The sequence below is a fragment of the Acanthaster planci genome, linkage group LG17 (genome assembly GCF_054643075.1).
Source record: "Acanthaster planci isolate LZ-2023a linkage group LG17, COTS_SCS, whole genome shotgun sequence".
Classification (NCBI taxonomy): Eukaryota; Metazoa; Echinodermata; class Asteroidea; order Valvatida; family Acanthasteridae; genus Acanthaster; species Acanthaster planci.
In genome coordinates this window covers 8,907,913-9,010,401 of record NC_141793.1, presented here as the reverse complement: position 1 = coordinate 9,010,401, position 102,489 = coordinate 8,907,913, and the positions used below count along the sequence as shown (strand labels likewise).

General features: G+C 40.8%; 6 protein-coding genes across 11 annotated transcripts; 2 read left to right on the top strand and 4 right to left on the bottom strand.

The window, feature by feature from the left end:
* Positions 1 to 3,668: 3,668 nt before the first annotated feature.
* On the bottom strand, positions 3,669 to 13,055 carry LOC147796331 (trypsin inhibitor ClTI-1-like). The gene is made up of 4 exons (XM_087148112.1): positions 12,945 to 13,055; positions 7,374 to 7,470; positions 6,732 to 6,781; positions 3,669 to 5,866 (listed from the first exon to the last, which is right to left on the bottom strand). Exons 2-4 carry the CDS (start codon positions 7,405 to 7,407, stop codon positions 5,690 to 5,692), a joined length of 261 nt encoding a protein of 86 aa, XP_087004238.1. The 5' UTR covers positions 7,408 to 7,470; positions 12,945 to 13,055; the 3' UTR covers positions 3,669 to 5,689.
* A 5,397-nt stretch (positions 13,056 to 18,452) lies between these two features.
* On the top strand, positions 18,453 to 23,976 carry LOC147796330 (uncharacterized). Of its 2 annotated transcripts, XM_087147816.1 has the most exons (5): positions 18,453 to 18,558; positions 19,890 to 20,065; positions 20,628 to 20,684; positions 22,203 to 22,254; positions 22,940 to 23,976. In XM_087147816.1, exons 2-5 carry the CDS (start codon positions 19,906 to 19,908, stop codon positions 23,088 to 23,090), a joined length of 420 nt encoding a protein of 139 aa, XP_087003942.1. In that variant the 5' UTR covers positions 18,453 to 18,558; positions 19,890 to 19,905; the 3' UTR covers positions 23,091 to 23,976. The 2 variants fall into 2 exon arrangements, with proteins under 2 accessions (XP_087003942.1, XP_087003943.1); XM_087147817.1 differs by lacking the exon at positions 20,628 to 20,684.
* A 154-nt stretch (positions 23,977 to 24,130) lies between these two features.
* Positions 24,131 to 85,972, top strand: ubr3 (ubiquitin protein ligase E3 component n-recognin 3). Of its 3 annotated transcripts, none has more exons than XM_087147815.1 (40): positions 24,131 to 25,694; positions 28,250 to 29,054; positions 41,957 to 42,106; positions 42,845 to 42,978; positions 44,247 to 44,396; positions 45,343 to 45,453; positions 45,969 to 46,102; positions 46,971 to 47,199; positions 48,214 to 48,399; positions 48,812 to 48,945; positions 49,567 to 49,719; positions 50,677 to 50,757; positions 51,351 to 51,479; positions 52,480 to 52,532; positions 53,301 to 53,434; positions 53,933 to 54,020; positions 55,222 to 55,279; positions 56,021 to 56,190; positions 57,358 to 57,505; positions 58,610 to 58,708; positions 59,156 to 59,299; positions 59,495 to 59,773; positions 60,465 to 60,695; positions 62,229 to 62,383; positions 63,315 to 63,403; positions 64,123 to 64,287; positions 64,884 to 65,017; positions 66,491 to 66,601; positions 68,490 to 68,711; positions 69,723 to 69,859; positions 70,919 to 71,010; positions 71,705 to 71,819; positions 72,413 to 72,510; positions 74,181 to 74,305; positions 75,026 to 75,130; positions 75,872 to 75,997; positions 77,318 to 77,506; positions 78,890 to 79,096; positions 80,955 to 81,094; positions 81,912 to 85,972. In XM_087147815.1, exons 3-40 carry the CDS (start codon positions 41,985 to 41,987, stop codon positions 82,030 to 82,032), a joined length of 5,298 nt encoding a protein of 1,765 aa, XP_087003941.1. In that variant the 5' UTR covers positions 24,131 to 25,694; positions 28,250 to 29,054; positions 41,957 to 41,984; the 3' UTR covers positions 82,033 to 85,972. The 3 variants fall into 3 exon arrangements, with proteins under 3 accessions (XP_087003941.1, XP_087003940.1, XP_087003939.1); XM_087147814.1 differs by having other exon boundaries at positions 24,131 to 25,716; XM_087147813.1 differs by lacking the exons at positions 24,131 to 25,694; positions 28,250 to 29,054 and adding an exon at positions 39,215 to 39,501.
* Positions 26,148 to 37,552, bottom strand: LOC110985562 (oxidoreductase NAD-binding domain-containing protein 1-like). Of its 2 annotated transcripts, XM_022246671.2 has the most exons (8): positions 37,287 to 37,551; positions 36,549 to 36,606; positions 34,127 to 34,233; positions 33,612 to 33,753; positions 32,006 to 32,251; positions 31,499 to 31,592; positions 30,583 to 30,763; positions 26,148 to 27,493 (listed from the first exon to the last, which is right to left on the bottom strand). In XM_022246671.2, exons 1-7 carry the CDS (start codon positions 37,385 to 37,387, stop codon positions 30,597 to 30,599), a joined length of 915 nt encoding a protein of 304 aa, XP_022102363.2. In that variant the 5' UTR covers positions 37,388 to 37,551; the 3' UTR covers positions 26,148 to 27,493; positions 30,583 to 30,596. The 2 variants fall into 2 exon arrangements, with proteins under 2 accessions (XP_022102363.2, XP_022102360.2); XM_022246668.2 differs by lacking the exons at positions 26,148 to 27,493; positions 33,612 to 33,753 and adding an exon at positions 32,675 to 32,816 and having other exon boundaries at positions 30,344 to 30,763; positions 37,287 to 37,552.
* Positions 85,973 to 89,454: 3,482 nt separating the features above from the next.
* Positions 89,455 to 92,305, bottom strand: LOC110985567 (uncharacterized). Of its 2 annotated transcripts, none has more exons than XM_022246676.2 (2): positions 91,751 to 92,305; positions 89,455 to 91,634 (listed from the first exon to the last, which is right to left on the bottom strand). In XM_022246676.2, exon 2 carries the CDS (start codon positions 91,573 to 91,575, stop codon positions 90,403 to 90,405), a length of 1,173 nt encoding a protein of 390 aa, XP_022102368.2. In that variant the 5' UTR covers positions 91,576 to 91,634; positions 91,751 to 92,305; the 3' UTR covers positions 89,455 to 90,402. The 2 variants fall into 2 exon arrangements, with proteins under 2 accessions (XP_022102368.2, XP_022102369.2); XM_022246677.2 differs by having other exon boundaries at positions 89,455 to 91,558; positions 91,751 to 92,304.
* Positions 92,306 to 93,201: 896 nt separating this feature from the next.
* LOC110985568 (uncharacterized) lies at positions 93,202 to 102,191 on the bottom strand. The gene is made up of 4 exons (XM_022246678.2): positions 101,539 to 102,191; positions 97,297 to 97,540; positions 95,017 to 95,078; positions 93,202 to 94,670 (listed from the first exon to the last, which is right to left on the bottom strand). The coding sequence occupies exons 1-3, from the start codon at positions 101,795 to 101,797 to the stop codon at positions 95,063 to 95,065; spliced, it is 519 nt and encodes a 172-aa protein (XP_022102370.1). The 5' UTR covers positions 101,798 to 102,191; the 3' UTR covers positions 93,202 to 94,670; positions 95,017 to 95,062.
* Positions 102,192 to 102,489: the final 298 nt, after the last annotated feature.

Here is a 102,489-nt window from a genome sequence, read left to right as displayed (position 1 = left end):
ATGCAATAATTCGCTGCGAAGCGTGCTATCATTGTCACACCCAGGATATTTGATTGGTATTTTGGAGGTATCGTTGGTTTTCGAGTGAAACGTAAACAGGTACGCAGTACTGGCGCTTTGCAATCGTGCGCCTCCGAGAGTTTGCAACGCGATGGCCAAAGAACGGTGCCCAAAATCTGTGGACCCAAGGTGCGTTTGGAAAGGCTCGACAGATTTCGCGCGTTCTGATTGGTCCAGGCGTTGCCAACTCTCGGAGGTGCACTACTGTAAATCGCTTGCATTGGACTCCATGTTTACTGGAAAATAGAAAGTTTCAGTTCAACTCTAAAATAATTTTGCATCATTTATTGCTACAACTTTAAGATTATGTGAAATTGCAGATAAATAACAATTTATATAAAAGGATTAAGTTTTGCCCAAGTTCGTGAGCATTTTGGCCTAAATAAATTGTTGACTTCATCCGACTGAACAAAAAGACTTCATATTTCCCTTTGCTTTTTGTTTTTCTCGTACCAAAAATTCTGCATTTTGTTAAAAAAGTTAAAATTTTTGTAAATTTGGCTACCGGATGTTTTCGAGAACCACGTACAGACGTCTTACAACCAATCACACGTAGGCCCCAAATATATCCTCTTACTATTAGCTATACCGAAGACGTTTCCTGTGCGAGTCGACTTGGTAGAGAAGTGGTAATCGAACAGAAACCTTGACAAATATCAGTGAAAATGATCATATAAGTTTCAATTGAGAGGGAATTTTCGAATTCTACAAACAAAAATGTTGAAAATATTGAGTTCAAAAAAGGACTGCTCGTTGAAAGATGAAAGTCAGTATTTTAAGAATCTTTTCCCCATCTTTTTAAACATGCTTTGTTTTATTCGCAACTGACCTTTTAAACTAAGCTCTATGGTACCATGTATACTCACGTGGGGTCCGGATAGCCAGGATAGACGCCTATGCGTTGTCCAATTCAACAACTATTCATTTGTTTTAAATACGCGATTTTCTAATTCATTCATTAAGTACAATACAAGGCACCCAATTTTTTCTTGAGATATTTTGATCGCCATGTAGCATCAAGGAGCTTTGGAACATCCTGGGCATAACATCATGTCAGAAGTTTTCTTGGGAGACAGGTCTTGGCTGTTTACCACATTGAAACGGCAGTGTCGGGGGCTCGCTCCAAAAGTAGTGCAGCGACGTGGTTGTGGTGTTGGGGTTTTTTTTCACCCTCACTTTTTTCCTAGAAATAATGTACGTATAACATACGATGTCCATCGCGACTGCATGCATACGTACCGCCGCTACCAACACTGAAATAGACTGCTCCCTTCATCATTTATTGTTTAAAATTGTTTTCAGCTTGTAGGTGTAATTCACATAGCACGACCTCGCCTGTCTGGTTCCCAGATGTAAATGTACACACATAAATGACAGTCTTAATAGTAAATAGTGGTTTTATGTTCTGTGTACATGCACAAGCTGAAAATGCTTTAAACAGTTAAAAAGTACGGAGGCAGTCTATTTTAGTGTTGGTAGCCATAGACATATCCTGTATATGTCGTATACGTGCCGTGCGCTGCAGTCACGATGGACATTGCGCGTTATACGATATATGAAGGACACAGAAGGAGTTGCAACTCAGGCACTTCAAAGTGTCCAGTGATGGTCGCCGCCGAGTCAGACAAATAATAGAAAACATTTCAAAAATGCCTGATTATTGCCTTCATCTTAGCCGGACCAGCGGGGCCTGTAATATCCTAGCAATACTTTTTTTTTCTTGCAATCAAATACAAATTATTGGTGTGACCAGGAAATACGGAGAGAAAAATCCCTGATATTAGACCAACTTTTGCCATCCTGATATACAGGGTATCCCTAAAAAAACCAAACCATGAGGAAAGGGGTTAATATGCCCAAACCACGAGAGTTGATTATAATGCATAAGGATCTCCGAAAAGTAGAAGCAGTATTCTTTCTAACGATACCTTGATGGTATCCCTCCTGTCATGCATGACTGAACACCATTGTCTTGAAAATGGGGCATCTGAACTGAGTTGAAACCTCATTTACTGGTTTATCCAAAGTGTTACAAATGAGTTCAGATGCCCCATTTTCAAGACATTTTCCGACGTCGTGTACACCTCGAAATCCACGGCAAAGTGATCGAGTGCGCATGCACTAACTCTCAACTAATCGAGCCTGAAAGTAGGTCACGCAGCGAGCTTCCGGAACCTTTGCGCGGTCTGCCTATGGGGATTTAACATTGGGCCTGTCCTATTACGTTTGATATTTTTTTGAAAAATAATTCCTTACTGAAACCACCCCATGAAACACTCATGTTGGAATTTTACCTTTGTCTTCCTCAAGTAATATTTTGGAAAAGTCACCTGGAGATGGGTAAAAAACGAATTTTATTAACGACTTTTCACGTCCGGCGATATCGTACCTAGGTCTCCTTGTTCATACACGTTTTGTTTTCACACGCCGTGCTTTCTTGAAAACGAGATTGTATAACCATGCAAAGATTGACCTACTTGCAGTCGATGGGTTCCAGATTCTGTTGAGTTGACATCACGCAGTAGGTGTTAGCAAAGGTTAGATAAAATATTAGAATCTTTTGTAAAAGTAGAATATTGCTTTAGGTTTATTACCTTATAAATTATCCAAATGTGAAAAATATTTTGATCTGTTTTATTTTGGTTTTTACTCACAGACTATCATAAAATTTCAAATATTCATCTGCGTACGAGACTGCAATATTGCTCTGTTCTTTGATTTTAGATTTTCGGAATTGATGGGTCAATTTTTGTTAGGGTATTTCTCTTAAAGGTCACGTAATTTTTCACTTTCTATAAATTGATATACTAGCAAATATATTTTAAATCACTTTTTCCTAGTAGACTTTTTAAGAAGAAACTGAACGAAAATATATTACAAATTCTAAAATCTTTGCACGTTATTTTTCCTATCCAAGGGTTCCGGAAGCGCGCCATCAGAGGTCAACTTTCAGGCTCTTTTGGTGAAAAAAGGCATTGGAGTGAACATAGGGCCTACGTGATCTCACGGGCATTATCAAAACGTTAATTAATACACGGTCGAGATGCACACTGTTGAATGGGGACACTACCTGAGGTGTTTACGATTACTATTTCACCATAGAGCTGGGTCTGTAGCTCTATGGTTTTACGGCACAACCGAAGAGTTTCCAAAGGTCTGGCCCTTCAAAGTTTTCGTATTCGCTCTTTGCACGATGCCGATGCGAGGCATGTAGAGCCTCGATCTGGCAACTTTACACAACAAACGTAGCCGGTTCAGTGATTCCTGTGCATGTTGCTTATGTAATTTTGCCCGTGCTGCGTGAGTACAGTTCTTAAACCAGGCGATTTGATAAAGCGATTCTGGTGTGCTCTGCATGCCTATGGCGGCAGCGTGCAAATAGCGAATAGACTGTTGTATTTCCCGTTGGTCCTGAGGGCGCAGTGCATACTGTGTTGATGGATAATCCTACATGTACGCATCTTGTGGGAGTATAGTTGCAAACAGGTGCAACGTGCATATAATATGATCTGAATAATCATCATGTGAACATGAGATCCCTAATCCGACGGAAATTTGGCATGCGTCAAGTCTAAAATAACAACCGGACCTCAATTATTAAAGAAATCTAAAACGTCCAATGGATCACTTACTTACAGTCACCGATTTATTCTGTTTTTCGACAGGCAATGATAAACCCTAATTTTACCAGATTACACACAGGCAAGTAAATAAATTATTTAAGTGTTAACAGAAGTAGGGCCTACACTCAAGTTTGATGAACGGCGTTCGTTGCTGCTTTCATAATAAGGAAACTGATTTCTAATTTTTAGTAATGTCCGAAGGTCAATTTACCAATTCCGAATGTATCACTATCTCCGCCATTTGTGATTACGCTTGAAGACACTTGTCGGGTATTAGGTCAACTAAAAGCCAAAAAAGCACCCCGACCAGATGGCATAAGTCCACGCCTTTTGCGGTCTTGTAAAATCGAGTTGTGCAATATTCTATGTAAACTATTCAACTGGTCATTGGTAACTAGTCATGTGCCTAATGTTTTTAAAAAATCTATTATCATCCCTGTGCCTAAACGATCGCCAACTACTTGTCTTAATGACTTCCGTCCAGTAGCTCTGACCTCTGTTGATATGAAATGTATGGAATCTTTAGTTAAGGGCTTCATTCACTCACAGCTGTCACCCAAACTGGATCCTTTTCAATTTGCCTATAAGGCAAACAGATCAGTTGATGATGCAATAGCTTGGTCTGTATTTAAAGTGTCACAATTCCTCAACAAGAATACTCCTAATTACTGTAGACTTCTATTTGTGGATTTACAGTTCGGCTGTTAATACTATCTCACCATTTAAACCGTATGATTAGCTTCGACATTTGAATCTTAACCCTCTGATTTGTCAGTGGATTTTAGATTTTTTATTGGATCTTTCCAAATCACTTGTCTTGAACACAGGAACACCACAAGGCTGCATTCTCTCACCTAGCTATGCTGTACTCACTGTTCACCCATGATTGCGCTACTCACTCTGATAAGGGTTTCATGGTGAAATACGCAGATGATAGACACTTGGTGGTTGCATTTTAGATGACGAATCGTTTTATCGTGATAAATCAACCATTTAGTTCAACAGTGTTACGACAATGAGTTACAGATGAATGTTGAAAAGACCGAGGAGATCATTATTGACTCCAGAAGAAATCCCAGTAACATTCAACCACTGTGTATCCATAGATCTGAGGTAGAAAGGGTTGACTCCCTTGGATTTTTAGGCGTATATATGAGTAAAAACGATCTGAAATGGACAACTCCTGTTGATTTCTTGGTAAGGAAAGCCCAACAACGTCAGTTTTGTCTCAGACGACTGAGGAGTGTCCGGGTCAGCCAAGGTCTGCTGGTGAAGTTCTATCGGGCAGTGTTTGAGAGTGTCCTAACATTCTCAATCGCTGTCTGGTAAGGGAACACCACGGTGGAAGACCGGAAACGCCTCAATCAGGTTGTTTAAACTGCTAGCAGTATAATTAGCTGTAAACTATCTGCAATGGAAGAACTTTATGAGGCAAGGGTCTTAAAGAAGTGCATGTTAATTGTCTCAGATGGATTCCATCCTGCGAATGACTTATTTCAGCGGATGAGATCAGGGAAACGTTACAGATCGATTCGCACAGATTCGACTCAAACCTTGAACAGTTTCTATCCATGTGCAGTTCGCTTATTGAACGTATATGTACAGGTGCAATCAAAGTCCTAAAAAGTGATTCCCCAAATTTTATTGTTGTCTTAATCCCATTTTATTTAATCAATCGTTATTTACCTGACATGCTCTCTGAAATTATTTGTTGTAATTCTTGTGTGAATTTTTGAAGTGTCATTTATTATTGTTCTGTATTATATATATATTTTGATTATCAAGTTTTTAATGCTCGCAAAACTACAACGAATTTCAATGTATTTCAGTAACTATGTTGGATACAAATTATTTTAAATAAATGAATTGAATGAATTGAACTGAATTGTTGTGGTTTCAAAGGATTTTTTAATTTAAAATTAATTTCTCAATTCTAGAGTGATTTCAAGCTTCGGCAGTGCCCAGTAGTGCCGAATCCATGATGACTTCCACTCTTGAGGGAGCTGTTAATCGGTGGGGCAAGGACCCTCTTTGTACTTAGATGCAATCGGTAGCTCACCATTGCTCATGGCTGTACACATAACGCAGAGATTCGGGTAGGTGGTTCCAGTGCTGGCACACACAGGCCGCCAAAGAAGGGGACACCACTGATATGGGTAGTACCCCCTACAAATTTTTGGGAGCTGGCAAAGAAAGTGCAGCGTTTTTATTACAGTTGGAAGCCTCATTCTTCATTTCTCGAAAAAGGGCAAGTGAAGAGGATGGCGAATGGCTTTCACTTTCAATAGTTGGATACTGTCCTCAATCACCATGTGTGAGTCTTTCTGTTCTCATTTCAATTCTCCACTCTGTTTTCAAGAATAAAACTTTCCTCATTCAATTATGTCTGCCGCTTCATCATTTTTTACACGCATCCTCTAAGGCTACTGAACCCTACTACAAGTTACCGTGGTGTTCCTCACTCGTTTGTGAATGCTGATCTTATGCTCTTTGTGTTATGTTCTGGGAATCCACTGTTTACTTATATCGCTGATTTTCACTGTTTATCTGCATTCCCTCCAAACCCTCAAAAAACTGGGTTATGTTGGCCTTCCTCACGGCTGGGGGATTCTGCCCCCCCCCCGAACTCGGCTGCGCTACTCTCACCTTTTTTTAAAAAAAAAACTTGGCACGTAAAGACACTCCGTGTTAGTTCGAATGCGAAGTTTGCACTCAGTCAAACGTAAGTGTTGTTATTATCATTTTGAAGCTCAAGGCTTCACGCACGCCACCCCAGGTGCATTTAGCACCACGGCAGAAAAGTATATTTTGGCTCAAGTGTCTCCGGAAAAAACAACATGTTCGATTTTCACAAAATTTGTGTCAAAATAACCGCAGAGCCCCTAAAAGCTTCTCAAGGCTCAGCTCCAGAAAAAAACGCAATGCATGTTCTTTCAGGGTTAATAAGTTAATGGAGCAATTTTTTAATAGCTCCACGATCAGGTTCATAGGGTAGGGCGAGGGAGAGTGATTGTGCCCGTATGTCTTGCATCTGTTCGGCATACTCACCACATATCTAGGCTGACTGGCTACGTCACAGACACCATACAGCAATACTGCTGAAAATTATCAAATGATATAAAAGTCACAGTTTATTTCCCTTACACAAAGGACGTCCAATTAGTATTATTTCCCCGACAATTTATGTCCACTCAGCAAAAAAAATTCCCCAAAGTCCAAACCAAGTGACAGGATACAGGCAAGGTTCAGCAGAGATTACCCTGTTCTTAAAAGCAAATTAATTTTCCTCGGGCTGACGAAGATGCGTGGGTACTCTAACATGTTTTTCAAAATTCAGACAGATAAAACGGCTGGGTTATCTGTACAATCAAGAAACACATTTATGATACAAAAAATGTCAAACAACTCAATGTCTATGCGGCTTGCAGAAATGTCATTTTAGGTTTTCTGTAATCTACAGGCTATGGAAATTGTGTTTAATTAAACGTTTTAACTAATAGTTTTCGCAATGAAACTTAATCAATGTTATCCTTTTTCAGGTCCCAATGTATGCTAAAACACAGTGGTACAGTAGGATCCAGTCGAAGCATATAGCTTGTAGACGGAGTACTATACGACATTTCAACTCATTCAGATAGGCAAGAAAAACGGAGAACATTGGTGTTTCATGCATCATCGATGTCTCCTTACCTGTAATGCAGGCAGCGATAATGAAGTGACGCATACTGGTGAATTTTCTTTTCAGAAGGCTGGTCAAAGTGGTCAGCGACAAGAAGTGTGTGGTGAGCTGTAGTCAGGAAAGGCAAACACAGCCAAAATTTAATGTGTGGAGATGACAAGTGTCATCAATCTGCGTCTCGAATGGAGAGTTAGAGGAGATATTGGTTTTGAACTAAGCACGGTATTATCAGTGGTCTAATACAGGTTTTGTGTGTAGGGGTTATAAAACCCTCCAGTTTTTTTCGAATGTGCCATCTAGGCTGTGCTCTCTTATCCGCCTCGAGCAGAAGCACCCCCTCATCGGTTGAAAAGAGCCGCATTGGTCGGGAGTGTTCATTATTTTTTGGTAGCGATGCCACCGTGACGTGTGCATTTCCAAGTCGTTCGCGAATCGGCGAAGTTAAGTTCCGGACATAGGAGCCTCCATTGCTAAGAAAATAGCGCACTCTCTTGGTCCAGCCCGAGGCCCGTACGGTTCGCAGTACATATAACATACACAATCAACTGTAGCAAGAGTCTTTTTTCATCTCCCACAATTTTTCAGAGCAATGGAGAAACAGTCCTAATGCGATTCCAGACATGTTATTAGTTTTAGTAGTTATAAAATTGTAACAAAAGTGAACCATTTTTCGTCTTCTCTGTTTAGCTCCCTGCTTTAGCTCTGGGCGTGTCCCCTCTGATACATTCGCGTATGTGCCGGTATTGGACTATTTACCCCCATTTCTTCGTTGAGCGGGAGAGTCTGGACTCAACTCTAGAGACTAGACTGCTTACTTTAATCGCTAGGCAGGACTGGGAGAAAAAAGGGAGTTGGACTAACCAGGCACCGGCAATACTTGTAGTAAGGATAATATTTGTAAAAGTTGTAGACCTGAATAAATACTATATTTTGTTTTATTCGTGACAGAGGTTTTAAAAATCGTTTACAGTTATGAAGACAAATATTGAATTAAATATTGGAAGAAATTGTTCTTTTTCATTTCATTTCATAACTATAAAATCCTCTTTTAACCTAATCCAAATTTTCTCCAACATTTATAAATACAGATAAGAGAGTATATCGTTAAATTGTCAATTATCTGAGACTGTAAACATGCAAATATTAGAATAACTATTGAAACCCAGGATGATCTTGTAAGCTCTTTTCTGAAGCTGCATCCGGATGTTGGACAAATTAGCTGAGATGGCCAAACATGTCACAGCATTCCAACAAAGGGAGTACATAGCCCTAATACACGGTGGCTAGACTACTTTCATTGAGCTAGACTTTCTCAATATGCGAAGCATGTAGGGTTTTTGTTCTGTCTTCCTGGTTGGAAATTATGGTATCACCAAATATAGACCTTTGGTGTTGTTTTTTCAGCCAAATTCCCCATAGTAGTGTATTCATTCAAAAGCGTTAAATTCAAAGAACCAGACTCTATTCAACGATTTCATTCCGACCCCCCAAATCACCTGATACCATCCCATTAGTGGTTTCAAATGTATACAGTAGTCTCCTGTGGGTACGGTCAATTTCCTTATACTGAAAATCAGGCAGCAATTAACCTCACAAGAAAGTTGGTGTACTGTATCGAAAAATGAATCCTTTTAATAATATTTAAGTGTCACTTTGTGATTTGGTGCCTTTAGGTTAATCGATAATCGTGAAAACTTATTGAACCATACCGTGACGCTGCAGCAGGTGTGGGATCCAGTGGACATTTTGGTTGGATATATTAAATGAATTTCGATTATTGTACGCAGATTTGATTCAAGTCATACTTCTGTCTGATCCATAATTTTTGATTTAATGTCCACACGTAAAGAGTATTCGGATCATATTACGGTCGAAATGTGTACTGCACCCGTCTGTAAGTATCGCCTGCAACACTTTTATAAAAAATAGCCCCTACTGTAATTACGGCAGCCCCCCAAAACTTGTACACGCTTTGTACGATATTCCATGCAGGTGTTTATCAAAGGATCGATGGGTACGGTTGCTGACCATCGCAGTATTTTGTTATAACATGGAGGAACGGCCAGGATGTATTAACTTAGATGATGGACTTTTTGGCACGTGATCACAGATGCATTTCTGTGATTAAGGTGTACGGTGCAAGGGCAGTCCTTGAACACGCTCACAGAGGGTTAGTAAAAAAAAAAAGAAAGCTCGTTTTATAGATAAGATTTCCCCATTTAACTCAAATTATTCTTTCGCTCACTGCAAAGACTTTAGTGTAAAATTTACAGACGTTGGCATCTTTACGGAATAAACAGTCATCTGTAGATATCAATCAAGAGAAATTAAAAGAGGAATTAAAATTTACTTGTAAATTTCACAGTGCTTGTCACACAAGTAAACAGAAACATAATAACACTACGCTGTCCCTGATAGCAAGTTGAGCCGACCAATCAGCGATGAGATGCATGAGGTGTGACGCCAGGCAGTGATCTAACCGCCCGGATGGAGTTTCAGAGCTGCTATAGTTTCAATTTGCGAATTTAAGAAATAACCTTTAGGTAGACGTCTGCGTATTTAAAATGTTGGAAAATAACTTTTCACATTAGATTTTGCAAATGCCAACTTTTCAAACAACACACAAAGCCATATGTCGCTGTAAACTATCACTAGTCTCTTTATCCATCAGCCATGCCATCACTCTATATGTAAAATTAGTAAATTTGGGGGAATCAACTTTACGAATGAGTTCCAGTTAATTTAAGGGGGTCATTTTGAGTAATAGGGTGGGAAATCAATATTATACAGGATTTCTCAACATTGTTCTTACTCGGAATATCCATTCTCAGCAGAGTGCAAAATTCAGAGATGTTTCAACATAAAGTACTCCGTTTGGAGTTCTTGGGAAAAACTAAAACACAGTGAATGAAGACATGGGATGAGGAGTCACTTTATGGGATTCCATTTCATAAGCCTAAGTAGGTTGGCAACGTGGAATAATAAGACATATCCCCGATGATTTTTCCCTTGAAGGGCAACGGCTCTGCCATAACATTGTGACGAATTGTTTCGTTCGTTTTTTTTCACTATATGGTGTCTTCATTGTAGCCAGCCAGTCCGGACCCGAGTTGAGTACGAGGCAAAATAAGGAAGAAAAGGTTGTTTATTTATGTTCTTTGTTTAGCTGTTCTTTGTTTATCACTTTCACAATGATTACGTTAATAAACATGGTCGACAGATCGAAGTATTTCCACATCCCATCTGTCTCATTATAGGCAGCATCCGATCACTTACCGCCGTTATGTTTTTCCAGTGAAAGAAATAATTATTCAACAATGTAGTAAATTAAGAAGAAAGCCCACAACAGTTCTCTCGCTAAAAGAATCTAAGGCCCACAACTGCAAACAAACTGGTCAGATGCCAGAAAGGAAAACTAATTGACAATGCATGCATTGGAAATTATTAAACTAAACAATAAGTAATTCTCCTTGATGGTCAGTCTATTTTTAATGAAAATATAGTCTTGTCTCAGTGCCGTTCATATTGTTACCATTCACGAAATGCATGGATTACACTGAATAAAATGAAGAAAAATAGTATCATTTTTAACAGCACTCTGAAATTATGCGAGCTTAAAACCAATCTAAGCCACTGCTGGGTCGATGGAGCGTAAGAACCATCCCTCTGGATACTCTTTTGGTCGGGAAAAATAAAAACTAGGCAATGTTTGTTCTAAATGGTTCTTTGGATCTGCCAATAGCTTGTCTCTGCTTTAAACAAAATTTTATTTCAAAACTACCATCTGTCACCTTATTTTACTGGCATTGGTTTTCAAAAACAAACAATTCTGCCTGTCATTCTACCACTGAATTTTCTTCTGGATATGCCAGAGGATATCTATCGTAAAAAAATTATGATATGTAAGGTCGTCTCTGGTATTGGTTTCGGCGTCCAATAGATTGTGACTTTCAGATATTGCCCTACAAGTGCACAATATCGGTCCACCGCCGTCGCTTATCAGCAATCAATGTAGTAGGCTTAATTTAACTAAGACTGGATTTGTATTATTTTTGTCAATGCATGGCGCGTCGGCGCTGAGTTGCATTGCCAAGCACAGCCGAACAGCAGTAACGGTATAGAGGGCGCTTACCTCAAGCCCTGAATTACCACGAATAATGACGCATGCTCGCCAAATCAAAACCTCTTGCAAAGCAGACTCGTGCATTAAAAAGAACGGTAGAAAGTTAATGATATATGGCAAAATAGCCGCATATTTATTTTATGTATTCTGGAGACCTGGAAGAATGCTGCAGACAATACGGATAAGCACTTTATTGCTAACGCGGCAAACTCACAAAACTGAAAGTGGTGTTTAAATTAAATAGCACGAAATTGCCCACGTTTTAAGGAAAACAAACAAATCAAATGAATGTAAAGGTTTTAGGGTTTGTATTTCTTATTAAAATTACCGATCAATTATCTTGAGACTGGCCGAAAGGTTTTCCAAATACATATGGATGTGGCTTTTAATTTTGCCGATCAGTTGACAGTACTTTTGTAATAATAAATGCATTTTCAAAATAATGTCACGTACGAGCAATTTTGTCATCCGATCTTCAGCAGACAAACAAGTTTCAACATGGACAAAAGTATTATTTTAAAGGAAGTACTTCTTTGGAAAACATGACACTCAAAAAAATGTTCTTGCTGAGCACAAAAAACCGTGAACAAAATAAAAGAAATTAATGAATGCTTCGAAACATTCTGTGTAAAAGAGAAGGGGCGTAGACGTACAAGACACGAACGAGGATAACACTGGCGGTGTGTGGGGGTGGGTCGTGTGCTTGTATGTTCTTGACACTGGTTATTGTTCCAGCTTATGCCTCATTTTATGGGCCAGGCATACATAAACATAAGCTCTCAATTATGCTTTTTGGATGGTTATTTACGAGACGGAAGAATTATGGAGCATATATTAGCATGGACATTATGCTCACTCGGGCATGCGCTAAATAATTATGCTGGTAGCCACGTCGTGATCATGCATGCAAGTCAAACTATCCGCCCTGCAGGTACGGATTGAAATTGAAAACAAACAAAAGTTACATTGTATCATTTGTACCAGTGAAGCAATATGATCCATCTAAATGCAGCTGGTTGATGTGACAGTTTCACATTGACAGTTCAGGTCAAAGTTTCCATTATTCGTCACAGGAGAAGAGCACGTTCCCCTCCGGAAATTTCACTTCTGATTGAAGTGTGTTTGAATTTACCGCTGTTTTACGAGACACAATGTTCCGAAACATTTGTAGATCAGATAAATAACTCTGTCACAAACTACAGATCACCATAGTTGTGATTACTCTAAGAAACGAGGGACAACTGCCTTCCTTACCGGTCACGTGGTACGCGCGCAATAAATGTATGCGGCTGACGAAACTTGTAAAGCAGGAGGAATTTTGCGCACGCAAAAAGTTCGTATTTCGAAGGCACTTTCTTCTGCACAAAGAAATTCGTAGAAATTCGAAACTTTTACAGTGTTTTACAGTATCAAGTACGTTACTAAGTTACTTGGAAACTTACAAAGGAAAGCAACTTACGTTACTGGAGAAGTCTGACTCTGGTTCTGTGACGATTGACGACAGATCTACTTGGTATCACTGAGAAATGGTGGACAGGGCAAATTCGCTCCGCCCACGCGGTCAGTGGAATAGTTTAAAATTTGCATGCGTAATTGAAGTGTATTGGCGCAAGTAATTTCATTAGACTGGTTAGTCATCCAAGCCCGAGAAAATCTTTTTAGAAGAACTTAAAAATTGTACACGTGTTCCAAATGGCTGAAAGCATGTTTTGTAACCATACACATTGCTTTTCATCAAAGGACGCTGTAAATATTCCAATATGTAACACTTTTTATGTGACTAAAAAATAAAAGTTCTACTAAATATTACTCAATTTTACTAACAGGTTAGTCCAAGACACAAATTAGTCAAATACGCTTGACTTAAACCAACGTGCTGGTTTTGACCATTTTTTTCCTTTCTTTCTATTGTTTTGGGTTTTTTCTGTTTTGTTTGTTTGGTATGTTTTATTGTTTGTTTTGTTTTGTTTTGTTTTGTTTTGAGGGCAAGCAAAATAAGAACTGATGATTGAGGTGTATGTTATGACGTATGGTAAGATGTATTTTGGCCAACGTTGGTAAGTCAGTTAAATAGAATTTAACAGGTGGACGTCATTAATTTTGTAATATAAATCAGTTTATAAAAATCTGACCGACAGCCGCAAGAATTCAAAGTTTGACTTCGGTCTTTACGTCTAGCTCCCTGCCGACGTTGAGGGGGGGTACGGCCTGTAAGGTGTGTCGAGCGTTATTCTTGCCAACGTTGACAGGGCATTTTTCTACGTTGATTTAAGTCCGTATTGAACCAGTTTCCGTAACATCGTATGTTTTATGTTCCTGTAGAATTTTACGTCAGCAGGGCATATTCATGGTGTTTTATTCTCCGTTTCGAGTGCTATTGAATAATATTGTGGTTGTTGGGAAGTTTGAAAAATTCTACTGAATCTGTCTTAAATTATTTGTATCTCATCACAAAATGCCGGCCCGGGGTGATTCAAATTAGCCCATCCCACCAACCAAGGGATGGGGTGGGGATCTTCCGGGATTTACGCCCATGTAAGGAACATGGCCCAACAACATAAGTCTGCTTCATATCATCCAACCAACGTTGGAAGATAATCTAAGATACGACATCGATTATTCCAACCTATTTATGAGCTAGCTTCCCAACGTCGCATCGCGACGTATATTTAGGGGGATCACTGAACTGATAAGATATTTATAGTTGTTGAACAGGCCTATATATAGACACGAGTCACTTTAACATGTGTTTTTGTCCAGCTGGAGGTCAGAGTGCCGCCAAGTACGGCAACCAATGGGGGAAGCTTTCAAACTGTGAGGCTTAGCTCGCAAGACCAGTGTGGCGACGAAAAATAGAGCAGCTTTTTTTCTACGAGAATTATTCCCAGCTCCTTAGCAACCCCTGGTGGGAGGTCCGATCTGGGTCGGCTTGTCGGACCATATGGGCTGTTCCGTTATTCCGATTATACCCTATGGATTAATCCAAATTAGTCTTTACTGTGTAAATATCTAAATATTGTTAAAGGTAAAATATAAAAACTAAAACAATAAATGAACCCAGGTTTACAATGAGTCCATTGTTACAAGGCGTTACAAGAACAAGCGTTACAGAGAGCCTCCCCACACACTCTTTAGATAGATCGGCAGGATTACAACTGTATGCCTTCACGTACCAAAGAGAGAGAGAGAGAAATACATGTATACATGCAGAAAAACCCAGTTACCCACGTATTTACTCAACCTAATCTGTAGGCTGTCATTCAGGCTCGCAGCCCGAGTTTTGCTTGTCCATATGTGTAGTGACATGAAATACTTCATCCTACTTACGCCATTTTCTTCGTCCCGAAGCTCTTAAAATCCCCATGAAATTCCACTTATTCCATTCCATCCAAGAGAAGCCGAACAAATTTGCTCCGTGCATATGTTTGAATCACTCTTTCCACAACAATCAGATGGGAATTTATCTTGAGATAGGTCAAGATGCATTTCCTTATTTCCTTGAATAAGACAGTATGATACCAATCACATGATAACCTCAGTCACTCCTGTCTGTTTTGAGGAAATAGATTCAAATCTAGAATTGATTATTTGAATTTTTTACTTCATAATGAGGTCCCTTGTAACCTCTTTCTCTTTGTGTACAAAGAAAATTATCTTTCAATTAAGTAAATAACACTAATTACTAATGATAAAAAACACTTTTCTGCTCACACAAAAACATATGTGTATGATACATTATAATCTAGACCTCATTAACAACCCAAATCAACAAACCCCTCTGATAATTTATGCTGAGATATTCAACTTGGATGGGCTTTCCATGGTGAAGGTTACCATGCAGTTAAATTAAAGGTTTGCGACACAAATTGAAATTCACCAGCTGGAAACACTTGTTCCTCGACCTATTCTAACAGCGCTGTTTCCCTCCCCCCCCCATCTAGACCACAAAAACCACAGCCAATACACAACACAGAAGCCTGCCAAAGCCCCATTGACTTTGGGATTTACTTTGGTCTGTTTCCCAAACTACATGGCGTGTACATGACATGAAAACAACAGTAGTGGCAGTAGGCAATCAGACAGAGTAGGCTATACTTGATACATGTATAGAGGGATTTCACATTAGCGCCGTCTGCGCATGTATCTGCATCGAAACCGAGGCTCTCTGTGTTGAACTTCGTCGCGCGCGCCCGCGGAGTCAACACAGTACAAGCAGTATCCAGTAAGTGTGACGCCACTTCAGTTTAAAAACCACGCCCACTGCACTAGACCATTGCAGGTACTTTCTTTTGATTTCACGTGTCGTGTCATCCCGAAAGACTCTCCCACAAAAAGTTGCAGCCTGAAAACTCTGAATTTAACATACTTTTATGTATTTTGTGTCTTGACTCCTTACTTTCAATCGTCTGATCGTATTAAAACCCTGCGTAGAGTAAGTGGCCCCCTTTGGAGAGACCACTGGAACTAAGTAACGTGTTAATTTTTTTTTCGTCCAAATACAACGACTATTTATCATATCCTACCCCTGTACATGCTGAAAAACCTGGTTTAGTCACTTTGAAGCCAGGGCTTCCCCTAGCCAGAAAATTCTTTTAAAAAATTTAGCCAGCCTCCAGCCAACTCCCATAGGACTGTGTGTTAAGTGGCCCCTTGAGTACAATATAATGGATTATTTACAAAACGGTGCCTGGGGCAGGCAGTGGAATGTTCTTTATCAGTGACAACTGTGTGGAACTTGTCAGAGGCCTCTTTCGGCTGTCTTTGAAGTGTTATTTTGGTTGGGGGATGTTGTTGTGGTGGTGTAGCTTGGCTGGCGCGTGGTGAGTCCCCCCCCCATCGGGATAGCCTGAGAAAAGGACCCCCCAACGTACTATGATGTGGTGGACAACCACTCATTTATATACCTTTAGGACGGACTCAGGGCTCTGCAACCCTGAGAAATGAAACAGCCTCTACAAACGAGCAGCTCCAGCAACCATGTAAAAAAAATCAGAACGCGAAGGCCCCCCCCCCACCGTACTGTGATGTACTTTTGGTGGTTTTTAAGAGCTGTAGAGGCTAGGGGACAACCACTGAAGCATTTAAATTGTATACCTTTAGGGCGGACTCAGGGCTCTGCAACCCTGAGAAATGAAAACGGCCTCTACAAACGAGCAGCTGAATGCAGTAAACAGCAAGACACTGTCAAATATAAAAACCGTTTGTATCCTTTCTGTCGTATAGTTGTCATGGCACGTTTTATCTTTCTGCTGATGTTCGTACACAAGTATTGACATCCACCGGCCCGCTCCCCATTTTTGTCCATTTTTTAAATCGTTAATAAGTAGGTTTATTTTGTTAATAAAAGGAAACTTCGTCCATCTTTTTACAAAGTTAGTATGGCTGATGGGCATCCTTTTTTTATTATATTGGTGTGTTAGGTACCATGGCATTCTGAAGAGTCTTTTTTCTTGGGGGGGTATGGTCAGTTTCAAGATAAGTACTGTTTCTCAAGGGTTGAGACATTTAAGCTTAGATTACGTGTGAAATTTGTTGTGGATTTTTTTTTATATAAATAAATATCTTTTGAGCTTTAGTTTACATTAATATCTGATCTTATACGTACTACTATACAGGGCGCCCCAGAAAAAAAAACCCTGAGGAAAGGGGTTAATATGCCCAAATCATGAGATATGATTGTAATGTATAAAGATCTCCGAAAAGTAGAAGCAGTATTCTTTCTAATGATACCTTGATGGTATCCCTCCTGTCATGCATGACTAAACACCATTGTCTTGAAAATGGGGCATCTGAACTCAGTTGTAACACTCTGGATAAACCAGTGTTTGTTTGTTTGTTTTTTCTAGGACACCCTGTATAGTTTCATGTAGGAGTCTTGATGCAGAATCGTTGTCATATTTTGGGCGGAGATCCCGAGGAGATGGGGGATACATTGCCCCACTTTTTGACCTGGGGGATTACCGATTTAATTGACCCCCCCGCCACACGTGTACGCACTTTTCAAGTCACTGACTTCTTGCGTAGCAGGCTTTGTAATGCTCCACAAGGATGACCTGTCAGAAATTACCCCCAACACACACATGTGGCAAGAATTCAGCCCATGTTTCGTTGTGTACTGACAAAATCAATTGTATAAAAAGCACGCGTAGACAAATTATTGGTTAATTAACGCAGGTACTGAAATTCAAAATCATTTGTTTTAATTGATATTTGCACGTTAACGGTTTGACGAATTGCAGTCTTTAGTTTAGAAGCCTGTGAAAAGTGGTTTTATCAGCTGTAATTTAAATTTGTACGTTTTTAAATGATATCCAAAATGTGAAAGTTGTTGTTTTGATTAATCAATAAATGGGAGGAAAAAAGTTTCTGGAGAAATAGCTTCGTCCCGTCATCAACATAGAAAATTTCCATATCCGTTACGTACATGTACATCGTCGGGTGCCGCTAGCACATCAATGCTTGTGTTAGGTCGTGTTGGGAAAATTCTGTCCGGTATTTGGTTGTTTTAGAGATGATGCCGACCAGATGTGTTACCGCAGGCTCCGGCAACACCTATAAAGGTTGGACAAGCCTGCATAATTTTCCGATCGATGCAAAATTTAGACGAATTTGGACATCAAAAGTCAGGCTAATGAGCTCCAATGTGCCCAGTGGGCATCTCGAGCCACAGTGTTTTCTTCCGAACATATACGACTTCTTTGGGGTACCTTTACACGACTACTGAAGTCTGATACTACGCCCACGATCTTTAGGAAATCAAAGAAAGTCCATAAATAAAGACGAAGATGAACTTTTGTGAAACGCAAACGACAAAGAGTAAGAAATGCTTTCAAACCGGCTTATGCTACTCCACTCAATTACTCGTATGTATGGGTCGTGGTGCCCCTTTATGTACGACCCTTTATCGCGGTAATGACGTCACGAAAAGTTTTTTCGAACAATGAGGGCGCTAGCTATCTGGGTTAAGGGCAAAGATTAAACTCGAGTCTATGAGGTCGAGTAAAGACTAAAGGCAAACACCAGTAAGTTCCTCAAACTTGTGACGTTTGTTTTGATTTATAACAACAGTGAAGGTAATTAATATGTGCTATAAACAATGTAGAAGTGAGTTCTGATAGTGTCTACACATTGTGTAGTTTTTAATGACACTTTTCTTACTGTTTGGAGAGCATTCACCAGCATGACCAGGGCCTATTCATTCATTGTAGGCCTACGTGGTTATGTTAATCATGTCCTAGGCCCATTCGTATGCTTGGTGGACACTGGTAGTGTTTTCTAGGCCTTGGCCCCAGTGTTCAATCGACTCAACATGTACTTTTACCCAGTAGCCAGGTCATTCTAGGCCGACAAGGCCCTGCTCCTCATTTTCTTTTTTTGAAATTGGTGAGTGGATTTTCCCCATTAATTGAGTACCACAGAAGTCACTCATAGCGATAGGCCTAGGCCAACACCTTGTTTGCTTTTGATTTTGACAAGTTAGTTGTGTGGATAACCTTACCTGAATGTACCACTATAAAGTATAATACTGCCCTCACATTTGAAAAAAAAATGTGAATTCTGCACTAAATGTGCTCAACATGCAGTGCTGCGTTGGGGCCTTCATTCTTTAACAACACAAGTCCCTTCACAGGCCCAGTCACAAGTCCCTTCACAGGCCCAGTCACAAGTCTCTTCACAGGCCCAGTCACAAGTCCCTTCACAGGCCCAGTCACAAGTCCCTTCACAGGCCCAGTCACAAGTCCCTTCACAGGCCCAGTCACAAGTCTCTTCACAGGCCCAGTCACAAGTCCCTTCACAGGCCCAGTCACAAGTCCCTTCACAGGCCCAGTCACAAGTCCCTTCACAGGCCCAGTCACAAGTCCCTTCACAGGCCCAGTCACAAGTCTCTTCACAGGCCCAGTCACAAGTCCCTTCACAGGCCCAGTCACAAGTCCCTTCACAGGCCCAGTCACAAGTCCCTTCACAGGCCCAGTCACAAGTCCCTTCACAGGCCCAGTCACAAGTCTCTTCACAGGCCCAGTCACAAGTCCCTTCACAGGCCCAGTCACAAGTCCCTTCACAGGCCCAGTCACAAGTCCCTTCACAGGCCCAGTCACAAGTCTCTTCACAGGCCCAGTCACAAGTCTCTTCACAGGCCCAGTCACAAGTCCCTTCACAGGCCCAGTCACAAGTCCCTTCACAGGCCCAGTCACACCGAGAGCTGGATATGCCGCTGGTTGCCAGTATCTGTTGTTTTCCCAGATTCAAGAGAGCATGCTTAGCTAATAACGAGAGACAAACCATGCTCATATGCAAGTGGCATGCATGCTCAGTGGATGGCTTGCAGTGCAGTGTAAGAGCAAGTTCTGCATAATTGCGTTTACGCTTCTTCTGTCACATCTTTTCCCCCCCTAAAAACTTGCAGCAAGTCCCACAATTCAATGGCAGAGACACCGTCACTAACCCAAGGAAAGGTCCCTGAAGGAGTACAGCCAGATCTGGGCACAGCTTTCCATCAACAATCCAACCCAATCGGGGCTGTCACCAATGACTCAGAGGCTGGTGATCCCTGCCATGCTATGAAGAGTGCTGCTCTGAAGGGTATAACCAAAATAGAGTGTTGAAGTCGAGATCATCACAAGACCCGACACAAGACCAGTCACAAGTAACAGGGTGAACAGTGACAAAGGAATACTTTTGTTGCAGTTCATTTGAATAGCTTGTGACTTGAATTCAGACTGGAGGTCTTGTGTTGGTCTTGTGAAGGTCTTAAGTGGTCACGACTACAACATTGTCAAAATAGGGCTAATATTGACCCTACAATGCCCCCCAAACAAAAAAACAGGTGCATGGAAATACTGCCCATTTTAAACATAAAAATGTAGTATATACCACAGACATCTTTTCAAGAGGAAACTCTCAGATTAATGATGCTCTTAATCTCATCTTATTTGCTTTTGCCGATCCAGAAATATTCCTCAATTTATGAACAAAAGCACTCAAAATGGAGTCTGTACAACTTTTTCCAGAAAGGAGGGTGACTCAACAGCACATTCCAGTACAAACTATACTCTCAGTATCTCTTTTGAAGTCAAAGTGTAAAGGTGTAGTGCCTGGTTTATTTGTGGCCATCTTTTTGATCTGCCCACATCTCTACCAACAGAAGACAATGTGCCTGGAGCCGGCCTCTCAGAGAGGCATATGCAGAATAAAGTTAAAGGTACGAGAACAGTGACATCATCATTCTGTAATATACAGCATGGTTTGAGGGAGAGCAGCACAACTCACTACTATGCTTTGCGTCAAGAGTTAGTCAAGCTGACTTACACCTCGGAACCAGTAATTCTCACCCTACTTTCCAGAAATATAACCATTCTGTATATGTAAATTTGTTTCTCTACACCTCATAAATATTCAACTCATAAGATGATGAAAATCTAGTATCGTACTCAAAGAGCTGCATGCAGAGTTCAATGTGTCATGCCTGGTAACAGGGTTGAAATAGTCTGGTGCCAGCACTCTTCAGTGTGTCTTTAATGCAGAAGTTCCAAGGATTAACGGTAAAACAAGGACTGGTTCCGTAAAGATTGCTTACCACGCTCAACGGTATGCATCTACTAGATGGGTTCAAGAGGGGATTTTTGGTATTACTAGGAAAAACTACTGCACGGCAGCGGGGTGGACGCATACTCACCAAGACGACGTCCCCCGGGCACGTATTATTTGTACTGCCTGGACGCACGGTGGAATTGGCCAATAACTAACTCCAACTTGCTCGTGAATATTTATGAGGTGTAGGAAAGTTGTTTGCTCTGGACTTTGGGGAATTGTTCTAAATTGAAACCAACAACAAGGGCCTTAGGTAGTTTTAATTCTCTTCAATATTATGCTACAGGTGCTGGTAAACTCAGCATGAGACATTTTACAATGCATTTTTTGATCAGTTGATATGCCTGGATGAGCATTAACTTTTCATTTTCTACTCTGGTATCGCTATGTCAGGATGGGCAGGGAAGAAATCATTTTAGATTCAATTACTATGTAGGAATAGTTGAACCTTAGCAAATTAGAGTACAGTGTAACAACAATTTGGCCTTTTTCAGAGTTGATGTGTTTAAAAGCCTTGTTTGTCTATAAATAGACAACCTTCATAACTGTTTCAAAATTGATTGTAAGCAAACCAGTGCATTGCTGATCACAATTGTGTAGACCAATATTAGTGCACAAGGCTTTTCATGACCCAAATATTCCAATTGGCAGTGTAACTTTGGCATCTTTGCCAATGATAGCCACAGCATAATTGTTGGCAGTACAGGTCATTTATTTGGCTCTGCTTGGATGACGGACATCTGCAATCGGGCGGCCTGACTATTTTGGTCTAACATCTACTAATTTATACCACTTTGTGCAGTATTAACATGATGAATGAAGAGAACACATTTCTGACTGAGAAAAAGAATCCTTTTTTACATTTATCTTTTGCGCATTGGTGTATCCAGATCGGTCCAGGAGGGGCTAAAGGTTTTTTTTTCTAAAAATGAATGTTCAAATTTGTTCATCTGTAAAGAATCCTCACCACTCACCACAGAAAAAGTAGTGGTGCACATTTGTGATTTCAATTTCTTTGAAACAAAAACAGCAATATGTCCCCAGGGATGGGGTAACTTTCCCACCCCTCACTGTATGTATACAGTTAACTGCATTCACGCAATCACTGTCTGTGTTATTTTGATATCAGCCATAGGCCAAGGAATGAAGGCAGCCTGTCTACAGTGGGAACAAGTGATGGTGTAAGTCATGTTTAAACCTTGACATTGGCAAAGAGTACAGAATTCCAAAGCTTTTATGCCAGGGGTTAGTTTGTTGACTACAAGTGGTTGTCAGCGTCTCTTTCATGTGATTGACTGACAGTGTTTCCCTTTATTGTTATCTTTATCAGGGCAAAACTTCCCTCCCCATCGGGTCTGAGAAATGGATTTCCCTTGCTGTAGGCATTAAATGCAAATACCACAGAAAAATAGAGTCTTGTGTAACATGACATTCCTCTATTCTATATTTACATGTTCCAATTTGCACCTATTTTTAAAGGGGAGGGGAGCCGAAATAACATTGTTTAAGTTTTTTGTCATTACAACTCCGTTTCTGAGCCAAAGCTATTTAATTACACCAGTGGGTCATCCTCATTTTTGTCATTTTCATGAAGGTACAGAATGTCCTCTTTTCTTTCAAGCTGTCCCCCCGAGAGTACCTTCGAAAGGGTGATGGCCAACCAGCATTTTTCTTAGGAAGCCTACCTGTACCTCTTCACAGGAAAACCCAGCACCAACTCTCAACCCCCCTCAGTCCCTCCGCTACACTTTGTACACTCGTAAAAATAAGAACACAGATGCCCCCCCATCCTATTTGGTAGCTAACAAATGTGATTTCGTCTCATGATTTATCTCTCTCTTGCTTGATGGTGGGCATCTTGGCCAGTGAGAGCGAGCAGTTTGAGCTGCTGTGCCCCACAAGGGTAGAAAAGTTGCTCCAGGAGGCTAAAGCCATGGAGGCCCGCCTCCTCTATCAGAAGGAACAGCTTATCAACCGCCTCAAGAAACTCTCCCAGACTCTCCAGGTGCTGTCTTAACTGTGATGCGCTCAAGGGTTGCATGTAATCCAGACACAATCAACAGTTATGACTGGGGGCTCTAAAAGCAACCCCTTCAGTTGAGGTACTAGTCTGACATATATCAAATTTGGTTCCAACTCTGGTGCCCAACCTCTATGTAAACGCAATACGGGGCCATTTCGCACTTACTCAAAATCAAACTCCAGTTGAATGTGGTACCAAACTAGTCCAGTGTTTAAATTTTGGAGATTTGAGAAAGGTATCTTACTTCAGAAATGCCTGTAGAAGGGGACGTTCTGTTGGAGCATAGCGTAAAACTTCCAAGTGTACAGTGATAAAACCTTACAAGGAATTAGTCCACCAATTAAATACTTCAGCATCTGCGTACAGTATGATTTCAGAACACTACATGTTTCTGTGTGCAGTTAGTCAGGTCTCAAAGTAAAGCTTGATGTCCCCAATTTTTGAAGGCATAAATGTAAATGCTGTATAGTTCTATAAAATGTTATTGATTCATTCTGTAATGTTCATATTTTAGTATGAAAGGACATGTTTTAGCCTGATGTTAGTGTATAACTGTTGTTTTCAATTTGAAAGAATAGTATGTAAGTTTTAATAGCAATTTTTCCCCCCTGATTCAGATACATGAACAAAAACAAAAAGACTATCTTGCCCTTGTTCAATATCATCTTTTATTGCAGGCTTCTTGATACAACCAATTTTGAAAATTTTCACAGTTACTAAGAAAAGACAGTAGTATGATACAAATCCCTGGCATTATGTCCAAACTTTGATTAATAAAGTGACTGGATCGAGGAATGCTTCAGACCAATTCATGAAACATGTAGAATGCTGTTAAATGCCACTGGTAATGTGGCATAATAAACCTAGACATCTTCAAGTACTTTTCCAGCCTGTATGAAGCCACTTCTTAAATCTGCTGTAACATTTGTAATGAGCTGGTTTAGTATTCCAACAGTGCTTGCCCAAATGAAGTCCCTCAGAGTTCACTCGGACACAGCAATTAATGCATACCTGCTTTGTTTTCCAATGACCTTTCCTGTTTACCATACCAAACTGGCTCGTTGTAAAGCTCATTTCTCTCGATTCTTTTCCGCACTCAAATACAAACGTGTTCGTATCTTGCCTAAAGCAATATACACATTGAACTTGAAAACAAGACAAGTTGTGTATGGCAGCCATGTTTCTGGTAACCACTTTTGTGACACAGGGATAGCATAAAAGGACTACAAAAGCTCTTCACGGAAAAATGGCTGCCATGCATAACCGCTACACTAAAAGTGCACTTACTGTAACATTCAAACCAGTTGCATACATTTTATAAGTGTGGCATGAGCCTCATTTCATGCAAAGACATAGGCTGTTCAGAGTTTCTCTAAGAATTGGTAAACATGTCAAAAAATTTCTAAATAATTTAATTTAAATAGACTGAACAACTCTTTGAGAAAAAGAATTACTTTCAGAAGTGTCTCCAAAAAAAAATCTGTGAAGTTTTCAGAACGTGAAAATTTATTCAAAATTGTAAGCGGAATACAAGGATGGTGCACGGAATTGGAAAGTACACATTTGGGTACATTGTAAAGGATGAGCATGGTAAACTCTACAGTGATGGCCTACTTCTTTATTCCATACATGTTCATATTGATTAAACCTGATATGAACAAGTTATCTGAAACCAAACCATACAAAAGATCATATGCATCTTGGCATGAACAGATAAAAAGCAGTTTTTAGCTTGTTATGGTTGACATCTAAAGACAAATGACACTGCATTCGATTTGGATGCTTCCATATTCATTTGAAAAAAAAAAATCAGAGAAAACCTGTTTTCTTTGGCAGTGCTCTTTAAGAATGTGGTAACCCCACTCCTTCAGCCTGGGGAAGCAAGACCCTTGACCATAAATTTGGTATATGCTGCCTAAAAATTGAGCAAGTGAGATCTTTAAGCCAATGAGAATCTGGTTTGTTTCAGTGGGTTGCTTGGAAAAAGGGGTGGCATGATCTAGGCCATGCTGTCATTCTTATCACAGCAGGATTGTATAATACGTATGGGGAAATTGATGTTTTTCACCTCGGATTGCCAGATTTGAGTCTCCACATGTGGAACCTGTTTACTGCTTATGTAGGGAGCGTGTGTAACCAGGTCGAGTTTTCGTATTCTCTACTCTTACCCGACACCGGTTCCTGCTAATTTTTCTTCTGTTCTTAGTCACGCTCCACTTTTCTGTATGTGTACGCGGTATGTATATGTAGTGCATGTACTGCCGCGCATGTGCGCGGCTGCGTTTCTTTCTCGATCGCTTGCGCGCAAATATTTATAGCGCCCTCTAGCGATACACAAAACTTTTTTGTCACTGCGCACGTCTCCAAAATTTAAGAATGTCGTTCTTTTGTTTAAATTCAATACCGGGCATTCTTGGGTGTCAGCTGCGTACCGGGCATTCTAGGGCGTCGTTGAATTAACCTGTAAAGTAACACAGTAGCAGAAGGCTGATTTCGATCCAGCTACAACAGCTACCGCACGTCGACCTGTTTGCTCGTGCATCTACACAGATTTTGTGCAGCACTTGCCATCATTTCTGCCGCACATGAATCATAAAGGTATGAACGGCCAGTCCAGGTGGTAAGTAGGTAGAACTTTTTTATGCTGTTTCTAATGCCATCGCTTAGTTTTATGCATTTGCCTTTTCAACTTGTGACTATGGAATGACTTAATATATCCACTCTAAAATAATGTCAAGTTTTCTTAAATTCCAGAAGACTGGTATTGATAGCATTCTCGTTAATTTGTCTCTTGAAATGGGTAAACCCTTGTGGCAATATGCTCTTCTTCAAGCTTAAAAAAACTAGTGAATTTAATTAATCCAATAGATAGCATAATTTATTGGTTATTTAACTTTCTGTATCAATCCTCTGTATTTTGTCCTGGTGATTGCCATCCCAGCTACCACACGACTGTCGTTTTTTTTTTATATCTTGTAACTTTACCCTTTGTACATAGAATAAAAAACGGTACATACAAGACAGAAAACTCAAACAAAAAAACCTTCACCCAGAGTTTTTATTAGTGGAGTTTTTATTAGTGAATGTGAAATTACATTGTATTACATGTATAACCCAGCACTTGTGCCAGTTTCTCCCTTTTCTGTGTATAAAGAAACCCCACCTTGGACCGCTGTTAATGGTATCTCTTGATGTACATGTCATATATCGGTTAAGGAACCCGCCATTCCAGAGATGGTGGTCACTATAGCAACACCATCTTAAGTCTGGGGAGAATTCAAATTGTAATGTTTCACTTCTGCTACATCTTAAATTCTTTTGATTAGTGCTTAGAAACATACATGAACCATAGTTACACTAAACATGTTGTATGTTCCTTTCATTAAAGTACAGCTGCAGCTCAACCTCCTACAAAAGTAAGTTGAACAATTACAATGGCTAAATAAACTGTTATGGTAGTTATGTCCACTTTATTTATTTTTGTCCCTATTTTCATGCTCTAAAGATTTCCACAAAAATTAAAAAATACTCTATTGCTATATGTCATGTAAGTACTCTCTCTTCAGCTCTTCATTCACAGAAAAGTACAAAATATTCATGAGATCAATAATATGCCTACCAAGGGGTAATTCTGAATACGTCCTTATAACTGACAAAAAAGCAACAGAATCGGAGAGGTTGTTATTGACTTTCAGATGGATGGGAATGCACATTATAAGCATGAGCAGATACTGGGCTACCCAGTTCATGTACCGTGTACACTGTATGTGTTGATCCTGTGCAATGCATCCATGAAGTGATAGCCAAAAATTGAAGTACACATGTATTGGTTCTGTGTCAATGGACCAGGGTTCCGTTCACAGTTGTCGGTGCCGGAAAACCCGCCCAGCACTCGAGATTCCCCAACCACAACTGGTGGAATTTTTTCTTTTTCCGACCACCACAAATTTTCCAGCTTTTTGAACTACATTGTAAAACTGCCTATTTCCTTCCACATATTTTCAACGTGTAAAATGCTGTAATTACCAGTAAAAAAGTTGTATCAAAAGCCGTAAGTTTCGAGTACTTCTTTACTTTAGTTTGAGTCATTTCCAGTGAAATAATCAATACCGCATTGATTTCGCAATGGTTTCCAGTTACACTGATCATAGCTTTACGCTTGGCATAACATGATACCAGTTTCTCCATGTCACGTACATGTACCCAGTACCCTATTTCCTGTGCTGTGCATTGGCCTCCAACAAACAGTGTACACACCTTTACCACCGTGGAATGCGTAACATGGTCTCGCTCTCCAGTTCATTTTCTGTTGCATTAAACACTGTATGTATGGAATAGGGGGGTTATGTCTGTGATGGATTTCACTGAGCCTCAAGAGTATGTGCTGGAGGAAGAAACTGTAAACGGAAAGAAAGTCAAATATACTTATCAGTATGTACCTATCCTCACATTGTTGAAAGAAATATCTTTGTCAGAATGTCTGGACCAGCATAAATTAACCACTAGTAGAACAGACTCAGATCTGTTAGAGGGCTACCGGTACCTATGTGGTGCCACCTTTGCCAGTCAGTTCTTTCAACATCATCCCAATGCCATGAGGGTTTATGATGTATATGTTGATGAGTTTGAGGTTGTAAATCCCTTGGGAGGCAAAGAAGGGCCGCAGCAGAAGATGGCAGCATTTTTATTGTGCGGTTGAAAATGTTGAGTCCAAGTACAGATCAACTTTGAAAAAAAATCTTGCACTCTCAAATACAAACATGTGCAGAAGTTTATACATGTTATAGATATACATGTACATGTAATGACATATTAGAACCTTTGATTACAGACTTAAAATAGGTTAAGACAGACAGCATGACAACAGTGGTACATGTACATGTTTTCTGTGAAATAAGCCATGGGTGTAATAGTTTGTTAAAAGTTTTTGCTGCATTCAGTTTATCCCCCAAGATGGAAAGAAACATGAATAATGTAATGGCTTTGTTTCTCACATGCCACAAGGTCAAAAGGAGAGTCATTTGTAGGATGCTGAATGAATGACTTCAAGAATGTAGTCTTATGTTTATTTCAGTCCTGGAATGGAAAAGGTCACCATACTTACATATATGGATAACCTGTTCTCATCCCCTGACTTGTTTTGTTCACTCAAGGACGATGGAATTTGGAGCGTGTGGCACATTGTGTGTGAACCGGGTTGGCACCCCCAATGGGATCAAGGAGACAAAACATGAAGAAAGGAGATCCACTTTGTGCGGTTAGGGATGGTGATCTGTTGTTTTTGCCATGGTTTGACAAAACAGCAAGTCGACATTGTCACCTTGGTTCACAACCAGTCAACATTTGAGAAGGATGTTTGTGCTCGTGAGCAATGGCAACCTTGAAGAGTGGACAAACCAGTTGCCATGGAATGCTACAAGTGCTTCATGGGTGAAGTAGACTGAGCCGATCAAGACGTGGTATTACTTGAATATCTACAAAACTCTCAAGTGGGGGAAGAAAGTATTCCTCTGCCTACATGAAGTTTGCTGCGTGGACAGCTGAATTATATGAAAAACACTTCAACCAGCTACATGACAAAAGCCAGAGAAATTCCGTTATGCAATTTTCCTCCATGAGGGGCATATTTGGCCAGACACAAGACCTGGGGGGAGATCCCTCGACCAGCCGTCATGTCTGACTGAACGGCATTTCTTGAAGTACATCACCGAAGTGACAGCAGCTGGCCCCAAGTCCAGACCAGACTGTACTGTGTGTTCCAACTGCAGCATCCAGTGCCACCAGACTGAGTATGCTTGTGAGGAGTGCGACTTGACGATGTGCCGAGCGCCATGTTTCCACAGATATCACACTCTAGTAGACTGGTATAAAGCCACCTTCTGAGCCAGGCTATCACCGAGTTTCTGTCCTTGCGTAGCTGACCCGAACATGTAATTTCAGATGCAGCGTGACTTACAGGTGGGTGAATGCTTCTAGTCTAAGATTGAAGTGTAGAGTGTTTGAAACAGCACTTGCACCTCTGAACATAAAATTTGTAGACAATCAGGGTTCTGTGGTGGACTTGACAAACATGTAATAACTTGTCCGTGATGTTCCTGAGCTGATGATGGATGTACTAGAATACAAACCAAACTGTTCCTGCAGCTTTCTCAGTCAATCTCAACGTCCAAAGTAATGAGTAAACTCTCAAGTATGTATGTACATGTATTTGGGCATTTGTACAGTGTATTGCACATTTCTTTCACAAACTGAAGGCACCCAACCACACGTCTATTGGTTTATTGGCGAGTACAGTCGTGGACAAGTTCGTCAGTGCTTTCTGCTCCAGAGCTAGTGAAATGTATCATATTAATGCCACCAATGAAAGAAGTTTATTGGATACACAGGAGAGTTTACTGTTTACCAGTTGCTAGGCCTGGGGGGGGGACAACAGTGACGCAATTTTCAGTTTCACAGGTGGAAGAAGACATTCTGAGAAATCCATCTCAGTAATACTACTTTATAATAAGACGGCAGGTGCTACATGTATCAGCACTAATGGGCAAGAAGTGCATAAATGCACATACATGTGGGCTTTACGTACACATACATGTATCCAGAGCACGGTCCCTGAACAGTAATTGTCTCTATTCATGAGTCACTGTCTTGAATCAAATAACGGCAATCCTTGTTAAAATTCTCTGAAGACTTAAGATGTGTTGGAATGAAGATGATACAGGAAAAAATATACAATCCTTGCCCTTTACGCAATGAGTAGAAAACATGTAATTCCAGCTTCCAAATTGTGGATGAACAGTCGTCAACTAAAAAAAACAAATAAAAATAATGAGGCTATACCTGTGATCATAGCAAAATAGCCAGGCTCCTTCCTTTTTCAGAGTGTTTGTAAATAAAGTGGATTTGGGGAGCACAACTGAACACAGCCAACATCAACTCAAAATCTATGGCATCGCAGCAAGCAATCCATATTGTCAATTCAAAAAAGCGGAATGAATTTCACTGCTGCCAAATTTTGCAGCGAATGCCGCATGACACCCAATTCGCTTTCTCCTTTGCCGTGATATATGAAAGCACAATGTAATTCAAGCATAATTTCCTCTCATATCACACACACTGGCAAAAGGTGCACATTTTACCCTGAGCTTTGCACAAACCTGGGTATTGACAATATATTTGTGCAATACACGCCCACTTGGGCAGTTATGCCCCTCCTTGCTTGGGTCTGCATATAATACATAATATACATGTATAGGTACAGTGTACATAAATGCATACATGTAGATTACGCTCAGAAAAATCACATGATAGCATAATTAGTATCCACAAGTGGTTTCATCTGGCTAGGATAAAAACCAAATTAAGTTTAAGGTAAAAGCAAGGTGGTAACATGTAACATGCTCGAGACCAAACATTCAAAATCTTGCAAACATGTACATGCATGTGCACAAACACGTAACGTTGAAACCTTACAGGTACGTGCCTTTACCCCACTGCACCTCATCACCACCACTTTTCGGTATGTAACTGGTCTGGTCTCACCCCCTGACTCTCCAAGAGGGATTCCATATCTGCTATCATGGGTGGGGGGCCACAGAGGAAACACCTAAGCCTGTCTTTGTCCAGCCTCTGCAGTGATGTGGCTAGATCTGCCCCGTTTATCCTGTGATCTGATGGAAAAAAAACGGATCAAAGTCTGTCAGAGTCACAAATCTGAATATGTTAATTCGGAAATCCCGTATTCAAACAAACTGTGCCTTGTGCTTCTTCATGCTCATGCTGTCTTGTGCAAAGACCAAATTTCTGATAGGTCTCGTTTTTGGAAGAAGAAACCTTCTGCTTAAAAACCAACCTACTGTTATCTACAGACATTATTAAAGTGAAAATACGGCAAACTGGCCTAGTAAAAAAAACAATATGGCAGTCATAGCAGAAATAGTGCCCCAATGTCCCCTGGAGCACACCTCACAGGAAAATACGCTTTGTCTGTCGTACCAGAGTACTACCCAATACCCAATGACGTAGTAAAATATACAATATTTGGAAACAACACTTTCAATGAACAAGGGTGAAATCAAGGTGATAGACCCCATGGGTACTTAACTTACGTACCACGGCGAACATCGCTCATGAACTACTGAGCAGTATACATGCATGTTTGATCATTGCTCAACAAATAAAAATTCTCAATCTATTACCATGGAATAACAACTGCATTTGTGACATAGATTCTAAAGCGGTCAAGTTATTTTTCCCCAAACACGTTTTACCACCAATTCGTCCATAATTCAAATGCACACAAGCCCTACGTTTAACTTGCTACACCCTACGGTACAAAGAAAGTAGTCTGGTAAACTGGAATTTTTTCACAGATCAACACTGCACACAGGTGCAAGATACTCTACCTGATGTGTGGCTGGTTGGTATGACCGCTTCCCTGGTGACATGAAAGTGGCATGATATGTTTTCTGTATCGTTGGCGATCTCCTGAATTGAGTCCTGAAATGAAAAGAAGAATATTCTAGTTGAATATTGTTGAATCCGTCACAAGTTTTTTCACAAAAAAACCCTAAAGGTATACAATCAATAAACAAGTCTTTCATTTGGCTTTTGTAAACAGCGCTAACCAATGTACATAATACGCTGAAGGCAAAACTTGATGCAGTTTTTTAATGCCCCATATGACTGACAGAGAGTGCGCAAGCTTGAATGTTATTTTCATATGCTGTACTTGCCCATTACACTTACAACGTAGAGTACATCCGTCTGAATTTGTTCCAGTCACAGCAATCGAGGAACATATGAATTCAAAATGTCTGTGCTCAGGAAGGCGTCAGGGAGTGAGCAGTTAGCACTCTTGTCATTTAGTAAGTTTTACAACTTCTGTTCACAAGAATTACAAACACACCCACCTTGAATATGAGCTCGTCTGAAGTGGATGCACTGTAGAGAAACTCCACCCTCCCTGGTCTGTAAGCGGTAGGGTCTGACAGACTACGCAGATAGAGATCCCTGGCGTGTTGGAGAATGGAATACATTGGGTTGATGCCGATGCCTCCAGCTATGAGTAGAAGGTCCCAGCTAGGGTCGCTGGGTGAGGGGTCATAAATGATCTGGTCACCACCCACGCGCACCCCTACCTTGGCACCGGCTTTGCACTACCAAATACATGAAGATAAAGTTAAAAAGTAAGGGGACACCGCACACGAACAATGGTGAAGTGATAAATAATACCACATTAATCTTAACCTCACTTCATGCATGTCATGCAAATTTATGCAAGTGCAAAAAATCCAACGCCTCGAAGTCCTTCATGAAAAACATACACGCATGTAACAACTTCCCAATTGTTCAGGAAATGAAGCACAGTCGTTATGTTCAGTCTGTCAACGTTTTGATCAAAGCATCACAATGTGTATGAGCGTTATAAGAATTTCATGAAAATAGCCAAATCAGATTTATCTGCTTAAAAAAAATTCAACGCTCTTATTTTGAAATTTTTAACGTCACCCCTCTACTGTTGAAACATGCCACTCCCTCCCCCCTGTACTTGTAACTTATCCAAGGATCTTGATCATTACCTGTGTATGAACCCAATAAGCTGGAGCATGCTCACTGTACTTCACTGCTAAACCCATTCTCAGACTCTTCTGCAGAAGTGAGGGGGGTGTGTACATGGAATAGCCACCCACCGTTCGTATGCCCGGGATGAAGAAGTCAACCCTTGGAAAGTAGAGACAAAATTGGCACGTTAACAGCGAAGCGGGCGACGCAGAACAGTGTGAACTTTCTAGGCCCCCAAATTTTTATTTCGTCAAACATCACATACGCAAAATTGTGCGCACTTTCAATTTTATGTATCCCAAGATTCCATACACACTTTGGAAGTACAGTGAACCTGCCAGCTTTCTAGCCTACTGCAAATACTTTAATCATTAATCTAAAAACTAGGCTTGAGTTATTGTTTGGACTATTGATTACTGCATACAGGAATACTTTCTCTGCTGTGTTTTCATGGTTTAATACTGGTTTCCTAATTTACAGTATGGTATGTGTTGATCAATTAATTTTTTGTTAGATTCCTTGTCCCTTTAAAAAAAAATTCTGTGCACTTCTTTTCTAAACCTGTCTACGGTAGTTTGTTCTTTGAATCAACAGAACTACAGTTGAATTTTTAAAGATGACGAAAAAAAATGTATCAAATAAGGTAGAATGTACCTTTCGGGTACAATCATGGAATCTATCTCTCAAGTTCTTTAAATTAGTGTTGTTCTGAAAAAAAAAAACCGTGTGAGTGTGCTCAACATTTCAGACAGCATACTCTGCCCACGTACACTATCCAAAATGTTGTGTACACTCTCAATACCATCTCTTTTCAGACCCACACTTCTTTAAAGAAGAGATAGATTCCACGGTTGTACCCGAAAGCCATCATCTACCTTACCGCATCAGTGTGATGTGCAAAGCTTCAAATCAAACTTGTGTATCAAATTGCCGACAGGTTGCACCGTACTGTACCTCCGTGTGAACCCACATGGTGGGTGGATAGTCACTTTTCTTCACAGCAAGGTCAAAGGTTACATCTTGCTGGAGTTTGCTTGGTGCTGAGGTCATGGAGAAGCCAGTGAACAGCTCAACGCCAGGGATGAAAAAATCCACCCTACAATGGATGGATAATGAGTGATGCTATAAACACCTTGCTTGTGATCCTGGAAACTCTTCTTTTTCCAACTTCACGTTTATTTTTCAAAACAAGACGACAAGTTTCGTGTTAAGGGCACCATTAATTGACAAAAGATTCCTTGTATACATTACATGTAAGTTACATGTACTTGAAAAAACATGGAATAAGGAGGGAAAGTGTTAGAAATCTTACAGCAGATATGCCAAATAACAGCTACATGTATCCTTTTTGATCAAACATAAACAAAAATAACATTCATCTGTTTTGCTAGTGTGATGAATACCCTAACCATAAACACAAGTCTTTTTCTGGCCTTGCATGTGAAATTTAAATATATACAAAGACATACCATTGCCCAGCTTTGAAGTGGAAATCGGGGTTGGAGACTTGCACTGTTAGGAGCTTGACTGCGGATGAGCCATCTTTCACTGCCACAATGGTTGCATCACTAATTCCCTGTGAAATAAGGAAACAAATGTGACTGTAATGCCACTTAAGTTCAACAAGCCAGTTTAGCCTTTCCGTGAGGCAAGGTCACCAGGGTAAACACCTGCCAAGTCTGCAGTCCAGGACAGCCACACTTATTTATAAGAGCGGTTCCAAACTACACATTACAAGTTTGTGAGTTTTCACACCTGTATGCATGCTACAACTTTACAACAGCCTTGCAACTCATTCATACTGGGTATGTTCACAAACAACAAAGCTTGTTTACAACTGTACATACATATTGACAGTGGACTTTTACCCAATGCCACACGAGCACAACACCGTGTTCACTCGAGCGTGGGCCGAGAATAATTGATGAAAAGTGGCTATAGCCACTTCCCGGTGCGAAGGGGTTAAATGAGAACATATACAGTGTATTTATAAATCCAAAATGTGAAGTTACTGATGTCTGTATGGGGATTATGAAGTACGAACGCATGTCAGACAGACTTCAGGCGGATACCACACCGAAGCACATCAGACAAATTTCCAATAATCTTTCTCAAACAAGGGCAAGAAGTTAACTTACATGTACATGTAATGTGTTCACCACTTACATGTATGCCAAATTGACAATTAGTGCATCTAAAAGCAACTTTCAGTAAAATCAATTTTCCTCAAACTTTGTGTTGCAGTTCACAGAGTGATTCCCTCTGACACCTTGACACATTTTTTTTTGTCCAACATGGTGTGGACTTCAACTGGGCCTCACTATAAATACATGTATTATGAGAGCTACTCAGTGTTACATGGAGCAATGACAGTTGGGGGTCCACTCAATAGTCCAAAGATTCAACAGTACGAATGCAAATTTCCAATAGCCAGGCATTCATTACTCTGAAAAAAAAAGAGGTAAGCTAATCCAAACATGTGGTGAAGTAGTCCTACAGTTCATTAACCCTAACCCTCCTCAATCCTTCACCTGTTGGAAGACTGAGGAGTGTTAGGGTTAATCAAACCAAAAGTTCAAAGATTCAAGAAGTCCCAGATTACACAAGGTTCAATAGTCCAAAGGTTCATCCACATCAACCTTAACCACCCTAGGCCTTTATGGCAAGGATACACCCTCAATCCTTTAAAATCCTCCAATTTCCCCATAAAGAAATTGGATACAGCCTCAGTCCTCCAACATCCTGCGATATTTCTTGCATACGCTCTGTGGAGGGGTGCTCACTGCCTCAATCCTTCAAAATCCTCCGGTAATTCCTCTTTTTATTTCAAAGCAGTGTGAATGGTATCCAGGAGCAGTATGGAGGATTTCACATACAACTGGGCATGAATTTACGCATGGCCGAACATAAACAACACAACATCTAATACACAGCCTGGGAACAGTGCATTCTTCACAATTAGCAATTTTGCCATGCAGCCTCAATCCTCCAAAATCCTCCAAAACTGCCCAGAGGATTTTGAATTATTACCGAGTACCAGCTGAAAGGGGTCTGCATGTACATGTATGTATGTATGTATTTTCCAATCAATGACCCTCCCCATGAATGAACCTTTGACATTCAGACTACTGAACCTTCAGACTATCCGCCGTGAGCAGAAGCACACCCTCATTGGCTGAAAAGAACCATGTAGGTGGGAAGAATTCATTTTGTTGGTAGGATGTGACCGTAACGCATGTACATGTATTTCACAGTCATTCGTGAACCAGTGAAGTGCAGTTCCCACTACAGGAGCTTCTGTTGCTGGGAAATTTATTTACCCCCTTTCTTGGTCCAGCTCGGAGCTCACTGAGCAGAAACAAACTGTTAATCTTTTTGACATTGAGCTGTAATTTTGGGTAATTTTTTTTTAAGTCCAAGGCAGCTCATTCTATTGGGGTCATTCCATGAGGTTGGGGCACACTTTGTGACGGTGCCCATTGTTACATGGGTTCCATAAAAATGAACAGCTATTTCATTGCATGTGGATTCCAAAATGACATTGCTATACATCTTGAAAGGCTGAGTAAATGGCCTATATGTACTCCATCCGCTCCGAGCAGGAACAAATGGCATGCTAATAAAGAATAATGTGGAACTGATAAACTAAGTCATTAGTCAAATTTATATTTTAAAGTCTGAAAAAAATGTTTTTTAATTCAGAATAACAAATATATGTACATAAACATGTACACGTACAATACATAGGCTCTACAAAATTAATGCAGCTTTTTGTATCTGTTAACTTCTGTCCATCATGACTTTCAGACTTTTGAAACATGCCCAGTTACAAGTACACACAACCGAACAACTCAAAGGCAGAGTTACATGTAGGCCACATTATGTCCTTACCGTCTGTCTAAAGTTGTGAGCTGTTCTATCAAGGTGATCACTCATCCTTCTCGTCAGTCTGCTCAAAACCATAAAAAGTTTGAAAATACAGACAATTTCAAGTGTTGTGAACATTATGTTTTACACACATGCACATGAACATCTGACTAGTGCATACAACACAGAGACATAGGAAAAGAAAGAAATTGCCAAGGTAATTTCTGTAGAACAGCACATGTAGAATAACTTTCATGATTTTACTAAGAGTTCTATATCCAGACACTGCCTGACACCCTGTGCACAAACCATATTATGAGACTGGTCTGAAAACTTTTTTGTTTTCTAGGAAAGACTTGGTATTTTCCTTCCTGGATTGAACTTTTCTAGACATATGTTTGCTTTCTGGTGGATAACAGGTCACTGTACAGAATAATTACTGGCCTCCATTATGTCAGCCTTATTATTAAACTCTTTCTCAGTAACAAGAACATGTCTAACATGTCTAAATTTGCCCTCTTTTATGTTTTTTTTCTCGACACGCTAGGCTCATTTTCTCATGGCTGATTTACATCGACATGTAGGTAAATGCAAGGCCTACGATCATAGAGAAAAATGAATTTGGCCAATGGACATGATTAGCCCCACACGTGAACTGCTCTCAACAGTCATGACAATTATTAAATGTCACAAGAGCCATTTAACAAATCACAGCCCTTAAGTTGTGGAGCTACTCCATAGGCCTACAGAAAAAATACTTACGCTTTGACTACGGGAGAGATTGGTTTCGAACTCGAAGTTGGACACAGTAGGCCTGCAGGAGAACGAATTAAATAGGAGATAGTCCTAAGACTCATCCTCATGAATGTCAACAAGGTCAAAGTCTACATGTATCAAGGCCTAGCATGTGTATACATGTGTAGAGAGCTCGAGTTCAAAACAACCGTGCTATTCGCAGAAAACAGTCACTCGTTGTGTAAGCCAGATGTATCCAGTGTTCATGGATAACATACCACTACACTAACGTGCGGCCGGCCCGGTTACGTGTGGCGCTGCTCTGCTGCACACGAGATGACCTTTGACCTAACAAACCATCGATCCGGGTGGCTCTTCAGCACTTGAACGCCCAGATAATAATTGGCCTTAGTTCTTTACACAAAATACACCAGATGAAATCGGGTTGAACCATAGTAGAACAAAAGACAAACATGTTGCTACCTTCGTGATCGAATCACCCACATTCGAACCACAAGCAGAAAGTCCAAATGTTGAAGTTTACTGTTGATATTAAAAATGCTCCATATTTTCGATTATAAATAAGCTGGCTTGTCTGTTTCAATTTTTTTCATTAAAAAGTCCCACTCTTGACGGAGAAATGATGTCTCTTTTACTGAGCATATGGCAGAAAGTTAAAATATCAAACTATGCACGTAGGTCTATGGTAACATTAAACGTTTACTTCAATCACATCTAAGTACTCACATTACATTCAGTAAAACTCAGATTCTAGATAAGAAGCTGAATGTTTGCACTCAATGCTATGATTAAATAAATAAACAGAATCAAAATGATAGAATTCAAAAGAGTTTTATAAATCTACCACAAAGACCAAAAATAGAAGAGAAATATAATTACATGAGAAACTGAATGAATAAAAAATTGATTTGGATTCAACGGGGTGAAATAAAAAGCAAAATAAAAAAATGATTAATAGGACGGTTGTGGTTGGATTTTCCCATTAACTGTGAAAACATCTTTGGGCCATTGGGCATGAGACCGAAGAAAACCCGTCTTCAATTAAATAGATAACCAGTACTTGTTACACACCTAAAATAACATTTCAAATCGAACTGCAATTGTAACACAATCGACCTACTATTTCAAATAAGGATTCCCTGTTAATATTGCACAGAGATACCTGCCCACAAAAAGAAATAGGTTGAAATCATTGAGTTATTAACTGTTTTCGCTCGTATCAAAGCAGCAATAAATGTTTGAGGAAATCAAAACTGGTCGCATATTAAGAGTCTTCTTTCCTCGGGGTGATCTTCCATTCGGTAAACTCCGTGTAGTTTATGTGTTGGCCCTCTCTCCGCTGTTGTTTTCACATTTAATACAGTGGTAATGATAATTCATTCGATGACAGGTGAATGTTGTAGTCTATCCATGAAGTAATGGGCATTCGATCTGTCAGAGTCGAATTATTCATAATATGAAATATCTGTATCGGATCTTCTTCGTGCAAAAGTCGCCATTCACCTTGACTAACTGCTGAGAACATTGCAGAGCGGCACCCCCTCCCATTCCCCAAGAGCCTGGCGGTTTGTAATGCTGTCTTGTCTACAACTTACAAGATTGAAGAACGACGGATGAAAAAGCACAATGATGCCAGATGCAATTGTTATGGGCCTATAGGCCTTTGAAAAAGTGACCAATGTGGGCATTTCAAAATGCCATTCCATTTATATTCGCGAGAACACTATTTATTTGCGCGTTGAAAAGTTTTCAGACCAAGAAAAGTGAGAAGTGATGACAATCTTTTCGGTAATTACGTTAATTGTAAGTTGTTGGTACAGTACAAGAGCGTGGAGAGGAAATGCAAGTGTAATTGGACCAAAATTATGAGACTCTTCCATTTCCAGTTCAGGGAGGAGCACTGCAGATTACTTAACCTTCAACCTTAATGTCAATGAACTTTAAAGGTAAACATGGCGACGCTCATGAAGAGTGACAAACGGAAGGTCTCTGCACAATTAAAGACTGAAATAATCAGAAATACGGGACATCATCAGCTGCACGAATTGCTAGACAATGTTCTTGATCCGAGGACTTCACTGGAAAAGAGTGAAAACCTGGAATGGTGTCGATCGCTGATTGCAGGGGGCGGAACGTTCGAGGAATTCGCGAAGAATGTTCGGCAGTATGACAATGCGTCAACGTGTGGTCTGGTGTGGACGTCAAACTTCGTTGCGTATAGGTACATGTTTAGTGATACTTCTGAATTCTCAGAAAATTGCCTACGAGTTGTAATAAAACTTGTTCATTACCACAGCTTAACCCTGTACACATGACACAAGGACGACTTGGTAACACTGACAGGTTGTTTCTGATGAGTGACCATGATGCCCATAATGACTGGGGCAAAAATCAAAATTGGACACTGGGCATACCTGGTATTAGAGTTTAACGTTAGACTTGAAATCAAAATCAAGTTGGTAATGGGCTGGGTGTAGCCTAGCCCCACTAGTGTGGCACGGACTGTCACTCCCAATCTATCCTTAGCCACACGTCCGTCTACGCAATTTCGTGTCGGCGTATTGAACATTCCGGCGCACCCACTTATCATTGTGGGCGCAATTTCTTTTGCACACGAACATGATTCTTGACCTTTCCGCTTTCTAAAAACCATTTATTGAATGATTTCACTCATGTTATTCAGGTATTTTCCAGTCTTTTTGCCTTTATCCATTCAATCTAACAGGCTCGCTCTCAGTCGCCATCTTTAAAATAAGTGTCTTATTAAACATGTTAAAAGGGATATTAATGTAAGATATGAAAGAAATTGGCACTTACCAAATATAGACATCCCTATATATAGAATGGATGAGTCTGTTATGTAGCGTCTGCTACTATTGGCACTCTCCATAGAAATGGAGGAATATGCAGTGCAGTTGTTGCAAGCATGAATATTCATCCAGGGTCAAATTGATCAAGTCATCAGGCAGGCACAGTGGGGTCGTGGGCTGATGTGCGCTGAAAACTGGTACTGAACAGCCCACGACCACGCATCATTTCCGGGCTGAATCAGCCCAGCACACTGGATCGTGGGCAACGATGAACAGGCTCAGCATTAATTTTGTAAAACGACGTAGCTTGCTGGGTCATGTTGTTCTGGATGACAAACACGACTGACTAACGACTTGATTTCAAGTCTAGCCTGGTATCTGCCCTCAACTTAAGTTAAAGTTTATACCCTCATAAATGGAGTCTAGGATGTTATTTCCCTCACTATTTGTGTTGGTCAGCAGCTTAAAACCCCATCTCTATCATCAAATCCTGCAGTAGAGGCACACATCACAATTCAGAGACTGTCCCTAAATTCAGAGAAGTTGGCTTATTTGGAGATAAAACCAATCCCCTGAGAGATTCATGTCTCCTTAAAAGGGGGAGGGGCATTTTTCCCAAATGGTCTTGGGTCAAAAATATTCACAAGCTATTATCAATTTTTTCTCCCATATTTTCCATTCATCTAAGTTACTTCAATGTCTGTAACTTGTTTTGTGCCATGTCACTTGATTTAGATTGATATTCAGAAAAGTTGTTTTGATATAGTCTTTTTTCCACCCTTTATGTCCCATTGCAGACTCCATCTTGTAATTCTAGAAGTAAACAGGAGAATTTTATTAAATGGCACTCTTGGGTGTTTTCTTCTGTTGAATCGAATTATGGCATTAAAAGGATCCCCAGAGCAATGGCAGGATCACCAAGCCCATTTGAAAAAAAATTGTCCCCATTTAGAGGTACATTCTCTCTTATGGGGGACTGACTTTTGTCTCCGAATAAAGGGACTTCTCTGAGTTTAGGGACAGTCTCGGAGTTATCATGTCTGTGACTCAGTCGTGGTAGGGGGGATGATGCCACTCATGCCAGGCAGTTGAGCTAGGACTCATTCCCTGACCCTGCTGACTCATTTAAAGATGAAACAGTTACGAGCAGGTATTTTCAGTTTCACTTTGGTTGTATTTATGGCACCTTTTTACCAGTTTTTTACCAGTTCATGCCCAAAGACTTTCAGTATTTTGCCAGGAGGTAAACAAAATCCTGGCTATGCCCCCACTTCTGATAGTTTTTGCAAAGTGCACATAGTGCACCTTTTAACATATTTGACAATTTAATGGAAACAGAAAACACCAGCTCCACTCTCTTAGTCAAAGAATAAATCCGACTCTGGACTCTCTTATAAAAAATATTCATTTTGACAGCTCTTTTTTTTTTTCAAAACTTTCATCATAACTCCCCCCTCCACCACCTCCAGTTAAAACTCCATGAGGAGTATTTTGGAGGAACTGCAACCAAGAACCAGCTCTGATGGCAAATTTTCCCAGGTCATCAGCCACAGATCTAGAGTGAGGTTTTCTAAGGTACACAATGTAGCATCATGGATGGAGCAACGAATCAGCTTAGTTTTGTTCCTGGTGGATGTGAGCTGCAGAGACTTGACAAGTGAAAGACTAGTACAAGACATGACTATTACAGTAATTGTAACAGTCTTGAAGTCCAGTGCATTGGAAGTCTTTGCCAATTAGTTATTTGGCCTCTTTTCAAGTCACAAGCTAGGTGAATGAACTACTTTGGAAAACAGCAAACTCGTTTAAAAATACTGCAGACTGCTCATCTCTCTTGACATTTCTTCCACACACATATACATCTAGATGCCGAACATGTGGCATATCCCCCTGCATGTCGATCTGTGCAGACTGCTTTCATGGTGGAGATCACACTGACCATGACTTCAATATGTTTCGAAGCCAGGCTGGAGGGGCTTGCGATTGTGGAGACCCTAATGTGATGAGGAGTACAGGGTAAGCTTTGCAGTCGTTTGCCTGACTGAAACATTAGTGCTCATTCATTGAATGGTTTTAGGTATCACTGAAGTGCTGGCGACCAATCGCCACAGAGTTCAAATAAAAAAACAAAACAAAACAGTTCAAGAAAGTTCATTGAATCTTGGGCATGGTCACTGACCTACTGAGCGTATTATGATTGGGCCAGCACACCCATAGTCATCACACGTACATACTTGTAACAACTGCAATAAAAACCAACTCTAACAAGCTTCAGCAGCCAGCGGCCAACAGCGTCCAGCATTCATCATTGCACAACCAACTACAAACCAGCCTTAATTGCAGCTTGGGCCAATTTCATAGAGCTGCTTAAGCATGAAAAGACCTTGCTTAAAAGAGAAAGGTTATCTGCTCAAACTATATGTGATTGTCATGCTAAGCAAAAAACAGCTAAATGCCATTAGAAAACTATGTACATCACATGAAGTGTGGCTGGTAACCTGATTTATCAAGCAAGGTATTTTCAAGCTTAAACAAATTTTGTGCTTAAGCAGCTCTATGAAATTGGGCCAGGTCGTACGGAAAGTATGCATATATATGGAATGGCAGCTTTGGCAGATTTGGCCTGGGGAATTCCAATGTGATTGTGCAAGTGTGATTAGGGAACCAGAGCTCTAATCACTATTAAAATTTAATTCACGCAGCTCATTGGTTTATATCTTGTCTTGTTACTGTTAATTCCGTATTGCTGTCCAGGTTTTGTTCACTACACGGTCCGGATAAGCTGAAGAACCTGACTGTTCCACCCGACTTGTTGCCCATGGCAGATGCTGTGGTCCCAAGGGTGGTCCTACGATTTGTTCTGTATCTACGGGAAATTTTTGAGAAAAGTAGGTTTTGCAAATTCAACAAAGAATCTTGGAGCTATTTTGTAGTCTGCGTAAATGTAAATGTGTGGCAGGCTTGACACTACAATGTGCAGACCTCAGCCCTAACCCTTCAGGTTATTTTGACCTGAGATCCCGCCAGACTCATCAGTCGCATCCTTTGTCAAAGTGGCTCGTCTGCATGCCAAGTATAACGAAGATCCAACAAGCCGGGTTGTCAAATGTATGTCTGTAGTTGCCAGCCACCACGGGATCCAACAGTGGTATCATTCAATGGGACTAGCTCCCATTGTTTCACATGGGCAGTTTTGTTTTGTTTTGGATTTTTGGCTGCTGTTTATTGCCCAGTGCACCAGACTTTGACACCTGTTGCTCTAAACATACTTCATCTGACAGGTTTAGGGTTAAAATGATTTTATCGTTTGTATTACATTATTAACTGCCAAAGCACCACAAATTTACTTTCGCTCCGATTTTCTTTCGCACCGCCAGCCTTTCTTTGAAATCCGTCTGAGCTAGTTACATTTGGAAATATTGAGTAAACTGAGGTGTGCATTCAGCAATACCTGATCAGTAATCCTCATCGTTTTCAACTTCATGTACATTTTCAGTGTTGCCTCTCATACAATCTCCTGTGTGAAACCCAACATCGCCTCTCATACAATCTCCTGTGTGAAACCCAACATCGCCTCTCATACAATCTCCTGTGTGAAACCCAACATCGCCTCTCATACAATCTCCTGTGTGAAACCCAACATCGCCTCTCATACAATCTCCTGTGTGAAACCCAACATCGCCTCTCATACAATCTCCTGTGTGAAACCCAACATCGCTAGTCTCAGGTCTAGACCACATATGTACATGCAGTTATTAAGTAGTTGCTAGTTTTTGAAACACAGATACACTAGTCATCTTTTAATGTACCAATGAAATGAATTTCACAACATATCATGACATGCTGAAATATAGTGACAACACCTCATTTGCCTTGAGTATAAGCCCAGGAATGATCACACCTACAGTAGGTATAAGCTACACTAAGCATTGTGTATGATTTACATGTACAGGTAGGGTAAAGGCTGGGTATTAGATTGGTGCGGAAAGCAGATGGTTTCTCTGGTAACCGTGTTGTATATATTTCATATTAGTATATGTACACAATATTTACTTTGAGGTTGACTCGTTATTGTTTATTTATTTACTGTTTATTTGAGTAAACAAGCAATTACACTACTGTGCATTTGTTCCCATGTCTTGCACCCTCTGCACAGGGTCAGAAATTCCCATGGTACGCGTTAATTTGCATGAGGGGGAGCCACTCCTGGGTCTGCTTCATGAATTATGCAACATGGGCGGAGCAATGCGAAGCGTAATGACAAGGGCCCTGACAGACCAGGAGCTCTACAAGAACCTCAATGAGGGTAAGGTTGTCTGATAAGTTGAGAGATAAATCATTCATATTTACAGAAAGTAATATTTTGGGCCAAAATGTTGACGTATAGCCACAAAATACGAACAATATTTGTACAGCATTTCTTACCATGACCTCATATTTTTTAATTCTCTGGGGCTGTGGACGGCTGCCTAGTTCAATTTCCACTCAGTCCACCCTCACAGACATTTTGGACTTTATGTGTGTAAAAGTCTCGTAGGGGATCAGCATGTATACCAGATGTCTGCTGGCAGTAAAACAGGGCACACGTGGCTGTTGAACCTACGTGTACATGTACATATATCCCAATGTTCATACACATGTACTGTACATGTGAGTCCTCCAGCACGACCTGGCTAAGAAACTGTAATTTAATGGACGTAAAGAACTTACGTAATTGCTACAGCCACGTAAATTTACAGTCCGTCTCTTGTCATTTATTCATTGCATCTACATGAATGTTCATTTGAGGTGACAAAAGTAATCGAAACCTAAATAAGGGTAATTTATAATTAACTTAATGAAGGTTGAACTCAGTGAATGCTAAATATGCTACGAAGAAACAGTCTTCTAAGATCTCAGGAGTAGCAGAATCATGTTTTTGATCGCATCCGAATTCAGCAACCACGCATGAATGTACAACATGTCATTGCTTGCACTCACTTCACTGAATGGAAAACATTTCCAAATATATGCATCTTTCAACACGTCATTCATAATGGCCTTTATTTATTGGTTTCTTCAAGATGACAGCTTGCCTGAAAGAACGATTTAATTATCTTCAATCTGGAGTATTCTTGTCAACAATAGTTTAAGCAGGTACTTTATGGATGGCTTCAAATGTGGGACTTTAACCTTTAAAATGATCATTTGGAAGGGCTTCCAAGGATCTTGAAATGGATTGTGTCTGTAATGGATTCTTTATATGCAAACAGGATCGAGCGGTTGCTACAGTCAGCACAAACATCTCATCAGCCAATCACTGGAGATCTTGAAGAGTGCACAAACTATTCTGAATGTTCCAGAATCACCAAAGTTCTTGAGAGGTGTGGATACAATTTATTCTTTCATGTTTGTTTATGTTTACGTCACTCAGTGTAAATGCACGTTTGAACTCACACGCTTGGGGCATTTTTTTTAACAATGCTATATTTTGCAATACAGTTGTTTTTTTCATCTGAATTTTCTTGATTTTTCAAACCTTCTCATTTATTAATACAAGACAGAGATTTACTGAGAAAGTGCAAAATCTTGGACTTCAACTTAAGTTCATCATTTCATAAAAATTCAGCCTTTCTTGTCTACTATTTCCAAGCTTTGCACCCAATCATTCACGTTTCTTCTCACCTAAAGAACTTGGTCAAAGGAGCTGTGAGACGTACCAGTAGGTCTCACATCAAAATGCACATTTCATGAATAATTTCTGTGCCAGTAAAGAATATGAATTTTCCAGTAAGAGAGAGCTACAAGTTTTCTATCTCACAATTTAAGAATGTGGTATAACCAACTGTTTCAAGAATCACTGCCGTTCATTTTTGCTGGTATTAACTGTGGTTTTTAGGTAATCCTGCTGTTACGTATCCGCTGGTGTCACTGAGTTTTGTTGAGGAGCTGCTGTTTTGGGCTGTGATATTTGAGTTCCCTGAGAAGATTGTGACTCTTTTGCTAAAAATGCTGCCAGACAACAGTTACAAGGTACGTCATCTATTAAAAAGTAAAACAAGATTTCATTGTACTTAAATATGCGTGCCTTTAACTGCCAATGAGCGTCAAGCATAAGGTAAAGTAACAGTAGCTAAATACCGTCCTTAATCCTAAACCTACCAGACACAGCAAAGTGCAACAGGTCTAAAAGTCTGATGCACTTTGTTGCATGGTCAATCAACAGTCGCCGGTCAAACTTCCTATGTCAGAACAAGGGAAGCTAGTCCCATTAAACAGTGCTACTGTTGGATCTTGTGTTGTCTGGCAATTACATGCATATACTCCAGACTATTTGGCTTTGGAACAAATAATCTACTGGATTGTGCTGAACGCTGTGAGCTAGTGCAGAATGATGCATCTGGCAGGATTTGGAGGGATGATACAGTGAATGGTCAGGATTAGACATAATCCTGGAAAATCTCTCAAGACCTTCAGATGAGTTTTGAAGTTTCCAGGAGGCTAAATGGTGCTCAGCAGTGATGTAGTTGAGTCCACTTCATCCTACTCCAAGCCGAGGCAACAAAGCCTTAAGTCCTAGGCAAGTCTTGAGTCCAGGCGTAAAATGGTTGTTACAGCAAATTACACCAAATTATTAACATACTGATAAAAAAAAAGAAAAATCTCAGATTTATTAAATTGACATATGCGTGCATGTTATCACGGTGGACGTCGATGGTTTCAACTCTTTTTTAGTTTTTAATTAGACTTGGTTCAATTCTATTTTGTCAGCTGCTAACCGAGTCTGAACCAAGCCAAATCTCAAAGGCTTTGAAACTCAGTCCTTCACATTTTTCTGGACCTCATACATATCTTCAACAAGCACATCTTGTTAAGCAGTCCCCATTCCCTCCTCATGCAGGAAACCTTCACCCGGTCATTTGTGAAATTCTACGGTCGCATTGCCATGTCCCTAGCCTCCTCCACCACCCCGGAGAGGTTGTCCAGCCGTGTGGTGCATATCAGCGTTCAGCTCTTCAGCAATGAGGACTTGGCCATACAGATGACCGAGGAGCTCCAACTGATCCATATACTGATCGTGTCCCTGCAGTGCCTGTTGAAACGCACCCTGACGGACAACAATTTGAAGGGTACATATATCAAGATGGACCCAGATTAGGATCTTCCCCACCCTGCTGCACATAAATATATTTCTCCTGATTCCAGAGATAACGAGATAAACCGAGATTTGCAGAAAACTTTCATGAGTAATACGCGGTTTAATATTACAAATCTTAAAGTCAAAGATAGTTGTCCCATTGCACCTAAGTCCGACTATCGGACCATACCTCTCAAATTTTGTGCAACATATGGTTTTTTGAGGTTTTGTTGGAGTAAACAGGATTGAGGAAGACAGGGCCAACCACAGTCCCTATGGTTCAAGGCCCGAAGAGGGATAAAGCGCAAAGAATGTAACATTAATTTGGCTTTGTGTCCTGGAAATGCTAATATTACAATAGAATTTGCCCATACACTGACCTATATATACACTCGGCATTTTCAACGGGGGTCCGAGTGTTGTGAACAAAATCACAAGCTTGCTAAGGTAGGATTCAAACCATGGCCTCTGCATGGGTAAGCAGAAAGTCACAGGTTCAAATCCCACCCATGCAATTTTTTTGCAACTCTCAGACTGCAATTAGAATACAGTGTGAACATATGTCATTGTAAGGGCAAAGACTACTATTGAAACAATTTCCACATAGTGGTGGATTTGGAGGATTCAGGAAGATTTCTCGCAATAGTGCCCAAGGTATAAAGGAGAAGTGACTGAAACTATACTGCAATTAATGGTAAGTCAATTCAGTGTACATTAATCAGTGTATACTCAACATGTACACATTGGCCTCAAGGTTTCCTGTTACCATTAAATGAACCATTGCTCTTAGGAAGCATTTCAAAAGGGGGAACACCTTTGAATATCCCCTGAGAACATTGACTATTCCAATCAGGAACACCTGCTTTTCATGCAAGGAACAATGCATCTTTCAACATGGAAATGGGGCTCAATACCTGTGCATGCTTTACTCTAGAACAGCCCTTTTCCAGTAGGAAAGTTCTTCATTTGAGAGCATTTTGAGAATGTGTTTTGTTTTTCTGTACAGGTTCTCCTGGTAATCACAGGACTTGTCAGGTGGTCAGTTGTGACCATCAGGTGATGCAGCAGCATTGCTATTGGCCGGTCATCAGCGATTTCTCCAACATCCTCTCCCATCGTTCAGTGGCCAACAAGTTCTTCACCGACCCCAGCCTGGTCAAGATGTGGACCAACATACTGGCTATGTTTATGTGTGAGTACCATGTCTTCCATTCAGCCTCTACTGAGCTGAACTGCCATCAGAACTTTTTTCACCTGTTGACCACTTTACAGACAGGTTTTTTCTGCAATACACTTGTGCCAGGCGTGGGACAATTTTCGGCTGAAAATGCGGACTTAAAACAGTAGCCCATTCACAACACCAGACACAAGACTATTTACGAGGTTAGAGACAAGGCAATTTACAAAGCCAGACACAAGATCAGACACAAATCTAGTCACCAGATCAAACACAAGACCAAGACACAAAACCAGGCACAAGCATGATCACAAGACAAAACATAACCATTTCCAAGTCCATTCATAAGACCAGTCACAAGACCAGACTCAAGAACTGTCACAAGACCAGTCGCAGTAATAGTATCTGTATTTTTGATTCTATGAAGGTATGAATCTGAACGAGAGAGAGCTTCACAACCATGTTGAGTTTGAGCCCCACGCCTACTCCATAGCGTTCTCAGCAGAGATAGAGGCCTGTGCTGCACCCATGTGGCAGCTCTACGTCCATTGCAAAGATGAGGTGAGTGCTTTGCCTATGGGGGTAGGTTGCATGGTTGGAGATAAGATGTGTGGCAAATAACAAGAGGCAGTATACTCAGTGACACCTTTTCAGGGTTTCAGAGTTTTGCTTCCAGAGTGTGACTTAAGGAAAGTACTACCCGATGATAGATATATTTTCCATTATTTCCGCCACCAAATATCGACAAAGTTGGGCCATCTTGGGTTCTTTCGTATTGCCATCATTGTTTGCTCACATGGTCACAAATGATCTTCAGTATTTGCTATATTTAGTGCGCTGTGATGGGAATTTTATTTATAAAGGGTGCAAAAAGGAAGAAATTGGTTACGATTCATGAAATAAAAGGTTTCCCTCTTCGAAGTTTTGTGTCTCCCAAGTTAAATCAAGAAAGCATAATGCACCGGAACCACCATCAGAGACCTGCTTGTATGTACTGGAGGTTTACCCCATGCCCATCGTATCCCATGAAGGGAACAAAAAGTAAAACATTCAAAAAGGGACTATTTGCCCATAACGTGTTAATGTGATAAATGATTAAGGCCAGGACTTTGGTCTGTCCAGCAACAGAAGACAAATAGAAACGGTGTCCGGTGTACAAGCGTTCTTGTCTCTCCCCTGCAGAGCACAGCTCACTTTACCCAAGCTCTTCTGAATGCATGTTCAGAGACCATAACAGACTGGCTTGAAGCGGCAGACGTTTCCAAGTCTCTAGACCCTTACCAAGTGTCCTTCCATATCCCACTGTTGCGCTACTATGCTCTCTTCCTCAGCCAGGTATGTACATGTACCTTAGCCTCTAGAGGCTTACGTCTGCTTACCGTGTAATTAGAGAGTTGCTGCATTCAGTTACAAGTATGCATACTTTTTGCCATCTGCAACCATGATTGGTCATTCCATAGTTTCATGTGCATACTTTTAGTCGCCACTGGAAGTTGGAATCCAAAACAGCAGCGTCCAGTACAGGGATTGTACTTCACAGTTTTTCAATGGTTCCATGCCACATGAAAGGAATGGTCGCTGAGCTGCTGAGTACCAAGATGTCATATGCACAGCTATTTTTGTTTAGAAGTGAAAGCAAATAACAAATACACATTTAGAAATTTGTCCTCTCAACTCAATTGTGCATGATGTAATGAACTTAAGGAACAACTGAGAATCCAAACTTTACTGCATGTTTCGCACTGGTGTGTACGAGTAAGATATCCCTACAATGTGCGTGCATATTGAATATCGATTTTCATATAGAATCACAGTACAAACTGATAAATTATCCAGCCAGCTAACTAGATCCATTTTCTTATAAAATCTCTCTCTCAAGAGTCAAAAATTGACGTAAGTCTATCACCAATCAGTCACCCCCTGTTACTTGGGCTGTCGGTGACTGATGAGAGGGCTACTATATAAATAGTAGATCACTGTGTTGCCTGTATTTAAAGCCCAATTTATCACAAGGACCAGACAAGGTGCCTCGCAAACTTTCTTGCAGTAAGGAAGTAAAGTGGCCATCAATGTAAACCTCATGGAAAATTAGTGATGGTGCTTTTGTAGGCTCACACCGCATGTTCTTGGAGCAAAAAGGTTTTTAACAGACCTGAAGTTTGAGATATTAGTTTGGATTATGGTCGGATTTAGAGACAGACGTTTTTCTTTAGTGCTAGACATTGTGTGAAATGCAAAAGTTGTGTTGGGCCAATAACCAAATTCCTCTTTCATCTTTATTTTTTACCACAGGCAATCACAAAACAAGGAATGGACATCAATCCATCAAAAGAGTTCTTAAAACAATTGATGAATTTTCCTTTACAGATTCAGGTGAAATGCTGCAGTTTCCTCATTAGCATGTTGTTCCTTTTAAGTTATTGAAATAGATTGGGACCAATAGGTTAACTTAAAAGTATGCTCCGTCTATTTTGTGGCATTGATTGCTTTGTTTTGAAATAGCCTCAAGAGGAAAGACAGAGTGTAATATTTTCAATTCACTCAGTTCTAAATCTGCAGAATTACACAGAATGCAAAATACTTTGAGGAGACTTATGCCAAAGTTCTTAATGTAATGATATGTTATTTTGGAAGCACATCAGATGCACGTACAACAGTTTTTGTAAATTCCATGTGTAAGGACACTTTTACCTGCACAATAACCGCCATGCTGCAATTCTACCTAGACCTTTGAATATAATGGACCTTTTATATATTATATAATATTTTTATGGACTTTTTATATAATGGAAAAGACCTCATTTTCCAAGGCTTTTTAACATCAACATTAACATAAATTCATGACATAAAGCCACTTTTGTACATTGATACTATGAAAAATGCACCACCAATAAAGCATTTTGCCATGTTGTGAGTGCGTATCATTGGAAAAGAACAAACCCAGCGTTTTTTTGTTGTATCCTCAGGCTTTGGTTGGTGAAATATCCTGCGGTTTGTGGGTGCGCAACGGTTTTCAAATCAGGCGGCAAGCGTTTACTTATGTGCAGTGTCACTTCTGTGCCTCAATGGTCGACTTAGATCTGTTCTTTCTCCAGGTAATACCTTCTTTTTTCCCCTCTTCCGACTTCTGACAGTCAGCCTGTCAGGATTCTTTCGGTGTTAAAGTAATCAGAAGCACCATAGACCTAAGACATACAGATCTCGTCTCACTATGGTTTCAGTAGGAATGCGCACATGTAAACATACTGTGGCATCGTGTCTCGCATGATTTTTAAAAATCGTCCATTGTTTGGTGGAATGTCTGTTATGATTCTGCATTTTTTTTTCACTGATGTGGGGTATTTGTGTGTGAACATAGTGATTGTCGTAGTACAAATAAAGTTCCCCTTGGTATAAAACCAAGTTTAATACCAATACCAAGTTTAAAGTGAAGTTTGCTGTTACAAAGAGGTCTTCCATAAAGTTTTCAGTTGTGTACTTCATTAGAAAACAAAGAGATTGAACAAATTGATATGCTCATTTAGATAAGGCCAAGTTGTCATTTTTCTGGGTCATGCATTTGAAATGTGACATTATGAGTATGGGGTAATCCCAGGGGTCAATTTCATAGAGCTGCTTAAGCACAAAATTTGCTTAAGCACAAAAAACCTTGCTTAAAAAGCAAAAGATTATCAGCTCAAAATCTGTGTGATTGTCACTCTAACCAAAAGACAGGTGAATACCATTCCAAACCAATATACATTACATGGAGTTTTGGCTGGTAACCTGATTTGTCCAGCAAGGTTTTATCACGCTTAAGCGAATTTTGTGCTTAAGCAGCTCTATGAAATTGGCCCCTGGTTATACATATTTGTGGCCTCTGACTGGTACCCAGGGTACCAGTGCACAAGATACTGACAAACTGGAAGGAACCACTCATGTATGGCTGGCTAACTCACATGGTAGGGTATCATCATGGTGTAACAGGTTGTAGGTTCGAACCCTGCACTGGTCAATTCTGTTGTTCCTCTTTACAATAACAGAAGTGTGAGTGAAGCTCCCCACTCGTGTTGTACTGGAACATATTGTTTAAAGTTTGCCATTTTCTCCTGCTAGGTTTGTGCATGCCACCTGGATCCAGACTTCTTTGTTCAAAAAGTATTTTCAAGGTGAGTGGAATTTCATTGTGGTTAGAAGTTAACAATGGTTTCAGAAGATAGTGCAACAGACAAAGGGCAATGGTAGCAGCTATGACTACCAGAAATAAGTGAAATAACCTGATAAGTAGTAGGTTTACGTCAGCACAATTTAAAATTTCTCTTTTGCGAGTATGTATGGTTCTGAATAGGGGCAGAGCACATTTTGGGCAGTATGCGGTGTCCTGTGAAGTGGGCTTACTGTACATGAAGTTCTCCTGTAATTAAAATGCACAGTGGGAAAGGGTTTTAGACCAAACTTGCCGCCTCTCTATATTTCTTGTACAGTGATCCCCTGAAGAAAATGAAATCAAAACCTAATACTGTTGTTTGACTCGTGTGCATGCATGTGTATTAAACATGACCTTGAATGAATTGAGGCGGGTTACTCACAACCTATGCCATTGGTAAGTGTTCACATGCATTTTGAAATACTCATCTTGGTTCGCTCAGAACATCTCACACAGAAAAGTGTGTCATCAAGACATGAATTATAGTGTGCTTGTTCATAGTCTTATCTTGAATGTCTGAAGTAAACTTTTTAATTATTCTACTGTTGTCTTTGAAGAGCATTACTTTTTCACAGATTTGCAGAATCATTTTGTAGAATACTAGGTGACTTTATTTTTGGCAGCTCAAACATATTTCCACATTCCAATGCAGTGCTTTCCGACAGGCCTGTGAAATGTGACTGATACCAGCTTGCTTTTTTTTATCACTTACGTGTATTCCTTTTTTCAGCTTCAAGGTGCTGGAGACTCTGACATTCAACCTCTATCACAGCAACAGTCACCTGGAACCAGACAAGGAGTCGGCCATGTTGGAGAGCGCCCTCAGCTTACTGGTGACGCTTCTCAGCACCAGAACCCATGTGGGTAGGTGGCCAAGTAAAAAACAGCAAGGCACATGGCATTGTACATAGGCCATGTGTAAAGCTACATGTATTCAGCATGAGCAAGACCCAGTTATGAGCACTGTCTCGTCAAATCTGTCTTTTCCATGGACTGCTCAATGCACACAGGCTGACATAAGTTTGGCCTTGGACTTCAAAATGACCGTAACAACAAAACTGTATGTCAGATTGAATGGAAACTTCTCAGTTGTACTGATGATAAGCTATACATGCATGCGAAGTTTGAAACCAAAAACAAGCATGAGACAGCCAAGTTCATGGGGCTGGTGGGATTCCCCCCTCCCCCGGCTGTGAGATGGTTTCCCCCAAAAATTGACGTTTTGAGTGTAATTAAGTATAGGTGCAATTTTCATTTTCAGTTTCCAAAATACAGTCATTTTGCAAGTGATCTAGATTTCAAAAACATGAAAGATAAACTTTCCTCATTTAACGACCAACTTTTCACGTTCCGTTATTTTAGGAGCCACCGATGAGGAATTACTTCGCCGGGAGATGGTTGCCCTACTCTGCATGCATGATGCAACTCATAGCCGGCTCACAGATCAAATATCCTAAAGAGTCAATTTTCACAGTTGTATGGAAGAGGTGATATTGCCATAAATTTGATATTATTGAATGTTCAAAGGGATTTGATGCTCAAACCAAACCCCAAAAGTGTTTTTTGGCCGGGCAATACTGAACTGTACGCATTTTCTTTGTAATGCTGATTTAAATTTGCTGCTTTAGGTTGGGCTTACAAGTTAATAATTTATTCATTTATATTTATTCACCAAGTAAGGTGAAAAACACAGAAAAAGACAAAAATGGGTCCCAATGAAAAACGAAATGAATTTCTAAAAAAATGGTTTCTTCCTAGCAGTAATAACCTTTTCTGTACATGAGAGTCTTTCATGTGACATTAAAGTTATTTGAAGGTAAATTTGGCAAAATTTTGAAAATTAGACACAAAGCTAGGTAAAAAAACGATAATTTTTTATAAATATACTTTGTCGTAAAATTGATATTTTCCACTTTCTTTGAATATTTTCCGGCAATCTTTCTTACCAGAAGCTATTAAATATCACCATTTGATAGACTCTTGGCAATTTATTCACACACAAGGTCTTCAATGGAAATGGCAGGACAAATCCCTCACACGGGTCACCTCCTATATGCATCGTCTGCTAGGATATTTTTCAAGCCGACGACCATTCTGTCACTATTGCGCATGCAGGAATACACAAACTAAATGCATGCACAGTCTTTTGGGACCTAACATACGTGACTACAACATGGTCAAGTCTAAGGCAAACAAAGGCATCTCAGTCAGCCACCAAACGACCCAACTCTGCCCAGAGATCCTGGGGCAAAACATTGTTCACAGTAGAGAAACAATGAACAACTCCAGTTACATGTGGCCTGGGCCGGGAGTGGAACCCAGGACCATAGTCAGATAAAAACAAACATAAGTGTTGTTCATCTGGTCAAAGCAAAACCTGAATTGATACAATTGAGTGAAATAATGCATTTTAATTCCGCAGTTCTGTTCATTCCGTTCACAGTCCAGTTTATTGAATCCTCAAATAGTGCATCTAAGAGCTACTGCTTGTAAAGATTGTGAAAGCTTTATACTGAAAATCTTCCAAGTTTTTTCAGTAGAGTGTCTCTTGATTGTTTGAAGACAACTGTCATACTGTCCATATATACGTTTGCAATAGAGCATTTCGTTTAAGATTGTCTTTGAAGATTTCTTAACATCCAAATCTACATCCCAGAGAAGACTGGATTGTTTAGCACCAATGAGAACTTTGAGCCACTGCTTGCTGAAGTAAGTATGCATTATTGTGTCTAGGTATATGTGGCCTTAAAAATGTATTTAAGTCCAGCCAGGCTGGCCAAAATAGCCAATCAGCTGTTTTGGTAGAGAAGTTCGACTGATACAATTGGCATGTGTGGTGGGCCTGATCGATTTCATTACATGTACTCAACCCGGGCCACCAAAATTTCACAAAGGCCAGTGCAGTGCAATTCCCCACTGGCCCTGCAGGCCACCAAGAGATTAAAGTTCATTTGGACCCCTGCACACTACAGCCCCCTTGCTTATTCACAAGTGTAAAATGTGTTTTGGACTTGGCATTGACAATGTCACCCATTGAAAATAGGGCAGCAATTCTTTCCATTGGACAATTAAATTGATCAAGAAGAAATTGATAGACAAATGTCCGTCAGATTTACAATGTTGATGAAGAAAGGTTCAAATTTTAATCTCGCTGGTTGTGGGAACAGTTTGCAACTAAAAAAGCAATTGTGGTAAACCTGACTAGTGGAAATAAAACTTTACCCTATGAGATAACTCTTAGCCAATCACAGGACTGGTAGACCTAACTTATAAAGCATTCACTATTTCATTTTATTTATTATAGTTTTTGTTACACGGGGTAGTTTCATCAATTACAAAACTGCGATCATTGAAAGCCCTGAAACCCCTATCTCTTGGCTTTTTTTTTCACTTCAAAATCTCGCTGGAAAGGGAAAGTATTTTAAAGTCTGTTTTGTTTTCTTTGAGCAGGTTGCGACTTACCACGACCCTTTGTCAGAGACGGGCAGTGGGGGACTACAGCAAGGACGCTATTCACCCAAACCCAGCATCTGGGAGACGGAATTTGACCCGGTCCATGTCCTGCTGAGAGCCATGCAGAAAAAGGACTTCCAGAATGCCATGGATCGATACAATGCGCAGTGAGTATGGGACCGTGTCATGTACAGGAACTAGCATAGATGGAGTTTTGTGGCCTGTACATTTCACAAAACTATGACTTCCCTTAGGCTACATCTTATTGTGAAAGTTTTGAAACAAATTACATTACTCAAAAGAGTTAAGACAACGTTTTTGTTAACCGGTGATTTTTTTTCGAAGCAATGAGTGGGGTCTAGTTCTTTCATTTTTTGTTTGTCTAGATGGTGTTCTCATTGGAATAAAAGATTTGAAAAATGTTTCAAAACATGAAATGCACATCATCAGCAGTAAAATATTTCATATAAAAAGTATATACACACAAAAAAGTGGTCCTCAACTTGTTATGAGTAGTGTATGACGTTTCTCTGAATGCTATGGACTGCTTGAGTACTGGACTTGCACAAAAAATTGTGGCAAATTATTTTAGGGAATGGATCCAGAAGTTGTGCCAAGCAAATCAGAAATGAACAATTTTACCGACTAATTTTGATCCATTAAGGCTCATGATTATTCAACTTAACAAGGTTATGCCAGGAATGTGAATGAATCATCTGCTTGGTATCAATGCTGCTACCATTGAAGTTTCCTTTTAAAAGGAAAATGTGGACAGAATTTTGGGGGAGTGGTGTGTCCGTGCCACATTTTTTGTCCCCTCAGTAACTTTGTACATTCTGAGTGGTCCCCTCAACTGCAGAACCAATATGCATGGGCAGGCTTTCTGTTCATTTTCTTGTGTTAGGAAAGCTGGAACCTAGTTGGGACAAATATTTGTCCTCATAAGTTTTTGGTCCTCACAACATGTTAATTTCAACATGGTAGTCCTCGCATAATTCTGCTCATGTACTAGTACATGTACCACTGCTACTTTTCACCTGAATGCGCACAAATATGTATCATCTTTGAGTTGACAGCTTATAAATGCATACTTACAGTAGTGTGTTTTGTCTCCACTGAAGGAGCACTGTGACACAGAATGCATGTCTACATGGCATATATAGACCTGAAACACGACGCTGTCACACTTCGCTTACAAACTTGCACTCTCCTGTTGAGGGCTCGATGGACCATAGACCACCTGACTGAAATAAGGAAGCATACATGTGAACAAACTAGGACTGTATTACGTTATAGGTCTATTTCCTAAATTGTGGGCTTGATTTTGTTCCCAGCATGAAGCAAACAGGCAGGCATTCTGGGAACAGTGACTTGTGGCCTCCGTTCCAGCCGCTGAGGGATCCACACCCTGCTCTTAAAAATCTACATCAGGTGCTCCACTGCAAAGCTCTCCATGGTGCTTTATTCATTATTCTCTACAAGGTACCTTGCTCAATGTGTCGCATTAAAGACTCAGAAATTAAACTCTCAACTTTAAAGGAGAAAACAAAATAGCAAATAGTGGCCATGTTATCTTAAGAAGTGGTTCATAAATACACATGTAAATGTCATTAGTGCCAGTAGATTGAATCACCCATTATCTCATTTACATACATGGAGAATTCCTTTTTGAATGGCTGTGATTATGCTCATTAGTAGACCCATGTCAGAGGTCATAGGGACAATAGTGTGCAAGTTACTTCTTGATTTTGTTTTTGAGTGAGGCCTTGTTCAAGTCTTTCAGATTTCCCAATACTCGGCTTTGTAAACATCCCAGGCTTTGTCTTATTTTTACCCCCTGATTGGGAAGTTACCAGCTCCGTAGTTTCAGTCAGAATGTCTCACCTCAACATCAGTATTTCTATTTAGCTTGATCACTGTAGACGTGTGTTCGGTGGTCGATTTTAGAGACAAAGCCTGAGACAAGGCCGAGTACCAAAAAACGATACCCAGCAAGAAATGACACCGAGGGGTACCCCCCCAACATGTCCAATCCCTATACACATTCCAGACTATTGTTGCTTAACACATCCCCCCAAGATGTCTGAAAGGAATTCCCCAGATTCCTGCGAGACAATGACCAATACAAAGCAGGGGGGGGGTTTCTCTCCGTCTCATACCTTGCTGCATATGAAAAAAACCACCCTTGTGTCTACTGTTCACCAGTTGTAAATTAGTTGGCACCCGCAGACAGTAGGCATGGCTGCTGCTGAGGGAGCCTGTTTTTGACCAGGCCTGAGATACTGGTGTACTTGTAATGATTGGATTAAGCCTGAGTCTAGTCTCAGTCATTCTAAAATGGGGTCGGAGTCTGGGTCCCAGACCAGGCCATCCAGCAGTTGTAGTTACTGACCGCATGTGCAGTAGTTAGCTAGATGGCTGGTAGTAACACTTTTATTGCCCATGGAGAATTGACACGACTACAAGCAGACAGCCTCCATTGGAACACTTAATATTGTCTACCATAGCCCAATAATTCCAAAACAGGCTGTGAAGGAAACAATTGACCTCTTCATTGCACCCAACTGTTTATGTCTTTTTGTCCAGGCTGTGAATAGCAAGTCAGTCAGTGAGCCTGTTCTATACCTGTGCATTGCTCTACTAGATATGATGCTGCAGTCTCCACCCGACATCATTGCACAAAAGGTAGAAAGGTTCTTGGCCAAGTGAGGCAGATCCTTGAATCAGGAGCAAGCTTTTAAAATGGTGTGAAAGTTTGTGTAATTTTCAGTGTCTGAATAGAGTTCTATCTGCTGCGACTTAAAACAGTTTCAACAGATAGAAAATTGTACTAAAGCCAAAGATTTCCACATTAAAGCTTAGCTTCATTTGCTGTGTGTATCAAATTGGCAAATTGAATTGGTTGCCAATTAACAAAGGCACATATACATTGATACTGTTTGCCAGCGTATCACCTATATTACACTCTTGTTTACATGTAGTTACTTTAACAATACATATAGTCAGGGACCCCTTCTACCTCATCTACAAATGGACTGAAATGTCACGAAACGTGCCCCAAACTGAGGGATACACCCATCCAGTGAAACCGCTGTACATCTTTTGTTAAGCATTTTATGGTCTGTGCCCCAGACTCCTGCACCAGCAGTCATTCAGGACGGCGACTTCTCAGCCATGTTTTCAGACAACCAGATTCTAAGCAACTTGGGTCATCGCATCCACACCGTGGAGATCCCTAGCAGGGCCATGTATGAAAAACCTTCCACGTCCAGACAGGTAAAAAATGAAATGTCTCATGCCAAATGGAATGTCATGTAAACATGTAAAGTAGGTGTGGCAGTGCAGACGCCCGACATCACAGCCCAATAAACAAGTTAAAATGGCTGCTCTAGCATGGTTAGTCACGAGTTTAAGCAGGACCAAAAGTGGCAACTGCTAACAAGAGATTTTTGGTTGTCCTGCATTCCAAAGAGGACAGTTCACAGCACCGACCAACTCCTGCAACAACTGCTGGAGGAGGAGGTCGGTATCGTTCACCAGAACCTGTTTGGCATGCCACCTGTCCTCCAAGCAACCGGAGACCAAGGAGGGATGGAGGAAGGGGAGGAGGTCTACGTGGAGCTTGAGGGGGCAGATGAAGAGGATTGGGTGGAGCTGCAGGATGACGAGGAGGCGGAGGAAATGGAAGTTGAGGAAGGGGAGGAGTTTGATGTGGACACACCCACAAGTGCGGGAGCTACAGCCACCGAGGTACGTCAGTAGGACTGAACAGGGGGAGTGAGGAGAGGAGACGGGTTGGAGGGGAAAGAAAGGGGACCTGACCAAAGGGGTTTGGAATGGGTTGGAATCTCATGGTGCAGATGCCGTGGCTGATGGCAGGTACAATTTGAATGGAATGGGCTTTGTGGCTTATTCAAGGCTGTAAGGAACAGACTGGGCTCACTGATTACTGAACAATGTGACCTGGAGAAACAGGCCCAACTTTTCATCAGAATGTGCATAAACCCTGGTGTCTGTGTATTCATGGGCACCAGGCATAGGTCATAGTAGCATTCACACATTAGTCATATCCATCTCTGTCATTGGAAGTGTATTTTCATGTAGGTGTATGGTGTGGTTGAATCTCTTTTAAACTAAAATATTTTACTCTAGCTGAGTGAAATTATCCACAGAGATATGATTATGATGAACTTGTGCATTTTAAACATGCAGTAAAATACTGTTAAATTAAAGTAATGGAAAAAATACAGTGCAGTGTGTACATTAGTGTTGGTCAGTAGCGGGCACTGTACATGACTAGGGAGCCAGAAGGATTAGGACAATTAAGTCCAAATGAACCACCTCAATCATGTATATGGGACAGAATCTTACACCATGATGACAATTTTTTTTCAAATACAAACAAGTCAGTCATATCAGTTCACTTTCTGCTTTGAATCAGTCTTCGTCTGGCCGGAGCTCAGGTGAGTTGTTGGCCTCCGCCGGCCCACCCAGGAAGGCAGCCAAGGTCAGCACGGTCCTGTGGACCCCCAGCAAGCTACTGACCATCAAGGAGAGCATGCTGGAGTTGCTGGTCAAACTACATGCCAAGATGGCAGGCAAGGAAGGCTTCTATACACCACCTTCCATGAGGACAGGAACGGAGAGCAAGACAGAGCCTGGTGGTGTTCAGGTGAATGTGTAATATGCATTAATACATCAGAGGGTTTACCCATGCCTTTTGATCGAGTGCAGATCATGTGGGTGGTTTTTACCAGATGATAAATCTAAACAATATCCTAGTCTCATATAGAATATTGATCCATGTATGCTATGATCTAATGCTTGTATTTGAAAGTCACTCTCAGCCTGCTGGCATGCGCAATACAACCAGGGAGCCGGTTTTCCATGCAGTGGAAATTTCACAATAGAGTCATTCTATAAATTAGGGCTCCAATTTTTTGTGTGGCCCTGTCACACCTGACCAACAATTTTGTAAGTGCAGAACGTATTTTGTAATTTCAAAGGGTGATGAATTAATGCAAATTATCTGCCAAACAAATCTAAATAGTTTGAAATCAATTTCAGTAATATTTCCGCGTCAAATGACAAGGGTCAGGTTTAACAGGGACACACAAATTTATAAAACGACCAAATGCACCAGCATTATTGCGTTCTACACAGCAAAGCCTTTTCCATATCATTAGGAGATTTTTAGTAATGTGCATTCAAGAAAGGTATTGTACAAAATAGCAAAGTGAACTGATAAAGGAAGTCATGGAATGAATATGAGGGGTCGATTTTGATTTGCCTGTTAATGAAAAAAGTATGACTAGGAGGAGGAACGTGTGATCACATGGTTTATGATGTTTAAAATTGGCTAGGGGCCCAACACCAATGATGGGCCTAGCTTTCAGCGTGGTCCAGTGTGGGCTCCAAGCTGGACCAAGAGAGGGCACAGTTTTCGCAGCAGCGGAGGTTTCTTTTGTAGTAACTACTTACCGCTGGTTCACTAACGACTGTGAAACGCAAGCGTTGCAGTCGCACCGTTACCAAAAAAATGAACACTCCCGACCAACATGGCTCTTTTCAACAGATGACGGGGTGCTTCTGCTCAGGGCGGATTGTCACCAGATAATCTGTAGCAGTATAGAACTGTTCCATTGCACTTTATTCCCCACAATTTTTAATAAAAGAATTCTTAGTAAATAATTTAGGATGATAATGCAAATGAATAGGAATACGAGTAAGTGTAGAACAGATGTGTCCTTACAGTCACAGAACTGTAAAGTTTCAATGAAGCTTGTGTATTCTCAATTTACCATCAGTAGTCTGATTTTTATAAGCAACCAATCCCGACAAATTTCATGTAAACAGGCGTCATGTGGTCCTTTGTTGAGTACATTTCACAGAACACTTTCCACGGTTTCATTGTGCGTTATGATGAATTATGTCTTGGGTTTTAATCATTCGGCCATTGAAAAGACACGGGCATGTCATGGAACTTTATTGTCTGAAAAATGCAAAATGATGGCATTGAACGTTAAAAAATTGGTGTCAAGACCTGTGCAAGACAGGCATCTGGTTACAGCTGAAAGCTCTGCATGGTTCAGCACTATAACTCCCATGCCCCCCCCCCGAAAAGTGTTCCCGAGGTGTTTGACGTAACTGGGGAACTTTAACAACAGATCTCTTTACAGTCCTAAATTTGTTTGGTGTACCGCAGGTTGGTGGTGGCATGTTCTACATCAAGCGTCTACTGGACAAGATCTGTGCCTTGCATCCAGCGAGTCTGAAACAATTGGAAGAGATATGTCAACTGAAGCAGCAACCTACATCAGGAACACAGGAAACTGACGCACAGAGCACAGCTGCCGACAGGTAGCGAATATGTTTCTCTTGCTAAAATATTCAAGGACTGGTCAGATGTATCAGAGCACCTTGCTTTACACAGAATGTTTCTCTTGGCGGACACAGTGCCATCAATGTCTGTATTATTAGATACATGTATATGACTAGCACTTGGGTCATTTTAAAAAGCTCAGCTTTGGTTTCTGGGGTTTTTCTTCAGCTAAGGCCACGGAATCAGTTTGCATACTTTCGCTGTTATACCATGTGCTTGGATGCTGTAATTTTGTTGGTGAAGTCATGTTACACGGCTCAGCTCTGTAATTTCACTGCACCTCGCATACAGTAGTAGAGCCTGGTCCCATGCTTCGGACTGGGAATGACAACCGTCTCTGCCCAGGGCTGCAGTTGCTAGACATTGCACCACATTTTGCTAAGGGTACAATGTACCTCAGAGGGGTTAAACAGCCGATCCCAAATCACACTTTTCAGCAATGGACTTTATTCTTAGGTCAGCCATATTGAAATTGAAAGCAAGGTTCACTCTTCAGTTTTGGAATTTGAGAGTCGAAATGAAACAATAAAATGAAATTTCATGACAAATTAGGACCTGTCCATTGAGATGAATTTTTTGAATTTGGAGATCAAACATACATTAGTGTTTCAAGCCAGATTTGGGAAAATAATGAAAGAGGGAGAGTCATATAAAAATAGTCTGATGCCATCGTCAGTTTACAGTTTAATATTCAAAATGGCTTCCTTTTGAATAAGGTCTATTGTTAACTGTTGGAGCCAAAAGAAATTTGTCCAAAAAAGTAGCCTCGCATGGAAAAGCTATTTCTGCAGCATTGGTACCTGTTTTGAGCTGGAGAGGGTGGCCTTCAGGCACCGAATGCTCCAAACTGAATCCTGAATCTGATCCATGAGAATGACGTAGGAAACAAATCTTATCTTTGGAAACCAGGCGGAAGAAAGCACGGGAGGCGCAGCAAAAACTGTTTGCCAAGCTAGCCGCAGAGCAGAAAAAATTCATCGAGAAATCCTTGGAAACAGGTCTGTATTTCTAGGCAGTATAGAATTGATCTTCTTTATTTCACATTGCACTCTATCAAATGTCATGGATCCTTAACTTATATGACTGTGGACTAGATCAGCAATTATTCCATGCAAATTGCATTTGTTAGTGTTACATGTTTGTATTCAATCCTTTGGGCTAACAAGTTTGACATTTTTGTTACATAAGGTGCAAGTGAGTTTTTCCCTTGAGTGCTGTAATGCGATACTAAGCTGAAGAACTTTTTAAAAAGAATTGATTGATTGTTTGCAATTATCTAACTGTTGCTCAGAGTGATTTGTTGAAGTCGTTAGCCTGCTTTCAATCAGTGAAGCAAAGATTTGGTTTCCTCAATTACATGTGTTAAAGATCCCGATGTGGTATGACCTAAAGGGATATTCTTATCCTAGTCATTTTCCTTTTGGTTTGAGACTACTCAGTACACAAATAGACCATTGTGTTATGTGTTAAGAAGATCCCTTGGAAGTGTCACGTAGCCATAGTTGCTGTTTCCAATCAAGTCATCCATACACCCATCATTTGTATTTTCAGAAGATCCCTAGAATATAATTACTCATTGCTGATGAGCAGTGTCAGGCTATAGCAACTGAAAAAGCCCCTAACATAATGTCTGTGCCATACACTGTATGCATTATTCAGTCATTTACCTGTTTTCATTTGAATCAGTGTTTATACATGGCATCTTTTCCACTGTTAGAGGATCCCTTGGATATATCACTCGATGCTGATGAGGAAGGGCAGGCTACAGGAGCCGACAAAGCCTCTGCTAGGGAAATATTTGAATGTGTCATATGCGGCCAAGCAGCGCCCTCTACAGCCGACAAACCGATTGGCATGGTGGCACTTCTGCAAGCAACCAGTGGTAAGCTGTTTCGACACGGCTTCGTCATAATCCTTAAATTTGCTGCAAAGGGTCTATGCCGTGCAAATTCAGGCCTGTTTGTTTCACAAGAATCTGGATCACAATTAGTGATTTGACGTTGGTTTACGGACGCCAGAGTTTGCCTAAAGCAAAGAGCCAAGCAGTTTTGGGATCACTGATGGAGAGCCAGATCTAGATGGCATTACTTGCAATCCTGGCAGACCATGTGCCCAAAACAGGGCTCTTTTTCTTTCAATACGTAGGAATTAGCACATTGTTTTAAACATTAGAGGGAAATCCCGACCCCCCCCCCCATTTTTATTAAATGATGTGTTACCTTTAATTCCTAACAAGAGTAGCTCTGTCAATCTCTGAACTGTAGTTATGACCACAGGACTAGGTGTTCCAGTGGCAGGATGATTTTTCAGCAATTCTGCCCTTCACTATCAAAGTTCCCATATATTTTACATGTGGAATTTTTTTTACAGGTAGCAGCCCCATAAAAATAGAACCAATTTTCTATATCAACAGACAGGTACCCAGGTACCTGGCACAGGTCTAAGGGCATTGCCACTTTTGATTTTGGGTTTCCATAGTACTCGGCCACCGCTCGCAGGTTGCGGAGGCCCAGAGCTTACCAACGAGCAACAGTGAAGCGGTCAGCATCAAAGGACGATGCAAGGAGGTCCACCAACAGAGAAAAGCAGATCTGCAGAGCAACTTTGACAAGGTGTGTGTGCGTCTATTGAGAGTGGTGTTCAGAGACTCAGAAAGTGTATGTGTCCATTCATTACTCACTTCAACTGTATCAGTGCTAAAGTTTTCATTGTAACATCAATACAGGTTATATAGTAAACTGTGCTTATTGTTCTATATATAGTACTTATTGTTCTATATATAGTACTTATTGTTCTATATATAGTACTTATTGTTCTATATATAAGATATCCCGCCCCCACACTCATTGACTCGCAATGGTTTGTTTGGGACACTACAGTTTCTTCAATATCTTTGCACTGCATTTGTTTTCACAAACTAAGTCTTAAGGAGTTTTCAGTATCATGTTGAAACCAATTTTGTGAAAATCAGACTTACTGTTCTTGCACAACATGCTTTTTCCGAGATCATTTCACAATCGTGAAAAGCGGTAATGAGTTATTTTCCAGAAATAAGATACCACTTTCCCCAAGACCATACACAGTTAGTGAAATATTTGTTTATTAATTGTTATTAGCACAAAATACAAATCTTTTAGATGTCTTTACTTTGAAGAGGGAGGGTAGCCTTCACAGTTTCTTCAATATCATTGCACTGCGGTTTGTTTTACAAACCAAGCCTAGAGGAGTTTTTCATTAACACCTCAAGGTCATTTTGACGCCAATTTTGTGAAAATCAGACATACCATTCTTGTCCAACATGCTTTTTCTGAGATTGTTTAGCCAAAATCCATACCTTTTCCATTGCATTCTCAAGGCACCAGGCCAACACATCTGAGATCATTAACGTCAAAGGACTGTCACATCAAAAGCCTTATATTATACTCAATCAAGACTTAAGCTTTGAGTTGATCATGAGTGTCTTTACAATCAGGTAAATTTCAAAACATTCGGCAAATGGCAGCTTAGTTTTTTAGGGGGGCAACAATTCCCCCACCCCCCGTGGCAGTGAGATGGTCCAAAATAACGGGCTTGAAGTGTGTCATGGGAGAAGGTGGATGATAACTGAACACAGTCTCAGAAGTGCTTTGCATCACAGCTCTTTAGAGGTATTGGCCTTTTAGAGGTATGGCGGAGGGCCATAGGAGGGCGCTATTTGGTTGGGGTATAATCTTTTGTGTTTGCTCCAACTTTACCCACTTCAAATAGCGCCCTCCTATTGTGTCAGCCATACTTCTAAAAGACTAATTGGGGTCATGTGCTCATGGTCTAGGATCAACCCTCAGAGTTTTGGGGTCTCTTATTGCAGTGAACTGTTGCTGCTCGTATGATTGTACAGGTGTGATCATTAATAAGTCAGATTAGATCATACCACAAGTAGTTGGAGAGCATAAATAAAAGATATCCAAAATAGAACAAGTCCCATATAAAAAAGTTTCCACAATCAGCCTGACTCAACATAAATGTTATCCTCACATGCATGTAGTAAGCAACACTTTGTTTTCAGTTTTGTGTCTTTGTCACCATTTCTTGGCTGTTTCTTGCAGTCGTCAGTGCAGATGTCAGTGAATGTCGGTTGGCACGGTGGAATCCATATTCAGAGTTGTAGGCATTACATTCATCTCAGGTGTCATGAGTCTTACATCAGATCATTACGGGTAAGGAAGCCCTTGGAGATATTTGTAGATCCCTCCGACAGCGTACCCATTCCTATTGGTCGAGAGCCCTTCTTGTGGATGGTTTTTAAGAGATGATAAAACTACCAACTTCTTTTAAATGTATTCTGGTTTAATAATATAATAAACAATAATAATAAACAAACACTTGTAAAGCACCATCTATCTGGAAAACTAATCCGAGGCACTAGGAAAGAATGTGAAATCAGATTGATGTAACTACCAAAATAAGAACCCTTAAACAGAAGAGTTTTCAAGTTTAATTTAAATGTTTTTAGAGAGTCCAATCTTCTGAGATCATTTGGGAGGTTGTTCCACAGCACTGGTGCGGCCGATGAAAAGGCCCGACTTCCATAGGCAGTCTGTGTTCTGGGAATCTCAAGCAGATTCTTGTGTGATGAGCGCAAGTCGCGTTGTGGTGCATAGGGTGTAATGAGGCTACTCAAATAACTCGACACTAATCCATGAACAATTTTCCAGGTTAACGAGAGAGTTTTGAATTTGACCCGCTCCCGGACAGACAACCACTTTAGATGTTGCAGAACTGGCGAGATGTGGTCAAATTCGTTTGACTTTGATAAGATTCGGGCAGCTGCATTTAGAGTGTGCTGGAGTTTGTTCAACTGATAAGATTTAATGTTGATCAGTAGAGAATTACAAATATCTAGCCGAGAAAGAACAAAAGCTTGAATGAGCTTGGATACAGATGTGTCATCAAGTGTTTTCCGTATGCTGTTTACATTCTGAATGTTAAAATAAACATTCGTAACAGTTTCCTATGAATTTGGACTCCAGTTTATGGACCTAAACCCCCTGGTACTGGGAGTTGACAGTCATGATCGTGAGAGCATGCACAAAGCAACCAGTGAATCCACATTTCGTACAGTCAAAATGTCACTCTACACCCAGCTCAGCTGCGTTCTACGCCACATCGTGCAACTTGTGCCTTGCACATCAAATTTTGAAAAGGGGATTTTAGTTCTGTGAGCAGTGAGACACATACTGTAGATATTGCTGAAGGGGCGTCTCACAAGACACAGTGTAAAAGTGATGAACGAAATTGTTCCATCACAAGAGGTCACCTGTCATAATTTGTGAATCAGAAGAGAAGTGTGACAGTTAGTTTTAAACTAGTCACTTTTAAAATGCCAATTACGTTTTCATTCCCTTATTGTTATACCTCAGATTTTGTCTCTTGATTTGCCAAAGTCGGTTACATGGTATCCGCTACGTCTACTAATTATTCTCGATGACATGGTTTTTTTATTTTTATGTTTTGTTTCCGTACTGTATGCATTGCAACCAAAATGGCAACCAGTTCAGGTCAGCTGATCAGGTTCAAACGTACAGCACATTCAGTGACTTCCGTCACACTAACACCCGTGGAGGCGTCATCAGTTTAGATGGGCATGATGGGATTTGTGGTAATTAATAAATGGTCTTGGGTTGCCTGAGGTGCCCCCCATCATGCCAACAGGTCATGCAGCAATTACGGTAGATTTGCAACATCAGTACATACTGTCAGAAGCCATGGTCTGCCATACGTTTCTGGTCTTTCACAGAACTTACTTGATTTCTACCAAGTTGCCCCTACATTAATGATTTTTTTCAGCTATTTAGAATGGCGTCAACTTTCCATTGCACTGTTTCACTATTAAGCCACCATATGTTTGCACTGTTTTGTAAGATACTACCTCAAATAACCGGTTTGCCGGATCACTTCTGTGGGCCAGATTGAGTAAGCATGAGATATTATGTGAGTGTCAAATCCAGCTGAGTCACGTTTTCATGAGGAGGCACAGAAAAGTAGTTGAAGGCACTGCTGAGGTTTGAACGATGTGAACACTGACTAAAACTCATCTTACTTCAGCAACAGGATTACCAAACCCCTCAGTTGCAAGTCAGAGACAAGGGTGAGTACGAGTGTCCGCTGTGTCGACAGCTGGCAAACTTTGTTCTGCCATGCCCGCCGTCTGTAGAGGGCTGCGTAGTGGCAGGACCCAGCCCCGAGACCCGAGGTCACGCTGCAGTTGTTGCAGAGGTCACAGAGAAACTCAGACTCAACAGGGAAGGCTTCAAGGAATCATTGAAGGTGAGATGACATTTTACAACATTTTAGTTGCATGGCTGTCCTGTAGTTCCTTTTCTTGGGGGAGGTTGAAGTGTCATCCTTACAGAGTTTGTGGTAAAGATTTGCATAAATTGCTGTTCCTATGTGGACATGAGAATAACAAGGTCCTTTCTACATAGGGAGTAGAGACGTGTGGACTTACCCAGGTCGATACAACATCCCCCCCCAAAAAAAAGAAGGTTTAGAGGCATTCTTGGGTTTATGGCCATGTGTAGCTTAAAGGAAGAACAGTCGAACAGTTGTGCCAGTCAACCAGACAGAATCCAGCTTTAAAAAAGAGTTGTTCAGTTTGCAAAAACATGAGTATTATCACTGATTCTTCTTCACTGCACTGCACAAAATATGCAGTGTTTACAACCAGCCTTGCTTTGAGAGGACACCTTCTTTGGTTTAAGAGCAGTGTTGTATTTGAGTCCATCACAAGTTCCTTCACAAGTCCCTTAGTGGGGCCAGTTATAAGTAACAAGGTGAACAATGACAAAAGAATGCGTTTGTCACAGCTCATTTGAATTGCTTGTGGCCTGGCTTAGGACAGGGTGACTTGTGATGGACTTGCAGGGACTTGTGATGGACTCAAATACATCACTGGTTGGGAAACTCAGGACCGAGTTTTGGGGACAAAACTTTGACCCCACATAGATACATCCTCACAGTAACTATTGAAGTTATGTGCGGTCCCCACAACAGCAGTGCCAATAAGTGTGTCGTGTGAAAATAACTAATGACACTCAATGTGAACCAACCGTCACAGAGCTCTGAACCAAAACGTATTGTCCAGTAACCCCACTCTGTATTCAAAAACTCAGCTGCAAACTCGTCACAGGCAATGAACATGAAACCTCTGGCTCACGGTATTCTTATGTTGAACAAATCTCTGTGTTCATTATTCCCAGTATTTAGGTCACTGATGAAAACCTCTGAATCCATGGCATGACTGTCAAACAAACCATGTTTCTCACTTATATCTGCCAGGGAATAATCACATCCATCAGGGATGTCTTCCAGCACCGACTCTTGAGAGAAATCAGGCACAGATCAACATCTCTTGAGTCCCTACTTCCTTTTGACCATTCTGAAGTGGTTGACATCATTCTGTGCTCAACAGCAAGGTGAGAACCTGAGTTGCAAGTGAGACCCCCAAGGTCACTGCCTCACCCACAAGACTATCACAACATCAAGCAAGATCGTCATGAGTCCCCATAAGACCATCTCCAAACCCCACAAGTTTTCCAGTGAGAAGTTAAGCCACAAGCCACTTAAACAATCTGCTAAGTGAACATTCCTTCATCGTGGTTCGGCCTATTACTTTTTGCCTGTCTTGTGTCATGTCTGGTGATGGTCTTTAACTACAACACTCGTAATAGTATGTTAGACCGTAATAGGTTTGATAAGATCCTGGGAGGTTTTCAGTCACTCACAGGAGTGGCAGTTACTTCTGTTATCGGGGTTCCCCCTTAGCCAAATGCGAGTGAAAACAGTCACGGGCGAGTCAAAACACTTCCCTCAGTCGTCCGGCGGGCGAGTTAAAATTTGTACACGTTCTTTTTTTTCTGATGTGATTGAAGAAAATAAAACAAAGTCTTGATTTCAAAGCTTTACCTTTTGTCTGTCATGAAAGTAACTTTATTTTATTGGAATCAAATAAACCCCAACATTGCTTCTGACTCCACCTGGAATCCTGTGTGTGCTGGGACTATTTGTACATTGTCCCTGGTACCTATCATCAACGCATCAACGATAGTTTCTCCAGTAGTCAGTGACCTCTATACATGACCAATATAATTAACATACAATGTGTACTGGGAACCAAATACCCAAAACCGATACTGCGTCCATAGACTGGTGCAATCTGGTTCCTAAGTTACTTCGTTGTACCACTGATCGTAAGCTCCTCGTTGGACAATCATGCAGGGTGAGTGAGTAGGGAACGGGAACCAGTCTACCCACGAACCGCTATCACCCCACGTGATAGCAATGGATAGAAACGTCTTGGTGGACCAACTTTCATAAGTCAAAAAAAACCTGCTTTAATTGTTATTTTTTTCCACAAATTTCATGGGTTAGTAAAAATCTCTGCAGGCTAGTAAAAATCACAATTTACTAGCCCGGCGGGCTACTGTCAGAAAAAAATAAAGGGCAAGCCCTGGTTATGTTTCTTCTACCAACAGAGTGAACCTGGAGTTAGACCTTGTTGTCCGAGAAACCTTACTGCATCCCCCATCAACTTGCCAGTCATCCACAAACAGGAGAACTTGCATTGGTAAGACTGAAATCTAAGCAGCAAACTCCAAAGATGGTATATTTTATCAGTTCTAGATTATACTCTCATTCACAGCACATACCTAAGGATCGGGCTTCAGTCCGTCACTCTAATTAACTGACTTAGTTATAAGTTACATGAATTATGAGTTATATTATGAGTCTTTTTACAAGTCCTGTCAAACGCGCAGCCATGGGAAACTGAACAAAAGTGGTAAAGGAATACTTTTGTCACATTTGGCAACTTGGTTTAAGACTGGATGGCTTATGATGGACTTGTGATGGACTAGCAGGAACTAGTGATGGACCAGTCAACAACCCCATATTTTTCATTAAGAAAATTTTGAAAAGTTGAGAAAACAGTTCAAATGGCAGTGTAAATTGTAACAATTCCTATTCCACCTTCTCATCACCATGATTGTTTACCATGGTTATGCCTACCAGCCATGAACATGATGAAGGTTTTAAGGCTGGTGATGTCTGTCTGTATGTGAATAATGGTTAGTAACTGAACAAGTGTGCTCTGAAAACCTTTCTCAGATTCGACTAGTGTTTCCACCTGTAATGAAATGCCAAGTGGTGCGTGTCTGCATGCTGTAGTTGGGGGGGGTCTTCTAAGAATTTGTGTAGTTGTCATTTTCATAAAATCTTGTGGCCGACTCAGTTTTTGTACGCCGCATTTCTTGTTTATGCAGGCACTCTGCTGGAAGTCCTGAGCTTACTCCTGGACAAAAGCCCTGTCGGTTTGGCTACCAAGCCGTGGTCCTTGTTGACTGATGTAAAGCAAATCAGAGCACCATCAACGTCAAGGTTGGTCTCCCTTTCAAGGGAAGCTTTGTCATTTCCCTGAAAAGTCAGTTCACCTTCCTGCAAGTTTCACAATATCAAGAACAAACTTTGTGGAGAAACTTTGGTATTGTTTTATACATTTTCTAATCTGCAGAAGATCCTCACAATTTCCACATCAGAACTCAGTTTTTTTGTTGTTGTTGATTGGTAGCATTGTTGCATTTGCTTACCTGGGCTTCAGTGAATCATGCCTGGGATCAAATTTGAGACCATTGCAAATGATATGAATCAAAAAGGGCAGTCTGAATCCGAGAATGAGTTTTGATGCTGATGCTGTCGCCATTTTCTTCAGTTATTTCACCACGCCCACTTACTGGCATATCTCACTATCATTGCCCAAGATTCACATGGCCGACACTTTGCCCATTGAAGTAAGCATGCATTACATGTGATCAGTAACCTCTTGACCTCCAACATGATTTTCAGTTATGCCCGGCGTGTTATACATGTTCGGTGCTTTCAAGCGCTTGATGGCCTTCTGTCTCCTGTCATGCACTTTGCATCATATGCAACCTTAGATGATGATGGGAGCGAATAACGTCCATCTTTTACAGGAGTAGCGGATCAGCCAGTGAGGTTCCTCTGCTTCTGAGAGACCCAGTAGCCATGCTGATTAACTTGGTACTAGCTATGCAGCATCCGGTGTCAAAAGGTGAGTGGATGCCGGCTTTTTGCAGGAACAGGGGGTTATGCATTTTTACATCGGAGCAACACCTCATCACTTACTTGCACTGGTTAATGTGCATTTGGGTAGGGATCCATTGAGCACTCACAACTTATTAAATGGTCGTCACAGCTGTGCAAGTTGAAGTTTTCCCACCAACCTGTTTCTTCTTTGCTCGTTGAGGTGGTGAATGTAGTCAGATGAGATAGATCAAGCCTCACCTTCGTCTTTGGATTCACCCATTTTTTTAGGCCCCTGACATTGGAAATCAGTATATGTGAGTCGGTGATTTGTTGCCAGAAAATTACGTAGATCCGTGTGACATTAAACCAAAGATGGCTGCCTTCACCTCAACATTAAACCTTGTTGAACCTCAACATTAGCATTGAAAAGCCTACGGATTTTCCCAAGGCCAGAGGCAGAAACAGAGCAGAGCAGTGATAGAGACTCATGACTAGTCCACCAAGTGTGGTGTACACTGTCAAGGAACATCAGTTAAACCTGTTTCTTCAGCCTGTTTCATTTCCATCAATGCCTGTTGCCAGGTATGCTGTTATGAAGATACCAGTGCCCAATTGGCACTACTAAAGACTCGACTTTACTCTCATAGAGGCTCTGCATATGTCATGGAGGCCATAAGCAGTAAGCACAGCGAAAGGCTTGCTAAACTCAAGAGGAAAATGTTGTTGAACTTAGTGATGTAACACCGGAAATCTCTGTGCGCGCCTGTCCATGAAGTTTTGTACTAAGCACAGCAACCATGAAATATTTTCAAGATGTATTTATTTATTTATTTTTTTTTTTTTTGCGTTGGGGAGATGTTAATTTTATATAACAGGTTTTGCCCTTACCCAACATATATTAATAAGCACTGTATGCTCAGTGCTTGTCCGAGAGCTTGCGAAAAAACCCTCACAAGCTTACTCGGGTGGGACTCGAACCCACGACCTCCTGCTTACTAGTGCAGACGGCCAGCCGACCCCGGCAAGCTCGGTGGTCGAGTGGTTAAGATATCTGCACTAGTAAGCAGGAGGTCGTGGGTTCGAGTCCCACCCGAGTAAGCTTGTGAGGGTTTTTTCGCAAGCTCTCGGACAAGCACTGAGCATACAGTGCTTATTAATATACGTTGGGTAAGGGCAAAACCTGTTATATAAAACATGAAATATTTGCCATGAAATGCTTTTACCATTAAGCAAATTTTTGTGCTATGATTAGAAAAAAATTTGCTTAATGTCAAGCAGCACCGTGAAATTGGGCCCAGGAGTTGGGCACACTGAGAACAAAGCCATGCACAAGAAAAGGGAGATGACAATGATCTAAGTGTTGCTGGCCATTTAGCTGGACTGTGGATGGACAGTTAAGCTTGACTCTGTAAGCAGCTACATTGTATGACGTGGGGATGTAAGAGTGCAGGAATATTCTGTTATCATGCAAGTTTTGTAGAATTTACTTTATTTCGTTTATATAGGCTAAAGAAATTTTTGATCTAAAGCAGTCTCAAAAAAAGCTTAAAGCCCTCATTGTTAGTTTAACAACAGCATCCCAGATTATTGATGTGTTGAGAAAGTGTCCACTTGTTGAATTGTTCCTGTGACTTATTTCAATCATTTATCCTAACTAGCTAATGACTTTCCATTGGTTTGTTGGTTCCATTTCAGAGCATTTCACGTGCATGATCCGAGCACTATATGCTCCTCTGTACATACAAGCCCTGTCTGTCATCAGTTGCAGAATGCCAGACACAGAGAGGCGAGCATGGGCTGAAAGTGGTCAGACATGCCAGGTACCATGCCAAAGCCAGGACGTACTATACAGCCCCCTGAATTTCTGCATCTGAAATATTTTAGGAATTCCTCCCTCATCAGTGCGAAACTGATATATTGTTGTACTTACTGTCACCATTACACAATGAAGCATTTTTTTCTCAGTCAATAAATGTATCTTGCCCCCGACACAAAGAAGCAGTATGGTCAAAATGCTTTCTTATTGAATTTAACACAAAATCAAGACAGGAGCACAAACAGGTGTTACACTTCGAGAAAATTGTGGTTAAGCCGTTGACTTGGATTCAGATCTAATCGTGTGATTTGTGACTTGGACTTGACCTGTATGACTTAGGACGTGAATTTGGCTCACGTGACTCTGTGACTTGGACTTGACTTACATGTCCTGGGGAACAAACTCAGCGTGCATGACTTGTGACTTGGACGTGACCCACAAGACTTGCAACTTAGACCCTGTTCTGCATGATTTATGAATTTGACCCAACCGACTTGATTCCAGTGTAGAACAACCTTCATCACTTGGCACTTGTACTTGATTTACCTAGCACATGACCTATATATGACAGATATGACTCATCTTACATGACTTGGACTCTGGACTTGACGTACATGTAGCAAGAAGGGTATTTAATTTCCGTGATTAGTGACTCAAAAGGTCCCAATGTAGGAAATGAGTATAATTATATCTGATGCCCCCCCATCCCATTTTGGTTTCACAGGATCACTCCAGCCAAATACAGATGCAACCCTTGCTAAGTCAGATAATAAAGATGTACTCTCAGAGCACACTGTACGAGGATACTGAGTCACATGAGCAACTAGCAGTGAGTTACCTTGCCGTGTAGTACCTAAATTAATTGAAGCACAGGTCATGAGGAATTTAGTAAGAGTTAATTAATGTTTACAGTTTGGTTGCAAACAAGTCATAGTTTCCACTTCATCTTTTAGCTCAGACAACATCCAGAATTTGTGAATCGATTCCCATTTCATCTGGGAGTCATGACTCTGTTGAGAAATCAACTCCATAAATTCTCGTACAGGAAGTAAAAACCGAGCCTTTCCAGTGTGCTTTTGGAGTTATAAACATCATCAGTGATGAAGTTTAGTCATTGTATTTTTCCGTCTAGCAAACTTATGGTTTTTATATCTTAGGGCACGTTTATGCAGTGCATGATAAAAAATATTTCAGGCAATAACAGATAGAAAACCATGGTTACCTGTGCGACACTTTGCACTGAGGGCAAACAGCTTATTTGGGCATTGAACCATTGTGTTTAGTATCCTGAGTGGTTTCTCAAAGATATCGTACAGAAATAACATGTTTGGGCTATTCAGCCATCTCATTAGGGATAATGTCACCATCTGACTAGCACCATTGAGTGATTCCTTGTGCCTTTGATTCATCCAGTGGATGGTAATTCTCTTGTGAGAGTTGGTAATTTTCATACCAGGCGTTTTTGCCATGTGTAAAACGTTGGGCTACTCGCCGTTTTCCATCACCGCATTTGGTAATCGCTCATCTGTGTGAAGGAGCCCTCTGTTGTTTCCCGCTTCATCTATCGTAGATATGCCAATCAGTCTGGACCCTCCAGTGCATTGAGACTGCCATACAGGAGTATTGTCTCCCGTTCCTACGCATCGCTGCTCTGATGCAGCATCATCTGTTCCGGGATGAACTACCGACTTGCCAGGTGAGGGCAAGTTATCAAAGCAAGAGTACAGGGTGATGGACACACACTCTTGGCCCTTAGTTACGGCACCTGAGATGTGTTGTACGCTAGTTATCAGTGGGACCAGAAGCATTACAGGGTCATTCTATTGATGTTTCCCGTGACCTATGATATTGAAAGTTTAGAAATTACCTGCCAAAGGAATAAATGTGTTTTAGAGTAAACTTCACTGATATTGCCGTGTCAAAATTACACAGGTCAGGTGTAACAGGGACAACAAAATGTCACAGGTTTGGACCCCAAACTTACAGAATGACCCTACAAGGACATATCAACATCTGCGTAAACCAGTCCAAATGTCCCCCACAAAAGAAAATACCTCTTTAGGATGGAGTCAGTCCTTTGCTGAAGCCACTGTTGTAGAGCCAATAACGAAATGTACAAAAAACAGACAAGGTTTTCTATTTTGCTTAGCAGACTTCCAGCCACTTGGTATGATTTTTAAGCGTTTTTTCTCAAATTCAAAAAGCTTAATGAAATTTGGCCCATTGTGCAGATCCTGTGCAAACGGGCTGTTGTGTGAATGACATGAAAAGCTGCTCCAACTCTGCATGTATGCTGGTCCCATAGCCACCGTGTAGTCTCGCATGACCTACTCAGTTGGTGTAATGTGCTTTCCTTTGGCCCCTCATTCTCTTTTATCCAAATTTACATGATGGAGTGACAGCAGTACAAACGTGCATATCACATTGATCAACAAAGCCACGTCATCACAAAGGCCTATAATTATTGAGCCTGTTTCTTAGGTAGTTAAATACCCAATGAAATTAGTTCGTTTAATCTCTGTAAACCAATGGTGACGTAGAGCCTTAAGCATCGTCATGTACATGTACAATGTAGTATGTGAAGGATTCTTTTTTGTCAGTTTCACCGTGAATTCACCCTCATATCGTGTGTCCAAAGTCTATGGATGATGCTTCAGTTCAGGGTGCACCAAAACTATTGTGTATGTCACTGTCTGGTGCATATGAAGTTACGTGCATGTTGACCAAAGGTTATATAGCGCCACATAGCGGCGCAAGATGGGTAATTCAGCCATAAAGGTGTTATCACCATGGGCGCCATTTGAGTGTGAACGTTCATGTGTGTGCGTGCCTGTCACGGTGCCAGTGCATTAACATGCACTGCGCAGTGGTAGTCCAACCAGAATGGCGCCCATGTGATAACAACGTTTTACGCGTATTCATGGTTAAGTTCCCCATCTTGCGGCGCTATACGATCTTTGATGTTGACTACCAAAAACCTTGAGTAAACTGTCATCTGCTCTGCCTTGTCCAACAGAAACAGGAACTAGAGTTTGAGTTGATTGTCAATTACCTCCAGCTGTGCACAGCGCCCTCTACAGGGGAGCAGCAAGCCGACCTGTACAGTGCACAGTGTCTTCATTTTGTCTGCAACCCGTCAGAATTTCTGATGGGTTGGTGCCAAGACCTGCTGGCATTTGTCAGGAAAAATCGTAAAACTGCAAAGGTACACCAATTGTCTCTACTTCGAAGATGAAGCATGTAGAAAGCAAACCTAGCATTGCACACAAATTTCCTCTTTAATGTTCCTCTGGATGTGGTACAGTTTTCAGCAAAGACTCTCAAAGTGAATTCCTTAATATCCCACGAACCAGTTTTTAAGAGAGCAAGTACCAAATTTTGGCACATGAAAGAAAGTGGCCATACCCCACAAACGGTTCATAGCCAGGAGCTGGTGCCGTCATAATGTTTCATGTAATACTGCAAGTAAGCTCCAGGGTTTGGGTTGGGCATGGTTTGGAAGTCTATTGCTGGACATTGGTTCAGTTCAGATGTGATAAGCAATCTGTGAAATGCCTCCAAGAAACCTCTTTGTTGAGTGATCAGTGAAACACAGTGAAACACATATGACTGTTTATCCCCTACTGAATGTGTAGGGGTGTTACTTGATCTACTACCCATTGTCATCCTGTGGGATCAGGGCCTTACAACACCTTAAAACTCCCTGGCAACATTAGTCCTATAATCCCCTCAGTGAATATCCAGGAAAAAGCCCCCAGGGATTAATTTCATGGTGAAATGGCATGTTAAGGGGTTTTTAATAAAGACGAAAGATGTTCATAATGATTAGAACACCAAAATACTCATTACAAATGCACTGTGCAGTTTCCATGTCTATGTACATGTATAAGACATCAGAACTGCTTCCCCAAAGTTAATTTCAGAAATGAAAATTCCAAAGAAACTTAACCGTCAGAAGTCTGCCGTCCACTTTTCGCTGGCAGAAAAGCAGATGTGTTTGAACCATGCTGGAACAAAACGATTAAAGGATATTAACAGGTACCCCACACACTCCACTCAAAGATGGATTAACATGATATCAAGTCAGCATTCTTTCCCAAGATGGGATCAATGACTTTATATTTACAACGCATGTAGGCACCCACTTGGTTTTCCATCAATGTCCATCCGTCTAACTGAAAACGGCAATTTGTTATTACAAAAATTTGCAAACCTGGCAAACTGTCCCTACAGTGAATACATTACTATGACTGCGACCCAATGGGAGGCAATCACACCAAAGTTGCATGTGGTCTGGTCACCGGACGGGTTATGAAGAAACAGCTGGGCAAGCTTGCAAATTGGTAGGCTCCAGACTTGCCTTTGAGTAGGGTCAAACGGCGATAAGCATTCAGTTCAGATTATTTTGCATGGCCACTTAATGACATCATTGCCCTAATACGGAAGTGCCATGTTTGATGATTTTTGCTTCGGTTCCTCAGTTCAACTGCAGCACTAGAGTCCATTAATAATACATTGCTCTCAACTGCAAAATATTTCTAAATCAATTTCATTTGCTGATGTAATCATTCTGGTTCTTTTCCTGTAGAGTCTTTTGTTGTACAATCCTGTCTTCTTCCCACCCCGACTTCTCCAACTACCTAAGAATTACGATGCCGTGTTCCAGTACTACCGAGAACAGAAGTGTCGTTACTGCCATCAGGTACCCAATCGGCCTGCTCTCTGCCTGGCTTGTGGCACCTTTATTTGTCTGAATGGGTCCAGGGCGGGGTGCCAGAGGGCCAGTATTGCAGAGGTAAGAGCAATTGAGTAACTTTGGTGTCAATTTCACTTTTTAGTGAGGAGTCGCTGCCGGAAGGTAATACCAATTGAGTCACATAGGTTTTTAGACTCATTACCTTGGAGCTAAGAGTAGGTATTTGGACTCATTACATTGGAGCTAAGAGTAGGTTTTTGGACTCATTACCTTGGAGCTAAGAGTAGGTTTTTGGACTCATTACCTTGGAGCTAAGAGCAGGTTTTTGGACTCATTGCCTTGGAGCTAAGAGCAGGTTTTTGGACTCATTACATTGGAGCTAAGAGTAGGTTTTTGGACTCATTACCTTGGAGCTAAGAGTAGGTTTTTGGACTCATTAGCTTGGAGCTAAGAGCAGGTTTTTGGACTCATTACCTTGGAGGTAAGAGTAGGTTTTTAGACTCATTACCTTGGAGCTAAGAGTAGGTTTTGGACTCATTGCATTGGAGCTAAGAGTAGGGTTTTGGACTCTTTACCTTGGAGCTAAGAGTAGGTTTTTGCACTCATTACCTTGGAGCTAAGAGTAGGGTTTTGGACTCATTACCTGGGAGGTAAGAGTAGGTTTTTGGACTCTTTACATTGGAGCTAAGAGTAGGATTTTGGACTCATTACCTTGGAGCTAAGAGCAGGTTTTTGGACTCATTACCTTGGAGCTAAGAGTAGGTTTTTGGACTCATTACCTTGGAGCTAAGAGCAGGGTTTTGGACTCATTACCTTGGAGCTAAGAGTAGGTTTTTGCACTCATTACCTTGGAGCTAAGAGTAGGGTTTTGGACTCATTACCTTGGAGCTAAGAGTAGGTTTTTGGACTTATTACGTTGGAGCTAAGAGTAGGTTTTTGGACGAATTACCTTGGAGCGAGGAGTTACTACCTAGAGATAGTATCAGTGGAATCACATAGCTGCCCAATGTCATCTGTTTTGAGCCAGCTGTGAGCTAGTGGGCAGACCAAGAACCAAGACCAAGAATCTGATCTTATGCCCAGTGCTACTGTAACTGCAGGTCTTAAAGAGGCAGTCTCCCAACTGGAGAGCAAATTCAGAGCGCCCAGTGCCCTAGGAAATTTTGAGTCAGAGTTGCTTGCCACTAAGTAAAGAGTCATTACCAAAAACTTGAGTTTATTTTCTCACAAAAATACTTAATTCCAATACACTACACCCACCCATCCAATTAGACACTTTCATGATACACAAACATGGAGTCCGCATGGCAGTTCACGCTTGAAATATTTGCATGTTTCAACTAAATATGGGTACACTGGCGTGACAGTCTTACTCTAGCAAATGCCCAAAACTTCACCAGGCGTAAAAGCTCTAACAAAATTGACTTCACACCCAAATACACATGATTTAAAGTGACAACCCAAAAGCATAGTTTTCTATTTGGTATAAAGTTACATTTAATTTCTAAACAAGCATCGATTTGTCCATTTCCCAGGCATTTTCATACAATCAAAATGGAATAACTGTCATGTAACCTCTATAAACTTATAGTTATAACTGAGAAACTTGTACAATAATAACCTCTAATTTATGCAAATCATCGAGAATAAAATTATACAATATAGTTCTTGTGTTTTTGTTTTCTGTGGAAGTATCACGTGAAATCACCCAAAACCAAATCATCGTTTGGGACGCCATAGCTCCAGAGAAATGTTACTTTCTTCCATATATCTTATGGCTTTTGGAAGCCGTACTGACCTTTTGCCACCACTTGTTGAAGTTTCCTCCCAAACTTCCACATTTACAGTGATGTAAATAATCAGGCAGGTGAAGCCATCTACCCCTCTATTGCCTACTAGTGTGATCTGAATACTTCCATTCTTTTGGTGATACAATACCACCTTTCTGTTGCACCAGCACAATATGTCGTGCGGAGCTGGGACGGTCATCTATCTGGACATAAATTCCTCGACTGTGATCATTGTTCGAGGCGAGAGGCTCTGCTATTGGGCGTCTGTTTATCTGGACAGACATGGTGAAGAGGATCGGGAACTCAAGTAAGTAAGCCATTTATTGCATGCAATGCAGAAACTCAGGTCAAACCACAAAGAGACACGTGTAGTGCATGCACAGTGCCCAGTAGAATAAGATGTCTTTCGTATTAATAGGTGATATGTCACTTTATTGAGAAATAGACTTAACCACCTGATGCCAGACAACATGAAAACACACTGGAGTTTTTTGTGCCTGTAACATGGAGAATATTTAAATGAGTCCAGATGATGAGAGCATTTCCCACACACAGAGCCTTGGACTATTTTGTGGAAGTTGAGGATATGAGGAATCCTCGGTTGGCCTTAGGACATAGCCTGGCATTGTATGTTGAAATGTAGCACAAATCTTGAACAGATGAGCATGAAGAGAAAGTCCTGGGCAGTCACAGAAATTGAGAAAAAAAATCGAGTGCACTGGAATCCTGTTGTCAGAGGGAAACAAGTCATGGAAAAGTTACAAAGGTCGAGATCATGCAAGGGTTATTTTTGAGGGGCCACTTTTGATGTAATAGCAGAATTATAATAAATTTACAGGCAATCTTTGTTAGTCTGTAGTCGTGGCCATTGGTAGCCATCCAGCTCGTAATACCAACCAACTGGTCTCTGGAAAAGGCACTAAATGTCATGGAGATTGTCACATGTTTGTTCTGGAAAGCCGTTGAAGGTCATGGAATTTGCTTTTTTCACATTGGGAACTGCCCCAATACAACCTAACATGCTCATGCACATCTTACTCAAGAAGTGCCTCAGTTTAGTTGAACACTGCGCAGGTGTTTTCCTTTTGTTGTGTTTTATTACTTTCTTGTTGTTTTTTTGCCAGGAGAGGTAAGCCCTTGTACCTGTGTCTTCAGCGCTACAAGGTGCTGGAACGTCTCTGGAGAAGTCACACATTAAATCATTCATGTAAGAACTGGGTATGGCGTGGACCCCATCATTTTTGAGTGCCAATAGACTGGACACTTTGCCGCTGTTGCCAACCCTGTGTCACTGTCACTGGAACCACTTAGATTATTTCCACATTTACTATGCTGTTTTAAACTCACAAACCCAAACAAAGCTTACTGCCATTAACGAATTAAGATTTAAATCCATAACCCCGCTTTGACTCGATGACTATGAAAAACAAGAACATTGGCCCGACTGTGGCAGTGTTGACCACAAATACATGAAGGACGGTGGTTAATTCTGAAGAATGCGAGGGTTAAGTTATATGCTAACGTTGTAATTATGTGTACATGTGTGTAATATAACTTTGGGCAAGTGCATAAGGCACAGGTGTAAAGCGACAACATGGGAAGGGCTGTGTAGTTGGTTTTAGAGCACGAGTATCAGACATGCTCTAGCTCTAGCTTTGTGCATTTACGAGAAATTATCCCAGTTGCTTAATTTTTTTGGGAGGCTGAGAGGTCCGTGCCTATTCGACCTACTAAACTCACCCTTTTTTTCAGTTAACCCGAAAAAGTTGTGTACATCTCACTGCCGGGAGGGGATGGAACAGATTCTGCCCACTTTCCAGTCAGCAGATGCTGCTTAAACTTTGTATGAACATAGACACTTCAGGCATGCTCTATACCTCTGCCAAATTTCAGCTGAATTTGACAAAGCCATTTGTAATGACAGTCCATCTTATTACACATCTCCGTCCATTAATCAGCGCTTTTGTCCTGTGTCCGCTCATGGATACCACACTCAATAATAAGGGGTGTGGTAAAGGAAGACCATAATATGGTCTGTCTTTTACTACCTCGTTAGGAATGTTAGTCCTCGCAATTCACTAGTCACTGCATTTTGTTCACCGAGGCATGCTCAGTATAGCTAAATATTCTGGATTGTTTATTGCCCTAATATCAAACTACATCAGCAATGAAATTGTTACTTAACAGACAATAAATGTTAATGAGTGCAGCGGTACAAGGATAACTTAAGGAAGTGACAGATTGATTGATTTATTCCATGAAGTGCAGCCCTATGAAGTAGAACATTCAGTTTGTATCCCAATGAAATTGTTCTTTCCACTGCAAGAATATGACACATTCATCATTTGTTTTATAAAAGGCCGGATGAATAAATCCTTTGTGAACTTTATGTGCAGGTCGCTGTTTTACTTTGTCAGCCTGACAGTAAATCGGAGCATGCCGTTTTACAATTTGACTTAGTTTATGCTTACAGAGACATTCCTACAGGTGTGTCTAACAATTTGCCTTGATCGTTTGACGACCCACTTAATTTGTTGTTGTTTTGTTTTCTCTCAAAAGCATACCCACCATTTATGAATGCAGAATTTCCTCATCTGATCAATACAGAACAATGTTTTGCATAAATCAGTATCTTGCAAACTTTGGGGGTGTGTTTTGTGCAGAGCCATGACTGTCCGTGTATGCTTGCATACATGGTAGAATATAAATATTTATGTGTGGAGAACAGATTACGGTGACGTGTATATTCAATAGGGTATATTCATTGGTCTGCCCGTAATTATATGGCATAATTAATGACGTGGTCGAAAGCCCACTAATCAGATGGTAGGGTTTATTTTGGTGTTGTATAAAGTCTAATGAACATCTTCTGTTTAAAAGGGAAGAGTTTCAAGGGACTTGTTGAGCCATTTGTAGTATATTCCCAGTACCTATCCAAATTCTTTCCCTACGTCAAATTATGGAAGTATCTTTCTCCCGGCAACTCTCCTCCCTTGACGACCATGAAGTTAGTACACAGTCATCGAACCGTTGCAATTACTCAGTTCTGTTTGACCCTCCATGCACATTTCTAAAAAGCAATATTTACGCATATTAATTTATGACAAATTTTTGCTTGTATCAAACTGCGAGGGTGCTTTCTCCCGCATGAAACTGATTTTCATGCCAGAATGAAACCCAGTCTCTCCAGCTTAAACGCTTTACCACAGTACACCCGGCTTACAGCAAAACTCATTTGTACATTAAGCGATAGTGTGCCCACTGCAGACCGCGATTGTTAAAGCTATTATGCGCGAGGCCTTTGAAACATTTATTACCGCCGATTTTTTCTTCATTTTGTAGAGGATGTTCACGAGTACTTGATGTATTTACAAGCTCATTACCTTAGTTTAAAACTCTTCTTTGCAAATCGAATATATATTCCCGACTATATAGTAGGGTATTCAGTAATTATTAAACACGTTTGGTCAGGATCATATGTGTAATCATCAGGAAGCTCATTTAGGTACGGGCTATACGTCGTGCTATTGCCGTGCCGAACTTCTAAGTAATTTGATTTGTTGAAGTTTGGCACGTAGCACGGTGTACAGCGTAGGACTTGCCCTTCAACACAAGCATTGACTTTTATGATCAAATGAGCGGGTCCTGCTGTGTGAAATAGACCTAAACGGATATTTTCAGTATCATTTAACCCTCTGTCATATTTAATCTTATTGTACGGTGCATGAAAGTTATACTGTTTTGTAATAAGTTAAGGGTTGTCTGGGGGAGCAAAGAACAGGTGGGCCAACTGGCCCATAAACCTTGCAAGTCAGTCACACAGCCGGAAAATCAGCCAACTCGGCATTCCATAGGACATGACAAGCGGATATTGAGTTTGAGGACTTCAAAGCTCTTCAAAATGTGGCTCCCTGTGAGCTCTGTATGTAAGTGTGTGCGCTGTCCTTTGACAGGGCTTCAGTCATTTACAAGGCCAATGGCTCGATTATAAATATTAGTACAAATCAGTATCGTACAGCAATCGAAGGTACTCGATCAGCATAATCAAACTTCTACGGATTTGGTCAGTTACGTGGTTTGGGCAATCCAGAACGATATGTTGAACGACATATTTAGTTTGAAGGTACCCGAATTTTGGAAGTATTTTGTGTGTGATGTAGATTTCCTTTTTGACGTGTTACAGTTGATTGAACTTTTTTACACACTTCGGGGAAGGGTAAACAAAAAGTTCCCAAAATGTAACCCAAAAATTGGCCTTATGGGTGTGGCTTCTCTAAACTCCCCCACTAATGAGAAGCTGATTTTCAAAGGGTTTAACGGGTTCCATGCACCGTTATCCTCCGCGACCAGCCGCAGAATAAATCTTATGATATAAGTAAACAAGTGGCAAAATTAAAAAAAAATTGGATGCGTTAAAGTTCCCAAATAATATATCCCTAAGTTGGCTTAGAATGCAGAAAAAGCAACACTACACCTTAAATTTAAAGAACTCAGTGTACCAGATTTTATTCAAACTTGACTCGCAAAATGCCTATTTGGACCATCCGTCAACTCCGGTATGAGTCAGGGATATTTTGAGATGGAGACCTTGAACATGTACGGCTTTGTAAAGAATCGTGGTAACATTGTAAATGGGCAGGTTGAGATATTTTTAATGGGAACGAAGATAGGGTCATTAGCAGGATATTAACGATATAAAGTTATTCATAGCCCCTTTACCATCCCATTTATCATCAACAGTCCAAAACTGCGGATCCAGCAATGTTGTCAGGAGAAAAGGCGTGTCGAGATCTGTTACGGAAATAATGAAGTCATACATCAAAATGATTTGAATAACTAATTGTGGAATTGGATGGATATTTTCCCCACGCTCTGTTCTGTTTTCGACCTGTATGCATTTTACTCAGTTAATAGCCCTGTGTACATGGCCTCACGTTGCAAAATGTATTAATCTCGCGGCTTTTTGACATCAAAGTAGGCTACACGATGTTGTCTTTAATTTGGTTAGTAAATAGCTTGGGCAAATTAAGTGAAAACCATTGAAAATTATTCTCGAATTTATGAAAATGATCCTATAATCTTAATTTTTACACAAATTAATACCATTCAAGTAAATTGTTACACAGTTTTTATTGAGGATGGAACGACTACCAGATTGAAATAAACTATGTATATGAAAACGGAACACCCCACAAAGTACTAGTTAGTCATTTATTGTAATGTTATAATAACCGTCAAACTTAACATAGTAGAGCCCGTTTTGCACGAGAACTTGATTTGAAGCCGAGTCAAAGGCTGCGGCTACGGAGGGTCTTCTGAAGTGGAGGTAGGGAATTGGATGATATCGACGTTTTTGACATGACATTTTGACTTCCCCCAAAGTGCAGGGTATCCTACAACCTACAATAAACAGTGGTATAGATGATCTGCTGTATGCAATAGTTGTTACCGGCGCGCGTGCTATTTTTAGTGACGGGCCGGTTTACACAAGGCTGTTTTAAACAGCATTACGCCATCATCAGTCGAAGTAATGTTGATCAAGTCAACATGGCAAGTAAATGTAAAGCTGTGTTGGCACACAATCAACCATTGGTTTACTTGTCAGTTATATTTTGGTATGTGAAGCCGGCATCAATGCTTCTTGTACTAATGCCCCCATCACACTCTGACGACGACAAGGAAGACCCCGCTGGGCCTACGTTGTAAAATTTCATAAAAACGTGGTTATTAAGAAAATTTGTTTCAAGATCGTACTACGTTAATTGAGTCGTTGCAAAAGACTTCGATTGTACATTTGTACTACGACCTCCAAGATCGCGATACGATGGTAATACATTGTTGCTGCGTGTATAGCGTGCGGTGTGCCTGTAGCAAGCTCCCGTCAAGTTCCGTGCATTTGCAGTCTATATCATGGCTTAAACCGTGCGGCCCATCAGTTCTATGATGGGACCGGCAGATAACCTATTTCCGATTAAGCTGCACTTGTACCACGTCTACAAAACTATGTACCAGATCTCACCACACGCTACCGATGTTTTAGGACGTAGGCCTGTTGATATCGTGTTTGAGTGTGATGAGTGTTTTAAGAAATAAATCACCAGTCCCCGTCGGAACTTAGGATAAGATATTGGATGAAAATCGATTTGCTGATGTTTCACTCAGTTACGATTGCTAAATTTGAAGATTTCCCCCCCCGTATTTTGTATTTTCTGTTCCAAAAATGAGTCTTCAGGCAATAATTTTGGTAACTCTTTTAGTTTGCACGAGAAAGCGAATCGAGTTCTACAACTTTTGTGTATCACGCATTTGGGCATCCTTGTAAAATGGACAATGGGTGAAAGAATGCTAAGGGTTCCCATACAGTGCAGGATTCTTTCAAGAGAATGGCCTTTCAGGCAATAGTTGTTTGGCTGATTAGTTTGGGTCACATCAAAATAACCATGTATCTTTAATCCTTTTTACCTAATTGTTGAGTCTGGTGTTACACAGAATGCAAATAACTTGCCTGGTACAGGCTTTGCTATCAATATTTACAGAAAATAGCGCACGCTTTACTCTTTGTCCTGTTGGGAGTGGTTATCGCTGCTAGTCGCCTCTTGACATTTGGCCCAGCAGTATCGGCTGTAGGCCCCTATTGTGTATCGTTTTGCCCGTCTGTAGTAATCGTTACAGACAACCCGACTGGTCTGCATTGGAAAACTGTGAAATGCCACTTCCCCACAAGTACCACTTGTCAGCCACATTTAAAAAGTCTCCCAAGTACATACTAAGCAAAGACATGAATGGTATGGAAATAAGTCACTTTATGGCATGTAGGTGTCCGTTTGATTTTTAACCTTGAAATGGGTATCAGTTTATTTGTAAATGTTTATGATATTTTCATCTGAAACAATGAACTTTGAAACAGTTTTGTCTATATTTTACCATATCATGCAAGATACGGGGTGGAGAGACCCCCCCCCTTGTGTTGATCACTGTTTGATCGGAATCTCAGGAATTCTTTATAGACTTCTAGAGGGGTGTGTTTAAGTCTAGAGTGTGTATAGGGATTGCACATGGGGGGACCCACCGGCCCTATATTGTGCATGGTATCTATTTTACAGTAGTAAAAATGCTGTAAGACGCAATGGCTTTGCAGAATTCACACGTTGTGCCTCGAAATCCACACGATAGAACGGGTTTCCCTCACAATCACTCAAGTATCCTCTCACGCCGGAAATCGGCAACGTCTTAATTTCTGTCGTTTCCTCCCGGAAGATTTCCACCATTTACCCATAGATATTACTTTGGGATGAATATGCATGTCAAAAATTTCCAGACACTGGGTCAAACCAAATGCCAACCCCATCAGCGCACTCGCTTTATACACCAATATGTGCAGACAGCACTTCAGTGCAACGATTGTTTCCAAGATGTTTGCCCCTATGTCAAACCTAAAGTCTCATGGCCAGTAATCGTGACATGGAGATGTGACTGCCGGACAACCCCATTGACTTAAATTTCAGCGAGTATTTTACCATTAATTAAATATATGCCAGCTTCTCAATAAGAAAATGTTGCCATCAGGATGTGTTCCGATAATCTGAGTATTATAGGATTATAAGCCAAATCGTACATAAAGTAAATTGATTGACTTGTTGGGAACGTAATTACATCAACAGGTTCTCCCAACTAGATAAGAACATGCGTGGTTTTTCTGTGCTGCGCTACTATACGGTAATTTATGAGCTTTTGAATTGTTAATCTGTCTAATTACTTGTCGGCTTCGTTTATTGTACGACAGCGGAAACCAAAACACCTCGTACACGCACGGGGACTCGTCACGGGGAAGAGAGGTTTACATGATCATAATCTTGAATACTTTTAATTTGATTTGTCGTTAAATCAGTCTGGCATGTAATCTGCACAGTAAGATGGTGGAACACAGCCCTGCGTTTGGAAATCCCTGGCTTTTCGCTCATCAGGCCAAGGTGATGGACAGAGGAGACGGATTGAACCTTGCCGTTTCCTTCGATGGTGCTAATCGTCTCGCTTCTCCTCGCTTCGTGCAGAATAATTTATAATATGAGCAGCTGCATTTTTGTCTCTGGAGGGAGGAAGTGGGCATATCGCAGATTCATCGTCAGGTGGTCCAAGTAACCTCATGATCGACTGACTGAACAAGGACAGCTGGTATACAGATACAATGTGTCAACATGAATTACCAATGAGGTTTAATCGAAGTTTTGCTTTAAACTCCTGGGTACCGTTGCAACAAACCCATATCAACGTACAGCGACGAACACCTCACCTCAGTGATAAAAAGACAACACGGCTAGACAGTTCGCAACCTATGCGTGATTTACGTTATATACGATTGGCCCGTTATAGACGATTTACGAGCGATGGCAGGCAGTGGAGGCGCATCTACTCGAGACAAGTCCACGGCACGGTCGGATTTTAAGAATTTGTCGGCTTCGGGGGAAGATGATTAGTCCTCTCCGACTTGTCAAGTAACAAACCAAAATTAATACTATTCGATTCCGACTGATGAGCGTCGTTGACACCGATCCGAGGTTGGACTAGAATGGGATTCGTATCGGATCCACACATCCTTATTTGCTATAAAATTGTAGTCAAAATTACACCGAAGCGACAGGACAAATTATTCCCTCCACACAATTAATATTTCGGTAGTTTGTTTGTTGCATTTGTTTGTTTGTTGTTTTTTGACAATATTTATGGGCCCACTTAATTTTTAAAACAAAATATAACAACTTTGATGCGTTCAAAGTAGGATTCTTCTCCGTCCTCACCAAAAATAGATGAAACAGATTATTGCGCTTGCGTATTTGAAAATCCATTCCTAGCAATCTACACTCGGCAACACTTACTTGCCTTAGTGAAAGGCAATATCAGACATAATTTCTTATTCGTCTAATATTTAAATGTATACCTTTACAATTGTGCATGGTAAAACTTCTGAGAGAAAAAAATAACTCGGAAATTTTTTTTTACCTTCGGCTTGTTTAATCGAAGGCCCTTTATAAATAACAACCACTTACTTGCAAGTTATTCTTAGAGTGAACATCGACAAATCCCTAAACGACCAATCTCTGCAAACATAACACGGATTACTTCCATAAATGTATGAATAAAATTCAAACGAAATAAAAACATAAAACAGTTGTCAGTTGTTCAAAAAAGTGGGACTTCCTCTCTTTCCAATATGGCAGAATCCTTCCGTCGTAAGAGTAAACACTTGCAAGTCCTGTGTCACGGGCCCACGTACATTGTTATAACGTGTTTTCAATCTCATTAAAACGTTCTGCATTTTGAGGGAAATCCAAAATAATCGCTCCTATCTGAAAATTCCACAAAACCGTATTTATTTGTCTTCATACATTTAAGTAAATCTACAAATTAAACTAACGACTGTTTTGGATTGCACATTCAAGAGACTTAGTGTTATTGAAATTGCACAGTACTTTTTGCATATTTACCAAAATTGTTGCATGGACATTTAGGTACAAATTTCATATCCGTTCGTCACTCATTTAAGGAAAGTATTTAATTCATCCTATTGGTGAAAAAAAGCATTAGACATTTTTATGATCTTCATATGTCATCATCAAGTTACGTTGTAAGGACCCATTTATTCAACCATCGACGACACTTTTCAATAGATGAGGCATGAATTTGAGATTCAATTTGGCGGTCGATATCACTCATATCACTTTCCTGATATAATGCGTTTCGGTCTGGGAGGTCCACAAACCTGGTATCGTACCCAGGGAATGTAATTTCGAATGACTTTTCACGAGCGAGTTGCCAGTCGCTGGGCCCTAAGTTAGATAGTGAAGGACTCATGGGGTCTTGGCTGTCAGCCGCCTGAGGTATACCATCATGTGACTGCCACATGTGCCTCGTTTTTTGGCGCTGGCGTGGCTTAGTCTTTAGTTGAGCCTCGATGCCAGATATATCCTGGTCGGACTGACTTCGGCCGGCGTCGAGGTTCGAACCGCGTCGTTTCCTTGTTTGAGGCAAGGGGGGATCAGTTATGCTACGACCGCTCGATTGAGACCGGGCGCGTCTAGGGAGAGTGGTATCAGGTGTATACCTTCGTCGTATTTCACGACGCCTTGGGTTGTCGTTACAGCTCTCCATTCTGGATAAACCCTCGCTATGGCTGCGATCGGGTATGGGCTGTGCCCGCAAAACAGCGCCATTTTTGTGGACAGCCGCTCTGGGTCGACGCTGCATGGGATGGTGCTTGCCAACTGGCATCCTTCCCACAGCAGAAGAGCTGGCTGAAGTACTGTACAGCGCAGAGTTATATGAAATCCTGTTACTACTTCCAGGTCTTCTGTCTGTGCTTAATGGTTCAAAATGAGAGGTCACCGAAGGCCCGCTGGCGTGGCAAGGAAACGTCTCCATCTTTGTAAAAGTTTCCTCGCGTTCACAGCTGGTGGAGTTGTTGATCTGTCTACTTGTGGCGAGATTCTTCTCTGTGGCGGGATTCCTCTCGTCAATGTTTGGGAATTTCACTTTGGGTTTGGCGTCCGATGGCTTTCTGTGTCCGTCGTGCTGTCCCAGAACCGTTTGCACGACCGAATCCTTGTATTTTTGGCTTCTCTCTCTGCTAATCTGCTCCATGACGACCCTCGCCTGCACGGAGGAATCTACACAGCTGATCGGCATGCGATACGACGAGGCGTCCGACTGTCTCATTTGCTTCCGCCTGCGGCTGGAACTCAGGCTACTGCTATGCCGCCCAATGGACGCAGGTGAGCTATGTGGGGAATCCATGGAGAATATAGAATCCAAATCCTGATGATTGTACTTCGGTTTAATTACGTATAACGCAGCTACAAAGGATCAAATACATGCACAGATATTGGTTATTCTTACTGAGAATTCGATCTATTAGATCGCTGGTACTATTTGTCTTTTTCTATAACTTGTCGTACCTAAGCCTACATACCATCACAATGAGCCGAAAACCAGTCACTTTGGGGGAATAAATCCGCAGCGTACTAAATCACAAGGGTAGGCGTAGCACGTCTTACATCAATGAGCTGTTAGCTGAGTGTTTATCGTGTCTTAGTGCCGGTCACGATGCGAGTTGTCAGTCTGGTATCCGCATCGGTTCAGTGTTTCCCTTGTCTGTGTGGGGATGAGAAGAGTATGCTCCGTGGTAACGTTGGTTACCTTGCAACACAATGGTAATGTGCGACCGACACGGTTATAACGCTGTCACCAGTTGAACGCTACGGTTTCCACAGCAAATTGAGTAGGCCTACTCTGAGCTGTCGTCTATTTTCTCTATTTCCGCGCAGCTTCTGGCCCGATTTAACCAAAGTCCACAACCTTATTCATGTGGGTTCAAACTCGAGTGGATGCCAAAAAATGATCCGGACTCCTGGCACGTTTTCAATTAACCGATTCCAGTTGTTTGCCCAGTCTAGGGCGAATGCTGATAACGGCTCTCCTATTATTAGGCTTAAGATCCGAATAGACGTTTTCTTACCGAGCATATATTTGTTTAAATGATCTGTTTCGTAAATTGTATTTCAATGATGATGGCATGCCAGTTTCAAGTGGTGCGCAAACTTCAAATGATCGAAGGTCAAATAATAGGATTAAAGCGGCAGGGTATACCATGCAATCGCCTTCATTGGTTGCAACCTGCCGCTGTTTTGAATAGAGCAAGCATAAATTTACATCACGCTGTGCGTAAGGACAGGAAAACAAGGAAATTAACGTGTTCATTCTTTATCGTTCATAAAACATTACTAGAGTGTGATAAGGTTATGGAATGTATTGATGCACGGTTTGCTTTAATTTACTGACATGGATACCACGTGCACCAAACAGCAAATCGACTGACACAATAAACGTAATGCAAAAATGTCCAATGAAAAGAACAGGTGTTTTGGTCTGGAAAAGCCTGTGAAGGCGTACTACTGTATTACCCAAGTCCATGCCATGTAACATATTAATTGTTTATCAAACAGTTCAGGTAACCTTTAATAAACACCCAACTTATGTTGCTGAGTATTAAAGCATGTGTTGTTAAAAAATCACGAAAACTTTGCATTCTCAACAAGCATCGCTAGCCGTTTGATATTTCTGCTCTCGCTGTTTTGAGTACAGTGGCTGTTAGATTTCGCGTGCCTGTGCGTGGATTCATTACGATTTGTTATGATTGTGGTTATTGATTCGGCTTTGCTGCAGCTTTAAGCTAATTGCGAGCACCGCTGTCGCAGACTGCCTCTGCTGATGTCTGACAGCAAATAATTAATGAATGTGCGCCTGTTTGGACAATGCAGGGCAAGTGGTACATAATTTCCATTGCCCCGTGTTCAAGTCTCTCCCACTGCGAAGATTGGTCAAATTTTAACATTTCAAAATGATAAATTATCCGAAATGATCTCAGAGAAGCACGATTCTTTCATTTAATTTGTAACGAGTAACAGGAATTTTGATTATCAATACACGTGAGAAATCCTGAACTTTAGTGGGCCGACCTTTATCAAAATTGAACGGGAGCGTGTGCCCGGGTAGTGAAACAGATATAGGCGGTGGGGATTCATGCAAAAGAGTAACACAAGTGAGGTCTCTGAGGGGCCTGATAGACCCTATTCATGGGTCGGTCATATTGCAACTGAAGATGAGGTTAATTCTTCATTTTTGAAAGTTAACAGTAGAAATGAAAGTTATCAAATGAAAATTTTAAAGCAAATTATTACATGTACCTGTCTACGTTGATGAATAATTCTAAAGTGTGAATGGACATACAAAACTGTACCTTTTAGTTAGTGTTTCAACCAAGATTTGGAAAAATACTGAATAGAAGGCTTGAACGCATGTCAATCATAAAACAGTCAGGTGCCATCCAATCGTCAGTACACAATTTATAGAACAGTTTCAAGGAATGCGGTTGAAATAGCTTCTCGTACATAAGGTCTATTTTATGGAGGGAAGCCTCAACGAGTTTGGACCAAGGCGGACTATCACCAGATTTTATCCTCCTCTACTTTATGAGCGGGAGGGGGAACGCGGAGGGCACAGGCCTTGAGCGGGGGGGGGGTTCCCATGCACTTCCCTTCGTCACTGCAAACCTGGCAATTTTATTAAATAGATAATTATTAACTTCAAAGTATACTGATTGGTTATTCAACTAACTTGTGCGTTGGCTTTCTCTTTTTTCATCTTTCTTTAAAATGACAATCCTCCATGATCTTGGGCCATTATACACAGCGTTAATCAATAATCGAATATACCATGGAGAAAAGGAAAACACCGTCCTCTAAAAAGATACCAGGTGTGATCTTGTCGATGAAGCTGTCGTGGTTTGAGACCATTTTTCCCTTCTGAACGCCAGAACGTTAGATTCGTCATGTCCTATGTACACCGACGGATGCTGTATAGCGACCACATCACCACGAAATCGTAGCTGGGTTTCTTTACCGTTACTATGCAATACCGCCCTCTCGTAGGAATGTGAAAGTGCAACAGGAATATTTCGAGTCTGAACTAGGTTTAAACTAATCTGTGAGTATGTTTTTGTGTCACAGTTTCAGAACTTACTCTTGTGATATGAGGAACAGCCCTTTCAGGCCCATACTTTAATAAATATTTACATTAGATTAGGCATCAGTGACGGTTAAACCTTTTAAAACCACTTATGTAGACCCTTGTTTTTGTTTATCATCTGAAATTAGAAGATTTAAATTCATTCTGTGTCGCCGTCCTGTTGTTTGTAGTCGCAATGTACTTCTACATTGCGTTGTTCACTTTCCAAAGTAGATTTCTAATGGGAAAATCATCAGATGTATGGGGATTGTATCCTCCTGCTCAACTCAGACGCTTCGGCTGTTACTAGAGAGTAGCGTCGTAAACTGGAGCAAATGACAAAAAAAACTCTCCCTGAAATACAGAAACCAAACTACAGTAAAATGTTTATAACAAAAACTGGTGTTTCTGAAGTTTGCGCAATTATAAATATAAAAATAAGAAAAACGTAAAACAAGTACCCTTTAATTAACTATTCCAGCGGCTAAAACTGTAATGTTTATGAGATTACATTTAAGATGAATGACATTGAAAATAAATTCATAGAATAGTAAAATTACATTAACTAGACTAAACTTTTAGCACTAAAATACCCCCTTTTTAAATGAAACCGAGAATAGTCACGCGCATAACTTTATTAGCGTGTTTGCAAAACTTTTCTGGATTGTATACCTTGCGTGTGCGGTTATCATTCACGCATGAGATTCAGCTTCCACATTTATACTTTAGCCACACTGCAAACAAGAAAAAGGAAAAGAATTATACGTTAAACCCCATTTGGGTTAAACTTAAGAATATGTTGGATAATCTCAAGAAACCTGTGAGAAATTTGTATTTTGCATTTGGAAAAATACTCATTCTACAATTTCTCACGTTGTTGTGCATCTGATGAATTAATGTATTTTAAAAAGCTTGCAACGTTGTGCACTGATACTGCAAAAGTAGTGAGACAGAACATTTTGCAGGACCATTCTCAAACTCTGTCTTTACAAAGCTGCTTCAAGGAAACGAACTAGTCGTTGGCTTATAGTTTACGGACACAACAAACAGACGCTGGCCTCCATGGCTACACCATCTGATGATCAGTCACCCAAACTTGAATCCAAGAATACACAGAAATACAGTTCTACATTACCAGAATACAGGCGAGATCTCGTATTTCATGCCACTGATCGCTACCTGTATGTATTGGATAACCATCTGAAATGATGGCATTTGAAAATTATTCGTCTGAACAAGATGACGGCGCACATATTTGTATCACGGGGCAGTGAATATATTGCTAATCTCGATTAGGCCTATCCATCACATACAAGTACTTATAGGCAATAACGAGGGGTGTTGTCCGTTTTTTAAAGATGTCTTTGACTCTGATTATTATGGGCAACATCGCCCTCGAGCGATACGCTTGGCGATAAATATTCTTAGTATTGCAACCATGAGGACGCTACACGATAAGTCCTGAACTCACGCGTTTTGAATTTTTATTGTACAACTGTTGGGGAAGCACCATGTAATTTTCTGTGAGAAAATGATTTTTCAGCCATTCTTGAGAGGAGACTTGTCTTCGCGCCTTGTAGAAGCTTACCCAGTTGAAATGTTGGGCTTTATTTCCCTTTAAAAACCACCCAGAGCCACCATTGTAGCCTTTATTAAAGTTAGGTTTCCCAGATCCCAAGCATGTTGTGAAAAAATGTTTCGCCCTTAACTCGTACCCAAGGTGTAAAAGATAATTTTGTTGCCACGATAATCTGTCCCCGTGCCCAATGCTAAATGTATCCATCGGTAAATGTGTCGCCATGTAACGTCACAAATCCAGGACCAAGACTATACCTGTTACTTTATTTCAACTGTTTTCGCGTAGGGTCTAGACAGACGCTTTGCTTTTTCTGGAAAGCCTATAATTTCAAAACACAGCTATTGAGAGAGAAAGGATACCTGAAGGAGATATCCACCAAGAGTCGTGCGCGCTTGATTATTTTGTCTGAATTTATTGAGGTATATATGGGGAAGCTAATAACCGGAACTACGTCTGACTACGGCTTGAGTTAGACCTAACGCACACTCAGCGGCAAAGACATTACGGTTGAAGGTCTAGGTGAAACACGTACGCATCGACAATGAGTATACGCCGGCAAGAGGTCCACAGAATACAGACTGTAGCCGTTTCCGCTTTCTTGCAGAAAAACAGCTCCATTAACCCTAACACTCCTCAGTCCTCCAACAGGTGAAGGATTGAAGAGTGTTAGGGTTAATTTTGCATGTCAATTTGTTCTTTCTTGCATTTTGTTTCAAATCGTTTTTTGTTTTGTTTTTTTGGCCGGAAAAAAGGAAAGGCACTACAAAAGGATTGGGATAACGAAATAAGTTTTATTTGTGAATATATACATATGACTTACGGAATCAAGTCCTCGCTCAGTAAAGTGTCGATGCTGCCGCCTTCCTTTTCGAATTTTGTCTTTAGCTTATTTTTTATTCTGGTGAACGCAGGTCAGCTCTCAAACCATAGATTGTGCGGACCAACAAGTAAAGTTACAATTCAGTTTTCCCAAATTAAGTGTCAGGTCCCAAGTCATTTTTTTCAAGCCTATCTTAAGTCGCCCAGCCCACATGGTTCTTGTACACGTCCTGATAATTTGACTTACGCTTTTTGCAAAATAGGTCTGATCTATTATTAGATATAATATTCAAATCATAAAAATCTGTGTAGTTGAAGGTTTGCTTGTGCATACTGTAAGTCCTATACACTCCCATTTTTATTTTTAAAAAAAGTTGGTATAATGTCAAGCAGTCAGTTTCAGTCAGGTCCCTAAGTCCTTTTTTAAAATCATTTTTTCCAAGTCAAACCTCAGTTCGAAAAATGAGGACTCGAGCCTGATTCGAGTCAGAGTCGGCATTTCAAGTCAACAACACTGAATAAGCAGGATGTGATATCCTGGATTTTTTTCTTACGTTATGACAACGGGTTGAACGGCTCCCTCTTGCGGTGGTAACCAGCTAAACGACACACCGCTCTGCCTTCGCTCGTGGAGCACCGTCCACTTTCCGCAGTGGTGGAGCCGAGTGGCGTCAGAGACGGCTTTAAACCGACCGACCGCCTCGCCTGTGGCATCGCTGATAGCCTGCAGGGCATACCGCTTGACCTGTGGATTGCTCTGTTGCTCCTCCTTGTCTGAAGAAGTTTCCAGAACAGAAACTGCAGAGGAAAAACAGGCAAGGTTTTCAACTGACCGCTTGCCACCTTTGCCGCATTTAAAGGGCTAATGGGATGATTTTTTTCCTCGGATACACATTTTGTGAATTGTGCTACTTTTCTTTCATGTATGAAAAGTATGTGATATCCCCAGTTGGTTAACCTCATTGAAAAGTGCCCTTCTTTAACAATTTCTCTACATTTGCTGATAAATGTGGGCAGTATTGCTTTCAAACTGACGTCTTCTTTTATGTCCATTCAGGTGTATTTTTTCTCTACAAATTGTGAACCTAAATGAGAAAAGTTGGCTCACCAATTTAATGTCATGTTCTGTAAAACAAGAAGCACACACGAGAATATTTAAAATGCATTATAAACATTCGTTATATAAACAAATTATGTGAACTCTGTCTACTTATGCATGTATTTCCTTAATGGTATACATGTACATGTACAGTATTGCTATCGCGTATGCTCATAACTATATATGCATCTCAAGCCTATTTCATTATCGTGGAAGATACACTCAGTTCAAAGGTAACATTGGAACCTTTTGAACTCTGGGCAGTGACAAACATGATTGATGAGTAAATCGTCCTTTTTGTGCATGTATGATTACTGCTACATCTTCAAAGCTTCAGGTCAAATCGAAGGAGAATTATTATAATGGTCAGTAGTAATTTATATTCCTCTCGTGAAGAAACAGCATTCCTTTGGGCATTGTTGGAAAGAATGCGAAGAGTTTCGGTCCCTAGTAATTTGAAAATTGATGTTTCACGGGAGCGGTATACGTCCGTGGCGAAAATCATGACATTGGTACAAAAAGATGTGCGATGGCGGATGAAAAGGTGGCGATAGAGGAAAAATATTCTGGGTAGGGCTAAATCCTATAAAAGTTCACACACACACACACAAGTGTGTGTTTACCTGTAACTGGGGACCCCCTATTGTTCCTCTTTTGTTTGTACTTTAACTTTTTTAGAAGACCACCCATATGTTTTGTACACAGTTGTCAATCGGGGACCCTCTGTCAATCGGGGACCTTATTGTCCTCTATTGTTCAGGGTCCCCAATTGAATGCAGAAACAAACTCACCATTACACGGCTATACTTGTGGGGTATTTCCTTTGTTCTCGTGTACAAAACTCCCACACAACACGCCAAAAATTTCAAATCACTCCAATTTAAACCAAATTCACTTTCCTGGGTTGAAATTTCGGCCGTACGTCCCTCATTTAAAACACTTCAATTTGCGACGGATTTTACCCATCAAGAATTTCCCCTTTTTGATTTATTTCCAAATATCAGTTTCGTGGAATTCTTGTTAAGGTAGAAACTGGCCTTTTGGGGTACTTCCCATTGTTCTGGTACCCCACAAGGCCCCATGTATAAGCGCAACTTTACACACTTTAGGAATAGTTGTTAGGAAAGCACTCTCGACGCTGCGGTATGGCATCAACTCCATATAGGATCTCCGCTCAGCAGATGAGGTACAATATTCATAGCAAATGACACCGCAATTTTTTGGCAGTGAAGTGCTTATTTAGCACGTGTAATAACACATTCAGATGCCTGCACTGCAACACCCATGGCTGGACTAGATCTCTTAACTAGTGATGCATCATGTTTCCAGTCCCGCATTGGAAAAATACAGAATTTTCTGAAATGATTGTCAAATTTTTTTTCACAAAAGCATGCGTAAAAGAACCTTCACATTTAAAGGAAGTGCTAGTATAAGACTTTCTTAAGTGATGGCGGTTTTCAATTCCTATTCTAAAAATTGCAACTTGTTCCCCACTCCGGGGGACTAGCATTTCCCTCCCTTAATATGCCACTGAGCCTTTATCAATACATACAATATGCATCAGTACATCAATACCTATGACGAGTTCCAGGCGGCCAAGGTACCCACAATGAGTATGCCTTTCTATACCAGGCGGAGGTCACTTCAAATGCCTTGCCTTTTCCGATAGAAAAAAATATTCCTTAAATGAAAAAGAAAATTAGTGGTACTCTAACGATAGAAAATCTCATCTGATCTTCTTTTACCCATCTTTTTAATTTCCAACGATGGCTTTAAACCCTTGTGGTTTCCGTTGAAAGGAGCGCCAACCGTCCTCGCTGACTAATGCAGGTTGACTAATTTAATTTCGTGCTAAGGACAGGTCCTACACGCTAAATGTGCATTTCATGGCTAACTTCACATTGAACAACAAGAAACACTGGTTTGCATATTACATTTCCCCTCGTCAAAGGCTTTTATGCAGCGTGCACGGGGCTTTTAAATTCGCGCTGAGTTTGCCACATTCAAGGACGTAGCGAGGAATGACATATCCACCACATCATGCTCAATTTTTAAGACCAAGTCCTATGCGTAACATTCAGAATCAGGGCCCAGGTGGGAAGCACTGACATTGTCAACCTGGTGTTTACCTCAAAGGATGTTTCTGAGAAAAAAACAGAGATGAACTGTGGTATTAAAAATTGCCCTTTGATTACGTCCATCACGTTGCCAAACTATTACATTCAATGCACAAATTTAAAGCAACGGGTTAAATTGGAATCATCAACATTTTTATGCGTGGGTGTTTCTTCTGACCATCACCTTGATTGTTACCTCCTCCTGGGTTTTTTTGCATCTTGACATGCATTTTGCAGTAATTTGCGTGATGAGGCCCCTGTCGAACGCACGAATGATTGTTGTTTTTCCAAGGTCTACTTTCATGATTTCTCTCTTCCTCTGGGTTCATTTGCTGCATGGTATTTTAGAACATCTGCCACACGCAACACTGCTCCTATGTCACAAAATAATCTGCTAGTTTAAATGCTAAGGTTTGTCGTTTGAGGACTGAGGTTACTTAGCCTGGTGAAAAAGCACCACGCGTGCGCTATGGTGAGACTCAAACCTCCTTCTTATGCTGATGTGACTTTTTTTCTAAACACTGAAATAAGTCGATTCTATTGGTTCTCTTCCATCCCTTGAAAAGTATTATTTCTTTTTTTTTCTTTTTTTTTTTGGTTGACTATTTTCGTTTCATTCTATTTCTAACATGTATTTCTTTTCCTGTTTTTTCTTTTTGTAAGTTTTGTCTTTATCTTGCATATACATGTATGTTCATCTTGACAAGCCGCTGAGCTACAGTAAACAATATGATTGCGCCATCATATGACGTCTTCAAACCCAGACTGATATGGTTAAATCCTGAAAGATTGCAATTAACAACATGGACGACACACATTATAAAATGGTGGGTATAAAGTAGGTCAGACACACATGCAGACAGTCCCTTTGTAGTATTTTCACTCACCCTTTGGAGGCATGAATAACATGACCATTACGGACTATTCACGGAATAAATACGGATGGCAGCCCTGACCTCTTTTTTCGTTGTTTTTATCTCGCAAAAAAGCGCTGCTTAATGTTGAAAGGCACCTCAAATAAAATTGTCAAATTGGTCGTTTATACAGTTTCGTGTATTTCAGTTCTTCCGTTAACCCAAATTGCAAGGTTGCATGTTCGGTTCTCTCAACTGAAAAAGAAGCAGGGTTACTTTGATCATTTAAATGTTGACCGGTCACTTCGTTGCCTTTCATGTTGCTGGAGACACCGTATTCAGTGAAACGAGACAATATGACAGTTGTGAAACATGAGGAGATTGCACGAAAATTTTGGGGCAATACTCGAAGACGGAAATTTGTAAACGAAATTGAGAACAAACAGCGACATACTAAAAGTACATGCAGTAATCACTGAAGGAAACTAGTTTGAAATCCCTTCGATGGAAATGGTAATATCTGGCAGTTGGTGTAATTTCCTGAGTTTGAGTGGGCAGGGGACGACTTACGCATCATTTTGCGGTCTGTCATCTGAAGCCTTGGCAATTACGCTTCGGAAGTCCACTTAAAACAACCTTCGGTAAAAAGTACAACAAACAACCTTCTGGTTTGGGGAAAACAATAATTAAAGTCATTGCTGTGTACATTTTTCTCATTTGTCTCACCAATAACATGTTGTCCGGGAGTGTAGCTTTTAAGCTGGATTCGCCGTAGATGAATGTGGCCTTCAGCTCTTACTCCATCGACTCCAGCGGCGGTGTCTGGCTGCAAGTTGGCCGGTAGGCCACGGCATACTCTCCGCCCTCCCCCTGCTGGCAGGGCTCCAGCTTTGTCATCCGTCAAAAGTAGGCTTACAAGAACCATCAGACAGGGTGAATACAATCCTCTGATGACGCCAAACAAGTTAAGCTTTATCTGAACCATATCCACTCTTGCTATTCTATAGTGCACAAATCAATGGAGATATGAAAATTTTGATTAAGGCTTCATCTACCCAAAACACGATATGTCACTTGCATCGAAATTACCCATCGAAAATGATTAAATTCTCCGGCCAGGTTCCAACTGTATATATCGTGTATAACGCCAAGCAGCAATGTTGACACGTCTTGCCTTATGCGGGTAGACCCTGCCTCGCCGTTTCATGGACGCTTGGCGATGCAGTGTCGTCTTTGGTTCGGCCTAAATTTAATTATAAATCGGCAATTATCTTTCGCGTCTCCGCGCTTAGTGGCCACAAGCTTTCCGAGTGGTGGGAGAGTATCGTTCTGAATCAGAAATTTTCTCGGAAATGAGTTGTTGAAACTGTTGCTCTGAGAACCAAGGTATGTCTCCGACCTCCTTGCGAAACCCATCGCCATAAAAGTAGCAAAGGAGGTCACAGTATGGTGCCTCACCGCGAAGAATCTTGGAGTAGAAGGTGCAGTTGGTGTGTCAGGGTGGGAGTGGCACCTACAGGGGCATACGATCTGCCCTCGGGAGACTTGACACCAACTGAGCTGGAAAAAAATAATCTAATATTTCCTTTTCACTAGATATAAAGTGGAGATTACAGATTCCTCCGTCTCCATTGACTGTTATCCTAAGGCAAAAATAATATTAGATTAATAATATAA

Excerpts from the sequence above, each read along its gene's own strand:
- ubr3 (XM_087147813.1), top strand. The coding sequence starts at position 39,233 with ATGGCGACGCTCATGAAGAGTGACAAACGGAAGGTCTCTGCACAATTA. Across the intron at positions 55,280-56,020 it reads TTGAGCCACTGCTTGCTGAA|GTTGCGACTTACCACGACCC; the intron begins GTAAGTATGCAT and ends TTCTTTGAGCAG. Across the intron at positions 59,300-59,494 it reads AACCTTCCACGTCCAGACAG|AGGACAGTTCACAGCACCGA; the intron begins GTAAAAAATGAA and ends TGCATTCCAAAG.
- LOC110985568 (XM_022246678.2), bottom strand. The coding sequence starts at position 101,797 with ATGGTTCAGATAAAGCTTAACTTGTTTGGCGTCATCAGAGGATTGTAT. Across the intron at positions 97,541-101,538 it reads TCCCGGACAACATGTTATTG|TTTCTGTTCTGGAAACTTCT; the intron begins GTGAGACAAATG and ends TTTCCTCTGCAG.
- LOC110985562 (XM_022246668.2), bottom strand. The coding sequence starts at position 37,387 with ATGAGGATGAGTCTTAGGACTATCTCCTATTTAATTCGTTCTCCTGCA. Across the intron at positions 32,252-32,674 it reads CTTATTGGGTTCATACACAG|TGCAAAGCCGGTGCCAAGGT; the intron begins GTAATGATCAAG and ends TGTATTTGGTAG. Across the intron at positions 30,764-31,498 it reads ACCAACCAGCCACACATCAG|ATCACAGGATAAACGGGGCA; the intron begins GTAGAGTATCTT and ends TTTTTCCATCAG.
- LOC147796330 (XM_087147816.1), top strand. The coding sequence starts at position 19,906 with ATGGCAGAGACACCGTCACTAACCCAAGGAAAGGTCCCTGAAGGAGTA. Across the intron at positions 20,685-22,202 it reads TATGCAGAATAAAGTTAAAG|CCATAGGCCAAGGAATGAAG; the intron begins GTACGAGAACAG and ends TTTTGATATCAG. Across the intron at positions 22,255-22,939 it reads CAGTGGGAACAAGTGATGGT|TGAGAGCGAGCAGTTTGAGC; the intron begins GTAAGTCATGTT and ends CATCTTGGCCAG.
- LOC110985567 (XM_022246676.2), bottom strand. The coding sequence starts at position 91,575 with ATGGATTCCCCACATAGCTCACCTGCGTCCATTGGGCGGCATAGCAGT.
- LOC147796331 (XM_087148112.1), bottom strand. The coding sequence starts at position 7,407 with ATGCGTCACTTCATTATCGCTGCCTGCATTACAG. Across the intron at positions 6,782-7,373 it reads TATCGCTGCCTGCATTACAG|CAGTATTGCTGTATGGTGTC; the intron begins GTAAGGAGACAT and ends GATAATTTTCAG. Across the intron at positions 5,867-6,731 it reads CCAGTCAGCCTAGATATGTG|CTCCCAAAAATTTGTAGGGG; the intron begins GTGAGTATGCCG and ends TTTCTTTGCCAG.